Source organism: Scardinius erythrophthalmus, assembly GCF_964197995.2.
Source record: "Scardinius erythrophthalmus genome assembly, chromosome: 25".
NCBI lineage: Eukaryota > Metazoa > Chordata > Actinopteri > Cypriniformes > Leuciscidae > Scardinius > Scardinius erythrophthalmus.
Window position 1 is genome coordinate 24,017,230 of NC_138245.1, and position 117,770 is coordinate 24,134,999.

The following is a 117,770-nucleotide window of genomic DNA, read 5'->3' on the forward strand; positions in this document are numbered from 1 at the left end:
TAAATATTTTGGTCAATTAGGCCAGAATAGATAGATGTTCTGGGTGTTTGCTGTATGTTGCTAGGTGCTAGGCTCTTGCTATGCAGTTTCTGTGGTGTTGCTATGTGGTTGTTAGGGTGTTCTGGGTGACCACACAGACACCTCTGTTAATAACAGAAACTCAAACACTGTTTTCTTTCTTTTTTTACTGTATTTTTATTGATGATTTTTCAAGCATACAACAACCGTAAAGACGGGAGGAAAAGAAAGAAAAAAGAAGCAAACAATAGAACAGCGGGTATACATTCTGTTTTGGGGCAAGTATAGAGTTGTATTTCTTTCTAATGTTCTTCTAATGTTCTTTTTTTCTCTTTAACTTGCACTTAAACGTGATTTATACCATCCTATACCAGCCTATGTAATATTAATAAAACAGCTCATCTTCTTTAGTGATACAAGCTCAGAAACATTTAGAATCTGTTGATGTTTTTCATAGGCTAGAGTATCTTTACTTGGTGCCATGATGGATATCGAAATTTTGTTATTACATTTTTGTTATTTAAACATTTTGTTATTTAATTTTAAACAGTAGCCTAGATGATTACTTTGTGGTAATGCAATGTTTGTGGACACAATTGTGTATGTCAGGCCATAAATCCCCCAAAACTATGCATGGGCACTTGCTTTGGTGTTGCCCCCTCTTAGACCTCATGACCCTATAAATAATTTTCTAGCTCCACTCCTGCCAGTAATCATATGATACAACAAGATAGGTTATTTGATTTGGTTTGGTTGCCATATGATGCAATTGCACCACCCTGTGGTCAGACTAAGTACATTTTCAAAACACTTCTTGAAAAATGCAATGCATGTTAAAAATATTTCTGTCCCATTGACAGTTGACCCTTTCCAATTCGGGGGTTCGACATGTAACGACAGTAAACAGGCTAAATATCATTTTTGAATTTGCATTTACTCTAAAAATTAAAAAAAAAAAAAATCTGCTAGTGTTCGAACGATTTTCCTAAAGAGGGAAAAATATGTAGATTGATTACAGCAGAAGAGAGAAATCACTTGCATTGCACGTGAACTGGAGCGCATCTCATCATAAATTAAAGGGACACTAGGTAACTTTTTTACCTTAACTGAACAGCTTCGGAGTCAGTGGAATGGTTACTTATTTCGGGTTGAATGGTGGTGGTTTCGCACCGGCCTGGTGCCCGAGAGCGGAAAAAACTCACTTGCAACTTTGGGCCGGCGTCAGGAAGTATCGCGTGATATCAGGTCTCGCGATGTAACGAATTGCTTGACGGCACTGCACACGTACACGCCCCCATTCAAGCACCGGATAGCTATAAGCAAAGGGCAATGATAGATTGAGTTATGGCTGAGCCTGTAAAAAATAAGCAGAAAGCTAGGAAATCTTTGTCGGAGGACCAACGAAAGAGGAAACGGGAGACTGACCGAGCAAGAAGTCAGACTCGAGTAAATATCGGACCGGCTTTTTCAGAATGGCGAGACATGAGAGAAACAGAAGCCTACAAAACGGATGCTGACCTGGCTGCTGTTGCAAGTATTTTTGGAATAAACTGTGTTTAATATTTAAATTTCAAGTAATTGTGACCTCAGGATGTTTGCTATTGTCTGTAAAGGTTTTTATTATGATTGCTGTCTGTTACGGGCTTACTAGTACGCTAGATACTATAACTTTGATGTTAGCATTGTCATTAGCAAACACGTTTGATTTCTGTAGTTGTTTGGCCGTTCCTCTGTAGGTTTTATTTGTGCAACTTGCACTTTTATTTTATGTCACTAAGTCAACGCGTCTGATAATAGGCAATAAACATGTTGCACATATCATGACCGAGCTAGAAAAAACGTTCTGATGTTTTCTTAGACAAGCAAAGGTAAACTGTCATTCAACCAGATGAACTTATAGACCTTGCTAATATAACTTTAGACAAATATTAACCTCCGATATATATATATATTTTATGCTCATGCCCACTCTCCCAAAAACAAACAAACACGAAAGCAGTAGTTCGCCTCGTTCATATCGTTCGTTCCCGGTAAAAATACTAATATGCATGACAACACAATAAAAAAATAAATAAAATCGCCATCAGTTGGAAATAAAATATTGCTTTACTTGCCTCGGTAGACATAACTGGTTTTGAAATAGCCGTTCCTCTGCTCAGCTGGGTTGCTTGTGGCGAGGGGGGAGGGACAACAGTTCGTTTTTACGACAGAGTGTTTGAAAGCATTTACTACCAGACACTAGGGGGAGCTTCGTATAGAAAAAACACTCAGACTTGCCTGGTGTCCCTTTAACCGAAACTCGGTGTATGCCTCACATACATGAGAAATACATCTGAAGAAAGTTTGAAATGTCTTTAAACGAAACAATCAAAACGAAAAGAAATAGGCTACTCTCTGATTATGTAGGCTAATCCATGATGTGGGACCTGATATTCATTTAAGTGAAATCCATGCTTTTTTTTCTAACAGTAAAGCACAGTCCACAAACAATCTCAAATGCAAACTCCCTATAATAAGACAAATCCCTGGAGGCATGCTCCAAGCACACTCTCATCTCATCCCTTTTCCCACATTTGTAGTAATGACACTATAACCAAACCGGAAATTGCAACGCGTGAGCACGCGAAAGTATTATTATTTTTTTTGCAAAGGTCCCCTCAGGGGCTCCGTATTAATGTGTATTGCATTTAAAAAATATATAATTTTAAATAAATTTTTTAAAACTTAAATAGATTTTCCGTGTTGATAACACTTCATCACAATCCATTAAAAGATCCATCCATGTGATTATTTAGCTGTTTTGTTTGCATAGGCATATTTGTAGCGAACAGTGCAGGTCATTGTGCCAGTCGCCATGGCTATATTCATTCAGTAAATATTTGAGGTCCAACTTCCTGTCAAAAGATTTGATCCTGACTGAAATCCTGAGCACTGGAGCAGTCTCGTTGATGCCCAAAACACTGATGCCCAAGATGATGCTGATTTGAGCTCTAGTCTAAACTGTAATTAGGAACTCATTGACAAAGGTGAACATCTCATTTTTACTTGATACTGCATGTAGTAGCAGCTTTACGGGTATCCAAAAAAGATCTGTAGCTATATGCTGTGAGACGAGTGACACTAAATCAGATGATGCCAATGTAAATAAGTTTGTTTGAAATTTAGAATACTCACGATCCTCAGCACTCGCGTTGTGTGAAAATGTAAACCTCAGTTTAAAACTCAGTCATTATCTAGTTTTATTATCTATCTACAAGGTTAACCCAGGCTGGAAAGGGTAACAAAGGTCCTGGGATATCAGCCAGTAAAAATAAAACAAAAGATAAGCAGGACTTTGTACCTACATTTTTGCCAGGGTCTTCGTGAGACCTGTGTATTGGTTCTGGTGTCATTTTTTCTCTTTCTGCTTCACTTTTAAGAGTGGTCCCGGCCTGGTCACACAGTTGGTTAGGCTAATCCTGCAAGGAATTCACACAGAAAAACAAGCCTTGATCCAGTTTGTTCAAAACAGTGAAGGGGGAGATTCACAGAGAGTTCTGCCCAAGACCTTGAGGAATCATTGGCAGAATGCATCTCTCCTCAAATACACCCTTTGAACATGAAGACCTAAAGATGAGATTGGTTGCATTTGTAGGGTGCCTCATGCTTGCTTTTGCAGATGTGGGAGAGACGATACATCCTAGAGAAACTGGTTGGACTGGTTCGCTTTTAGTGGTGCCCATGGACGGAAGTCACTGGACTGGTGTGAAAGCCGTAGCGGAGGAGATGGGCCGCAGGGGTCACAAAGTGATGGTGGTCATTCCAGAGGTCAGTGTACTGCTAGGACCTGGAAAACACTACGTTACTAGAACGTTTCCGGTTCCATATGGACAGCAACAACTGGATGAACTCCAGGCTCGAAATGCTGAGGTGATGGATAATAAGCTGCAGCCTCTGTTGGAGAAGATCAGCACCAGAATCAGTAAAATGAGGAAATTTGTGGACTTCCAAAGGGCCACAGCTGAGAGTCTCCTCTTAAACCAAGAGCTGGTGGATTTCCTGAGGAAGCAGAATTTCGATGCGGTGCTCACCAGCCCAACTGTGCCAACTGGTGCCATCCTGGCTTATAACCTCTCCTTACCTGCTGTCTATATGTTGCGAGGCTTACCCTGCGGACTAGACTCGATGGCCACAGCCTGCCCAAACCCTCCATCTTACATCCCACGGTTCTTTACACACTATTCAGACCGTATGTCTTTTCGTCAACGTGTGCTGAACGTTCTAGTTAGCATCCTGGAGCCTTTGCTCTGCAGACTAATATATTGGTCTACTGAGGATGTAGCCTCCCGTTTCCTGCAGAGAGATGTAAGTGTGGTGGACATCCTGCAAAGTGGAGCTCTATGGCTGCTGCGGTATGATTTCAGCCTGGAGTTTCCTAAACCCTTGATGCCAAACATGGTTCTAATCGGGGGGATTAACTGTGCCGTGAAAAGGCCTCTAATTAAGGTGAGTGGAGGAATGTGTTTGCAGACATTTGAATGGATGCTTATTTAAATAGGTGTCACAAAAATGTTTGCTTCAGCTGTTTACTACACCAGGCATAGAAGTGGGTTTAAAGCTTAAAGGGATAGTTCACCCCAAAAATTATATTTCTATAATAATTTTCTCACCCTTATGTTGTTACAAAACCATGTGACTTTCTTCTGCGAAACACAAAAGAAGATAAATTTAAGAATGTTGGTAACCAAACTGTTTTAAGGACAATTTACTTCCATTTTATGGACAAGATATCTGAGCTATTTCTTAAAAGATAGCACTTTTCCAATATCTCTTACGATGGCAAATTAGAAAATAAGCTCTTTAGAAAATCCATAAATCAACTAAACTTCTACTGCCTGAATATGTTTTGTGAATTGGTTGCATCTTTGATCATAGTCGAAATATCAAAACATTTAGCACTGCCAATAATTAAGTTCTGTTTACATATTATTATTGTAATCATTTACCAGCAAAGTCTATGTGTAACTGGCAAACTCTGTGAACCCACATCTAGCCATTCAAAAGCTGGAAAACAATCTACTTGCTGATTATTTGATCAAAAATTGCAAAAGCAACCAGTTGATATTTTTGCACATATAGCAAGACAAACGGACACACAGCGGTAAAGCTTCACAACGTCAGTCTTTTTAAAGTACTTTTGGCTAGAAAGATGCACTTCATTGCAATTTTAGTGATCAGTATAGGCACAGGCAGTTGTGCAGCGCTGAACCAGAGTCCGTCTGGGAAGAGCAGTTGGACTGGGAAGCTGTTAGTGGTCCCAATGGATGGAAGTCACTGGACAGGAGTGAAGGCCTTGGCAGAAGAGATGGGACGCAGAGGTCACACAGTGATTGTGGTGATTCCAGAGATCAGTATGCGTTTGGGTCCAGGCAAACACTACATCACAAAGATATTTCCAGTCTCGTATGGGCAAGATCTAGTCAACCAAATAATGGTGGACCATGTTTGTGAATTGACAGCACCAGAGCAGTCCCTATTGAAGAGTGTGACTTCAAAGGTGGACTTTTTTAAAAAGACGTTTAACTTAATGTCCTCTACAACTAAAGGTCTGTTTAAGAATCAGGAACTTATAGAGTTTCTGAGAGAACAAAACTTTGATGCTGTTTTAACAGATCCTGCCCTACCAATGGGGCCCATATTGGCAGTTAATCTTTCCGTACCTGCGGTGTACATGTTAAGGGGATTGCCATGCGATGCTGCAGCCACAGCCCGTCCAGACCCTCCTTCATATATCCCACGTTTCTTTACACAAAACTCAGACCGCATGTCTTTTGGTCAGCGTGTGATGAACGTTCTTGTCAGCATGCTGGAACCACTAGTATGTAAGGTTGTTTACTGGTCCTTTGAAGAAGTGGCATCCAACTTCCTGCAGAGAGATGTGAGCATGGCTGAGATCCTGAGCACTGGAGCTGTCTGGTTAATGCGGTATGATTTCACCCTGGAGTTCCCCAAACCCCTGATGCCCAACATGCATCTCATAGGAGGAATTAACTGTGAAATTAAGAACCCACTGACAAAGGTGAGCATCACCTATGCTTGTCACATGATGCTTAGAGGTCTGAGGCACTTAACTGCAAGTATACTAGATATCTAAAATCAAATCTGTATGCTACAAGACTAGAAACAGACTAAAATAGGTGATGAACAGGTCAAGTTTTCAGGACATGATAAATGGGGGCATGATTTAGGGGGCATGTACACCATTCTTAACAACCTACAGTATCATTTTCCTGTAGTTTATATGGTTAGGGTTTAGGTTAGGAGTAGGGATAAAAGTTGGAACTTTTTTTCCTTCCAAAACCTGTTGACCCAACATGCCTACTCTGCAAAATCAAGACTTGACTTATTGTGATACTTATTGGACTAAACTTGACTGCCACAGCTTGCAAAAATTCTGACAATATTGAAGTCTTTGCTCTGCTGACTGATATATTAGTCACAGGGTATCTGTGGGTTTTTATAAAGTCTTAAATTCAGTTTGATCAAATTTAATAAAAAAAATAAAAAATAATTCTTGAATATCTCAAATGATATAACAAAACATAACTTACATTATAAGAAGTCTAAAATTTGGGCATGAGAACACAGGAATCACCATACAGCCTAATTGATTATTAAACTTCAAAATGCAATGATGAAATTGATGTGAGCATTGCATGTTCTTGCTGTTTCAGAGCAATTCACAATCAATAATGTTTATACCAAGCCATTGCTTATGATCTGCTGTTGATGAATTATGTTTTTATTTTGTAATAGGTTGTAGATCAGTGTTTCTCAACTCCAGTCCAGGGGACCCACCTTCCAGAATATTTTCGATGTCTCGTTAATTAAACACCTGATTCAACATCATCATCAGCTTGTTAAATAGGGAGACATCTAAAACATTCTGTGAGGTGAATCCCGAGGACTGGAGTTGAAAAACACTGTTGTAGATGGTTGTAAGAGTGCATGTTTTATCCCTTGTCTGTTTGAATGAGCTGCTGGAAGTAGTAAAGCATAGACACTACAAAATAAGAATCCCGGTGTGTTTCGGCCTTGTTTATTAGAATTCTTGCGTTTTGTCTCAAATCTTTTTTTTTTTTTTTTTTTTTTTGCTGATACTCTGTGTTCAACTCAGAGGTTAAAGAGCAACTTGCAGGTAAAAAAAAAATCTAAATGAATATATAACCGTGTATGAAAATACCATATGAAAAGATAATGCAGGATTTAAAATGTTTTAAAACGACATAATGACACCAATTTAGTAGATAAAGTGAGCGTTTCTTTGACTGCTCGTACAAGCCGCTTTTTTTCAACATCGCGTCATTTTACGTCACACGAGGGAGACGTGTGCTGTGCTCTGCCGCAGCTCAGTGCAGAGTAGGCTGGTATTCAGTAAGAGCGGTCGTGAGACAGTGTGTTTTCAGTAGTTTTTGTATTTCAATTTATCATCGTCATGGTAAATGTATGTGTTTGTGGAGCTTGCAAAAACTCCAGCCTGTCAGGACATCGAGTCCACCGGTTTCCTAACAGGAAAAAGGACGGTGCTATCTTTTGTGCCTGGGTGCGGGTTGTGCAGGTGAAGAGACGGGATTTCTCTTCCGCGTCGGCTTCGGAAAACGCGGTCGTGTGTAGCGTTCACTTCAGATCGGATGATTATCGTCCCGGCGATATGAAGGAGTTCAACATGGGATACCGAAGTAAGAACCGGGTGAGACTCAGAGCTAGTGCGGTTCCTTCAGTGTACGCATCTTCGGGTTCTCCCGCCGGATGTAGGCGCGAGCACAACATCAACTGGCAAACGCAATGTAAGCGGAACGAAACTGAGCTAACAGTTACTCGTTATTGTGTTTGTGTGGACCGTTTATCAGTTTGGACCAGTGCAGCGCGAGCCTGATCAAGCAACACTAGCCTAACTGCGAGGTAAATAAAGAGTTCGCCACTGAAGTAATAACATCGCTGCGAGATCTAGTGAGAAATATTCACATTTCTCCGTTATTAACGAATCAAACAGCGCTGACGTGAAAACCAGGAATAAACATTGTGCAATGAATGAACGAACTATCCAGTGTCCACAGATCAGCAACATTCACCATGGCTTTACTGTAGTAACACTAACTGCAACCATGGAAGTTTGGCATTTTCCACTAAGGCCCAGTATGCATCCACCTCCCTGTAACACTGACTTTCCTCAGCTGTAAACATTGCCTCGCATTTCCCACACAAGCACCTATGGAACAAAAAATGTATCATGAATAAATATCTCTCTGTCTCTCCATGAGAAACTGCTAAGTTATATCACGTAACGTTAGTCTGGGGCCTGGGCGGATATTAATGAGCATGACAAACGCCTGATCAAAGCTTAGTTTCTGTTATTGTAAGTTCCAATATGTTCTGTCTAACATTAATCCTGGCCTGTCCCTGCTCTCTTGGCAGCCTAGCAGGCTCATAATTGTATGGCTGTGGTCCGTAAACAATTTCCTCAGCGTCCGAAATGTCATTGCAATCCATATTTCCCTGTTGTGTGAATCGACCGCTCTCCCTCGTGCTACGTCACGACTCTCGCCCGTCACGCCCATTTTCAGATGCGGAAGTAAAATTTTCTCACAAAAACGACTCCAGAAGCCACTGTAGCATATTTATAATTTTTTTTTAAAGAAAATCTAGTTCCTACATTATTTTTCTATACATTGACTTGTTGGGTATTCTAACCTGCAAGTTGCTCTTTAAAGCTGAGTTGATTTACAGTCTTCTTCAGGGGGAGCAAAGAGTATCATTTGGCTTGAGAGGCAACTGTTTGTTTATGATAACAAGTTAGGATATAGGAGATTAATTAACCTGCTAAACTGCTACTAAATGAACATGGCTTGGTTGCATTTTTGGACAGTCCCAACAACACTGCCAGTGAAGTTCTTTTGACACTGACAATTTTTTAACCAGTTATGACTGCTTGCTAACTACAAGCTAAATATTAAGTTAAGCCTTCTCATTTTTGTTGTAAAAAGACACTGGAGAGCTTTGTTTCTTACCATGAATGTGTTTAAATTGTTTTTAAAGGGGTGGTATAATGCCCTTTTCACAAGATGTAAAATAAATCTCTGATGTCCCCAGAGTGTGTGTGTGAAGTTTTAGCTCAAAATACCCCACAGATATTTTTATATAGCATTGAGGGTTAGCAAAAACGCACCGTTTTGTGTCTGGCCCTTTAAATGCAAATATGCTGCTGCTCCCAGCAAAGAGGACAGGGGTTCGAGCTCGTGTCGTGTGTTAGCAGCTCCGATTACCTCACGCAGACATACACTAAAATGACAGAAACTGTTCTGCCTTTTATGTTTAAACGGAGTCAGACAAAGATGGAGAGACTCAAGAAGAAGTGACAACAGCACGTAGAAAGCAACAGGACGTCTCTGAATGGTTAGTTGATGAATTCATGTTGCTGATGTGGAGTTAACCATCTTCAATTAGCATATTCTGTCATGCTATCTATAGATCGCTCATATTGGAACTGTTGTGAGATGCACACAGAGTGACTTTCTATTGCATGTGGAAAAAGCTGACTCACATATGTAACGTTAAATTACTTGACTACAACAACTTTTCCTCTTCTCAACAAGGACTGCGTGTTCCCGGGGACGGGGTTTAAATTTTAGGGTTGGTGTTGTCACTAAGCCTGGAGGAATGTCGTGTACGTTAGTCCCTACCAGCCGTTTGTTGTAGTCCTTAAAAAACGATTTCTTTAAAAGCAAATATCTCCCTTTGCTTTGAACTTTGAGCGTTGTAACTTTGCAGATGCTGTTTATGCTCAAAAAGCAACATTACACACTAACTAAAGTTAGAAAAGTGAAATCATACTCAACCACCCCTTTAAAAAAAAATAATGGTTACTCCCAGATCATATGTCTAGCTACTAGCAAGCTGGAAAGCAATTTGCTTGCTATCTATCTGATAATAAGTTGCGAAAGCAGTCAGATGATATATTTGCACATAGGGAGACACACAGGCACACAGAGGCTCTCAATGTCAGGAGAAGAATTTTTGTCTAGAAACATGCACTTAACAGTGATTTTATGTCTAGTGATCAGTATAGTCATTTGTGCAGCGCTGAACCAGAGTCCGTCTGGGAAGAGCAGTTGGACTGGGAAGCTGTTAGTGGTGCCAATGGATGGAAGTCACTGGACAGGAGTGAAGGCCGTGGCAGAAGAGATGGGACGCAGAGGTCACACAGTGATTGTGGTGATTCCAGAGATCAGTATGCGTTTGGGTCCAGGCAAACACTACATCACAAAGACATTTACGGTCCCATACGAGCTGGAGTTGATCAACGAGATAGTGACCGAGCAAGTTCGTGAGTTGACAACCTCAGGGAAATCCCTACTGGAGAGTGTGACTTCAATAGTGGGAAATATGTTAAAGATGTTTAACTTAATGGCCTCTACAAGCGAAAGTCTGTTCAAGAGCCAGGAGCTTATAGAGTTTCTGAGAGAACAAAACTTTGATGCTGTTTTAACCGATCCTGCCCTACCAACGGGGCCCATATTGGCACTTAATCTTTCCGTACCTGCGGTGTACATGTTAAGGGGATTGCCATGTGGCCTTGATGCTGTGGCCACAGCCTGTCCAGAACCTCCTTCATATGTCCCACGTTTCTTAACACAAACCTCAGACCGCATGTCTTTTGGTCAGCGTGTGATGAACGTTCTTGTCAGCATGCTGGAACCACTAGTATGTAAGGTTTTTTACTGGTCCTTTGAGGAAGTGGCATCCAACTTCCTGCAGAGAGATGTGAGCATAGCTGAGATCCTGAGCACTGGAGCTGTCTGGTTAATGCGGTATGATTTCACCCTGGAGTTCCCCAAACCCCTGATGCCCAACATGCATCTCATAGGAGGAATTAACTGTGAAATGAAGAACCCACTGACGAAGGTGAGCATCACCTATGCTTGTCACATGATACTTAGAGGTCCGAGGCACTTAACTGCATATACTAGATATCTACAATCAAATCTTACAGTATGTGATCTAGAAACTGTCTAAATGAGGTGATGAAAAGGTAAACGTTTCAAAAAGGCCAGATGAATGTATTAGAATATAGAATATTCACAACTCTCAGGACTCGTATTGTGTGATTAAACTAAAGCATATTTAAAGTCAGGAGAACCCAGACTAGAAAGGATGGTAAAAGAAACAAAAGACGAGTGGGACTCTGAACCTACGTAATTCATTACCAGGGTCATTTTGGGTGAATGTGGCTTCTACATGTTTCTGTAGCAACATCCTTGTTGGTCCTGGAACAACATTTCTGACAACCAATCAGAATTTAGTATTTGGTATTAATGTATTAGATTGCAGACTGCAGATTAGACTCAACCACCGCAGCATGCCCAGTTTCTGTCTTGCGTCCCAAAATTCTTCACACAAAACTCATACAGTATGTATTTTCATCAATGTGTTCTGCATCTTGTGAGCATCTTGAAGACTTTGCTCTGCAGACTGATATTTTGGCCAACCAATCAACTTTAAGCTCTACCAGTTTTATGTCTAGTGATCATTATAGTCTGTTGTGCAGCGTCGGACCAGAGCCCGTCTGGGAAGAGCAGTTGGACTGGGAAGCTGTGAGTGGTATCAATGGATGGAAGTCACTGGACACTTGTGATTGTGGTGATTCCAGAGATCAGTATGCGTTTAGGTCCAGGCAAACACTTATGAACATCACAAAGACATTTCCACTCTCGTATGAGCTGGAGTTGTTCATCCCGACATTGACCAAAAATATTCATCAATTGACAACCCCAGGGCAATCCCTACTGGAGATCCCTACATGATTCTGATAGATGGAATTAACTGTGAAATTAGGAACCCACTGAAAAAGGTGAGACTAGTGTAACACTAAATCATATGATGAAATGGTAAACTTTTCCTGATAAATGTTTTGAAATGTAGAATATTCACAACATTTGAGAGTCACATTGTGAGATATATGTAAAACTAATGCATTTTCAAAAACACTTTATTATTTGAGGGTGAACCCAGACTGGAAAGGGTGACAAATGTCCTAGGATCTCAGCCAATTAAAAGGCAAAAGAAGAGTTGGACTTTGTACTTAGTCATTCATTGCTAGGGTCTTAGATTTTCTCTATCTGGTTGTTACTTGTATTTGAGAATAGTCACTAAAAAATCTTGTTCAAAACAGAGAAGTCCATGTGTTAACCTATTAATTTTAAACTATAAAATATTAGGTATAAATGTCCTTCACACAACAATGCATGAACAGGTAAGGCAGCAAAGACAGCAAACTAAGCCATGTGTGTGTTGTAAACATTATTTCAGTGACAAAGCATATTTTAATAGTAGGCTATGGGTTAAATTCGTATTGCCCTTCAGTAGGTGATAAGTCGAGTCTATGTAATGATTTGCAGCAGTGACTTTATTTCTTCTCTGGCCTTCCAGGGGCAAATGCATAAGCATATACTGTACATACGATAGACTAGTGTTGCATGCATGATCATCAGGCACTCTTTTGGTAAAATAAATGTTTTTTTTGCCTGCACCCTTCACGAATACTCAATTTATTTTGTTTAATCACTCTGTGCAGTACAACACAGCACACCAACTGTTGTTGATACCATTTTTCCTCGCACAGAATTTTCTTGTTTCATAAAATGACTGCAGGTGTCACTGTTCTCTCTGTCAATTTTTGCATATAGTCCTAAAGAGATAAACATCAGTTCAGTTGTTAGTGTTGTATTCCCTTAGCGTAGCTGGGTGGGGATGATTACTGTTGAGACATAATGGTAACCAGCAATGGCTTTTGTATGATTTTGCATGTGGCTGACTGAGTCAGTGAATCTTACTGGGTTACTTTGTTGTAATTTATCAGTATTTTATGTATTTGGGAAGTTGGTAGAATTAGATTACAGCTAGTGTAATTCATGCAGACAGTAAGTCTTAAAAAGATTTCATCAGGACATGTATGAGGTCAAAAAAGAAAGATTTTACCAATAAATAGAACTGCGGCGACTAATAGAAAAGTGGTTGTCTTTTTTGACCGATGGATCCCCCAAATCAGGGAGCTGCTATTATATAAAAGTTGTAGTAGTGCTACTAGTAGTTTTTAAGGATTTATTTATTAATTTAAGAACTTGGTAACTCTTTAGAATACTGTTCCGTCATTAATGAATAACACAGGAACAAATAAGCAACACACGATTAACATTCTACAATTAACTAACAAGAAACTCTGATTAATGAATTAGTAAGTAATAGTGCTTAGTCGAATGTGGTACAGTAGTTCAGTATTAGCTAATCAATAACTGTATAATTGTGTCATACCTCCCAGAGAACTATTAAGAACTACTATATACAGGTTCATAATTAACATGAATAATGCATAATATAAAATTAATTCTAAAGTGAAGATCATGGTAACGTCTCATAGTAATGACTCAAGTGTTACCAAATCCATCTGAATTAATTACTATCCAAAACCTTACAAAAACCTCAAAAGTGTAGAATGACTCCAGTCAGTGCTTGAGAGTTATCATATTTTTCACCTTAAAATAATGATCCAAATAGTAATTAGTTCCTTCTGAAGGATGTAGTAACACTTGAGTCATTACGAAAACCTTAGAAAAACCTCAAAATCTTACAATCTACACTTTTACTTAATTGTTTAATCAGTTTCTTTTTATAGTAGTTACTAGAGTGTTAATATTGCCTTACTAATTTGTTCCTGTATAGTTATTCATTAATGACGGAACAACAGTATTCTAAAGTGTTTCCAAGAACTTTGCTGTTACTGCTTTTTGAAAAAAAAAATAATAATAACCTGATTATCGATGTATTAACATTAGGGATGCACCGATGTGAAAATTGTGGCCGATACCGATAACCGATATTAATATTGCTGTTATGGCCGATACCGATATTTACCGATGTCGATATCTCTGTATAGAAAACAAATTTTAATGATTATCAAATAAAGAGCTATTTTCCAAAACACTTTTTTTTTTTTTTTACTTTAGAAATGACTGATATTGGGCACCTTTACCTGTATGCAAAATATGTCACACATACGACACACATGCATTATATTGCATTGCATATAATGTGTGCTGGTCAACTTGTCTAAAATTAAGAAACCCTTAGAAAACAGGAAAAAAAAAACAGGAACATTGTGTACAATTAAGATAGGCTACTTAATTTATTATTCCAATATCCAAATATGATACTAAATAGCACAGGGAAAAGGGCTTCTATTTGTGTCGTGCTGTCTTTGCCTTTGAACATTGCACATTTTAAACAGGACACGCATTAGCTGAATAAATGTTAGCCAATTCAAACATATTTATAGAAAACAGTTGACAATGAATAGACAGGAGTCCAATAATAGCATAACGAATCACTTATTCTAAAAATAATAACAAGTATGCTATAAGACGAATCCGACATATGGGCTGTGTTAACAGTAAAACGTCCGTCATTTAACGAATTTTAAAAACACGGATGGATAATACAAAATGCTTTCTGACATTTTGAAAGAAAAAAAAAAACAAGCAAGAACAAAATTTAAACTTAGCCCGTCAATTTTTCATTTTACAATTATCTTCTCTCTCTCTCTGTGTGCGCGCGTCCGTGTTTGTGAGGGAGAGCTCGCGCAGCACTGATACATCGGTAGCCTACTTTTTAATCCATAAGTAACGAACGCGCTAGTTTTCATACAAAATAAATATGTAACATAATTAGGTAGGATACTTTAGTTATTATTAACACAATAACGTAACACATGAAGGCTACGTTTCTCAACACTGAAGGCTTGTTCGACTTCATGCAGCTCTGCGCAGACCGATCGGCGGCTGACTTGAAGCAGTGCATGCCGGTTAGAAATTTTGTCCGACTTGATCCAGCGCCGACGCCACGTGACTGTGACGTATGCCATCAAAGTACCGCGAGACCGATTCGAGAGTAGCCGGAGAACTCAGCCAGCGCAGCTTCTCAAGAGCGGCTGCACTGGGCTTCACGAGGGCTGATGACGACACAGCTGTTCCACGATTAGCCAGATCCGTTGCATGACAACGATCACGTGTGTTTCGTGTTTATTCAAACACCTTTAGTTCCTCTAAAGCGCACAACAAATCAGTTTTTTATAACAGTAAACACTCTTTTCATGTAGTTGCGATGTTATATTGTGTCATGTTTATCAAAATAAAACTGATTAAAAAACGTAGACTCCACTTCATTGATAGTAGCTTATGTTGAAGGTTGAACTTTATTCTTGTTCAAACAGACGATGTGTGAAAAAGCAGTATATAAAGTATTGAATGAAAATGTCTCTGAAACATTATTTGGCAAATATTGCATTTATTTCACTTCAGCTGTGGTAAAGTATGCAAACACCACGTGAGCGGTCACTACGGGAACCAGAAAGTGTCCGACTTCACGTCTCCGTTTGCAGCTCCTCCCCGTCTGCACGCGGCTACTCTCGCCGATCGGGTGCATCCAGCCGCAGCCGATGTCGAACACACCTTGAGAATGAATAATAAACGCCTGTTTCTCCACTCGCGCTTATCAGTAATCCACAAGTCACACGTGCGGTCACTTTTGAGAAAAATCAAATTCGAACGGGTATCAAATATCAAGCAATATTCAAATATCTACGAGTCAAAAAACGATCAATCAAAAATGTGTCATGAAGAGGGAAAAATCATAAGTCGCACTGGACTGCGTTAACAATGTTACTGACGGGACAGTTCTCTGTAACGCACGTCCAAAGACTGCTTTAAAACTTTCACAGAGACCTCAAACAGAAAGCACAAAGCCTGTCTTTAAATTTAATTTCGTTTTGTATTAATTGTATCTTAATTTTGATCAATGTTTCATCAAAAACAAACAACGTAAATATTAGAAAATATTTAATCAGGACATGGAGGCGAAAGCGCGTGAACTGAAGCGCGTCTCAAATGAACCGAAACCTACCTGCCTCACAGACCTGAGACATAGCCTATATAGAAAGCTTGAAACATCTATTTTTAAACAGAACAATTCAAAATGAAAGAAAACAGACTGTTCTCTGCTTATGTCATCTGTATGAAATGTGTATTTCTCTCAGGCGCGTTCACTGCACGAGTCAGCATCAGTAACTTAATCTTCAACTTCACACGTCAAATATCGGCCTGTTCACATCGGCCCTATTTTGACATCGGACCGATACCGATGTGTAAAAAAAATGACCATATCGGCCGATATTATATCGGCGGCCGATATATCGTGCACCCCTAATTAACATAGTCTCTTAAACAGGAGACCATGAGAGAACTATACTGCAGTAATCCTCACTCCTAATGTCTTTCTTGAAGAAAATATATAGTTTGTTTTTCCTTGTTGGCAAAATACCCTATGTGGATATTAATGTTATGGAATGCTATTTAAAAAGCATGTGGGGGTATATTGTTAGTCACGCTATCTCTTGAACACGAGGAGATTGAAAGCAAAGGAGTGGCAAACTTCTCACGCGAGCTGGGTTTGAGGGGAAGGGGGAGGTGCTGGTCGGAGTTGCATTGCTTCCTCCTAATGCTCTTGAGTTTATTCAGCTGCTTGTAACTTAGTCTCTGAGTTGTCTTACTTATCTTAGGAATGGTTTCAGATGTGAAATGCTAAATCCATAGTTATCCCCACCAAAGAACTGTGATGTATTTGGATGTGTACAAAGTAGGGGTTCTGCTTTTACTTTTGTATTTAAGTGTGTAAAGACCTCAGTCTCTTGTAATGAACAATGTTGGCATTTGGTTACAGGATAAACATTTCGCAGATTTGTAAAACACCTGTTGATTTCTTTTTTTTTCAACAGTGCTATCTCTTCTTGTAAGAATTTGATTTGTGTAAATGCATGTTATCCTTTTTTTGCGAAACAGGATGGCATCCTGACTGCCTTCCAAAATTTGCATGATTAACATCTGCAACTAAAAACACAGATAAATGTCATTCTCTCTTGCTCATTCTTTCACTCTCTTGTTTTTCAGTCACACACGAGAGAGTCTAAACACAGCCCCTTTTCCTGGAGGAGGAGTTTTCTCCTCTCCTTTTCTTTCAGTGCTTGTGTCTGGTCTTAGGCAGACCCAGTTATGCTGAAGGAGGGCTGGCTGTGGGGGCTGGGTTCAGGGCTGCTGCTGCTCTGGCTGGGTGCCTGGCTGAGGCCTGCGGAGGGTGGCCGGGTGATGGTCATGCCTGTTGAAGGCAGCCACTGGCTCAGCATGAAGGTGTTGGCGACCGAACTGGCCCAGAGAGGCCATGACATCCTCTTGCTGGTGCCTGAGACCAACATCATGATCCAGAGTTCAGAGCTCTTCCGCACCGAAACCTTCCCGGTGAACCTCTCCAAAGATGAGCTGTCCACCAGTTTGAAAGGATTTCAGCAGGGGGTGTTCAAGCGTAGTCCTGCGATGATGGACATCATTGTCCAATTGGAGCGGCTGCTGAACTTCACGGAGTCGCAGGTGCTAGGATGCGAGTCACTGCTTTACAACAAACCTCTAATGCAGAAGCTGAAGGAGGAGAACTTTGAAGCGGTGCTCACCGATCCCTTCCTGCCATGTGGACCTATTATTGCTACCGCTCTAGGTATCCCTGCTGTCTACTTCCTGCGTGGCATACCTTGCGGCCTTGACTTTTTGGCTTTACAGTGTCCTTCTCCTCCATCCTACGTACCTCGGTTTCAGTCTGGCAGCACTGACAAAATGACCTTTGCAGAGCGCATTCAGAATTTCATCATGAGTGGTGTGGAGCTGGTGCTGTGTCGAATAATGTACGCCAGTTTTGATGAACTTGCTGCAAGATACCTGGATGCAGATGTGACGTACCGGGAGATCGTCTCCCACGGAGCTATCTGGTTGTTTAGATATGATTTTACATTTGAGTTCCCCAGACCTCTCATGCCAAATATGGTCCTCATCGGGGGCATCAACTGTCGGAAGAGTGCCTTACTTTCTGCTGTAAGTCACCAGAGATGCCTTTTTTGAATTTGGCCAGGATAAGTCAAATCAAGTGACCATTATTTATATAGCGCTTTTTACAATACAGATTGTTTCAAAGCAGCTTTACAGTAATAATGAATGTATTAATAATGAATAATCTAAATAATGCAACAGAGTTTGTTTCTGCTGTACAGCAGATCTAGAAGAAAATAGCATCATAGTTCAGTGATGGTTCATTTTTGTTGTAAAAAAAGTTATTAATTTAGTTTGTTTATATAGCCGCTCTGGAGAAAACAGTGATCAGTTCAGTTCTCATAATGGTGTCAATGCAGGCAGATCAATAATAATGTTGAATATTAAGTGTCCCCAACTAAGCAAGTCAAAAGCCAAAGGTGTCAAAGGCGACAGTGGCGAGGAACCAAAACTCCATCAGGTGACAGAATGGAGAGGGGGAAAAAAAGACCTTGGGAGAAACCAGGCTCGGTCGGGAGGCCAATTCTCCTCTGGCCAACGAACAATCAGTGTATGATAATGATTCAGGGCAGCATTACTGGTCAGATTGGATCAGATCATTCAGAATATTTATCCAGGATAAGAAAATATACTAAAAATATAACATTTTACAATGAGGTCTTTGCCTTTTATAAATGCGTTGTTAATATAATTTCTTAAACATGTTCAATAGTCAGTAACTACTAGTTCTAGGCTATGATTTTCTAAGGAGGAAAGAAGTTATGTAAATTTGGGTTGGGGTCAGTGTCGGTTCTGGGAATATGGGTTCCATTTTTGAGTTTTGACATTGTTGCTTTGCCCTTACATGCATTATGTTTTCCCAGATACAAACATAACCCATGGTAATATGACTCCCCTCTCCAGGGCATTGTTAACCTAAGGCAACATGATGTGTTCAGTGTAGTCTTTGGCACGCAACCTCCGCCTTCACTTTCCTCTGTGTTATTTTCCTTGTCAGCCACCCTTCCTTCCACGGGGCCCGAAACAAAGGCTGAGGTTCTTTTTACTGACAAAATAATCAATTCCGAGCTCAGAAAACTCTGGAAACTATGTGATTGTGTAATGCATGCAAAGCATAGATTCTGAAATCACTTGCAGTATATTCTTCAAATGAGATCAAGTCAGATTTAAAAACTAGTGTAATTACTTTCATGTTTTTTTTCCTCTGTCATGTAGAAAAACAACTATAAATTGTAACTTGTATCAGTTTGTGTGGATGACTTAAAGCCCATAAAGACACCAGACAGATGAACATGGATATGGTTTGGTGTTGATTAAGGGATACAATGGGTCTTGCTTATGAAGCTGTGAGAGTACATAATGCAAACATGTCTGCTTTTTCTCAGCTATATGTCTAGTTTACAATGTTGAGTCACAGTGTCATGACTTAATTTCGGCTTATTCTCTGGCTTGTTGTCTGTCTTTTACAGGAGGTGGAGGAATTCGTCATGGGTTCTGGAGAGCATGGTATTGTGGTGTTCAGTCTGGGTTCTCTGGTCTCTTCCATGCCAAAAGAAAAAGCTGCCATCTTCTTCAAGGCTTTCAGTATGATTCCACAGAGAGTAAGAAAGAATTTAAGTTGGAACGGCATACATTTCAGAAACTACATACTGGGGGAAATCACTTGGCTGTAAAGCAAAGCGTCTTAGAGTAGTTATTCTGGTGTAACTTAATTGTTCAAACAAAGTGTAAAATAATCCTTTCAACTACCCAAATTTACTAATTCCAGGCTTTTAGAGCTGGTGCGTGACCTGAGCCTATTCTCTTCAGCATCCCAGATGTTCAGTCATCTCTCAGCTAAAGATTGGAGGATTTATGAGTCCACTTACCCAATTGCATTCCCATTAAAGCGTGTTAAAGTGTAAAACTAAGTGGAGGCTGCACGCAGAGCTTTAGCTATAGCTGGGGAGAAAGTCCAGGAGAACATCTTGTTCTCATTAAAGTTATCATGCGTGCTTAACGGAGGGTTTGGCACTATGCAGGAGTGTATAGTATTTTTTTTTATTAGACCAAGGCAATTTATTACCTGGCAATGAATCATTGAATCAGTTAACCCTCTAACTCTAAAAGTGCATATATTTTTGAGAGTATTTGGATATTTTGCATTTGGCTTGATATAAATATATTGATTTTATAGCATTATATAGCATAAGTGTCCACATACTTGCATTAAAATGATTACAAAGGGTACTTCTAGTAGTTAAAGTCTGGTAACCTGGTTCAACTGTGGACTGGATTGAGATTCTTTTACTGTTGCATACTATTGTATAACTGGTATAACGTGTCCATAAGCTAGTTTCAGGAGGACTGTCATTGGAGTCATTGTACTTTAAGTTGCTTTGAAAAAAAAAAAGTGTGCTGAATGTCACTTTTTCTAGGTTCTGTGGCGGTATACGGGTGAGATCCCTGATAATGTCCCTGAAAACGTTAAGCTGATGAAGTGGCTTCCACAGAATGACTTACTTGGTGAGTTTCTCTGGGTTTTTTGTTGTTGTTGTTTATGCTAAGCTTACATATATTGTACATCCAGGTGTAGGTTAATTTTTCTTTTAGCTGCGCAATGAGTACCTTAAAGCACTTTTCCCATACCATACAACATTTAATTAGCTAATTTAATGCTTTGTATATGTTATGCTGAAATTCTTCTGCAGCCGAAAGTATGACTCTGTTTTAATAATCAATAGATTATTTCTAGTACAGATCTAGAAACCTATTTGCAGATCTATGGAACCAAGTAATTGTGTAATATATTTGTCTGTTTTTCCAAATCCAGGGCTGGAACGACTTTTTTTTTTTTCTTCTTTTTTTTTGTAACACTTTATTTCAATTGTCTATACTTTAGACATTCTGTACTAACTATAAGTAACTTTGCAACTACATGTCATTTATTATTGTGAAATCCAGGGATTCACTTGGCTTATCCCTTGTGTTATTAGTTAAGGATCAGCCAACCACAGATTCCAGCTACAACATGGATCATTAAACCGAGAACACAGAAGCAGCTTTTGTTAAACAAGCTGTGTAAAGTATTTAATTTGTCTGGCATGTCAGGTATGATTGCAATGACTGGAGAGCAGAACCCATTCAGACTCATAATGTTAGCTAATCCTATTAACTGTGGTTATTTTAGCACTGATGCTGGACCAATGAGCAATTTGTCAGCTATATAAATTCTGGGCAATTTTAAATCAAAAGGGTGCTAGGCTGTACACCTGTTGATCTCTTGAAATTCACCTGCAAAGATCAATAAATGACGGATGAGAATCTCAAAACATACTACTGAACAATTAAAATTGAAGCATTATACAGTGAGATCCAAAGGCTGCTAGGGACTTCTATTTTGCATTTTGATACACTTTTTTGATTACAAATTATATGATCACCACAAGACTTTGAGAAGTTGAATTGACGCAAAAGTGAAAAACTAAGAAACTTTGAATTTTCTTTATACGACAACAACTTGTTTATTTGATAAGAATATTTGTTTTATTTTAACTTCTTGTTTGACATTTTTCAGTCCTAAAAGTTTATTATAAGGTTTAAATACCAAAAAAAGTCAATCAATCAATCAATTCATTTATTTATTTATTTAAAAGATTTTAAAAATAACTGTAAAATTTAAATAAAATAAAAAATGAAAATTCTGTCATCACAAAAATAGTTTGCAGATTCAGAATATGGGTAACTAAACAGTTGATGGACCCCATTGACTTCCATAGTATTTTTTTCCCATACTATAGGAGTCAATAGGGTCCATCAACTGTTTGGTTACCCATATTCTTCAAACTATCTTCTTTTGTGTTCAGCAGAAGAAAGAAATTCATACAGGTTTGGAACAACTGCCTTACCATCATCATCATCATCATCTGCTGTATATACCATCGAGTCCTGTCAAAAGCAATAAGTGACTTTAACTCATGCCATTTATTAAAGGTCATCCCAAAGCAAGAGCCTTTATCACTCATGGTGGGACGCATGGAATCTACGAGGGCATCTGTCATGGTGTTCCCATGGTGATGATTCCCCTCTTTGGTGACCAGGGTGACAACGTGCACCGCGTGGCGACTCGAGGGGTGGGAGTGATCCTCAGCATCTATGACATCACTGCACAAACACTGGTCGATGCTCTTAACGCAGTTATTAATGACAGCAGGTGACTGTTTGAACATCTTTTTTTTCATTTGTTTCTTTTTTTCTCTTTCATAATCTCAATATATCTCTCTTGCTGTCTCCTGTAGCTATAAGCAAAAAATGGAGAAGCTGTCGGCCATACACAATGACCGTCCCATGCAGCCCTTGGATCTCGCGGTGTACTGGACAGAGTTTGTTATGAGACACAAGGGGGCTGATCATCTGAGACCTGCTGCCCATGACCTCAACTGGCTTCAGTACCACAGTCTGGATGTGATTGGCTTTCTGCTCTTTATTGTACTGATTGTAACTCTAGTAACATTTAAATGCTGCGCACTGTGCTGGAGACGCTGCTGTAGAAACACGCAGAAAAGGAAGGAAGACTGATCGTATAGCGATTAAAAAGTGCTATTTTCTACCGTTTCAGTTTCCCAATGCTAAAGTCATGAGAAGCCTGACTTCTATCAGCTGACAACTGAGCCAAAGGATGGGTTTTTTAAAACTGCAGTTTTGTAAACAGGGATCACACATCAATATTTTGAAGCAGTTTCATGTGTGTAAAGATTTTGTTTCTTAAGATTTTAGTTTCACATGCTTTCATTTTGATTTCACCGACCACTACTACCTATAATTGTCTTAATGGACCTTTATCAGTAAGAATAGATGCTGTGTTGAATATGACACAACTTAAAGGCTGTGAAACAAAAGTATAAGCTTTTCTAATTTTTACAACCATTGATTTGTTTGTTTTTTATTTCAATTGAAATTCATTCATCTTCTATGTTTCATCAACTTATGATCAACACCAAGGCATTCAACATTTTTCATGTGAGCTGAATTGCCTAAACTTATTCCAGTAATCTTTTTTTCCCCTCGATTTTTCTCCTAATTTTGCTCCTATGCTCTATTAAATGATCGTGACAAATCAATTTTGTATGAAAGGAAATTTTTTGTTGTGCACTTGTAGCCTCTTATGTTCTGAAAAATCACTCTCTGAACTGGAAAAAATAAAATCCTAAAATATGAACACAGCAAAGTTTTTATTTATTATGAAATACAAAAACCTCAGACTCATTTCTCATATGATATAGGCAATAAAATAGAACCCTATGACCTTACGTTAGTTAAAAACTGGTTGTGCAAGGGTTGTTACGTTTAGTGGCTGAACTGTAAACACAAATTTTAATATCACTTTTCTTAAAACTGGAAAAAGGGTAAAGCCCAAGTTTCATTTCTGCTGAAAGCTATGGTTGTGCAAGATTTGAAAACTCAAATCTTTTTAAACTGTTGAACAAAGTCTCATTTGTAAATGTAGTTTCTAAAGCACTGTAAGCAAAGAACAATTCAAAACCTACTTTCTTGAATTTACTTTAAGCGACCCCTGGTGGAGGGCAAATTAAACTTTTCTATTGTCTAGATTTAATTCATTTTTTTTTTTATAATATTTTGCAGCATGCTTTGTTCAAATTTATACTGTATCTTGAAGTGAAACATATGTTTATTATATAATGCTATCCAATTATATTCGTAGATGGCGACCAATGACTCGTGTGATGAAATTATTGAAGAAAGAAAAGACAAGAAATCAAAACTCAAATTCCATGTAATCAAATCTGGTGTTTTATTTGTATGATCTCAATTAAAACACAAAGTCAGTGTATTCTTACATTAAGCTAATGACATTTTTAATCATAATACTCACCTATTCTATCATTTTTTTCCTGCCATGCATGATATTGCACACTTTTTTCACATTCCGTTCATTCATTATTTGCCAATGCAAATCACCCAGTACCTTCCCTGAAATTCTACAAGACCAATTAGTAGGCTACTTATCTATCTGAAGTGGTTAGAAAGAGGGTAATGAATTAGGCTACATAAATATGACAAGTGATTAAATGACAGATATAAGTTTAAATAATTTGATATTCAGTGTTTAATTGGAAACTGTATATTATAAATATCAAGTGGATACATAAAGAATTTCCTTCATTTTATGAACAAATGTTAATGGATAAAATATAAAAGTAGCAACTCTGAACTATTCCTAGATAGCCTAAACTTAATTTAAAAGCCCTGAACGCTTTATCTTTGCAGTACTGTGCTTGAGTTACCCATCATTCTATACCTAGAATATTAAAATTAGGAGTAATAAGGATATAGCTTAACTGCGTGTGTATCGTTATACAAACATGTTTTACACAACTGTGAAAAAGAAGGACATTGAGAGGATGCAATGTAAAATACTCTAAACATCTCCTCACGTCATGCGTATTAAAGATGTATTCAATGAACACATGACTATTACTACAACATGATATATGACTAAATATTTATCACATGTACAATCATTGTCATGTCAGGTTTAGTTCCTAAAAGTTCTAGATTTTCTCCCTCTTCACCAAAACATCTCATAGAGTTGCTTTGCTTGCCACAGCCACCTTTGCTTTTCTCCTTTGGATCATCTAAATATGATTTTCTTTAAAGCTGCTCTAACAAAATAAGTCACTTGAGAAGAGCTATAGAAATAATTTAATTTAGCTTGACTAATGACTGAAGGTATTCTTTTAGTTTAAATGAGACACTAGCACTGTGACTACAACACTGTAATAGCTGCAACAGGGAAAAAGGTTCAAAAATAAATAAAATAATAATAAATTAATAAAAACAATAGAACATAGAACATTATCATCTCAATATGCAGTAATGTGTACCTATAGTGGCAGTTTTGAGCACTAACAATTCTATTCTAAAACAAGTAGAGTGTATGTGCGAGAAAGGGACAGAAAGAACACAGAGCAGTTTGTGTTGTGTAGCACACATTATGTGTTACAAGTAAAGAGTTTCCCGTAGTGTATGAGAGAGTTGAAGTTGATACGTCTTCTCAGGATTCTGCTGATTGTGACTAAACACGTTTCTGTTCACTTCCGTCATGATGTCCAGTAAAGGGCTCTTTCTGCAAATTTAAGGGGGGAAAAAACAGAATAAGGGGACTTGAATTCTAGAATTGTTCTTCAGAGTGAAACTACAAAACCAAAACTGAAAATGATTTAGCATGTATGGTGTTTTTCAAAAAAAAATGTGTTCAATGTCTGGTCACAAGCAATAATGGACTGAACAGTGGCTCTTTAAGACAGCAGGCAAAAGGTTTATAAAGTACCTCTCATGCCCCTTCAATAAGGCAGTGTGTAAAGCATGCAGGTAAACCGACTGATGGCCGGAATCTTCCAGCAGTTTTGCCTCTGCTGTGCACACGCTCCAAAGGACATCCGCTGACACTGGGACAGTCCTCTTGTCCGAATACCGGCATTTTGGTCCATCCGTCTCCAGGTATTCATCATACATTGAAGGGCTTGGAAGGGCTTCTGTGGTCCTGTAGATCTGGGTGAAGAACAGTTTGGGTTTCCCACCCAGTGAGGGACACTGGTTTGGGCTGAAAAGCTGCCTGAGATCCTCCAGCCTGATGCCAGGGCCATTCGAGTCTGTAGCCAACAGATTAGTGTCCGTTCCCCTGCTAATGAGGCAGCAGACGAAGCGGTTGACCTCCTGAAGGCTCCTGTTGCGAGTCAGGTCTTCCAAGACCTTCAGGGTTTCTCTCAGACCCAGGAGAGAGTGGAAAATGACCCTGAAACCCAGACGCTCAAATGTCTGATTCAACATCTCTGAAAGGACACAAACAGCGTAGACGTTTAGATGCAGGTGTTTCACGCATTAAAACGATCTACAAAGTCTGGTCTTTTTTCACATTTCCTAATTCGGATTTAAAGGGAAAACAAAAGCCCGATGAAAACAGCAATTTCTTTAGAACATTGCGGGTGGAAAATGGGATTTTTTTTCTTCCCTTCCCCTTTGGGCAAACATTATGATGTCATTTTGTGTGTTTTTTCTGCAAGCAAGTTTCCCTAACAAACCAATGTGTCAAAAACAGATGATGTTTTCAGAAGTAGTAAAATGACAGTATAATGATTATAACATTCAAAAATGGTAAAGGGTCAAAACCTGGATCACACACACTTACGTCCATCAAAGCCAACACAGTCAATAATCACACAAAGGCCTCTCTGCTCAGGATTTATTTGATGCTCCTTCACAAAAGCCTAGCAGACATATAGACAGTGGGAGGAAGAGCTTACAACCTATTCATGAATAAAATGACAAATCAGAAAAATTGCTAGGCTTTGCCACCATGACTATTTATTAATTAGCGAGAAGCCGATTTATTACCGGTTGTTGTTGCTGTTGTGTCCCCGTTTCTGGCACCGAAAGCTTCAAATTTTTTAACTCTAGAAAAAGACCAAAGGCAAGTCTGTCATGTTATCCATAGGATCTGAATTAAAACTAAAAACAAAGACTGAAAAATAAAATCTCACCTTGAGAACAGCACTGTGATCGTCTCACTGGTTTAACGGGAGACTGAAATTAAGAAATATAGAGATACTGTAAGTAAAATAATCATCATTTGACATTCTGTATCTATTAGGAAGATATAAGATCTTTTTAAAAAAATGTATTGTCTTACCTTAAAGGAATTCTGAACTTTAGGCACTGTACATGGTACATTCTGACCTGAATAAATTGCAAATTAATTTTGTAGAGTTAATTATGCATTATAAAATTGTTCAATGTACTTGCCGCTCAAGTTTGGTAACCACAGCCATGAAAAAAAAAAAAAAAGACATCTACTAAATTTCAACCATGATTTTCATTTTTCTAAATAAACTTTGGCTTTGAAAATTAACTTTGAGACAGTGAGAGACTTTTGCAGGTAAAATGAAGCATTATCATAAGGTTATAATGTACAAAATGTAGGTTCTTAAGGGCGACATGGTGTTTTTTTAAAATGCAAGTTAAGTTTGCATAACCAAATCAAAAGCTGTAACCATATGTTGCATAACCCGTGCAGTGCATTTTTCTCAACTGACAAGCAGCTGACCAAACAACCAAAAGAAAAGTGACCTCACAAATGACTGACCTCTATTCTGGTAGGTCTGAATCCTTTTGACAAGATCCATTCTTTTAATATTCCTCAAACACTGCTCAAGCAGATCTAGCTTATCACAAGATACTTCATCCATCTTCTCCAACTCCACCACCACATCTAGAAAGCTCTATTAGAAATCAAATGCAATGACACAAAAATGAGATAACATGCACATAACAATTTTTTTTTAACATGCCATATGCATATTTATGTTCAGTTTAGTATAATTATTATTTAGTACAAACATTCTGAAGGTTAAACGTGTAATTTCTCCAGACTTACAGTAGCTCTAGTCATTCTTTCTTTGGGTAGGATATGGTTCAGTAGAAAGATAATAGAGTTTAACTCCTCCTTGTCTAGGTTTTCATTCACATCTGCCATTAGAACCCTGCAGACATAAGATCAGCGTTCAGGTGGGTGAAAATAACATCATATCATGGGTATTTCTGCTTGGGTTTTTCCCAAGAGACTGCTCTAAAAACATAAATGTCAGGCTCTAAAATAAAACTTTTCATTACCATACATATTATTTTAACCACATGAGTTGTTTTTCCTCAGACATCAAAGAATGAATGTGATAAATACCTGTAATCTGAGAGGGCCCTTCCCTCCTGCAGAATTCTTTCTACCTGTTGTCTGTTGGTGCCGAAAACTTTCTTTAGGACATCAAATCGCTTCATTCGAAACATGAGCTCCATCAGCAGGGCATCACCAGCCTGAGATTGACCCGCTTGGTTCTGTCTCTTTTTGGCAAAGGCCAGCAAAGCTCCTCTCAAATCTTCCACACAGCTGTTGGTGAACAAATCCGTACAAAGGTACAGGAGGATCCTACGCTCCTCGTTGTTAAGATCTGCGGTCACATTGTTTACCATGATAGAAAATCCATCCGCCATTTTACTGTATGAGCCTGTATAGATGTTGTAGGTTATAGCTTGGGTCATTTTAAAAGCTGGGAGTAGGCAATTTTAAACATATATTTGTCAAGTCCGGAAAAACAGTAGAAAAAAAAGGAAAAATATATTTGCATTTTTTGTTTTCGTTTTTTTGAAGAAATGATAGAATGAAAATTGCATTTATCTTGACAGAAGAAGAAAATCCACCGCAGCCTCATTCATCACATTCTTGTAGAAATCAACAGCCACTTCGGATTCACACTTGCAGTGTCAAAGCACTTACAGTTTTGAAGGCCAAAAGCTTTGGTGGTGATGCCTACAGAGAGGCTTATCTCCTGGAGACAATGAAAGAAAAAGGAAGAGAAGAAAGGTGGAACAAAGAGAGGTGATGTTAGTTCAAAATGATGCCTTCGATAGAATAGAAAGTACCTGCATATCCCAATAAATAAATTGCATTTGCAAATATAAAGAAACGGTGGTGGTATATTGCATGACGGTTTGCGTTGACCACTTGGGGCTTCACCCCGCATTTTGGACAAAAGCGAAAGTGCAACTTCGAAGGGGATTCCTGTGAAGAGTTGCTTGGTTGCGTTCCCAAACTTGACAAGGCGTCTCGCATTTCCTAACTCTCACTCACCCACGCTAACATTCCTATCATGTTTTAAATCGTTACCATATGGCGTAAGAATTATTCTGCAGTTCGGTTCTTTGGAACTGTTCGTTTCACACACACACAGTTTCTAAACAGATCTTACGTCATCACTAAAAAGATTCAACTGACTTCGATCCGAATAAAAAGAATGGTTTAATATATGAACAATGACGTTTTGAGATAAAGCGAACGCTTACGTGTCCCTTTACAATGTTTAGGGAGGAGGAGCTAATTTTTAAATGGCAACATCTAGAACCACCTTTAAAATAGAACTACATTCGAAAAGCACAAACTACGCCGCTATGTAGCGATAAACTCGCGTTATTTACCCATGTTGTTCACTACGTCATGCGTCAAACAAAATACGTAGGCTATTCGGATTCTTAGAACAGCTCAATTCGCATTTAACTAGTACGTGTGCAACTACGTATTTTATGGAACTATGAATAAACAAAGTTAAAATTATAAAGTATTAGGCTATTAAAAAACATCCCATTACAACGAACAGAAAGAAGGAAAGTCATATCGTTTGACGTTATTACCGTTGACGCCGTGTGGCTTCATCTTGTCTCCTTAAAGCTAAGAAAAAGCTAAAAGTGAAAGTAGCCGGCCGCAGATTACAGGGCAAGCCACTCCCTCTTCCTCGAACAGAAACTCTATTTAGGTTCGAGATCATTCATTCACAATTTGTTCTTACTCATTCAGATTACTCATTTCTCTCGTTACACTTCATCAGTGTTAAGTCTGTAACAGACTGGTTTAATTAGATATGGGATGGTCAATAAGGGAGGGGATGCTTGTTGACAGTCAACAATGATAAAACTTTTTTTGTTAAAGGTTTGGCAATTATACAGCACTGACTGAGGCACACCTTTTAACAGCGTGAGATCTGTAAAAACTTTGACTAAGTCTGAAAGGAAACTAAACTATACAATTGAAACAAAGGAGATACAATTCTTTATTATAAAGTGTTGAAAATGAAATAACTGTGGTACACACCCAGTGCATAAGTGTGAAAACAAGGACATGGTATATATAAAAAAACAAAAACAAGTTTGTGCTTTGAAACCATGTTTACAGAAAAACAGACTACTTTGTGCCAGAAGACAAAATTTTATAATGTCATTCAAGTTTAAGGCTGGCCTAACTGCAAAAAACAGGCCAAGGTCTTGTATTATCAGCGGCATGATGAGTGTCTATTGTAGCCGACAGCATAGCAGTTGGAAAAGTTCCCAAAGATAAAGAAAAAGAGCCTAGGATCTCTTGTGCAACAGATTGAACCTATTGATGATTACAGTTTCTCATTTAAAAAGGTGGTTTACATCAAACCTGCTTATTTGCATAATTAAAACAGTATAATTTGAGAGCATCCAATACTTGCATATTTTAAAGCAATCGGATTTAATGTTCCAGTCTTAAAACAATATTGTCTTTACATTTTGTACATTTCTTTTAATATATAGACTTCAAATTATGCAGATCAGATCTCTGGTAAGATATTTTGTAATTTACAGGGTTCCCACACTTTTTTACAGGATAAGTGTTTTTATGCATTATATGTATAATTTTTCAGATTTGTGACTCAAAAGAATAATTCACTCACAAATCAGACAAGAGCATTTTCTAGTAAACAAAATCTTCATAGCTCTTTATTAATTCTCTTGGATTTTCAAACAATTTTAACATTCCCTGATATTTCCAGGTTTTCCATGACCGTGGGAACCCTGCATTTAATTATTTTACAATACATGCCTCCATAAACACAAGATAAAGTTGTAAATGATGACTGTATATGAAGCGGATAAAAGTACTATAATTCATCTGAAGTAGGTGTGGCCAATAATCTGTGAACTTCCAGTTAAAAGGTTTTTGAAATCGTAATATGATCTTCTGGGACAACAGAACCATTATCCTTAATGTGTGTAAACCAGTTAGTGGTTTTTAATGGCTGATATTCTTGGTGGACACTATTATAGCACCATTGTTGTTACACCTGTAAAAACACAAAGCACTACACTGTTTCAAACACTAACACAACAGTTCAGTGATTTGGGACATACAAACAGAATATAAAAAAATTATTATAATAATAAAAGTATTCAAAGTGTAAAAGCATTTGTCTGCTTAGAGTGTAAAATGTTGTTTAGTGTCTGGTTCAAGTGCAAGTATCGGTCAGATAGCGTGAGAACATCGTCAGAGAAGAAAAATTGGCTGCTTACCAGCTGTGCAATGCGAGTAATGTATGACATGACAAAGTTAAATACTTAGAACACTTCTCTTTACTCAAGATAACAGAATATACTGTCGTGACGAAGGCTAGGAGAGGGTCTCACTTCTTCTTAAAGATGTTAAGAATGTTTCAGTCTCAGATTCATTAAACTCATTAAAGGAATGCCATGGCTCTCTATTGACATCTGTGGTTGAAAACAAAAACAATGTTCCTCTGCAAGTAACTTGCAATTTTATTTATTTTCCATCAGTTGTGCTCCACTCTTCTGCTCAGATGAATCTGATGGTTTTGATGTAGGCTATAGCTAAAGTTGCCTTTGATAACCATATCAGAGCAGCTCTGACTGATTAAGATCACTGACAGTAAGATTGTCCTAACAAGGCATATATCTGGAAATGTAGTCTATGGAAAATATGTACAGTATAAGAATGCAAGAAGCATATCTGCCAAAAAAAATAAAAATAAATTCTTTGTAAACATGCAAGGATATAATCCGGAAGCCTGGAATCTTCAGCCAAATCAAACTTGAGAGCTCTGAATATAAATCATTTTCACAGGCTTACCATAGTGACCGTTTTGGGCACATTTATGCAGTTTTGATTTATTTAAAAAAAAAATTGAATGCACTGTACTATGAAAACTTCCATAGTGCTCATTTAATGAATTAAAAATAGTTTGATTTATGTTCTGAAACCAATGATTAAAAAATCAGCTTTTGGATATCATTATGAACTGCATCACAAAAAAAACATGTGTTTTTGGAATTCAAATGTATAGCATTAAACCTCAAAATCCATTATTCCTTCTTTTTTTTTACATTTGATATGGAAAGATAATGTGCTGAAATCTTAGAGTAACTTGGCCCTATATTTCATTGATTGTGTGATCATAGATGATTTCCTAACAACATGTACTAATTAATAAAACTGTGCAAAATTAAAACTTGCCTTAAAGCTCATCCCAAAATGAAAATTCTGTCATCATTTACTCATCCTCATGCGGTTCCAAAACTGTGTGACTTTCTTTCTCCTGTGGAACATAAAAGAAGATTTTTTGAGAAATGTTTCTGTCCATATGGAAGTCAATAGGAACAAAATGGTTTGGTTCTTTCAAAATATTCATTCTTCAAAATATCCTCCACAGAACAAAAGAAAGTTTCAACAACATGAGGGAGAGAAAATGACAGAATTTTCATTTTTTGGTGATCTATCCCTTTAAATGAAGGCTCAGGATTGAAAACAAGTTAAAAGCTATCGGAAATCATTTTGACTTGTTCTTAAGTTTGCTTTTCCTGAGCAAAATAAGTTTAAAAAATAATAAAAAATTGACAGCATGCTACAGATGCTGTTGACAGAGTTTAACTTATACTAAACCCAGAACGTTATTCCATGTTTTGGCGCTCACAAAGTAGAAGTGTGTTCAACATCATCCATCCTCTTCCCCTGGAGGGTCCCGGAGAGAGTGTCAGAGTCCAGAAGCTCAACCACATTGTACGGGGCGCAGTCCTCCAACCCCAACTTCCCACACATCCACCCACAGAAGCCCTTCTCCAGGTCTCTCACCGCCAGCCACCATTCCCCAAACACCCAGGAGAGCTGGGTCACGGCGGCGTACACCCCCATACAAAGAGACAACGCCATGATCAGAACCGGATATAACAGAATGAGCAAGGGACACACCGTGATCTTGTGCAGAAAGCTGCGTTCCTCATTGTAAACCAGGAAGACGTTGTACCAGGTGAGCGTCCCGTAGTAAAACGACGTGATGAAAGAGAGAAGGAAGATGAACGGGGAGCAGGAAAGGCTCCAGAGAAGAACATGAGGGCCCTGGCCGACCCCCAGCGCGCAGGGTTTTTGCTTGGCTTCCGCGAGCCCGTCACATTCTGCATCTAGACGCTCTTTGGAGCGCGCCATGTCTCTCAGCTCTTTGTCAGTAAGGGTCATATAAATGTCCACCATTTGGCCTTTTCGCTTTCCTCGTGTGATGGTGCCAGTCAGGGTCACGAAACGGCTGTCAGGAGGGATATCCTCTTCTTCTGTGAATGAAAGATAAATATTGAGAATATTGCATTAACAACACATTATTATAAATAAATCTGTCAATCGTGTGGGACAGGGGAAATGCATTACACGAAAAGCACTGAGATGTGGGATACAGTCCATGCAAGCAGACACGAAAACCGTGCCTTGACTAAATTACACAAAAAAAATATTAATAATATATTACAGTTATATTTTGTAAACAAAATGTACTTAAAATTGAAAGAAAACTGCAAATATATTCTGCTTATAATGTTTGACCAATTAATAATTATACACTACTGTTCAAAAGGTTGGGATCAGTAAGATTATTATTTTTTACATTGTTTGAAAGAAGTCTTTAATGCTCATTAAAGCTGAATACATGCTATTTGATCAAAAATACAATAAAACAGTAATAATATGAAATATTACAAATTATAATAGTAATTTATTTCTTTGATGGCAAAGCTGAATTTTCAGCATCATTACTCCAGTCTTCAGTGTCACATGATCCTTCAGAAATCATTCTAAAATGAGGAATTGGTAACATTACAAATGTCTTTACTATCATTTTTGGATGGATGGATGGCAGATACAAATCTTTTTTACAACTAAATAATGTTCACCTTCACCTTCGTCAAGTGGAGGACTAAAGGCTCCATCCACATTCGCAGAGGTCCCCTCCCCAGCATCTTCATCCTCCAGGTCAGAGCGGTAGATGATCTCTTTCTTTTTCTTCTTCCTCTTCCTCCGAGTGGTGGTTCCCTCCTCCTCTGCTGATCTCTGAAGTGTGTTCACTGGGGTCTCCTCTGTCCCAATCTCTCCCTCCATCTCCAAACCAGTGATGTCAGCAGATGCCATGACTATGGACAAAATTCCTATATGATGTCAGAGTGCAGCTGGACACACCTGCTTTGTGTGTCAATCACCCTTTAAAGATGCTCTCTTCTAGCATTAGAGGGGAAAAAAACACAACAGCCTGCTGTTATATATTATGTTACTTTCTGGTTTCTTTGCATTGCATTTTAGGATACGTTACTGTTTATATCAAGTCACACCCCACGCTGTCCCTATCCGTTTCTGATTTACACAATACTGAAGTGATAATACACGGTTCTTACCTTAAATAAATTCTCAAACAAATGCCTGCAGAGGTCGCTTGATTAATATGTTCAGTTTATCATTCGCAAGGGTGACTCACCACGTGTAACATTGTGGAGCTTGGTTTATTATTTTTTTCGGACTGTGCCACACCGAGGACAACGCATCCCCCCTCACACCGATAATGCCATTGTTTAGCCAATCAGCGGCGTGCGCTCAGCGCTCAGTGCGCATGCTCGCGTTATGCGGCGCTCTGCCTAGCAACCGGCACTCTGAGGGAGCCTCAATTTTTAAACATGTTCCGAGTAAGATGCCAATGAAACAGATTAATCTTTCATTTCGCCTGACAATAAACTTAAAAATCATCTCAATGTCTCATTTTTTGCTAAGTTGGCCATTTAAAATAGAAATATTCTAGATTTTACTTAAATTGTTCCACTTTTTACTAAAACAAGTATTTCAACGTAATGTTTTCTTGGGAACATTGCTTCCATTGGTAATGTATTTGTTTTTCATTAATCTTAAACGTCATTTTTATTTTTCTCTTTTGTAATATCGCTTTAATAAACAAAATCAGGATGGGCATTTTTGGTGGGTATTTCTGTAGAAACTACAAAACAGTTAAAGCATCCTGTTCATTTTCTTACTATAGTGTAAATAATCAAAAGATAAGTGTCTAGCATAAATCTGAAAGTCTGGTATATACTTTTTTATTTTATTTTAAAAAGCTATACTTTATAACAGAAATGACCCAGCAAACTGATGCTTAATGCAATTAAAAGTTTTCAACAGAAAATTTATTTTCTTGAACAATACATTACATATTTGTAATCTCACGGTGTCAGTTGATACATGTTCTTTTTAGAAATCTAACAATTACAAATGTTATATTCACAATATCATACTATTACATATATTTACATTGATTAAGCACAGTTCCTCAAGAAAAGCCACAGTCGCGTTGCAATTCCTGGCAAAGAAAAAAACATTTGTTCTTCACCCACGCTGTGATGAAGAGCAGCTGTTTGACAGTCTAGACTTGTTTTGTCATGATTCACAGCTTGGATTTGGTCATTTTCATGATTTCTCTCAGTGTGTCTGTATTTTCTCCATCTGGGGCTGGAGGCCAGGCACTGTGGTCTGATCAGACAGACACAAACAGAAACAGAAAGCATTTGAATACTCATGGTAAGTCAACATCCGTCCGTGATTTCGAAACAAATACAGCATGTGTTATGCTCTCATCCGGCTCAAATATGGGTACCTGGGATTTCCCACATAGAGTGGTAAAGGCTCTGTCCTGCATCGACCTTCAGGGTCGCTCCAGTAATGTAACTGGCAGCCGGAGACAGCAAGAAACATACAGCTGGTGATATCTGATAGAAATATTGTATATATTATTATCCATATTAAATATTAAGGATCTGAGCAGAACAGAAATTTATTTCAATCTCAGATTATTTAAACACTAACTTAAACACATTTATATACATAGAGACACACACACACACACACACACACACACACACACACACACACACACACACACACACACACACACACACAGGTTTAGCTGTAGAGTATATAGCGGCAGTAATTATGTTCTGATCTTTGATTAGTTTCTGCTATTTCAAAATGTCATCAACAACATAATAGGTTATAGGTTACCTCCTCAGGAACACCAAGTCTTTTAGCCGGACTAAATGGCACTGACATCTTAAACAAAGTAGGACCATATTCTTTGTAGTTTTCCATTGCAGTTTTGGATATGATAGTTCCCTACAGTCGAGAAACACACACAAAAAAACAAACAAATGGACACACACTGTCTCTGTGATAAAATACAGATCAATTAGGAGTGTATATTGCAGTTGAATTGGAATTGCACTATATATATAATAAAAACATGTTATTTAGTAAAAAACTTGGAACTATGGATAACCAAATGGTTATGGTTTCCAAAATACTATGGAAACGTTTTCAGGCAAGACAAAGCTATTTTCCCCCGACATTTAATTAGCTTATAATGTGCATTTTCATTTTGCGGTAGGCCTGTGAAAATCATGCATTTTTTGCTGACGATTAATTGCCATACGATTAATTATATAATTTTGTTTTGTTCATGTCCTAATACCTTATTTTTAAACTTAAATTGTATTAATATAATACAATTCTAATAAAATAGGCACATGTGATTTTCTTTAATGCTTTGAAAATGTATAATATAATATAATGCAGTCTGCTGAAACCCACAAACCATAATTTCCTATAAAACACAACAGTGTTTTTTATATTCTTTGGCCAAATGTGATTGAAATTTAAACTGTACACTTATTGTACAGTTATCTATCTCAAATAATTGCCAATACATAGAATAACCACGATTAGACGATAAATCAATAATCGTGAATATCATACAAACAATTCAACCTCATTCTGGACAACACTATGCAAACACAGTATGCTTTCCAATTGTTTCCAAACTGGCACTTACCGGCGCCACAGAGTTGACCCGGATGCCACTGTCAGCCCACTCAATGGCCAGGCTCTTGGTCAGGTTGTCCACTGCAGCTCGAGCCGCTCCTGTGTGCCTGTCATAAACAAGTCTGGCAGTTTAAACATAGCTTTAAAAGGAGACAAAATGCATTACCATGAGAGGATAAATATATTTAAACAGCCATTAAATGTAAAGTAATTATACACAATATTTTTATTAACCAATATTTTTTACCAACTCACGCCATTCCAGGGAAACCCTTCCACATGTCCGCAATGATGTTCACAATCACACCTCCATTATCTTTCATCCACGCATTGTATGCTACGAATCAAGAGCAAAAGTTTGAGAGTAGCTCTTGAAATGTTGTGAATTGTAAACATGTCAATTCATTATTTAGTTAGAAATAAGGCTTACAATTTACACATACAATCACAAATACACCCTTAAAAATAAAGGTTATTTATAGGCCTCTGATGTATGGTTCTATAAAGAAACTTCAACATCCATGGAACCTTTCTATTGCACAAAAGGTTTCTTCAGATTATTAAAATGTTCTTCACACACACACACACACACACACACACACACACACACACACACACAAAAAAAATGGGTCTTTTGAGAACAGTTCGCTGAAAGGTTCTTATGGGAACCTAAACCGGTTCTTCTATGGCAGGGGTGGGCAAACTACGGCCCGCGGGCCACATACGGCCCGTTAGGCTGTTTAATCCGGCCCGTCGAGTATTTAAAAAATTGTCTTAAGATCGCATTAATTTTGCCTTTTTCTTGCAATACTTTGCGTTATATATAAATTGCGTTGCATATATTTGACAATCGGAATATCAGATATTTCATGCCATAGCTAACAAATGTAAAAAAGGAAAAATGACATAAAAGCAGATCATCATTCATTCAGCGCTGTTGTGGCTGCGGTGTGTCACGTAACAAGCTAGACGCGTCACCATGGAAACCAAACAGACAGCAACAGCATAGACTTGGTGCATGTTAATGTTTTTTCCTTTTTTTGAAAACTCACAGAGAAAAAAATGTTTGGTAACCGCTTGCACACGTTTAGTTTTTCCTTTGATTTTTCTGCTATTTAGTTTTGCTACTCTGGATTTGTGGATGTATCCTCCTGACTGATTCCGTTTACAAAACCTTTATCGCCCGACTTTCGACTACGCTCCCCTGACATCTGCCATGTACAGAACCCGGTTTTGTTCATTAAATGTTCTGATCTGCATTTGCTTTTTATGTTTTATTTTATTATACTTAAAATAAATTTGTATATTCGTTTATTTCGTTTTTTTTCCCAAATTTTAGTTTTTTAAAAATTAACCTCAAAACATAACATGCTAAATGGGGGATATCTAGCATAAACAAAATGTATTGTCAGAATGTCGTCTCTCAGTTGTTGAATTTCGCGCAGACGTTGCCACAACGTAAATGTGTTTGCCCCGCCCGATCTCATGAAAGTGCGAATACCACGAATTGTATTTGTAGTTCTTATGAAACGCAGTTTTCGCGTGCATATGATACGCACTTAAAGGGATAGTTCGCCCAAAAATGAAAATTCGGTCATCATTTACTCACCCTCAAGTTGTTTCAAACCTGTATGAATTTCTTTTTTCTGCTGAACACAAAACAAGATATTTTGAAAAATCTCGGGTAAACCAAACAGTTGATGGACTCCATTGACTTCCATAGTATTTTTTTCCTACTATGGAAGTCAATGGGGTCCATCAACTGTTTGGTTACCGACATTTTTCAAAATATCTTCTTTTGTGTTCAGCAGAAAAAATAAATTCATACAGGTTTGAAACAACTTGAGGGTGAGTAAATGACAGAACTTTCATTTTTGGGCGAACTATCCCTTTAATGGCGTGTAATAGGCACGCACTCCGCACCCCTAATCCTAACCAAAGGGTTTACAGTGCGCAGCATATGCACGCAAAAAAATATATTTTTGGCGTATAAATGGCACGAGAAATAAAATTCGTGGTATAGATACGCAATTTAATTAGATCGTGTTTCATAATCTGCTACTGGGCCGGCCCTCTGTCAAATTTTAAAACCCAGTGTGGCCCTTGAGCCAAAAAGTTTGCCCACCCCTGTTCTATGGCATCGCTTTTGGAACTCTTATTTTTAAGAGTGAAGTCTATAGCTAAACCATGTCTCACGTTTCACATCACATCGCACTCCGAACCTTCTTTGGAGCATAAGAACGTTCCGTTGAGGTTGGTGTCAATCACAGCGTTCCAGCCTTTTGCACTCATCATGTTCACTGGGCTGGAAAACTGTCCACCTCCATTATTCACTAAAAAGTCGATCCTCCCATGGAGCTTCAGGGTGGAGGCCATCAGGTTCTTCACCTGTCAAAAATGAGTGATAGGCTAAATAATACATTTTCTTTGTAGAGTCACAGGACTTTATAATCCAAACCAACAGGGTCATTCTGCGCAGAGCTGCACGATTAATCGTGAAAAGATCGCGATCAAACACTCATTCGACAACGATTCGTCTGTGCCACCCAATTAAACCTTTGACAAAATCTCATTCAAATCCAAGTATGTGTGTGTCCAACTGCGTCCCGCAGTACTACAAACCACGCCCCTATTACCTCAAGACACGCCCCCTACAATCCATTCAAATCCATACAGCCATTCTTCTCTTCAAATCTGCGCTGAGCCAGAGACAACAGTTGTCAGCTTCAATCACAAGCAGTCAACCACACAGTATTGATATTTCTATGTTTCACAAATATTCAAATTAACACAGAATATTGAGATAAAAGTTATAGCGATCAAAATAGAGCAAATCACATACTGAAAGTAACTTGGCGCCTCAAATAACAAGTATCTATTCATTGTTTCGCCACTAGGTGGTGACAAGTGACTGTTAAATTTGTCATTGAATCATTCATTCAAGAGATTCATTCAAAAACGCGGATTCACGCAGTTATTAAACAAGTTAACTAAGTATTTATAAGTCACTGAATCATTCATTCAAACCGATTTTTTTAAGTAATTAATTCTTAAACTTGTCTGTTCACAATCATAATCTTATATAATATTTGAAACAAACAAATAAAACAAAAAATCGTGATTCAACATGTATCCAGAATCGTGCAGCTCTCATTCTCAACTCAACCAGAAGTCCCCAGCTATTATAATTATTTATTTTTTTCATTTTGATTTCTTTTCTGGTAAAAGACATACATAAATGAAGAAAAAAGCCAAAATATTAAATGCCTTGGACGAATATTTAGTGAGTAATCCACTATTTTTTAGAAAGCAATTAATATCTGGTTCAATCTTTCTAAAATCATTTTCTGCCCCCTGTAATTTGGCTCAATTTTTTTGGTTTTCATCACTATTTATGTTTGTCTTTCTACAGAAAAAAGTATGAACAAAATAAAAAATTTGAGCTGGGGAAGTTTCTGAAATTTGGTTGATTTGATACAGAATGACCCTACTATTATCTATAGACAGGAATTGCCAGATGGAGAAACCAGAATTTGTCCTATATAACATCCTAAATAAACGTGCTGAAAACAAATACATTTTACACATGCCTCTCTGGCATGAAGGCAACGTATAAAAACAGGTTCATGAGACTGTCACCTCTTCTTCATTTCGGATGTTGCACTGTATAGGGGTCACTTTAGCCGGACTGGATGGGGGGATCTTCTGTGCCAGCTCTTCAGCTGCTGACTCCAGACGCTCAAGCTTTCTGGATGATATGACCACATTGCATCCTACAACATATTGGGAGATATTTGGGACTATATAAGTTTTATTAACGTTTTACAGAGGGTTTGTTCCTACACTCTCAGAAAAAAGGTACAAAAGCTGTCACTGTGACAGTACCCTTCAAAAGGGTTCTAAAATGTACACTTTTGGTACCAATATGTACCTTTGAGGGACTAAATATGCACTTTTTAGGTACAAAGGTGTACCTTTTGAAAAGGAACCCCCACAGCGACAGCTTTTGTAGCTTTTTTTACTGAGTGATAGTACATAATTGAACATTCTAATACTAAAAACATTTAAATCATTATTTTCTATATTATATATTCCAAGATATGTTACGAAATTCACCTGTCTTAAATGGAAATTATGATCTAAAAACATCAAATACATTGCATTGGTAATAGTTAAATTGGTGATTGATGACCTGGAAGTTATTGGCCGATTGCTGTGTTGCTCAATATCTGGACTAAAGTTCACTGTTAGTGTTATACGTTATCGTATGCAGCCCTGATCTAAATACAAGGACAAATCCATCTGTAAAAACAGTAAATGCATACCCAACTGTAAGAGCTCTGAAGTAATAGATTTTCCTATCCCAGTCCCGCCTCCCGTCACGATTGCAACTTTGTGATTAAAAAGACCTGCTTTAAACACACTGGACACAGCCATGATTTCTCTGACGTCACGTGACGAGACGGACTGTGAAGCAAAATAAAAGTCCCCTTCCGCGTGTTGATTTAGCTTCCTATGTTCTGAGCACGACCGTTTGCGCTTTGAACTTTTAATAATAGCAATTATGACAACATTAATAATTAGATTTTGTAAATTTCACAAGAAATACTAAGCAAAATGTATAAAAGTAAGCAAAATACTTTTATTATTAAAACACGAAAGACATCTCAGTATGTAAAACCATGTGATTTTATTTTACACTATGTACATTTGACACAAAACGAAAAGAAAACGTATTCCATAATCGAATTAAATTGTGAATTACAGACAAGAGAACGCACGGAATATGTATTTCTGTTCTTATTGTGGAATTACATTTACTTTGAATGGCAGTTCTGTAAGAGAAAGTCCACGTTGTAGAAAGTTTACAGCAACTCACAAATTCCAACATCATCTTGTAAATAGTGTATACAGCACTCAGTTACATACAAACATCTGGATGCAGACAGTAATGTCTTCCACATAAGCTTGAGAACTTTTCAAAATAATGTAAAAACATCCTAATGATTTATTGCTTATTAGGATTATACATGTATACACATTTCCAAAAAAATACATGTGTATATATCTATATATGTTATTATCTGCATGGTTTTAAACATACACTTACATATACACATTAACATTTTAATAACATTGTGCAAATTTGAAGTGAGTGCATACCACAGAGTTAAAAACAATTACGAGGGCCACTGAATTAGAAGTTGCTCAATAAAAACACAATTTGGCTTTATATAAAAAAAAACAATTAGGTTTTACAATAAAAAAACAAACAAAAAAGACATTAAGAAGGCAAGTCTCGGAAAGAGTGGCACTTCAGCTTTGTGATTCTTAAACCATTGCATATAACAAAAATTATCTGGCCCTAGAGGTCATTTTAAGTAGTACCCAACATCTCACAGTCCTTTACAACGCTAACGCTGCCACAAACCTGTACAACATAAATGTACTGATATCTACATAACCGATGCAAAGAGTACAACTCAACAATACTATGTCTGTATGTACATGAATTAAATACGTGTTTTCAAGCACTTGTGTGGTTAGCGTCAAGTGAGAGTAGTGGCTTAAAATAAAAGAAATCTTGCTTACTTAAAAAAAAAAAAAAAAAAAAAAGTGTATATGTGTGTGTTTCAGTTAAAAAATAAATTAAAACTGCTAGAAGCCAAACCAAAGCAAGGCCTCTAAAACAGTTAAGGGTGAAAGTGCATACTGTAGTACATCATGCGTTTACGGCCTATCTGTTCTCTGAGATCTCTGAATCCATTCAAGTCTTCCTCTGTGCTCTCAGTTGTCCAACAGCAGCATATCTGTGGTTCTTCTGAGACGTGGCTAGTTGTCATTGGGCCACATTCAATTAAAAGCCTCTTGTAACGCTGCATTCCGGCATGTAGTGTTTTTGCACCAAGATGCATTGCGGTCAGTAGCTGTTTTCGTGGCCTGCGAGGATGTAGAGATTGCTGTGTGCTGTTGGATTGTCTGTTGGCCGGCTCTCCAAAACCACCACCCTATAAAGAACAACATCAAAACAGATACCTTTGACCTGATGCCCTTTCTGCGAACATATGCCCTACATCATAAAACATGGATTGGCACACCAGTAATAAAGTGTACAATATTAATTAAATAATGACATAATAATTAGATGGCTTCTTCTCACCTGTCTGAACCCAGCAGTCTAAATATCCTCGTGTTGTCAGAAATCTCCTGTGTAATCTGGAATATAAACAGAGTAATGTGATTGCAAAATATGTATGTCATATAGTTTAACTAAAAAATTCTTACACCACTCTCCGAAATACATTCTGATCCTGATATATATATATATATATATACTTTTTTTTTCTCATTCAGCTATTTTAAACACACACACATACATATACACACATATACATATATATATACATGTGTGTGTGTGTGTGTGTGTGTGTGTGTGTTTGTTTAAAATAGCTGAATGAGAAAGAATTAAAAAAATTTTGTTGTTAAATATCAATGTTGTTAAATATTAAAAATGTTGTTAAATATCAGCTAGACCATATTAAAAAGTAACCTGTATTGCAAATGAATAATATTTAGTTATAAACATTTTAATTAGTAACCTGTATTGCATTTAATTGGCATTAAGTATTTATATTAAATTAAATTTTACTTATTTAATTTAGATATAAACATACATTTATATTATATTATATATTTAATATATCATTTATATATATATTGTAATATTTTTGCATTGTTTGTTTTTTTGCTTCACGATGGGGTCAGGGTTTTTTCTCTTGATATTATTGACAGGCAGTCTGTACATCACCTCTCACATATATTAAGATGGACTTGCCTCATTGGACTTGAAGCTGCGTCCTTGCATGCCATGCCTCCAGAAGGCCAACACACTGTCTTGAAGGCAAACTAAGAGGGACAGATAGATGCATAGAGAGAGAATTTACTACAATAGATAGATACTACAATAAAACAAGAATTTACCCATAGAAAAGTGTTTAAATACCTAAATGTTAACTGTTAAATTCAATGAGCTTAGAGAAGACTTATGTAAAAATGGAAGAATGTTTACTTCAGGACACCCTTAATGTACCAAAGTTCCATACCTATTGATTCAATCTGGAAGTTAAAAGTCAGTTCGGCTGAGAGTTTCCGACTGGACTTTAACCGGCCTTGCAAATTCACAATCTTAATGCTCCCTGGAAATGAAGAGAGGCAATTAATCACTATATCTGTTTTTTGATATGCATGCATCTGTTATTAATGGCATGTTCTGTACTTACGATCTAAGCAGACTAAAATTGTATCTCTCTCCAGCTGGGTCACATGCATCACACAACTCTGTGGGGTATCTGAAACAACATTAACAATTTTCTAGAATTAAGCATTTTTAAAATTCCAAAAGAGTCAAATTAATTAAAATCAAAAATTTACACACACACACACACACACACACACACACACACACACACACACACACACACACACACACACACACACACACACACACACACACACACACACACACACACACACTCACGCACGCACAGGCACACTCACACGTTGTGTTTTCATGTTGTATGGGGACTTTCCATAGACACTTGTTAAACAATACAAACTGTATATTCTATCCCCTTACACTAACCCTACCCATCAGAGAAAACTTTCTGCATTTTTACAAACAAAAAAAAAACCACTTAGTATGATTTATAAGCAGTTTTTCTCATGGGGATCAACAAATGTCCCCACAATGACAAGGATTTCAGATATTGCCACCTTTGTAGGGACCTATGTTGTCCCCATAATGTAGGATTTACCAAGTAGTTTTAAAGAACCCACCAGAATCGAACCAGTTGGTGGTAGAGTTGGGATTGAGGGTCTCAAACCGCACCACCTGGTTAAGCTCTGTCCCTTTGCTCACAGCTATGCAGATGAGAGGATACTGATGCTCTGGAACCACCAGCATCTCAAACACCTCCAGCGGACACGGCAGGGGGAAGTCTATGCTCTGCAGGGAATGAGTCAGTGCTTAATTTGGAACAGCCTGCATGTGAATATGCCAAGTAAAGCAAATTTAACCCACAAGTCTTAAGTAGAAGATCAGCAATTTTTAAAAGCTTAAAGGAAACATGAATAGCTAATAGCTAAGCCTACATTATATTTATTTCCACCACTAAGTTGTCAACCCTTTTTCCATGGATTTTAGTGTGATGCTGATCTGCAGATCACCCTTTAACATTGTTTTGGCGATGGGAACCAGTGACACTGGGCTCACCTTGACCAACATGAATTTCTGCATGGACTCCACCCACTCAAAAAGGACAATACTGGACTGAAAGGCACCGCACAGGTACTTGTGGCCAGTATAAGGATTCCTCACTGAGAATAAACAAGACAACATACAGTATGGAAACAAAATACTGTAGAATACCTTAAATAAAGTCTATTTCACTATATTTTCCTTAAAGTGCCCCATTATGCTATTTTAAAGGTTCTTAATTTTGTTTAGGAGGACTCCTACAATAGGTTTACAAGCATCCAAGGTCAAAAAACAGTTAAATTCTCTCATAATATACATTGCAGCATCACCTCTTTCCTCGCAGTGTCTGAAACGGTTCGATAAAGGATTCTATCTCTCTAAACCCCTCCTTTCCGAGAGCTTGCTCTGCTCTGATTGGTCAGACGGGCCAGTCTGTTGTGATTGGTGAAATGAAACGCACATTACCGTATCTGAACTTCAGCTCCGGAGGCTTCCTCAGCACTTGTACACACAGTGATACGAACGGTAACAATGGCGTCGGTTTTACCGTATCAATTCAAGCGCGAGTCCACATCCTTTGAAAATGCATGCAAAGTGGATTTGCTTTCGCAGAGCAGAACACAGCGTCTTCTCGAAATGTCGACAACACGATCCAAACTCTTCCAGACCGGGTCGAAATAGACACTGTTCGCAGGCAGCCAATGAAGACCAAAGGCTGGCATTATGCAAATCTATTACAGACCTACCGAGTACTGACGACTTGTTTCAGGCAGTTCAGAATCAGTTCTTTCTTATGGGAGACAATAACTTTATTTGTCGTGCACTTTAATCTTTGAAACCTTGCAGACCTTTTACACTCACAAACAACTATATTACACACTGCATGAAAGGTAATATCGGAATAAGCATAATAGGGGCACTTTAAAGACATCTGAATTATTTGCTTGACATCAAGTATATATGTTACTGAATTCAGAAATAAAGGAAGGAAGAAAAGTACAGGATCTGCTTACCTACACAGCACTTTTGACACCCTTTTGTTTCAGGGATCTTATTGGACACTGAGTATTTCCTGGAATACAAATAAAAACATAGAATGAAAAATGCACATTTTGGTCACATCCTTACTCACACACAGAGATCTGAACATTTACCTGGGGATCATTTTGTCAGGAAATCTGTAAGTTGGTATGGCAACAGGGAGTTTCTGCATATGTCGAGCATGCTCAAACAGGCCACTCAGACTGTGAGAGTACAGGTGACATGCTTTTCCTGCGGAAACACAATTTCATTATTCAAAAACAGGGAAACAGGACAATGTCAGGAAACACTTGACATATATGACGTTAACTATTCTAGTATTATCACATTACAAGCAGTTCCATCCTATAATGTAAAGTGTGACCCGAAAATAAAAATATTTTAGCAATTGTAAAAAAAAAGAAACTCATTCTGAATAATTTGTAATTTGAAACGCTAAACCTTTTTAAAGCAAAGCTTACCAGATATTGATAGCAGGCTGTTGCTCATGACATACAGCCAAGTACATCTCCTGGGGAAAAGCTGAAAATGACCCAAAAATAGCTTTAGCACAAAACAAACACGACTGACTGAAGAAGCACGCCACACTCAGATAACACAAGGATATACACCACACAAATTAGTTTTCCAAAATTTGTTTGCAAATGCCTGAAAAGAAGCATCATACCTGCTCCATGGACGTCTCGTGCAGCTCATTAAGGTTTAAAGTGTAGATGCCTTCTTCTGCTCCAAATATCAGATACTGGTCTGAAATGCATAAACAGGGAGGAAGAAAAAAATGACTTTTCAGCGGAGATATAAGAAAAACACTTATGTAGGCAAAACAGATATAATAACGTATCATGAAATATTAATATTTCCTGTAAGCCAGATTCTAACTAAGACATATTAACTGAGCTCACCTCGTGTGTCTGGATTGATCCATGAGGTAGCGCAATGTATTTTTAATGGACAGCCATTAAAGACTTTAGAGAAACATGCTCCCATCTGGATATGAGAATAAAACGTAATGAGAACTCAGATGCAGCCAAATTAATCACAGTTCAAAAGGTTTATATCCAAGAAAACAAACACATCAAAAAGGTAAAATGCATTCATTTAAATAAAAATGCATTACAAGCGCTTAAGTCCCAATACAGTGCCATAGATCTGCAAATCTATGATATCCACTTACATGAACCTTTGGAGTTGGAGGGAGACCATTGCTGATGGGTTTCTGTGGGGAAAACAAATACAATTGAAGCAAAATAAGAGAATGTAAGTAGATTGATACAGAAAATTGTTTTCTATTTTAATACATTTAAAAATGTAATTTAGTCCTGTGATGACAAGCTGAATTTTCAGCATCATTACTCTGATTAGAAATCATTGTAATATGCTGATTTGCTGCTCAAGATTTTTTTTTTTTTTTATCATTATCAATGCTGAAAACGGTTTTTGCTGCTTAACAATTTGTGGAAACAATGATACCATTCAAACATTTGAAGCAATATTAAAAAGAGAGAGAGAAATTAATGCTTTTAATATTACTGTTTTTACTGTATTTTTGATTAGATAATTGCAGACTTGGTTCAGCATAAGAGACTTTATGAGACCCTTTCATAAACATCAAAAAAAATTGTAATGCTTCCAAACTTTTGACAGGTACTATATATATATATATATATATATATATATATATATATATATATATATATATATATATATATATATTTAAATAACAATATAACTATTTGTAATAATATTTTACACACACACACACACACACACACACACACAGACACACACATATATTACAACAACATATGTAAACATGTCAAAGATTTGTTATTATTAAATAAATAATTAAATCATTTTATTTCTTTAAAGATCTGATCATTAAAGATCTTAAATATCATTATATTTCATGACCTATATATATATATATATATATATATATATATATTATAATATAATATAATATATACATATAACATATACAAACATGTCAAATATTCATTATCCAGAAACCATAAGTGTTGCAAGAATTCGCACTAAATGCAATGGAACCGAGCCATACTAGAAAATCTTTCTTGTCCTTCGTTCCAGGAACAGCAGGGGGCATTGTGGACTGTGTCTCCGTTGAGAGCGAGTGTTCAGATGGGCTAATTCCATTACCTGTGGGTATGTAAGAAAAGATATAGTACACAATTTAGTTTCTGTTTATAAATCCTAAAAGCTGTGTTCCTTAAAATAGGTATCCAGCAAGAGATGCACACAGAGCACATAAGTAAAGAAAGTGTGCTTTGAATGTACATTCACAAAGAGGTTTAGCATTACGATGAAACGTTTCGTAATTACTAAGCTACTGCTGCGATTTGCAGCAACCACACTATAATACAATGCAAAGACAAGTGTAATGAATCAAGAGGATGACTGCAACAATGACTGACAGGAGAACAATAATTTGACAAGGAAAAGATTACAAGGGTGGAGTGGGTGATTCATGACGTCTTCCAGTGGGTGTGTGACATTTTCACATGCCAACACCATAGACGGCATTTCTCTTAGAGAGGGATGAGAGATGACATGTAATCTCACTACTGGCTGACTAAAGGGACTAACAATGGGACGGTTTAGAGACAGGTTTAGTGACTGGGGTTGAACTACGTTTATAGGGGAGAGTTGAATTCAATACGGGAGGGGCCTGTCTTACTGTCTCCTTCCTCATCGTGATCTTCCTCGTCGTCAAACGAGACCTGCAGACTCTCGTCGAACTGACTACATATCCCAGCGTCCCCCTGGGCTTCCCACGGGTCAAGTTCTTCCCGACTGGTCTCATTACCTAAACTGCTGAGCTTGTTTGCTGGCAGTCGAGGAGGCGGAGGTCGAGGGGGTACGTTGGTGGATGATCGAGCCGGGCTTTCGGTCTCCGGGCAGCGCTTTATAGTGCCCTGGTTACCGTCATGATCGCCCGAGGAGCTTTGATGAGGTCCGGGACTGGGCTTTGGCTGGAAACGACAGAACAAAATTAGCAGCATGCTACCGGCTTCTGTGGGATCAATAGTGCGATTACTAAAAAAAGTAGATGTAAAAAAAAACTGTAGAAGCTGTTCACTGATTTCCGATAAGCTTCCTTCAAGAAAAAAAAAAAAAAAAAAAAAAAGACTTGATGCTCAAAATAAAACTGCTAAATCAAAACAACACCTGAACATACACTACCTTTCAAAGGTTTGGGGTGGGAAAGAGTTTTTAAATGTTTTAAAAAGATATCTCTTATGCTCACCAATGCGATATTTATTTGATCAAAAAACACAGAAAAAAACAATAATATTGTAAATTATTATTACAATTTAAAATAACTGTTTTCTATTTTAATATATTGTAAAGTGTAATTTATTCCTGTAATAGCAAAGCTTAATTTTCAGCATCATTACTCCAGTCTTCAGTGTCACATGATCCTTCAGAAATCATTCTGAAATATGCTGATTTGGTGCACTGCTCAATAACAATTTCTAATTATCATCAATGTTGTAAACATGTTGTGCTGCTTCATATTTTTGAGATACATTTTTTTTCAGGATTCTTTGATAAATAGAAAGGTCAAAATAATGTAAAAGTCTTTTGTCACTTTTGATTGATTTAATGCTGAATAAAAGTAATGATTTCCTTCAATAACAAAAAAAGAAATAGAAAAAAAAGATAAAAATACCCAAACCATTAAACAGTAGTCCAAGTTTTCAACACTAAAAAGGTTTACTAAAAACATTTTATACCAAATAACTTGTTTGGATATTTACCTTGGGAGGAAGTGGTGGGGGGACCTTAGGCCTCATGGTAGAGTTTTTTGTGCTGAGACAAATCAGACATCCAATTAGCTGAGTCACAACGCCACTTATTTATGTTAATCATACTACAACTGCCAAACATAATTTGAGGGCATTAACAGGATGTTAATGGACCTCTGTGCTTGGTTTCATCTGACACTGGACCAACAGGGGTACAATAAAAGACAGGAAACAAACAACAAATACGCATGCAATCAAATGCACCAGGAATAATTCACTCTAATGAAAATTCTGTTATTATTCACTCACCCTCACGTCACTTCAAACATGCATGCTGTTATTTTTTTTCCTTGAAACACAAAAACTTTTAAAGAATGAAATACTTAATAAAATAAATAAATAAAAAGCATTTTTGGTGGTCACTAATAAAAGCAATTAGGTTTGGAACATGATGATGAATAAATAATAACATTTGTATTAGAAAAGCTTGTCGTCACCAAGAGAGTGCGCTATGAGTGTCATGATAGTAGTTCATTTGCATTTGAACTTGGGAAAATAAGGCTAAAGTAGCAGTTGGATGAACCACAACATTCTTGAACGTCTGCTAGCCATGGCATTGCTAAATAAAGGGAAAAAGAGATGGTCTGTCCAGTAAGAAAGGAAAACAGATGAAAGAATGATTCCCATGGAACTAAAAAGGCCATGATATACTGGCAACATTTTCAGGGGAAATTAAAAAACAGTATTTGATTTTAAAAGAAAAGAAGTCAAAATTTAATTCATATGAGTCACAAAGGATTACATAAAAAAATGTCAAAATGCTTGCATCAAAATGTTGCCAGTGCATCATGATCGTGAAGCGTTTTATCCTAGAGTAGCAGGGAGAAATTGGCTATAGAATCAGAAGAACTTACTGTAGCAATTCATCATCATGATCATCACCACCATCTTCACCCTCATCATCATCCTCCAAATGAGCCTCATGCCCCCTAATGAGGATTGAGAAGGTTGCGGCGCTCATTCAATGAAGATTATCAATTTGAAGCAACACTGTTCGACTTCCCATGGGTAAGATTAAACACTAATGGGCCATTCACATAGGGCATCCCGTGTAGTTTTTAAATGCTAGTCTACATAAATATGCACTAAACAGACTCTTTATGTGACCTTTGTTTTTTTAGTATCTTATGCTATGAGCGCCATGTTTTTAAGACACCATGAACAGAAAGTTACATTTTCTTGTCTCAAGATCTCAAGATGTTCCATTGTTTTTTAACACAAGAATGCATCACTATTGCGAAGTAAACATTTTGGTAGCATAATAATCAGTCTGTTGATTCAGTGACATTCCCTTTAAAGATGGACTCTAAAATCAAAGTGTGACAAATTAATGACAGGACAATCCCAAAGATCAATCTAGAAATGCATCTGGAGTAAATTTCATTTAGAGGGACTAACTGGTTAATTTCCCCCTGAGGAATGGAAAACTAATACTGTGGCAAAAATAACAGATCTCCAACAAAGCATTGCCAAGCAAATCAGCCTTTGGTTCCACTCGGACAAGCACAAAAGGGCAAGGTTAGGTCACATCAAATATTGATCAGATGAAAAACCAGCTATGCAGAGAGAGAAAGCGAGAAAGCGAGAAAGTGAGAGAGAGTGAGAGAGAGAGAGAGAGAGAGAGAGAGAGAGAGAGAGAGAGAGAGAGAGAGAGAGAGAGAGAGAGAGAGAGAGAGAGAGAGAGAGAGAGAGAGAGAGAGAGAGAGAGAGAGATGCACGGGTAGAGTTTGATAGAGCAGCAAAAATATGGAGAGCTATGAGAGAGCACAGGAGTGAAGGACACAAACAAAGCAACGGCATCATACCTCTGGTGCAGCTCTTCTTCAACAGATTTCAAGAGGCTCCTGTAAAGAGAGAATTTAGCAAAAGAAAGATGTTAAGTAAACAGGTGATTCTTTCAGTGCAAAGAGCATGTGGAAACACATGACGAACAGTTTTATAACACATCAAGGGATCCATTAGCTTTCATTGATTTAAGGCTAAATAAACAGGCATTTACTGCTAAATTGTCTCTGATGACACTGGGAAACTGTCCAATGCTTGGTTGTTAAATTTTAAGAGAATGTCTGCTTCCGACCGTCTAGAACCTCTGTTCAAAAGTTGTTTATCTACACTGCGCTTCAATTATTGAACAGTAAGGTTTTCTGGACTAAAAGGGATTTAAAATAACAGAAAAAAATCAGTAGATAAAAACTAGCTTCACATTTCCTCAAGAAAATACAAGTTCACACAAGGTGGACAAACACACTGCATGTCTTACGTCTGCATACAAAGAACAACTGACTAATCACAATTCAGTTTGTAAATGTATAAGAAAGAAGATCCAATTGCAATTCAGTATACAAATATAACGATGACGTCATTACTTTAAACACATCGTGAAGGCTAAACATTCTATCAATGTAACCCGATGGAAACTATAACATTTAAATAGTGAATGAATATGCCACGTTTTGCAGTTTTTGTAAAATCACTGAAAGACATGATAGCAATATAGACCACAGCCACCCAAAATGCTCAAATTTAATTTCTGTGGACCATGTGCAATAGAGAAAACACCATGATGGCCAAGGCCGAACACAGAGATATTCTTGATTCCTAGCCATTAGTCATTCACAACATTTAACATATATATTAATAGAACTCTGTTTTATTGTACAGTAGTCAACATTTGAAGTGGATCAAAAAAGTTAATCAAACTTGTCCCAAGACAAGAACGGGTATTGTTAAAAATTCATGTATAACTTTGATGAAAGTTTTTTTGATGAAGGTTTTGATCCACTTCAAATGTTGACCACTGTACATAAGGTAGGTCCCCCCTCGTGGTGGTTGCCATTTTGAAATTTAATTAACAACTGTACACTACTCACTTAAATCTCAGTACTTATCAGGCACTTTTTGAATAAAAACAAATTAACATTTGGTTGACAAATATTTCTGTGAATGCAGAATTACTACAACAGTACCAGTTACCCAAATTCTGTTGTGGATTTTGCACAATCTCTCCTCCACAACAGTAGGTGGCAGTATAACGTTCAATGGTGAGTGTCATTATTAAACTGCTCCAGTATTGGATGATGCTTAATATCCTTAAAATGATTTTGATTAGAATTTGTGCTTTATATTTATGCACTTTTAAAACATAATACAGCACAACCACTTTTAAAATAAATAAATTAGTAGTCATTATGTCATGTCTCTCTACCTCAGAGCCAAGAGTGGCCTTCTCATTTTATTGTATTCAATAACCAAGAGCGCACAGGCCCATGGACCATTCATCCAGTTATCGTTTCCATCATTAACCAAACAGAGGCTGATTACTGCAGCCATGCATGGAGCTGACTAAACGAGAGAGGATGAGTGCTTTTGTGACGCTGAGGGGGTGTCTCGAAGTGCTCGGGACCCATCTGTTGACAAGAGCTGAGAGCAACACCTCAGAGCGCATGCAAAGGCGCTCACACAAACAGAGGGAACGGTTTCACTGCCACTCCATCTGGTGTACTCGACCTTCTGTTCACTATATGGCAAAGACTGTCAACAATGCGCAGGGTGTGTACATTTTAAAAGAATGACAGTCATACAGATCATACGCAAGCAACCTGAAACAAACTGTCACACTAGTGAGACGTCAATGTCAGGTGTGAGATAAATAGATGTACGGACAAATACACATGAACAAACCCTGCATGTGTCTTTGAACTGTGAATAAACTCTCTTAGGGATGTCAAATACACAGAGATATACAGATATTTATAATTGGTACATTTAATTTGTATTTTTTGAATCCTTTTTTTGCAGCAGCAGTAAAGCTGTTTTTATTAATATAAAACAGTGTGACATGTTCTGAAACTTACTTGTTTCCTCCCATGATGGAGCCTTGAGGGGATTCTTGCTCATAATCCATTTGTAAATCCTGCAGAAAAAAAAAAGAAAGTCATATATATAAGTCATGTATATCTTCATCTAATGCTTCAATTTGTGCGAAATGCAGGCGTGTTTACACAGAGCTTCAAAAAGATGCATGAAAAGAGAACATGAAAAATATGACCTGCATGAAATGCCGTTGACATTAGATTCAGGAATTATTAACTATAGGTAACTCTTTGTTCGTAATTAAGTGTTGTTTATTATTATTATTAATCCCCACATGCAGTTTCATAATGCTTTTACACGTACAAGGTATATTTAGTGAGTGAAAACGATGGAAGAGATGATGAGATGAGCATTCATCTACAGTGTATTAGCTCTACATCAGCAAGCAAGCACACATCTTGCCACGATTATCTTTTTTATTAGTTTTATTAGTTTTCATTAGATGTTTTCCTTTTTGGGCTCTGACATCACAAAAGACAATTTGAAGAATGTTTTTATAATTCAGTGAAAGTCAGTGGGGTCCAAACATCATTGACTTTCATTGTATGCACAAAAAACACAGACATTTTTCAAAATGTCACCTTTTGTGTTCCACAGAGGGTGAATAAAGTCATACAGGTTTTAAATGACACAATGATGAGAAAATGATGGCAGAATTTTCATTTTTGGGTGAACTATCCTTTTCAGGTTTAAAATAATTTTAGTACAACTTAAACGTTAATCATTTTATTAGAGTGCAAAGTAAAAAAAACGTGGGAGATTAACAGGTTGGACTCCTAGATAGACAATCTGTCTTTTTAATACAGAAAAACTGTAGTTCTCTCTTTTTGTGATGAAATACAATTAGAAATGTTGATTGCACAAGATTGCTGGAAAGGAATTAAATTCATATTGCTCACAATGTCCTCCTAATTAGAGCATTGTGGGTGGACTGGGCCATGTGCTATCTCTCCTCCCACTCACCAATATGATCATTCAAGCAGGCAATGACTTGAAATAACTTCGTGTTCATGACTTAATAGAATCAGAAAACAGAGGAGGTGTCTATTAAATACCTGCAACGTGAGGAATATTTCAGGAATAAAACGTCGTTTTTAACCCGATGGCATGCTGTCGATAACAACAACAATTTCAACTGACCCCTCCGTATGGAGGAAACCTGTTTACATTAAATAATGTAATCTTATAATGGAAGCTAGCCAGAAAAGTGCAATTTTCATCATCAACAAATAAAATAAATAAAGTTTCATTTAGCTTGGCATCCACATGAGAATACCAGAAAGGAGGCTGAAGGAATGTGATCCGCAACTATATCTGTAACATAGTTCCACCTAAAATAGACAATTTTAACATTTTATTTTAAATACATTATTAAATTTAATTTTTAGTATTAAATTAAATAAATAATTATTAATATTATTGTTAAATTAAAGTACAATATTGTATTTATTATTAAATTCCAATGCCAATTCAATAAATTTGTTATTCTGATAATATAATTTTAAAAAATTGTAAGGAAAATAAAATGAAAAATAGAACCATTCTGACTAAGTGATCTCAGACTTATATACCCGATATAAGCACTGAAGCGTCAGAAAGCTGAAAAATGCTGCCTTCGGAGGATCCATTCCAAGGTAGGAAAGCATCAAAACATGTCCGAATCCAACGTTAGCTTCACTTCCTGGGATACTTTCATCTGATACATTTTTTATATCCCACAATCCTGTGCATTTCATTCTGTGACGGTTAAGCTAAAAAATAAAGATGGCATCTGAAAGTTGTGGTGGGTGGTCAGTTTGTGAGTAAATGTAAGTTTTTGACCAACGGTTTCCACTTTTGATGTCATTTCTAGCAAGAAATTAATATTGTAGTAATTAAATATTTGCTTAGTTATCATCAAAGCTTGCTCTATTTTGTTGTAGATCATTAAACCACTTAGCTGCCTGCAAAGTCATTGCCTGATAGGGCAGCGAGACAACAAGTCTGTGATGTCACAGATGTGGTAAATAGACATCAGGTCTGAAAAAATCTGGAATATCCCTTTAAGGGAAACGCTGTCTTATTTCTTTAGGGAAGTTGGCTATAGTGCTTCATCCATTAGAGGAGATATTCTGGCAGAAGATTTTACTATAACAATCAGGTCACTGATTAAACCTGAGAACCTTATCTCCCTCAAACTCTTTTCTTTCTTTATTTCACTCCCTTTCGCTACTTCCACAGCTCTCTCTCATTTTCCCTTCTTACTCTCTCTCTCTCTCTGGAATACAGCTTTTCAGCCATGCAAAACCTCATTGATTTTGCCCTGCAGATTAACAAACCAAATTTCCTTTACGCAGCAAACTGTCATATCCTTATTCGCTGGCAGCCTTTCTGCTGATGGGAGGCTTTTCAGAAAGAGTGACGGAGAGAGAAAGGATGGAAGAGTAAAAGCTAACAGAACATCCCAGAGTATCCGCTTCACTGCTTCTGTCACCGGCTTTTCATCTCTCTCCTTTTGGTTTCTTTATACGCAGTCAAAGACACCGATTCCAAGCATGTGATTCGCTGTGCCGCCTAAGTGCGTGGGCTTCAATACCAGATGGATGTGTCACTCAAAAAAGCCTCAAAAAACGCAAAAAGATGAAAAAAGGGGGAAACCGTTTCTTTGCACAGGCATAACCCTGTGATGCTTTTAAAAACCTGGAAAACTATGCAAAATCATTCTTCAATATTTCCCAGTCACTAAAATAAAAAGCCAAAAGGACAAAAGTAGTATCCACAACCCTAAGTTGGATGAGTTAGAAAATGTAGGTCAACTTTTTAATTTCTATTCTAAATTAATTCAGTGTCATAAGTATCTAGTATCCATCTAGTTCGAGAAGCCAAATTAAATTTGTTCTAAAACTGATATGCATTTTATACACGCACACAAAATATAATTTAACAACTTGTAAATGTTAAATCAAGTTTGTGCATGTAACATTGTGAATCAAATTATTTTAATCCACAATATTCATAATCCAATATAACTGTTAACTTAAAAATCATTAATATCAGACGGTTTAAGACTTTAATGATGTATCATAAGCCCCTTTCACACAGAGATTCCGGAAAATACACGGATAATGTGTCCTGGGATTTGTCCTGTTTGATTTTGATTCATTCACACTGCCAGTGATTTTCCAGAATCTGTGAGTGCGTTCACACACATCCCATTAAGACACGTGACGCCAGGATGTGATAACTCCTGTCAGATGTCAGTTCTGCAGATAACTCCTTTTCATCATTTCTACACGAAGACGAGTCCATACTCCCCAGCAGCGCCACTGGGTTAGCCGAGTGGCTCGTTCCCCATATGCTGTAGCATAGGTTGTAGAAAGGCCCCTGCGATGGTGCGTGCATCGGCACATGCGTCATCATTATGACACACACCTTACGGCATTGGTCCTGGCTTTTGTTCACACAGGGCTCGTTCCGGGATTGATCCCGGCAATGTTACTAGGTCCCCATCCCGGCATCAATCCTGGGACGTGTTTGCGTTCACAGAGAAAGCACTCTAGCAATTTTACGGCAATTTCCCGGGATCAATGCGCAGTGTGAAAGGGGTTATGTAGTTAAGTACCTTGCCATCTAGTTAGAGAAGCCAAATTAATTTTTGTTCTAAAACTGATATATATATATATATATATATATATATATATACAGTGCAATGCATAAGTGAATACACCCATGCTAAAGTTGCCTGCCTCTATGGGAATTTAACATAGGGGTGTACTCACTTATGCACCATGTATTTTAAGGAAGAACATTTATTTATTTACGATACATTATTCATTCACAAAGAAAATTGGTGTCCTTAAAGGTTGGATTTTTCCTAATTTTTTAAATTAAGGCATTAAGTTCAATTTCCATAATATGATTTTTTATTCCTCTTTTTAGTCAACTTTAGCATGGGTGTCTAAACTTATGCACAGCACTGTATATCCAATTTAATTGTTAACTTAAAAATCATTAATACGGTTAATGACGGTTTAGACTTATGATATTGTGAATATCTTAAAAGTAATTGTTAGATATTAGAACCTCTATAGAGCCAATGTCATGGCACTTATGACAGCTGTGTATAAGAACCAAGAGACAATGCAACACCATCTTTGCAGTTTAAAGGCAGCTAAATAGATGCATACAAAAACAAATCATAATTCAGTATGCAAACAGAAGGGGGAAAGGGGGCAAATTGGATTTCAGTACACAATTATAATTAAGCACGGTAGGTGTTCACAATAACTTGGTGTTGAAACAGAGGGGTAAGGTTGTGTCCCTGCTGCAGAATTAGCTGATACCTCAAACAAACCGTGTGAGCTGGGTTTGTTGCGCAAAGCGTTGCTTGCTGAGGCAATGTTTTCCCCTCTCGCTCACAGACCTGCAGAGCACTTCGGTTTAACCGTCCCTATGGGACACGCACAGGCACTTCAGACTTTTTTTCCCCCTCTCTCTCTCTCTTTTCTTGTTTTTCCCCATTTGTTCGCCTTCTCCGCCCCACTCAACATCCATTCCATCTGTCTAACCCTAATCTCTCTCTCTCCATTCCCTCTCCTTCACTGTTGCTCGCTTTCAAGATGTGTCTGATTGTGACAAGCCCTAAAAATAAAGCCCCTCGGAGGCCTCGACTACACAAAATGCTTTGCTTTGCAATTTCAAAGTGCTTTTGATTACTGAAAAGTGCAGCAATGTATCGACTTTGAGGGACATGTCTTTAATAAAGCTAGAGGCTGAAATACCAAAATAAAATGGATTCAGAGATTTGGGATGACAGACAAAGGCAATTATATACAGGCAAGCTGAAGACACAGACTGCCATGATCTAAATATGATAAGGCAGCAGAATGAATGAATGAAATGAACAAAAGATATGAAAGTCACATATGGGAGGATGAGTTCACTACACAAGCGCTGCGAAGCGGACAAGATGCTACGTAAAAGACAAAAAAAAAAAAGATAGGGGACGCGAAGACAGAGATAACAGAGTAAAATACAAAAAAATACCAGATTAGATCTTGCAGTGTAGTATATTTCTTCGGCACAGTCCAAAAAATCGTCAGTGTCGGGCTGTTTAGTAGAAGGACCAAGAAACTTCAGTTAATCACACACACGTGACGTCCATGTGGTTTCACAGAAACAATAATTGATGGGTTATGGGCGGTTGGGGTGGTTGCTGGGTGAAGATGTGCTTGCAAAGACAATGTCAACCAGAATAGACCGTTAAACAGGTCTGTGGATTAAATGAACAGTCCATAACTGCTGAAAAGTGGTGTGGTGGTATTATGTTCACAGAAGTTGTAATGATTATTATAATTCTGCTCTTTTACCATTACAGCAAGAATGCATTAAATTAATCAAAAGTGACAGTAAAGACTTTTACTGTTCACTGTTACAAAATATTTCTCTTTCAAATAAATGCTGTTCTTTTAAGAATCGTAAAAAAAAAAAAAAAAAAAAAATCAGAAATAATAATAATAATAATAAGAAATGTGTGTTGAGCACCAAATCAGCATATTAGAGTGATTTCTAAAGGATCATGTGACTGAAGACTGAAGTAATGGCTGCTTTGCATCACAGGAATAAACTTATGTAGTTTATTATATATATATATATATATATATATATATATATATATATATATATATATATATATATATATATATATATATATATATATATATATATATAGTAGTACCATTATAGAAATGATATCACTTGAATTTGTTTTAAATGTTTCACATTTTAAAAACCTTTACAACCCACCAGTTGCAGCAATTATGTACTGCTTCTTTAGAAACAGCAGAGCAACTTGATGTGACTCCAGGAAATCAAAAGAAAATCAAAGCGTGGGGGAAGTGAGGTTCTTCAGATGTGAGGTTACATTCAGAAGATGACATCATAAGCATGAAGCTACAATGGGAATCGACATTAATTTGATGTCCTGCTGTTAAAAATGATCTGGTTTATGAAAGGATGACAAATCCAGTTACAACATGAGAAACACTGAGTGCTCAAATGAGACAAAGATGAGTCAACGCTGCATTTTTCTGCAGCGCTTAAAGGAAGTCGTATTGATTAGATGCCACGGAAAGCTGCATCTAACCTTTCAATTATCGCGGTGGTGAGAGTGCGAGACAGACGTCTCAAATGCACAACAGTCAAACATGGTGTGAGAGAAAACAAGCCACTGTCAGTAGACGAGCTGGGATTGAGGTGTTTGTGAGGAAAATATTACATAATAGTAAGTGTCAGCTTATAGGGAAAATCATTTGGAAGTGTTCTCCACACTTGGTTATGACCTTTGCGAACAGCTAGAAAGGCAAAGTGATTTCAAATTAAGCTTGACGTGGTTTCACATTTGCTCTGTTCCAAAACCTAGTTAGCTCCCTATGGAGGGATCATATTCTTCACTGGCAAAAAATATAGTTTAAACATAAACATGTTTTTCCTTAAGTACTAAAGTGAATCATTTTAAAAATCATTTTATTTATTTTTTATTAAATTTTTTTTTTTTTTTTTTACATTTTAGATTATTATTATCATATTATTTGTATTAATAAATTCTGAATGTATACTATTATTAATATTGTATTTAAATAGTTATTATTCATAAAAGCTTTGCAATACAGTGTAAAAAAGTTATATACGGTAAGTTCAAGTTTACTTCAAAGCAAAAGTACTGAAAATGTAAAATCTAAAGCAAATGTACTGATATAAACATTTCATACAAAATATATATTTTACAAAATAATTTGATTGAAATCTGGAAATTACTAGAAAAACAAAGGCATATGTCTAACCAAGTTTTATTGATTTCACTAAAATTGAGCCTTCTAAAATGTTTTAAAGTAGTTTTTTCCATTGTAACGCAACATCCAATTTAAAAACAGTTTCCACAGGATGAATCTTGAGTGTTTAAGCTCAAATTATTTAAATTATTTCATTCAAAAGGTCCATCACATTATTTCAGTATTTAATAATAAATGTGTGTATTTTTACGCTTAACAGAGCCTCACGCCATTAGCTTAGCAGCATGCTAACGCCAAACTCTACTAAAATCAATTGTGAGTTGAGCTGTTTGTGTTGCGCACTAAGTTGCTGTCTATGTAGAACTTTTTAATTAATTAGATTCCTTACAAGGAAGCTGCCTATGTAAGCAGTAGGCAGCTCATTAGGTTTTGGAACAGAGCTAATAAGACGTAACTAAGAAGCATAAAGTGTGTTCTGATTGGTTGAATTGTTTGCCATCACAGGAAATCCCCAAAGCGAAGAGCAGCTCACTCACCGGTTCATGATGCGGTTTCGTCTCTGTTGTTATAGGAGGGTCAAACTTCACCTGACCGACTGTAAGAAAACAAATCATTTTTAAAGCAACAGTCCAACTTTTTCTGGATTGTACAGAAACATATCAGCATACGGGTTTGGAATGACATGAGGGTGAGTGAATACTGACAATCAGTCAGTTCATTGATATAACCGGTTAGTCTGAACATAAATAATCATATCATGAACACTCAAAACCACACATTTCTTTAAGTCAGTAGATGTCAGGTAGGTATGTTACAGAATCCAAAGAAATCCCCCAGCAGACACTGACAGACAGATCATGAGAGAGAATTTCTGGTATACTCCAGCAGAAAGAGAACTGAAGCTGAGAAATTCACTCAGCCAAGCTCAGGAGAGCAGGAGCACCTGTCAGGTCTGCCCAGGGGAGAAATCCAACAAACACTCACAGTTAATCTCTGACAGAGTCTTCCCTTCCCGGCTGGTACGGCTTGCTGAGCGAATCCGATGTGGAACAGACACTGGAGGCTAGGGAGAAGAAGAAAAAAAACACAAATAAACACACACACACACACACACACACACACACACACACACACACACACACACAAGAACAAATAAATACACACCAGCACATAAAGCACATAAAGAAGATTTTATCTCTAAAGGTCATTTAGAGTATTAATGACAAATCAAAGTGTTTTGTTATGGTTATTATGAGGTCATTTGAATGTTTATGTGAATAAATAAAAGCCAAGATAGGGTGAATCTCACAGCATGAAATGTTTGAGTTTTAAAATAAAATAAAATAAAATAAAATAAAATAAAATAAAATAAAATAAAATAAAATAAAATAAAATAAAATAAAATAAAATAAAATAAAATAAAACGAAGCCTGTTTTAATTAAAGGACTCATTTATTTCCATTTTATTTATGTCCATTATTTTACGACAGTAAACAATAATCATCCTGTTCACGCAATACATTTTTTTTTTAAATGTATATATTGTTTATTATCCGAAGCCTGTTTTAATTAAAGAACTTATTTATTTCCATTTTATTTATGTCCATTATGTTACGACAGTAAACAATAATCATCCTGTTCACGCAATAAATAAATAAATAAATAAAAAGTAAATATTTATCATTATACAAAGCCTGTTTTAATTAAAGAACTTATTTATTTCCATTATTTTACGACAGAAAACAATCATCCTGTTCAGGCAAAAACATTTAGTTTTATTACCAATGACTTTTTAAAAATAGATAATTATAAAAAATGTGTAACTGTCATGAAAATGACAAAACGTGACAATGCAAAAATGTTTTAATGCTACTTAAAATATGATAAATATAATTTATTATGTGTCTCTCTTGATTTTGAATTACAACGTCATTTCTTGATGGTTTTCACTCAGAACAACCTTGAGTTTGTGAATTTTGATTCAATATTGCATAAAATGTATTATATTAAAGTGCTTTTATTTCAGCAATTTTGAGTACGCCTCAATTGCCATCATTTCATTGCATAATGTATATATCAGCATTACGCTGCCATCGTTTAATCAGCATCGGCCTTTGAAAAACCCATATCGATCGATCACTATTAAAGCAATCAGATTTGACATGGCTTTTAAGCCTTTTATACATAAACCACATTAAACCAAAAAAGTCAAGATTGTAGATGCTCTTAGTCGATAGCTTGCATATTAGTGCGCCATTCTTAGCAGATCAGAAGCCCGGTTAAGATAAAAACACCCCGTCAGCAAAATCTGCACACATCAATACATTTAAGACAAGAGCGGCTTAAATGCTTACACTTCAGATATCACTTAGTGCCATCGCCAGGGACTCAGTGGAGGGCAAACTCCACAAGCTAAAAATACATGCCAGGCATCGCTCTCTGATAAGAGTAGGGGTCATGATGCTGACCCCCTGAATCCCTATCTGTCTGACGCTGCTGTCCTGTCTCACTGCAGCCCAAGAGAAAATCATTACGGCCTACTGGGCGTCCGACAGCCCAGTCCCTGATGACTATCCAGAAAAGTTTGCTGTCATTCGTGAATCAGGAATCACCTTCCATCAGCAACACACACATAAACACAGACTCACACATGCATGTGCATACGGAAACACATGCATAGGCAGCACACATAAAAACACGCGAACATTTGAGTCCTGAACAGGGTCCAGGAAACTAAATGGTCACTGAAGGACATCCTTCACTTTAGTTTCACGCCAGCAGGGCTGAAGTAGATGTGATGAGGAGAGATAAGACAGAGGAACAGACGCACGACCTTCAGACAACAAGGACACAGCAGGGCTCTGAAATAGAAATAGACAGAATGCCAAACACTGCGCCCTTCCCTCAGCGGACGCCTGTGAATATTCTATCACACCTTTTAGCACTTGAGCCACATGGTACAGTGACTAAGAAAGATATTATCTATGCTTTTTGAAAATCTATACAGTATATAGATATCAAATAAATCTGGACTTAACCAACGGGTAAAAAAAGAAAAAGCCAGTCAAGAACATGTCTAGCTCATATCTCACTCCAAAAAAACATAACCAAACAATTGAAAAGTGAACACGCAAAATCAACAAAAATTTAAATAAAACAATTATATAAAGATTCATAAAAATGCTGCTAAAAAACGTTTATTTTGTAAGTATGAAATAAAGGATCAGTTAACAAAATAAAATGAACAATTGCATAATCTATAAACCTAATATTTCAATATATAAAAAGTATTTATATTATATTTATTTTCAATATATAAAAGTATTTAAATTATATTTATTTATTTTAATTAAAAAAAAAGATCTATATATAGATATTTTTTTTTAGGACTGTCCAGGTATGATTATAATTAATATTTTACAATATAAGAGTCAATGAAAATAATGACAATTACAACGAAACTCCAAAAAAAAAAGAGAAGAAATTTCTTCTTCTTTTTTTATCATTTTCTTTATATTTAGGGGTTAAATATGACCTTGACATGCTCTTGACATTTTGCACGAGATTCACCCCAATATTGAACATTATTTGCATTTCATGACGCAAGAAATTTCTCTAAAAGCTCTTTGATGTTGATGTTCTGTTAAACCCTTGAAGCAAACTTTAGCACAAAGAGGCCAGACAAAAATCTTTTGTCAACGGATCCAAATCCAGCTTTTGAACTGAGCTTCCGTTTCCAAAACCGACCCCTTGAGGGATCAACACTCCGATCCCAAATCCGACAAGACTGCAAAACTCCCTAAAACATCCTTGGGCATACCTGCGTAACTCAAGCACTTAAACACACACACGAACACACAGCTATTCAAGCAAACAAGGAAACACACATCATGCACAAATGTTTGTCTAGGTTAAAAAAAAGAAAGAAAATTAGTCACTTATGAGAATATAAATTAACAACACACATAAAGCCATTATAGTCATCAATGCAAAATTAACACTTACTACCGGTGATCAAAACATTTCCAGATGTTCACACACACACACACACACACACACACACACACACACACACACACACACACACACATACACACACACACACACACACAGACCCCTGATACCTTTCTGCGAGCTGCAAAGCGAAGGACTCGCCGGGAGAGAGGAGACACTGGTAAAAACAACCCTCTGTATTTAAACTTCAAGAGCAGGAGAGGGGAAAAAATGAATAAGAGAGGAAGTGAGCATGAATTGATGCTTGGGGAAATGGGTAGAACAGGAGAGATGAAATGAAGGACAACTATGTCCTTAAAAGTCTTCATTCTCGCTGGGGGACTTTAGAAGAGGCCAAATGATTTCACAAATCTTTATCAGAAGAAGCCCTGTAGCACAACTGGAAGAGACGCCTGCGAACCTTAGAGACAATCGAAACGAATGAGGGTCTTTAAAACAACCATTACAGGCTAATAATAAAGAAAGTAAGCCAGTGAAAAATATCACCGCAATAAAACGTTTGAGGTATCGAAGACTCACAGGGCTCATCAAACTGACATCCCCGCTCTTGGGATTGAGAGGCTAACGTAGTCAGTTCGATCAGCTGGCATTTTCTGGGCTCTGTTTGTGAATAATAGTCCCGATGGGGCCGTCATTCTTGAAGTGATAGTTGTGATAACATTGAGAATCACACAGAGAGAGATATACTGTACCTCCGGCTCTGGGTCGTCATCATCCAGGTCTGTGTAGGACGAGTGGTCGGGGTTGTTCGCTTTATCCAGAAGCTCAATTGCCAAAATACGACTCAATGGTTGGGACACCAAGGGATGCTGGGTAGAGACGATTGAAATGGCAATGTTAGATGTTCTTTAAAAGATATGTCTTTGGTCTTAGTCTTGAAAGTTATATAATTTAAAAAGAAAATTATAAATATAATTAATTATACAATAAATTAAACGAATGTAATTCAGAACAATGACAACAAAAAATTATTATATAAGAAATAAAATAATAAATCAATAAATATTATTCATTGTATAAATAATTATAATGAAATCAAATTCTATTGTTCAATTATGAAATACATTTAACAAATGCAATTCAAAATCCAAATTATTAACTAATGCAAACATTATGAAGCTGAGAAACACAAAATGCAAAAAGCCCCTCCTACCTGCAATAACTTGTCAGCCGGCGGCCGCTTCTTTGGATTTTTCGTCAACGCCAATTTCACAAAATTGTGGAAATTGTTGGTCCTCCAGAACATAAAGAAGAGTCTTCATAAATCTCACACATAACAAGCATTTCGACCGCGAGGCTGTGCAGTTTGTTAGCTTTAAATGTAATTAAGCTAATTTGATTTAACAGAGCTGCAAGGTAATGGAGAAGAAACTATTCGGCAGAAGACCTGACCAGATTCATAATTAGCCAAGGTAAGAGAATGTCAAGTCCAACCAAATCAAAATGCAGAAAAGTAACTGTTTAGGGCAAATGAGAGTGCTTGGCCCAAATTTCATTGGTGATTGATGATATTAAAGAATAGGGCATTTAAAAAAACATACTGAAACTCACTGACACTGAAATCTCTCTTGGTAGCAAGTATTTTACACACCCAGGTAACATAATCATTGCCTGAAAATGTAATTATCACTTACCATTTAACTTTGTCTTTTAATTTGGGGGGTTGAAAGTTGCTTTTCGTCATCAAAAACAGAGCTCTAGAGAGAAAAAAAAAAGGGTTGATGTCACAAGCAGAAAAATAGCTCGGCTTAGAAAGAAAATGTGAGTAAATTAAAGCATCTCAACTCATTAAAACATTGATATAGTTTCACTGTCAAGTGTGAGAGTGAGAATTCAGCAATTACAAAAAATGCTCAAAATATAACAGAACAGCTATTTACACTAGCAAAGAAGTATCAAAGTGTATTAACGTGTACTCTGGACATGGTACTATTGTGTGTGTATTATTTTTGTGTTAAAGTAGCCAGAGTCGAGAAATGAAATCCATTTTGTCCACTTTCTATGAATAAGAGAATATTTTTATGACATTTTAGGTATAAGTTACTGAACATCTGCAAAATTTCAAGCTGTTTTCCCTAACACTCTTTCTACTCGTTGAACAAACAGACTCATGTCACTGATCGAGCTAAATGAGAAAGTGAAAATAAGAGAATGCATTTTAAGTGGAATCTTTATCTGAACCAGAACGGTGAAATAATATGGCAATCTTTCAATATTGTGGTATACATACCATCATATATAATGCCATCATGTTACTGCCACAGTCCCTTTTGAAACAGATCCATACTGCTGTTTAAACCGTGCCAGGCTGATTGAAGATGATTAAACTCACCTCATTGGATGAAGGTCAAACATGGGAGGTTGTAGTTCGGCCAGTTCAATGGCGGTGATGCCCACAGCCCAGATGTCGCACAGGTGATTGTAGCCTCCTTTCCTCTCCACAGCGGCCACCTCTGGGGCCATCCTGTTATCATGGGTTACAGACCACATCATCACTCACAGTATATTTAGGAACATGATGGTTACATAAGCTGTGGAAAAGGCTTCTGTGGCCATGTAGGAAACTACTGAATTATGAAAGATTAACTGTGTTTTTTTTTTTTAGACTCAACTGTGAAAAGTCTCTTTATAAAAATCATTTCAGGTAGTTGACAAAATAATATGGGATTTTTTATTATGCAACATAACGATATGAGGTTAAAATTTATATTACTGTATAACATGAAGGGTTTACAACTGGTGACCATTTTTGTATTTATTAAATAGTCATTTAAGAGTAATGTTTCACAAATTTGAGGTCATAGAAACCACATTTATTATAATAAAAAAAAATAACTATTATAAATTATTATTATTATAAATAATTGATTGCATGGATGCATGTATGATTGTAAGGTGTATGTGGCACAACAAAGCTAGAAAAAAAACTGCTGTATACCAATAAGGAGTCCCAATGAATGATTTTCTTTTTGCTAGTGTGGCTGTGATCTGTGCAGATACACCAAAATCAGCTGCGGAGAAAAAGAAACAAAATATCATCTTTACTACAATCCCACAAACACCTCTCATGTGAGTTGTGTGCAGCTCACACTACCATGTGTATAATTATGTCTTATGAATTATGAAATTTGAGAGCTGTGTAATGCCAAAGCAGATCAAACGTGACAACACGAGGTCAGCGAGGATGCTCACAGTCAACAACACAAAGCTATTCGCACTTTTTTAATGATTTGAGCTGGTAACATGGTAAGTAACTTCATTTACCCAACACTTTTATCACAATGGGAAAAAAAAAAAATTCTTACCTAGCTTGACATAACCATTGTCCGTCAATAAAATATTGGCACCCTATTTAAATTGGAAAAACACTTCATGAAATGACACTGTAATATTTATACAGTATACACTGCATTTATAATACATTGCAATTATAACACATTATTGAATGCTTTACTGGTAGGTTTGCAAGATGGAATGAAAAATGTATCTGACAGACTTCAGAATCAAATATTTTTCCTCCTATAAAATCTCTTTCAACACCTGCTTTCATCTATGATCAGAGATGTGAAAGCACCATCTGAGTCATACTAATTACACCTCCCTTTGGCCAGGTAACACATTTTCTCTTTCTTTACCAGTGATTGCACATCTGGCTTCACCAAATCGCCATTAAAGGGTACTAAGGGCATTTTTGTAAACAGCCATAGCACACATGAGATGCATGAGATTTTAGATGTAATGAGTGCTTATTTTTATTTACTGCTTTACAGTGACAATGTATATGAGCAATAACACAGCTTACGGTGCAAATTATTAATAATTTGTTGATTTGAACAGCCAACATACACAACCGTTCAAAAGTATGGAGTCAGTATCTTTTTTTAAAGAAGTTAATACTTTATTAAAACTATGAAATACAATCCTTGGAGCAACTAATCTAAACTAATCATTTCTGCACCACTAGCAGCACCATATATAATTGCAAAATAATGGCAGAATTGTTAAAGGAATCATTTCCTAAAAATAACGACGAATCATTAATGAATCAGAATCATTAAAGCTGATGTGTGTAATTTCTGTGCCGTCAGCGACACCAAACAGATTTACTAAAATAATCACTGATCTGCCTTGTGAAAAACAACGGTTTTTCATTGCAAGGTAAAACATAAATTTTTGCTAAAAACTACACCTGGTAGTGATTTGAATTGCTGATAGATGTAGCAGGAGGTGGGTTTATGTAGCCTGGCTCCGCCCTCCTACGTACTTCCGCTCAATTTCATTTTCCTTCAGTACTATGTCTGGGACTGCTGTATATTCTTAGGTTTCCAGAAACAAATTTTTTGTAGGACCAATCAGCGAATAGAGGGAGTGGCTGAGAACGATGACGTTGATGTGATCACACACATGACTAGCGTCGGCCAATAGTGAGCCTACGTGTGACGTACAACACACAGACGCGCTGCTTTATCAAGACTCGAGGAACAGAGAGAAGGAAATGAATAGTGGAATAAAGTCGTTTTTTTTGTTTGTTTTTGCGCACAAAAAGTATTCTCGTCGCTTTATAAACTTTATAAAAGACAGACATCTTATTCTAAACATAATCCTCTGATCATTCGGACGACCACACGTTAGCGATTGGCTATGGCAGATCCTGAGTGACTCTGGGCAGATCCAATAGTTTTGAACTTTAACAGAGAACCCGCCTTCAAGGAAGTAAACGTTTCTCAATGGAGCCAGGCCAGACTCTCTGTACAAATGAAATGTACGAGAGTCTGGTAGAACCAGGCTAGGGTTTATGTGCTGTCACTCAACTTTTTCTTGCCATTTGAGTACAATTAAATCAATCAATTCGATCGAGTCTTTCATTAGACGCACAAAAGCTAAAATCAATCAGAATTAATGACATTACCTTTATGTCTCTGTGCATCTTTCCTTTGTTGTGTAGGTAATATAAACCCTGAAATGAAAGCCATGATTAAAACTCATTTTAATTCATATTCATCTCAAAAACACATTAACAAACTGCCTTTTTAGAGACAACAAGGATTATGAAATATCGGCCCACATGTCTACCATTAAAAATTTAAAAGTAGCTTTCATGGTCACAACAGATTGCTTCAGTTGTCAAAACAGAGTCTGGTAAAATGGCTTACCTGAAGGGTTTCTCTTGTTACGTATGCTATCTGTGATTCTGTTAGAGGCCCGGTAACTGTGGAGACAAATTTAGTGTACATTTAGCACTAATGTAATCTACTAAGTACATCTGAAAAAATCCAATTCCAGAATATTTGCCAAAACATCTTAAATGTAATGATCCGAACAATATAAAAATGTGGACAAAAGTGCAAACACATCAGTTGAAAAATGAGGCATGCAGAGTAGTTATCTTAAGCTTGAACTTGTTTAAACCAAGAGAACATATATAACATTGATCCTTCCCATACGACACTGGAACGACAGTTTAACAAAAGCACCACTAATGGGTTTCATTCAGCAGACCAAGGACGAAATTATCAAGAACCCAATGTGACTGATTACACATTTCCAACCTGACAAAATATAGAGTTGAATTACCCTACAACTCTAAAATGGACTACTGATGAAAATACCAGACGTTGAAACTTTAGCAAAAGAAAATTCAAAGGGCGTCTGAGAAGCTCATCTGTCTGTTGCCCATAATGATGTAGGATTTCTGACGGTTTGAAGCCTCTGACAGAGAAGTTAATCTTTTTTAAGTCAATAGAGACTTTTATTGCTGATTTAAATATTAAAAAAAACAGGAAACGTGCTAATCGGAAGGAGCGAATACTAAATGGGCTGAAGGAAGAGAGAGAAAGAGGCAGCAGAAGGGTCTTACATTTATCAAATGGTGTCCGCAACTCATTTTACTTCTGAAAAGTGATGCTTTCTAAATGTGAAACCAGATATTCAGAGGAAAAAAATGCCAGGACTTGACTGGACTGTAAATAGTGGTAAAGTGATGAAAAATAAGAGGGCATGGTGATGTCATCAGAAAAGGAAAGTTGTTTTAGTATGTTAAACCAGTGATGAAAGTTTACAAAGCCGCTTCTCCACTGTTGGGCCAAACCTTTCTCGTTGCTTAACCGTTCCATTACGTTGGACGGCTTCATTTACTGTGGGACTGTGGAGTTGATAACGGAGCTCTTTGGATTTTAATACAAATGCATCAGTTGTTGTCTTGGTGGTGCAAGAGCTACCAGACGGTATGAGATGTAAATACCAACTGCGTTATAGAAGATATTGACCAGATATTTCTTTTAATTTTATTGATAACTAATGTTCACTTCGTTTAAATAGCGCACTTGGTCAGCTACAGTGAAACTAGTAGCCAGGCAACAGACAAGTGACCAATCCTGAGTGGTGATGTCGAGAACGGTTTGAAATCGTGCCGTGACAAACCATGCTCAACTGGAACCTTTCCTTCCCGTTCTTATAACTGCTGGAAAAGACGCTAAAGATAAAGTTTTTCTTTTCAAAAACATGCATCAAATTAAATAGGATCAATTTTGATTTCACATTGACTAAAAGATTTTTTTATGTGAATTATACTACCATTTAAAATTTTTTTTAATGCTTTGGAAAGAAGTCTCTTGTGCTCACTAAGACTGCATTTATTTGATCAAAATATAGTAAAAACATTAATACTGTGAAATATCATTACAATTTAAAATAACTGTTTTCTATTCGAATATATTTTATAACACATCCTGTGATGCAAAGCTGAATTTTCAGCATCATTACAGCGTCTTTAATGTCACATGATCCTTCAGAAATATATTGAATATTGAAAACAGTTGTGCTGCCTACTAATTTGGTGAAAACCATGATACTTTTTTTCAGAATTCTTTGATGAACAGAAAGTTCAAAAGAATAGCTTTAATTTTAGTTTTTTATAACATTATAAATAATTACTGTGATTTTGATCAACTTAATGCATCCTTGCTGAATAGAAAGTATTCCTTTTTCTTAAATTAAAGTGTATATATTCCATCCTCTGTAAAATATGTGTTAGACATATGTAAAGATAAAAGAATAAAGAGTGCATTAAAGACAAATTCTTACAAGGTTTGCTCTTTAATTACGTCCAAACAGGTGTAGAGGCTTTCATCCATTCAACAGAAATGTCCAGTATATCCTTTTTTTTCTTTTTTTTTTTACCTCAAATGTCCTTTACTTGATCATTTACTAGTTCAGAAAGTTATTTAAAAACATGTTTGTCCAAGCAGAACTTGATTCATGTGTTCTATATGTCTTTATGTGTTGTGTGTGGGAAGACTGGAGCCGGTCGGCCTCGGCTCTAATCAGGCCTACGACCCTACAGCCGAGTGCAACCGTGGCAGCGGGGGGGCAGATAAAGTGGGATGTGAGGCTGGACACTAAGCTAACACGTTTGTGGCATAACACCATCTACCCCCACCCCACGCAGAGGCTCAGAGAGAATCACAGAACTGCCGACAGCTGCCGTGAAAATGAGCTCTAATGATCTGACAGGCCACTCAACTGAGCTCTGCTAAATTTATCACCTGGGAACATACAGAGGGACGCTTTCCAACGTAATAAAAGATTTGTATATTTAGGCCATCTGTCAAGAATCAGATTGTTAATTGGAGGAGAGGAAAGTCTATTTATGTAAAAACTGGCATCGGAAACGAGAAGAACTTTCAAACCATTGCAAACATCGTATCAACATTGTTTACACTGGGACTTTTAGAGGAATAGATCACCCAAAAATGAAAATTATGTGAGTTTTTAATTCACCCTCATGTCATTTGAGACATAATTTCTCACTTGGAATGCAAAAAGAGACATTCTGAACAACGTACAAGGTCGCTCTTTGACATATTCACTTTTGCATCGTTTTGGAAGCTCGAAAGCCTCATGGAAAAGAATTGTATGGAAAGAAAATTGACCAAGAAAATTATTCAACATGAATCATGTTGTGTTTTACAGAAGAAATAAACTCATATCGGTTTGGAACTAAGTGAAGATAAATAAATGATGAAAGAATTTTCATTTCTGGGCAAACTGTTCCTTTAAATAATGAATGGGAAGGAGATATTGCACAGCATTGAAATACTGACCACCGAGTGAGTCTGAGTTAGCAGTTGATTGTTTACCTCTGTATGGTGTATCTTACCGTGATATATGTCTTGCAATGAGCCTCCCCCACAGTATTCCATACATATCCATAATTTATCTCTCCTGAAAAGCCAGAGAAAGAAAAACACCAACAAATTATATTTCAATCGATGCGTCTCGAAATAGTCCCCTGGCAGCCCCATAGGGAGAGTGGAAGGATGCACACTTTTCTGGGTCATGACACAGCAAGTAGGAGACAGTCATAACTCACAAGCAACCTGCTTTTATCAAAAACACCCTTCTCCACTTCTCAAGGTGCCTAATGTCTAGACTAATATTTAAGAGATATACTGCCTAAGTTGCCTACAGCTATGAGGAAGACCACGATAAAATCAAGTGGCGTTTTCAGACACTTCACTGCACAGTAACGTCCAATTTGTTCAAACTTCAGAATTAATATAAATGTTTAAAAAGTTTGGGGTCAGTAAGATATATAAATGTTTTTTTTTTTTTAAAGATGTGTCTTATGCTCAAGGCTGCATTTATTTGATCAAAGTGACAGCAGAAACAGTATATTCTGAAATATTATTAATATTTAAAATAACTTTTCTATTGTAAAATATTTCAAAATGTAATTTATTCCTGTGAAGGCAAAGCTGAATTCTCAGCATCATTACTCCAGTCTTCAGTGTCACATAATCATATTCAGAAATCATTCTAATATGATTGTTTGGTGTGCAAGAAACATTTCTTATTATTGGCAATGTTGAAAGAAATTATGGGAAATTCAGGATTCTAAAGAATCTGAATGAATAGAAAGCTCATAAGAACAGGATTTATTTGAAATAATCTTTTGCAACATTATAAATGTAATGTATTTACTTTCACTTTTGATCCATTGAAATATATATATATATTTTTATATACATATTTTTTTTTATCTTACTGACCCCAAATATTTGAATGGTAGTTTATTTATACACAGAAAAAGTAAAATAGAAGCTGGTATCTATATGGTATCTATTATACCTATTTTCCCAAAGTTATATGAGACATTGTACTAGGATAAATGCACAATTTTATAGCCATACTATAACCAGAAGACTTTAACATTAGGTTATACATGTTTACATGAGACTAATGTAATCAAAAACTGTTCACAGAGAAAAACATGAAACAAGACATTCACCAAGAAGTTAGCCAGAAGAAATAACAACCTTCACATTTCTATTTTCGGTTTGTTTTCAAACTGAGGGATGCATTAAAATGATTTTTTTAAATCATTTTAGCTTAACCTTCTAACATTTTTAATTACTTTTAGTCTTGAAATTAAAGATTGTAGATCCCTGGTGGGCGATGAAGGTGTCATGTAATACCAAACTTTGAGAAAACCTCATACTGTCAATGTTAAAGTCCTGCTTTTTGCCACCAAAATCAAATGAGATCTACCTTGCTTAAAACACAATTCATAGGCACAGGTTGTACAATTATCAGAAACCGAGGTGGCTGTTCCTGCAGTGCAGCTGAGAGACACAGCCAACAGAGCACAGTGTCAACTCAACAGCCTTAGACAGGAATAGGAACTGACAGAGCAGGAGGGGAGCGATTGAAAGAAGGGGTAAGTAAGGAGAGAGCGGAGAACAGTAAAAGGGTGGTCAGGAAAGTGGTCATTACTATACCTTAAGTAACTACCAAAATAGGCCACAATGTTAGAGTGCTTGCAGTCTTTCATCATGATTATTTCCTGCTGAACCACTGCGAAGTCCTCGCCTGTCCAGGGAAAACACAGAAAGATGGGGACAAGGTGAGCGTGTAAACATTATTCAGCTAATTCATTCATGTTGATGAAAAAGTGTTTTTGTACAACACTTTGGAATCTACCATGATTTCATTACCATGGTATTCCTTTGAGTAAAATGTAAAAACTCTGGTATGTAAATGGAAAACACAATACCATGGTATATTTGAAAGCACCATGGCATTGCCATCTGATACCATCACAGTAAGTTTTACTGTAACTGTAATCTTTGATTGCTTTAAGTAATTTCCGAAGTAGCATCACCAAAATAACAAAAATAATGACAGTTGTCTTTTTTAAAACAGGTTACAATTGCAAATAATATATAAAAGAATTTATGCAATATAATATAAATTAACTATTATCAAAATAAAATAACAAAACGCACATTTAAACAATAAATAAAATAATGCAAATTAAAATTATATTCTTCAGTGAAAATAACAGTACAAATTCTGAGAAAATAAATAATGACAGTAGGCTTTTTAAAAACAGGTTAAAATGTAACATGACCTTTAAATGGTAGGAAATTCTAATGTAATATAATATAATTAGTGCAGTCAAATCTATACATGTATTATATTTATATATACACACACACATATCCTATTACATAAACAAAAACTTATGTTTGATGCGATTAACGATTAATCGATTTGAAAGCACTAAATATAATTTAAAATTATATAAAATTATATTCTTCAGTGAAAATGACAGTAAAAGAAAACATCTATAAAAAAATATATTAAAAAGTACATGGAATTTTTACTCTCCTGGACATTTTAAGATGATTAAAATGGACACTTTTTTAAGGGTTAGGGGTTTGCAGAAGTAACAGTGACACATGTCTCAGAAAACACCTCTAAATAAGGCAGATCCATATAAAAATTCAAACCCACTCCTCATGAAAGCTTCAAATCGAAGGATTGGATGCTTTGTTTAATCATGCATAAGACTACGGGGAGGGTCAGGCGCTTATGTATATAGTGCCTATAAAGCATTGGGCTCTCTTTAGCATTCAGAAAGCATCAGACCCCTGATGCATCGCTGTGGTTTTCCCCTCCAACTGCTGATGGAGAGATTCACACCCCATTCTAAACTTCCTTTCTCTCTCAACCCGGTAAAGTTCAGGTATTTTAGCTCAGCTTATTTAAAAGCCAAGAGCATGAGCAAGGGCCTTCTTCCTTCAGAGACATTTATTTGTTGCTGTAAAAGAAAAAGGAGGAGATGGAAAAACAAATAGGGGAAAGACAAAAGTAACAGAGAGAGACTGAATATCTGAAATTCTGCTAACTTATTGGAAGTGATGTGATCTCAGCTGATGGGTGACACGAGAAGGCAATCACCCATAATGCTTGTGTGGGGGCTTCTGGCTCGACTCCATCTGAGCTGACCTTGATCTCTGGCTCTGTTCTGTAAATGTGTGTCTGTGTGTGTGAGCGGAGAGCGAGACAAGGAGGAAGAGAGAGGGAGAGACAGATTTTGAGAGATGGAGGAGAGCAGAAGAGAACAAAGTCACTTTGTTGTGACTGCTTGCTTAATGATGGAAGCTGTAGGCTCATTAAAAGTTTTTTAACGGTTTTTCCTTGTTCTCTCCCACTGACACTAGCAACACACTCTTTACTCCCACATAGAGGGGCAGAGATAAATATTTTAACTTGCGTAATTCGCCATTAAACTGAACAGCCCAAGCTGGGTGCAGGCACCAATAATCGCATTTACAAGATGAAAGGTCACTTAGTATTTAGTTACAAAACAGTACAAAGTGGAACATTTTGGAATCGACCATGATTTCATTATGTTATTCTTTGAGTAAAAACATTGGTATGTAAATGTAAAACATACAGTACCATGGTATTATCATCTGATACCATCACATTAAAGCCCAAACTTTACATTCTATGAGCAGGTGGCACATGCACATTAAATTTGTTTATGTAGTACCTACTCGCGTACTGAGTAGGTACTACATTTGAATTTACTTTGCGACCGTTAAAAAAAGTATCCTCTATTTAGTACGAATATGGGAAATTTGGACGTACTTCATCCGCCATGTTGCTACTGTCACGTGAAAAACCAGCGTCAGTTGCGTCGCTTCAATTCCATTCATAAATCCCCTCCCTTGTAAAGTGTCAACCGAATTCACACTTCAGGATCTCGGCGGTAGTAGTAGCCTATTTGGAGACTTTTCGCCTACTGTATTTCGAATACTATGTATTCTATGTATATACAAAGACAAAAGTTTCTAGAGCGCATGTGTCACCCATCTGCATTCACACACGCTATTAAATGGAGAACACTTTGAAAGGCTACAAGTTCACCTGCATAATATGCTACCGTACACTTAAAAAAATAAAGTATACTTCGGGCTTAAGTTTTACTGTAACTATAAACTATTCTGAAATGAATAAAAACTATTTTGAGTAATTAAAGTAATTTCTGCCCCACTATTGCAAAATCAAAAATAAAACAGCAAAAATAATGTGCAAACAGGGTAAAATATCACCTTTAAGTTGTGGGAATTGTTTTTTAATATATATGAACCATTATCTAAATAAATGCAATGCAATGCAATGAAATACTGAAATGAAATGAAATAATGAAATTAAATTACGGAATGAAATGAAATTACCGGTAAATGTTGAAATGAAAAATATAGGGACTGTGAGTGTGAAGTTTGCTTGTTAAATTCAGGACCAATTCCGAGGAATGTTTTAATTCCAAACCCACGGACTAAAGGAAGGAGAAGCTTTGAGAAGTTTTGCATAATGTCCTTTAAGTGTAGGTCTGTGCAAAAGACATTCGCTCCCTGAGGGAAGTGTGAAGTAGCAGCAGTGGGGTCAGGTGACACGTACTTCCTGCCGGGGCAAGTGATCCAGGGAGCGTTCCGCAGAGGCAGTGACATTTTCCTGCTCATATGGGGCAGATCGCTGCGAGGGACAGCAGGAGGTATTGCCTCTTACCTCATTTAGGGGAAACGGAAGCAGCTACCCTACTATTCACAGTGTAGGCTTCAGCTATGCATATCTGATGGGTAGAACGTCCAGCTTCAAGGCAAAAAAGCTCCTGCTGAGCAGCAGTTACATGAATATCATCGGTATATGTGCTATGTTAAAGGGTTAGTTCACCCAAAAATGAAAATTCTGCCATCAATTACTCACTCTCATGTTTTTACAAACCCGTAAGACTTACGTTCATCTTAGGAAAAGATTTATTTTATTTTATAGAATCTTAGCAAATTCTGTCCCTCCATTGAAAGTCTATTCACCCAAACTCTCATGCTTCAAAATAGGGCTGCATCTAACTATTATATTTGTTGTCGATTAATCTATCAATTATTTATTCGATTAGTTGACTAATCTAACGATTATTTTTCCGATTAATCTAATGATTATTTTTGGGATTAGCTGATTTATCCATTGGCAAACTTTACAGTAAATAAGTACAACAAAATATCAGCTGTATTTTGAAGAGGGTAGTGCATCTGTATATTATTTAAACATGAAATCTATGAATGATGACAAAAAAAAATGTATTTCAGAAAGGATAATTGTCATTTTATTATGAAATATGCGAACAGGAAGCATTTTAAGCTTTATTTTTAACTAATGGGACTATTTCATAAAATGTAAGATACAGTCACAGGCCTATTTAGGAAATGTGTTTAATATAGTCTGTTATTAATTACCGTAGTGGGAGTATGATTTACTCAATTAACTTGTCTGAAAATGCACTCCAGGAGTGCAGGAGTGCAGATCTCCAGTCTACATGTGCATAACTTTTAAAAAACGTAGTTTTAAGTATTCCCATACTTTGGATGATCGGGGTCTGTCATTTTCACCATGAAGCAGAAGCCGCCATTACTCGATATTTAAACGTAAATAATTAATGTGACGCGTCGACGCATTTCATGCGTGTCGACGTATTTTCATAGTCGACGTAATCAATGACGTCAACGCGTCCTTGCGGCCCTACTTCAAAATGTTCCTAAAGGGATCATAAAATAAATCGACATGAATCGAGTGGTTCTAAAGAGACACGATTGCTTTATATGATAAACAGATATCATTTAGGCTTTTATTTACACATATATATGAACGATTATCTAAATAAATGCAATTTTCGTTTTTGGGTAAACTATCCCTTCAAGAGAAGTGTAGTATGTACTTTAGTGTATTTATGAGTGTCTGCCTTTGGTCAGACAAGGGGGGAAGTGTGTATTGATTTGAGAATGGACAGATAAGAGCCACACTAAAAAAAAAGAAGAAAAAAAACTTGGCTGCCTTTCTATGTGAAGTGCTGAAGCCCATCTAGAGGTCTGGTAAATTTCCCAACGAAATTCCATTACTGTACATGGACACGAGGCAAGGCTGCAGATAACACAGAAAAGGAACAGTGATCAGTGGGATTTTTCTCTGTGTACCACCAGAGAATGATAAAACAAAAAAGTGGGCTTAAATTACAACTAATTAGAGAGAAATAAGATAATAAACAGACTCCAAACTCACAGCAACAACAACTGCAAGCATCCATTGATTCTGATCCAAAGACAAAGACTCATTTGAGCAAATTGTTCTTGCCCAGTTCAAAATTATTAATCACCATGGTATAAAAGATATTAAAAAAAAGAATAATGGCATAAATTAACAGACTTTAAGGACTACAATGGAATGGCTTGATAAGCAAAGTTTTGCAGTCTTTCCCATTGCTAGTCAAGGCAGATGGTTTTCTGAGAGAGGCATAATAATAATATTAATAATGATAAAGGGGTTAAGACTGGACGAATATTTAGATAAACCATCAAACTTTTGGTTTGTTTTCTCAACATACAATATATTTCAAAAGGTAACGGTAAAGTTCAATTATTATTTATTATGAACAAACATAAATTAATTATTATGAACAAACATAAATTAGCGCTGGAGAGACCTAAGTGGGAAGACCTAAAAACGGATGCCAAGGCTGCATTATTTCTGCTCCATACATGAGTAACATTGGTTTTGCTGTTTAACAGAACCAAGGTATGCAATTGTAATGTTAGCTATAGTAACAGGACAGTTTTGAGTGTCATTGATCGTCTGAAGCTGATGTGCTGCTGGCGACCAACTCTTGATTGTATGTCCTCTTGTGTACTGTGTGTTTATTTTTTGTTCTTCCTTGTCGTTTGTTCCTCATCTTCACTTTATTTTTCGCTAACCCTTATTTAGCTTTGTTTCAGCTATGATAAAGCTTGCATTGCATGTTTGTGCATTTTGGGGGCGGAGCAATGAAGGGATGGGGTGTGTTTATTTTAGTTGATTTCAAATATCAACAGTGTTTAAATATCAACAGTAAACGCTTACTGCACCTTTAAGAGGTAAAGCCTCAAACACACACACACTATATATATATATATATATATATATATATATATATATATATATATATATATATATATATATATATATATATATATATATATATATATATATATATATATATATATATATATATATATAGCAAAACACTCCTATTCAGATTTCAAGGTTCTTTGAATTTATACTGTAGCCTCACCGGAGGATTATTTCAAGAAAATGCACCTTTCAATATTTAAGCATCTCGCCATTAGAAACGGCTCCATGAATCTATAGAGGTCCACCAGACCCAGACCTTATGTATGAAAGCAAGACTGTGAGGGATGGACTTGCCGTGTTTTCAATGGCATCCGCTGTATAAAGCTTCTAGATCACTTCTAATTTTCCACAGCTCATACTCTCTGGGGTTTTTTTGTCTACTGAAATTTCTCGGAAAGATATTTTTGCAGTGTTTCGTCATCAGAACAAACCAAAAACACATTAAATAACAGTACAACACACTGAAGAGATGTATGCTTATCCCTCACAGCCTCGCTTTCATTCCCATTAAAAAAACAAAAGATGACGCTGCTGTACAGGTCAGTCCACCAGACCCAAGTTCTATAGGACACAACAAACTTTCGAGACAGATTTTTACATATAATAATATCAGAAAGCTCTTATTGACTTGAATCTCCATTTCAATAACATTTTCAATAACATCAGCAGTACAATATGACATCAAATGGTATCATAAATGTGGTCTCTCCAGCTCAAATCACACTACAAAGAAAAAATTATAAATTAAATATATAGTTTTTCAGACGTGTCCAGTTAATATGCGTTACATAATAGAGCTCTATTGTACCAGAGAAAAACCTCCAACTTTTCAAGCTATTGTTTTCCAATTATTGTGAACCAGAATTTGAATGCAACTGTAAGGTGCAACGAGCACCGTCACGATTTTGTTCAAACTGAAAAAAATCTGAATAATAACAAATAATTCATGCATAAATTTCATTAAAGCATGTCATCGCATACAGAAATGGGACAAGTTTGTGCTCTTGGGCATGTTTGTAGGTGTTGGATAGCAACAGAGACTGTCAGGGAGAGGCGCTCAACTGTCACTCCATTAGACATGCGTGTCAGCGCGCATATGTGTGTGCACAGCTAACAGCTCCGCTGACGTGACAGAATGTGTGTAAGTGTTAAAGTGAGATAGTGTGTGTGTTCTAGGGTGGGGATTAAAAGAGCTTGATTGGTATGAGGGGTGTATTTCCTTAAGTCTCACACATTTAACAGAGGTTTGGTCACCATTAGCACTCATGTCCCCAAACGGGTGTGTTTTCAGTCCCATTTTGCCACAGATTTTCAATGCTTATTAAAACACCCATCTCTGATGTCAAGTGTTATATGAAGATGAAAGATATATTGCTTTCAATTGCTTGTCAATTTTGACTGTTCTACATGGGCAGCTTTGGAATAAAGCCACTGAATTAGGTTACAATGTACAATGAGATATTTTTTTAAAACTTCAAAAACTCGAACTTTATCAAGTTTATCAACAAAAAAAAAACCATTATCAAGACAAGGCAGTTGACAGATTGCAGAACTAACAGAACTACATTCAAACAGCAGCAGTAGCTAAATATAAAAAATATTCAATACACAACTAGTTATGAGATACAGTATAGCAAGCACATTATTTAACAAAAGTGTCTACTTTACATTTACAGGATTCAGCCAAATGTTGGTTGATGTGTGCTGTATGAGTGGAATCATGGTCCAAAAGTTTAGTAAGGGGTTGGTAAGATTTTTTTATGTTTTTGAAAGACGTCTCTTATGCTCACCAAGGCTGCATATTGATCAAAATACAATGATTATCCTTCACAATGGTCAAATGGCATTACTGGAATCTATCACGAGTGAGAGGAGACTGAATCAGTTGTATGTGTGTTGCCATCAGTATGACTGTATGAACAAAGCCTTCAGCAATTCTTTCAATCCTAATTTAATTTTAATAATCTCAAAATATTGGCCAATTAATCTACTTTGTCAAAATAATGGACTATCAATCATATGGGGAAAATGTAAGAATACATTCTTGTCCTGATCATTTACTCTCAATTTTTCCATCACTGCGTCTAAATGCTTTATTACAGCTGACAGGCAACGAAAATACATTACCTTATGCCTGAATAGCTTCCTGGAGGAAAATATTTTTTGCATATTGGCCCCTGTCACAATCAATCACATTTTGTAACATCGATTTGTTTCGTAGGTCTGTAAATCTAGCCTGTGTTTTCCCATTGTAGGACTTTGGACCCACTTTTCCCTAATATTGTGCATACATCAGCAGCATATTTTTCTAAAGCTCTTTGTTGACAGAGAACCAGCTGCACCTGCCGTGATGCAAGTCTCCATACTGCACACACACACACCATCCAACACAACACATGCATTAAACACACACGCATCTGACTCTGTAGGGACTCTGGGTTCTGGCACTCTCCCCTCCCATTACAGCGAGTGACATTTCTGAGGGCCGCCGACCTCCGAGCCCATGCATTTTAAATGATTGCCCTGCACGCCCGCAGTGCCTCAGTGCTCCCAGCCGGCTAATACCAGACCCACCTCCACTCCTGCTCCTTCTCTTCCCTTTACATGTCTTACGGGAATCAGAGCCAACAAAGACACAGCATGCAAACACGCACACACCTAATGTCACTCCGAATAGCGGTAGAGCATTGTCCTGTCTTTTCAACATCAGGTTGGAAGATGAAATATAGGCTGTGTTTTAAAATCTAGTAAGATGACTTGTGTCTACTGAATATATCAGAGACTATCTTTTACATCAGAAATGCATCTACAATGGCCAAACATGATGTCTAGATGGGTAGCTCACTAGACTTTGAGACACAGCCACATGAAACGAACATCTCTTGCCTGGCGGACATTAAAATGGGAGAAAAGTCATATAAAAAGGTAGCTGAATCACTAGCACTATATGGCAAAAGAAATCATATTTTATCTGAGCTATGAATATGAGTTTATTGTCTGAATTGAATGTGATGACATAAAAAGAGAAAGAATGAGGAAAAAAAAATAATGGCAAGAAACACATCTTTTAGTTGAGCTGTCCTCGCGACACAAAACCTCGGTGGCACAGCGTTTTTTTCAGTTGATTCGCTATATGTGCTATATACGAAACATTAGCAGAAGTGTTGCTAGTATTCAATTTCCCATTTAGTTTGTTTTTGAATATAAAAATGTTGATACAATGTAAAGTATTCGCTCTGTATCTTGTTTTCAATGATTTTGTTCAGTTGTACTTCTGGTTGGTCGCTGTGGTATTTGTCTCATCCCTCCTCCACTGTGATTGGACGGCTGGGTAAAAAGTGACAGTGCTGAGCGCTGCATTTTACCCAAAGTTGAACAGTCTTCAACTCTTCAATTGGAAAAAAACGCAGAGTGCTCAGCATGAAACAGACACTCAGTGCCTCGTCACGCTGCTGGTGTTAAAAAAAAAATGCGACATTCCCATTGAAAACAATTGGAAAAATATGCTAGCCTCTGGAAAAAAAAAGCTTTGGTGGTGTAACAGACTTAGAAACTATAGTTATTTTAATGAATCATACAAAAAGTCTCAAACTTAAGTAACTGGTCTGACTAAAGGCCTGTTCACACCGGGACGAATTTCGCGCGCGATATTCGCCGACGTTTAACGCCTCGTAACTAAACAAAGGGCGCCAATGTGAGTGTGCAAAAATGCGTGTGCAAAAAAACGAAAAATGCCACGCGTAAAAGCATCATTTTTTTTAAAACGCCTCGGGTTCGTTTTTTTGGTTTGACGCGCCGCGTCAAAAACTATCCGACCAATGAGATTGGCGCTTTTGCTCACGTGTCTGGAGCTTCTGAAGTTACAGTAAAACACAACTTGGGGGCGCTCAAACACAAAACGGTCTTGCCGAGCACACATACGTAATGGCGAAGAAGATATATGCAGAGTAGCATCTAAACACTGCCAGGAAGAAATAAGATGAGGAAGATGCAAGGCAAGATGAATGTAGAGCTTCTGGTCTCGTTGGTGTCGGAACATAAAGAACTGTGACAAACGCGACAGCGACTACAAAAATCTTGATAAAAGAGAACTGTTATGGAGTGGTATTAAGCGCCATCTAATGTCAGGGAATGAATTTGCATGTTAACTCGGCTCATCATCAGCGAAAATCGCTTGGGTGTGAACACAAAAAACACGTTGAAAAACGCTGGCGAATAACGCGCGCCGATATTCATCCCGGTGTGTACGGGCCTTAAGGGTGCTTTCACACTTGGTTTAATTGAATAGTCCTTCAATGAATGAACTCACTCAAGTTTTAAAGCTTACAATTAATATGTGATGCACATGCTGAACTGCAAATTGTGCATTTATATATTTATAGCATAACATCGCACTGAAAACCTTGGCAAACATGGCATTGGCAACCACATTTGCATAGCGAATGACAAGTGAATCTTCATAGAGAATAGGATCTTGTGCATCTTCAGTACATATTTTAGCATCCGTATTATGTTCCATATCAAACTTTACTTTCACTTATATCAACATCAGCCAATTATATTAACTGGTAATGAAAAACAGAAATAATAGGAAATCAAGGTTTTCCGCCTATCCTTCTACATCCAAGAAGAACAAATCTGAAGCAGAGAGGTGAAACAGTAGATTTTAAGTGTCCACACTTGGTCGGCAGAGAACATTTTGCCTCGCCACACTTTCTACAGCTTGTCACTGTGAATATGCTACACAACAAGCTGACATTAAGAGGGAAGGCAAGGCAGGGTAAGTGCTTGCTCATGAGGTCGCCCTTCTTTTTATGGTAAGAATAGCCTTTGCTGTTCAGCAATACACAGAAGCAGGTGCACAAACTCACACACATCCAGGCCAATGTTTGCCTATTCACACAAACGTCCGAGCACACAATACAGATGTGTGAGCACGCATACACACAAACGAGCACAAACCAAGAAGGAAGCTGAAAAAGACACCCAAAATTGATTCCCTCTACAGGCCTGTTTCAAAGTGGCAAATTGCTCCTTTCTGAAGTCCAATATCATAGAGTCATCAATTTTGAATGAAATGCATGAGACCAACATTGCTCGAGCCAACCAATCTACAACACACAGAGAAATAAGAGCACATCCAGCTGAATCCTGGTCACTGCGCCTCTCATCTCAGGCCAAGAATGAATCTCACCGCACATCAACACGTCACTGAACACCCCTACATAAACTCTCCCCAGGTCTCGATGTCTGTGTTGGCATGTCTGTTTGCAAACCCATTTATTGGGTCTTTTTAGACGATCCCCTGTTGATTATGTGAAACTAATGAGCCAAAAATCAAAGCCATGTCCTGATCCCCACAGTGCCGGAGAGGGAGGAGACCTATCCTGAAAGTGTGTGTTGTCCTCCCCCACCATGATTCGTAAAGGCCAGCTCAGAGACATTAATGAGTTAGAACAGCAAAAACGGCTATGCGGTCCAATGCGTCAGGAAGAAACTCTGCATGTTAATCAGAATTGTAAATTAATGTCAAAGAAGAACAAAGACATCACCATAAAACATATCCATGGGACATTCATGTTAATATCCTTATCTAATTAGGCTGACTTCATACTAACTCGCCAGAGAGGTGAAGGTAAATGTGGGACTAATAACTGATTCATTTTGTTTATCTTGGCAGCACGTTGCTTGCAAACCAACACAATTAACGAGACATTATAAAGGACAGCCCTTGGGGCACATGACTACTATACATGTACGAGTAGTTAGCAGCCTTCATTTGCTCGACAACGATGGATGGATGGATATCCGTCTGTCCGTCTATCTATCTATTTTTCTGACAGACAGAGAGACGATAGATAGATAGATAGATAGATAGATAGATAGATAGATAGATAGATAGATAGATAGATAGATAGATAGATAGATAGATAGATAGATAGATAGATAGATAGATAGATAGATAGATAGATAGATAGATAGATAGATAGATAGATAGATAGATAGATAGATAGATAGATAGATAGATAGATAGATAGATAGATAGATAGATAGATAGATAGATAGATAGATAGATAGATAGATAGATAGATAGATAGATAGATAGACAAACAAACACAGAGATAGACAACTGTCTGTCATCTATTAGATAAATAGATGGAGACAGATATACGGACGGACGGACAGATAGATACTCATATTAGATCACTACTGGTTGTCATAGAAAGGCATCAAAGCATTTTTCAATCCCATAAAAACTAACATTTCACTTGACACAAATATGCTGTTGTTCTGATCGAAGTTTGAAATATAATTAATCTGAAAGCTATGACTAGCATATTGCAGCATCAAGATCAAATTTATAGTTTTCTAGCTTGCATTCAAAGACACCCATTCAGATCTGAACCAAGAATTAAAAACTGATCCAGCAGCATGTATCAGTCAACTTTTAAAAGTTAATGGTTGTTTTTCCATACTCTTCAATAATATTTGCAATTTGTTTACACTATATTTCCCGCCCGTTCAAAACTAACAGCTTGGGCACAAGCCTGAGCAGGTGTTTCTAAAACACTCAGACTAAATCTAGCCCTTACATATGAAACCCCCGCTTAACAGATATCTGGCACGGCAACGCATCCTATTACAACAGGGGCATCGAAAAGCCACACAAACACATGCAAACCCTCGCTTATCTCGAACTATAGCTGAGAAAGCAAAGCGCAGGGCCTCCAGAAACCCCCATTCTCCTCTCATTCTCTCTCGTCTCTGGTATGAAAGGCATGTAGTAATTATGGAGGCTGAAAGCTGACTAATACACTGTGTGCATCTGCATCTATGAATGTGAGTGGCTACTGAATTCTAAGTCAATGTTTAAACCAAGTAACTTAATCGTTCTCATTGCAAAACAAACAGGCCTATAAGTTTAGTATCATAAAAATTGTGGGGTGAACCATTACCAACCAACCAAGGTATGGACACACAACAAACTTTGGTTACCAGTTGTAGTTTGTTCTAGTTACTTTAATTTCACAAAGTGAAACTTTAACTGGACATAAAAAAAAATTTTTTAAAGAACATGCTGGGGAAGTTAAGCCATCAGAAGGAGAAGGCTGTGGGTTTTATCTCAAACCAGCAAAAAAAAAAAGGTTTGAGGTCTGCTATTGTTCCTGCAGTTACTGCTGGCACAGCAAAACAGAACACAAAGAGAATCGCTAAAAAAAATCTAAATGAAAGACGCACTTCACTGGTTTCCTTAAGGCAAGAAAATGTCATTCATCAATCCAGGTGGCTGGTGGATAAAACAGGTACATGCTTTACTGTGACAATGATATTCAATATTGTCAAACCATATCAAACCCCAGACCCCATTTGATGTCATCTCCTGCTTTGGTCTGGGTTTTATACCAAAAGCTTTTTCACTGACATAAATAATCTGGGTTTCCCTTGATCAGAGCGTGAAACCTCCATTGTGCATCTGGACACAGAGGATGGTATCCTAACTTTGAAACATGATGGGTCTACAGCACTTTTGTATTAATTTTTTTTTTTTTTTTACTTGTTCAAATATTTGATTTGCATGAAAAAAGTAAACAATTACCTAACACCAAGATGAACGAGGAAGAAACTTAGAATGAATGTTCCAAACGACTATTGACTGAGTGCAAAGTTCTTGTTTTTTCCCCTCATTTAGTAAGGAAGTAAGAGGTCATTTAGCAAATGCTTTTATCCAAAGTGACGTATAGTACATTTACTACAGGTAATGTCCCCTTAGAATAACCTTCTAAGCAGTTAAGTGCCCTGCTCAAGGACACTTGGTGAAAGCACATGGTTCACTCCACATAGAGTTCAAGCCAACAAATGTCTGCACACCAATCCTAAACATTAGCTACTACACCATACCAGCTCCTAGATTATTGTTTCCAAACCTCTTTTGTCTTACGTACCCCTACAGACTCATCAGTAACTAGAAATGTCAAGTACACCATGGGAATCTGCTTAAAATCTGCTTAAAAACCCCAGATTTTTTAATTAATATTTTAGATTTTTCAGGGGGGGGGGGGGGGGGCATAATTAGGTACTTTAAAAAAAATGTAAAAATGTAAAATGTAATACAAATCAATTTCTGTTTTAAACAGCTAAATTTAAATCTTCTCAAGTACACCATTGGAATCAGCTTGAAGACCCCCTAAAGACCCCAGATTTGAAATAACTGCCCTAAATGAATTAAAATAGTCTGCCTAGGAGTGTATGGAGAGAGAATATGATAATAGATCACATAACAGACACCAGATGATAACAAAATCGGTTTCGTCTGAAAGGGAAGAGATTTTCTTACCTGGCTCCAGTTTAATGACCTTGATAGCAGCCAGCTCTCCTGTAGTGACATTACGAGCCTGAAAGAGAACAACAACAGCACTTATTCAACAGACGTCTCAATGTTAATAACTATTATTAAGCTTGAAAGACTTCAGATGTGATCAGAGCAATCAGCAGGCCCTGATTTTGCAGACTTCTTTTGCATTTTTTGGGGAAAATCTTCAAAATTCTGCGGAATGAATTTAAACATTGAAAAATGAGTGGCTAAAAGCATCATAAAATTATGATTAGCATGTGGTTCTGCAAATCAGGTATTGGGTAGGAATAAGCTTAAAGCCTTCCTTTAACATTGATATTCAATAGTTTAATTGTCAATAATACCTGTAACTAAATTGTAGGTTTAAATAGGGTTAACATGCAATCGAATGGATGCATACTGCATTAGCATTGTGTCAATACGGACTGTGCATTTTCTTGCTGTTTTGAAAAGACCGCTGATCAGTGCTCGTAGAGCAGAATGTTAATTTATCTGCCTGCCGCAAATCTGTATAGTCACATGGGCAGAGGCTCATGTATTTCATGATTCAAGAGAGAGTTTCATCACCTTTAAAAACTAAATACAAACAACGACTGCTTTACTGATCAAGAGGGGGGGGAATATGACATCCTCAATATCCACACCAATGGACAGACTCATTTTGGCTACAAAAAAAAATGTTGTTCAGTCCATCATGACATTATTTAATCACGATGTGGCAGCAGGAAAAACATTACACAAAATTAGCCCGGATTCAATTAAGATGTCATCAGCGAAGTGGTCAAAATATTTCTTTTCCCCTCTCTTAGCAACAGCGTGAGATCTGACAGCTAGGCGTTGGCAGCAGTGAAAACGGGGGGGGGCTGAGCCGAGTATTACCGGTCAGAACACGGCTGACGATGTCCCATAGTAACAATACACTAATGAAGTGCACTTTGATAGAAAAATCTGTGTGAAAAAAGCATCAGAAATGACAAAATGTCAAATTAAAGAGTCTACATTTTCACTGACAGTTTGTTTGGGCTGCAGGGAGTAGAAGTTTTCATCCACTGACCACATATAAATATCCAAAAAAAAGTTGCTCACTGTCGCTTTACAGTGAAAAAAAAATTTCACTGTAAAACCCTTTGGAAAACATCTTCGAACAGAAAGTAGCGTCAGATCTTTTCTTCCGTATTGTAAAGAACTTCGTACAAAATGAAACAAATGCATGGATGAATCATTCACTATAAGATCAATTAACATGCATTTAGAAAATAGATATGGTGAAATTACATTTCATGCCAACTTATTTATTCAGATGGACGTGTTTGAGGGCTTTCACACCACGGATTATGTTCTTATTAGTCATTTTATTTTCAAATAATTTTTATTTTTTTATTGTCTTCTTTAAGCACCTTCCTTTCCGTCACAGCGCCAGCGGTGTGGTTTCATTCTAGGGGCTTTCACACTGAGTAGCTATGGGACCTCAGTTATAGGAACTAGTCACCAGGGTGGTCCCCAGAGAACAAAAATTTTCCCTAGGGCAATTTTTCTGGTAGCATTCGCACCGCCAGTAGGAACTCTGAAGTGACACAAGTCGTCACTTGTGTCCTGCTGCTCTGGTTGTTGTGTGGGACTTCTATTTTGACAACGCTGAGAACTCTCTTCATTAGTTTATGATCGTTTTAACAGTGTTATCTAATACGTTATTATTAAGAAAGTAAACTATACGAAAAAGATTTATAGCATTTGTCGTGTTGTTGATGCCCAATATCTCTAGCTGAGCAGAAATACATAATCATGTTTGGCTTGGTGGTCTCTTCAAAGTCGCGTTGGATTTCCTCAACGGAAAGGTTGAGAAGTGTCTGGACTTCGGCGTCGGTCCATCTATCGCTGTTCTCCCTGTTCATGGAGTTAGATTGTGGAGTAAATATGTAGGCTATAAACTGTGTGTTAACACAGATGTTTAAAAATAACAGGTGCTGGTGCGAACGCTTGTGAATTTGGAATTTTTTTCTATGCGGATTCACTCCCCTACAAAATCACCCCAATTATTCTAGAATGATTCATTCTTTTCAAACAGAGCTATTTAAGTCATATTGCAATATATATCGAAGAAAAACTAAATATCCCAATGCCAGTTTTTTTTTATATATCATGCAGCCCTAATAGAAACTATGAACATGTTTCTCCAGTGAAAAGCCTCTCGTATCAGCTAGATCAGTGACTGTCGCAAAATGCAGTTTCCCGTTACTAACCTGTGGGACGTGCTTGATATTAAAAGTTATTAAAAGCGCATTAAGTACACTGACACTGTTCCCCATATTAATTTGCTCTATCTTTGTTCTATTGTATTTGTATTTCCTTCTGTTTTTTTATTTTTATTGTCTTTATTAACTATTTGAGGACTTTTTAGTTAACCTAGTATTAGTTTTTGCTGAAGAATCAAATTGGTATAAATAATTGTGAAACTGCAAAACTTACTTTTATAATTAGAATTAATCTAAACTTACTCATATTGTGAAATAAGATTTCAAGCATATCACCCTGCGTTAAATTATAGTGATTTCAATATTGACCAAAATAATCACGATTATGAGTTTTGCTGTAATATAACAGCCATAGAAAAATGGTGAGATGCAGCGTTTTTAAAAGTTACATTTTGTATTTGGCATTGCATGGAAAACACAATATTCTTGGTGAAAATGCTGAAAAACAGAGACAGTTGCCATGGTCAAAGATGCCCATTTAATGTAAGATTATATTGAAATACAAACACAACACTTTTTTGAACGTCTCGCTACAAGCATTGTTTTTGTCAAGGTAAAATTAGTCCAACTTTTAAAAAAACATCTCGAGAGACTTCCATTCGGGCGAAAGAGTGAACGAAAGAACACGACTTAAAGGTGGTATCAGCGATTTCAGGCCCAAACATAAATGATCACATTCATCTAATATTTCGCTAGCTGCACGCCCCATAAGCATGCTGTCAAAAAACCGCGTCTCTCTAGGTAGCCTAGGCTCTGAGATCTGCACACAAAAACAGCTGTTTTCAGTCTGTTTGGCCAAATAATCAAAACCCAAAATAAATAGTGTTCCAACCAATCACCGACAGGGGCGGGTGTTGTGAGGTTTTCGCGTGCAGCCGTCATAGGCAGCCGTGCACGAGCGCAAAACCTCACAACACCCGCCCCTGTCGATGATTGGTTGGAACACTATTTATTTTGGTTTTGAGTGATGTTGATACCAACTGTTTTTGTGTGCAGATCTCAGAGCCTAGGCTACCTAGAGAGACGCGTTTTTTTGACAGCATGCTTATGGGGCGGGCAGCTAGCGAAATATTAGATGAATGTGATCATTTATGTTTGGGCCTGAAATCGCTGATACCACCTTTAATGTACTAATGCAAATTTAGAAGGTCAGGCAAACCCAAACCTAATTATGCAGGACCTCCTTAAGACGGATTAGTCAACTAATCATTCTGGAAACTCATGACCAGTTGACTTTGAAAACAAGTTGTTTTGCACATCCTTATTGATCAACATCATTCTTCATATACCATTTTTTAATTACTTTTAATTAAACATTTATTTAGGCCTTAACTTGACAGTTGCAGTCAACAAATGGAACGAGTGAAGAATTCTAATGCGTGCTTAATAATCAGTATCTTTCAAAGAAATTTCACTTACCGAAAACAAGTCAGAAAAACATCAGCAGCAGAGTGATATGATCTGAAAAGGATGATGCAAAACATAGAGGCATCCTGGGTAACTAATGCGAAGATGTCAAGAGCGATACAGCTTTGCCGGGATTGTGTGAGAATTCACTCTGAGGTGCATGTCAAAAAAGTTAAAACACAACTGAAAGCTCCCCTCCAGAAGGCTGATGATTCTCCGCCGCATATTCAAATTCCTGTTGCGAACTGCTTTGAAAGAAGCCCACATGCTGAATCCTTTCAGCTCAAAGATATGAGGTGCTGAAATCGAACCTCGACTATAAACACAGAGTGGATGGTGTGTGTCACACTGATGTACGAAACCCATGAAATGTTGTGCAATATAAACACATTAAATCAAATCCCTGCTTTGACTCATCAGTGCAAAACCACAGAGCAAAATGTATAATTAAAAGAATTCGTAATCCAGAAACAAACAACTTGCATCTTTCGGTTGAAGTCAAAATGAAAAATGTTCACAGTTGCACTTTTCCCATGCATAATATTTCTTTTTTGGTTTAAATTACATATCATGACTCACAAGCTTTTTAATTAGGCCAAATTGTAATTAATAAGCAAAAAAAAAAAAATCTGTGTGAAATGCAAAGTATAATTCCTTTCCAGGATAATCTGCTTGTGTCTACGTGGTGGAGGGATGCAGATTAGTGCTGATCAATAGCTTCATCAAGCATCCAGGCCCAGCGGTCAATACCTCGCCTTGCAATCAGGCAAATCATATTGTCTGGTGTGGTTTAAAATGATGTGTTAATGATCCTTTATAATGAGCCCACCACCGGCCCAAGAAAGGTGAAAGTCAAGGATCGTGGGAACCAACCAACAACAACATAACCGGATCTGATGACACTGTGGGATAAAAAAAAAAATTGTGACTCATCCTGACCACCACTTTGACTTTTTACACCTCTTTATGCTTTCAGAAAAGTTTAGGATTGCGATAATGGGTTGAAGTACAACGCTGTGGGTTAAAGGAATAGTCTGGGTTCAGTACAAGTAAGGCTCAATCGACAGCACCTAACATTGATTACAATAAAAATGATTTTGACTCAGTCCTGCTTTTCTTAAAATAAAGCAAAACTCTAGAGTAACATGAGGCACTTACAAAGAAAGTGAATGGGATCAATTCGTAAACATTAAAATGCTCAGTTTCAAAAGTATAGCCACAAAATGTAAATAATTTTCAACAAGGAAAATTTCCATGTTATTATATCTAACCATGATTTTTGTTGTTGTTTTTTTGGGATGAAAATGTTGGATGATAATTAGTGATTGACCGATAATCGGTTTAACCGATATTTTTCCCGATATTTTAGCATTTTTACCATAATGGGGTATCGGTTTTGTTATATCGGATTCACCAGGGATGAAAATGTGGGATGATATTAGTGATTGAGCGATAATCGGTTTAACCGATATTTTTCCCGATATTTTAGCATTTTTACCATAATCGGGTATCAGTTTTGTTATATCGGATTCACCGATATCATGCTTGAGCTTCTGTTTACCATATTTGAGTGCTACTTTCGTTTGCTGATCAATGTTTATGTGTGAATAAAATCCTATTAAAATCTGTTCATCATATATAGTGATCGAGTCTCTTCAGACGTCTTGGATTAAATCGCTCGATTCATATGGACTTATTTTATGATCTCTTTATGAATGTTTTGGACTGTCAGAGTTTTGAGTGAAAAGACTTTCAATGGAGGGACAGAAATCTCTCAGATTTCATTAAAAATATCTTCATTTGTGTTCCAAAGATGAACAAAAATCTTATGGAATGACATGAGGGTGAGTAATTAATGACAGAATTTTCATTTTTGGGTGAACTATCCCTTTAACTAACAAAAACACACAACCATTGCATAAATTTAAAACTCAGCCTCCTAGTGCGTAACCCTTTGACTTCAAACACACGCGCACACACTCTCCTATGTCCGCTAAGGCGCGGAGCAACAGCCAAGCGCTCCACCTGAACAGGTGCAGAACACAGTGGGGCTTCGAGCTGCCATGTCAGGTAATTACAGAGAGGTGGATAAATCACTGCAAGCTTGGCCCCCGACCAGCCGAATCTAGGCCAATCATTTTCTGCAATGCCTGGCAAATTTGATGCCTTGTATTAACAATTTACTGTGCCAATGCGGCACTGACCTCTGATAAACAACTCGTTTTCCTCTCTAATGTCTTTCCGGCGCTGGTGTTATCAAACATTTCATCGAATTCATTATTCATGCTGTATTGCAGTTAAACGCAGAGTACATAATGCATCAAGAATTCTAGTGCGCGCCGACAGGAGCGTGCCTGGGCTTGCTAAAACGTGATTATGTACACAGTAAAACTGAGACGACCGCCTCCTCAGAGCCTCCCACCAACAACACAGTTTATGAGTCGTTACTACAACACGGTCGATTAACTGTCTAATAAGTCTAACTCTAAATCCGCTACCAAACGCCAAAGATAATTAAGTAAATCACGTTGTTGTCCAAACAAAGGTAGAATGTCAGTCGCTCACACACACAAAGGGAGAATACAATTTCTCTCCTCGGCCGCACTTGTAGGACAGTGGATCACTCTGTCATGCAGATCTATATTTCTGCTTACTCATTGAAAGGTTGCGGCGAGGTTGAAACTGCTTTAGTTTTCAGATTGTGCAGAGATCTCGGGGCCGCTCAAAAGTAGGCTAGATGGCAAGGACGTTCTATTAAAAGAGACTGTGTAATCCAGTCTGTTGTGAACTTCTAAAAGGCGCGAAGGCATAAAACACATGAGAGTAAGCAAAGGTGTTGACAGTTGCTTCCTGCAAAAAGTGATGAAAGAAAGAATATGTGATGGCTGGAGTACGTTGACCTCAGCTTTTGTGAGACTCCTGCGAGGTGTTTCAAGGTTTCCTCAGGGAGAAGGTTTGAGGACTGTGACTCGCTCTGACTAATGAGTCACAAAAACAAGGAAGAAAAGGTATGAAAATCCTTCATACAATGAAAAAAAACAACTTGAAAAAAGAGGAACTGACATATGTCTAAAAATATTTGATATAATGCCGATAGATATCACTAAATAAATAAAAAACGATTTTTATAATACCGGTATTATATAATAAAAAATTAGACATATGATTATTTATTATCATTAGGGGTGTGACGAAATCTCATACCACGTGATATTAAAATGTGACAATATTTCTCGTCGAGGTGAAAAGCTGTCTCGTGATATCAGCAGAGTAGAGTTTGTGGCAAATCCTTTGACAGCATTTGCATTATATTGTTCTGTCTTTTACTGCATATGATAATTCATACTCAAAGTAGAACTGAAGTGACATTCATTACAAGATGATTAGTTTAGGGCTGTCAGGATTTCTCGATTAAATATTGGAATTCCATGAAAGGGAATCCATGAACCGCATTATTAGATAGTTCTCTAAAGCTGCACGATATAATAAGAAGACTGCATCAACTGCATTGTTTTCCATTTTGTGACTTTCAGTCGGACTATTTTTACCAGTCATATTTTGTCATTGAAGATTTCTTAAATATAGTGTTTCTTGAAAATATCGTCGTCTCGTTCTCGTGAACTCGATATCGTGTATCGTATCGTCTCATGAGCTAACTTAGTGTATCGTCACACTCCAAATTATTATAAGTATAGGCCTAAATAAAATTATATACAGTACACTACCAATCAAAGGTTTAAGGTTGGGTTTATTTTTTAAATAAATAATTCAATTATTTCAAATAAATGCTGTTCTTTAGAACTTTTCTACAAGACAATAAGCAACACAACTGTTTCAACAATGATAATAACAAGAAATATTTCTTGAGCACAAAATCAGCATATTAGAATGATTTCTGAAGAATCATGTGACACTGAAGACTGAAGTAAAGGCTGCAGAAAATTTAGCTTTGCCATCACAGGAATAAATTACATTTTTAAATAGAAAACAGCTATTTTAACTTGTAATAATATTTCACAAAATTACTGTTTTTAATGTATTTTTGATCAAATAAATGCAGTCTGGATGAGTATAAGAGACTTCTTTCAAAAGCATTAAAAATATCTTACCTACCCCAAACTTTTGAATAAAAATATTTAGAGTTAAGCTCCAGTAAATCCTATCAATTTTCTTTTTCAAGTTTATAAAAACAAAATATAACAGCAATGCACTTACAATGGACATCTATGGAATTATAGCAATAACATAACAAAAGCCACAATTCAACAGACATCAATATATCACAATATCACTAGATTGTGAGTAAAACTATGACAAATGTATGAAAAAGACTCAACATCTCAGTGCGAGAGAGCAGTATCAGCCAGTTAAATAAAATAATTGTTAGGTATTCTGTTAGCCTACATGGCTCAATTCTTTTCCACATGATGATAATCAATATTAGAGCTGATTGTTCCAGTTAATTCCAGATAGGCTAGGCTATATCTTATTTATCAGAGTATATTTAAATAGTCAGGACTATTGAAAGTCAGAGGTTACAAGCATGTCCCTAAACTAGCCGATACAAATCTCAGAAGCATTATAGTATTACAGGATGGAGCAGTGCCCAGTTGTTGAAACAGGTGAATAATTAATGATCATTTTTTCCCGACAAAGTCAATTCAGAAATGCCCTCACATCAGCTGCACAGCGATTCTGCACACATAGGGCACACATATCACGGAAACTCTATCATCTTGAATTTCATCCAGTCAGAATGTTTTCACAAATGCATGATGCAGGACACTTGGAGAACCATCTTCCTGTGTAATCTGTGTGATTGAAGGTGACTATTGCAATCGGGAATGACAGGATGAGTGGATTTCGTCTTTAGAAGGGGAACACAAGACTTCCTGGGTGTGAAGGATGAAAGAGATTATCCGAATAAAGGTGAAATCGTGACTTTAATCCAGTCAGGTCAAACAAAGGCAAGGCCTGGAATGGATGTTCCTTATGAAGACAAGACACTCCACTTCACACAAACTCTGAGAAGGAAAGATATAAACTAATATGACTGGATTCACCAAATGATACATGTGCAAAAGTTGTGAAATCAAATCTCTCGGTCCAGAAATAAACAGATTTTGTTCTGCTGACAAGAACTAACATCTCCCTTTTTGTTCTATCTGATGCATTTTAGTGGCTGGACTGAAATCAAGCTGCATTCAGCTCTGCAGAGCTACTGTTTAGACTGACCTGGCCTTTTCGAGCAAACTCGTGCAGTGAGAAGCCAAACTTCCAGTGAGAGAAAGGAATTTGTGTCTCAACAGGAGGCCAGGAAAAAGAATCAACACATACAAAGTCACAAACACGCACGAATAGCGAGAGATTTGCTCCCACAATCGTCTTTCCACAGCAACCTCCTAAAAGAGAAGCGATGAATTCTGCCTAAAAGCATTACACCTCAGGGCAGAGTTTAGACTTGCACTTATTCTTTTACCGATGAGTTTCTCACTCTCGCTTTCTTCCTCACACATATGGATCCCTTTGCTTTCTTTCCGTCGTTTGCTGCCGATTCCTCAGGCCGTAGACATAAAAATGGAATCAATACAAAACCACTCGAATGCAGGGAAGCCACAGAACTATCAAAATAGCCCCACCAAGGCTTGACACAAAGCCAATATATACTGATTAAACTGGGTAATTAGTCATATCCCTACCCTTGACGCAGTAGGCTTTTTGTTCAATGCTTACTTTTGCTCAATCAATACTTTACATCTCTGTATGCTTTCAGGCCCTTTAAAATCCATCAGGTGCATGCTGGCATTACATTTATTTCAAACTGTTACGAAAAACAGGCAGACCCAGTAGACAAACAACCAGGAAAAACACCTGTTGACAACAGTATGGTATTTAAATCAGCAAACCGTGCTGAAGCTAATGCCCTGCTCTGTTTTGAATAAAATAGGTCAAGGATTAAAGATAGTCAAATATTTAAAATATTTAAATTCTGTCATCTTTTACTCACCAAACCTGTATGACTTTTCTTCACACAAAATATATTTTTGATAAATGTCTTATTTTTTTTCATACAATGAAAGTCAATGGGGTCCAATGTTGTTTCGGAAACCGTTGATTTTCATTGCATGGACAAAATTTTTTTTGAAAAACAAGTCTTTTTTGTTCCACCGATGTTCATACCTGTTCGTACGTTTGGAACGACAAGAGAAAACTTTCCTTTTAAGTAGGCTTGCTGCGATAGTCTGTAGGACTAAAAAGTAAAAAGTAGCTAAAGACGCTAAAGTAGCGACAGCTCCATTCTTCCGTATTAGCCGCTTTCCGACCAAGTAGTTACAGGAACTTAGTTCTAGGAACTGTCCACTTCTAAACAGTTCTAAGAACTACTCTCCCCCAAACTCGGTTTTGCTGTTTGCGTTCGCACTGGCCAAGTGGCCATAGGAACTGGTAGGAGGGGTAAAGGAGTGATGCAAGCACAGTGACTTTTGTTTTGACGGCGCGACGGACCTTTATTTTGGCGGCGATGAGAACGCCAGAGCAAACAATGCTCGCATTCTCTGTGTTTATTAGTTAGCAATCTGTCTAACAGTACTGTTTAATATCTTATTAGATAGAACTGTTATAGAAAGTAGACAGTATATGAAAAAAGGTTATTAGCCTAACGCTATGCCGTGTGGTTGATGTCCAGTGTTGCTAGCTGGGCAGATAAACATAATCATGTTTGGCTCGGTCCCCTCAAAGTTGCGTTGGATTTTCTCTTCAGCATAAAGGTTTAGAGACCCATCTATCACTGTTTTCCATGTTTGTATAGTTAGTTTATGGAGTAAATATAGGCTATAATCTGTGTCTTTACATTATAGCTGTTTTAAAAATGGCGAACACCACAAATGCTGGTGTTCCGCGTGCGTTCGGTCAATCAGCGTACACTAACGTCACGGGTAGTTCCTATAGTACTAGTTTAGACCCTACTCTGAAGTAGGACCTAAATTAGTTCCTACAAATGGAGCTCCTAGAACTAAAATCGTTCCTAGTCGGCGTGTTCGCACCGCAGGAACATCCGGGTACTTTAGTCAATAGTTCTAGGAACTGTAAAAAAGGTTCTTCCAGTCGGAAAGCGGCTATTGAGACATAGGCCTACATCTGAGTGAAATGGATTATAAAAAAAAAATAAAAAATAAAAATGGCGATTGGGGACTTGGTTCTATCAGTTGGTTGTTAATTAGATGGAAGCAGATCTGAACGCAAGCTTGAGGTCGACTGTAAGAAAGGGGTGGGGTTTAAGCGAATGAAATGACTGGAGAAGTGTGCCATATATCACCAAAAAGATGTCTGACATTTTCCCAGAAAATCAAGTTATGATACAATTTAAGAAGTGAAAAAAACAGAAACATATCCAAGAATGTATTGTTCACAATAGGATCAGTAACATGCATGTAGAAAATAGGGTGAATTTTCATTTAGGTTTAACCATCTTTGTCATCACTGTCATTAGAAGTCTTAAACATTTGGACATTATATGGTAATTTACCATCCTTTTTCTCCATCATCATTCTCATATGCCACTACATTCATTAAAATCGGTTGCAAAAAGCATTATCACACAAATTCTGTTCACAACTTTCTAGACATGAAGTACTGCATGATTGACTCAATAAAAAAAATGAATTACAGTCAACAACCATATACACCAAAGAGGCCACATCCCCACCAATATTCAGAATATCAATATGTCAATCAATATGGGTTTCTAAATGACCGTCTCCTCCAATCTAGAATATTCGGTTACCTTCTTGATTACAGTTGATTCTCAAGGAAAAATACCCAAGGACTGTAAATAACTGCATGTCTGTAGATAAACTGCACTCTATGCTGTTAAACCAGACAGTAGCCAACATAATCTGTTATCATCTGTTATCTAAAATCCTTCTAATCAGCATAAACAGAGTTTTACTTAGGCTATCTTTTACATAATCCTAACACGCTCTGTCAGATAAAACAAATATTCTTCTGGCAAATAAAGACTGACATGCTGCTCTTGACTTTAAGATAGGATGAAAGCAGACTAAATACAATTAATTATGTCTATGTGAAATAATTATGTAAAAAGTTGGCCATGTGCAACCCTTCGTTCTTAAAAATAAAGGTTCTAAAAGGGGGCTTTCACAGTGATGCCATGGAAAAAACATTTTAGGTTCCCAAAACCTAAAATGAACCTAAAATGAACCTTTCAGTCAAAAGTTAGGCTTTTTTTAAGTTAGTGTGCAAAACATTTAAAAAATCTAACGAACCTTTTTCCACTGTAAAGAACATTTTGTGCAGTGGAAAGTTCCATGGATGTTAAAGGTTCTTCAGGGAATTCTAATGAAGAACCTTTATTTTTAAGAGTGTTGACTGACAGGTGAAAGTCTTGCAGGGTGACACTGACCTACCGCTTAAGCCTCACTCGGATAAAGCCTCGGATAATCCAGCACATTTCACACTACTTGTAAACAACTTCCAAGTTAACCACTCAAGACAACAGCCTCAGTGATCAACTGGCCAGCTGTCACCAAACCGATCTTTCTATGGCGCTTGAGTTAGACTCAGTGACAAGTTGACAACCACAGACATAAGCTGTGATATTACAAGGCCTTCCTCAAATATTTGTCATCTCTTGCACAATTTTGCAACAACTCATGGGAGTGACACTGCAACAAAACCACACAATAATGTTATCCAGTCGTACTCAAACTGAGGTGCAAGAAACTGGGAATAAACCCAACAAGTTGACAGGAAATTATGTCAAATTTGCAAACAGTTAATGAGTGTGTTTATCTGCACAAGAGTTTCACAGATCAGTGTTTTGATGCTACTGTTGTGTTTCTTAAATGGAAATTAATAATGAATGAGACTGTCATACTGCGAAACATCTAATTTTCTGTTTTAAGGAAGAAAGAAAGCCATATAGCCTAGTTTTAGAACAAAATAACAGTCAGCAAATTATGACAAAACCTCCATTTTTGAATGAACTGTCCCTTTAAGTAGGGCAAAAGTTAAGATAGTTCGGAAAAGGTGCACTCAGTAAAGCTGTTTTCGAAATTGCATGTCTGAGTATGTACTACATATAACAGGAGTAGGTCATCCAGGTACTTTTCTACTAAATAGTAGGGAAGTATGCATATTTCCGATGCAGCCTAAACCTGCGTCCCAATGTGCATCCTAAATAGTATGTGAGATTAGAATAAGTGTGTCCCAAAAGCATAGTATGCTGAAAAGAGTATGCCAAAAGTCCTCGGATGGTCTACCATTTCAGGTAGATTTTCGAAGTGTGGATCTGTGCACAATCTAACGGCTAATATTGCCCACAACCCACTGTGCATTGGAGGAGGACTTTAATCAGAATTACAAGGATGAAGAAAAAGTGTTAAATAACTACAAACATGGCAGGTGTGCGAGACCGACAGTTGAGTAGAGAGGTTTAGATGAAGAGGTTTTAGTGACTAATAATCCACATTTAACCTGATAAAAAATTGCAAAAACAATATGAACTTTCAAAAAGATCTGTTTGGCCATTAACTTTTAAATGCGCCATTATGCAAAAATATAGGCCTTATATTCAGAGTGTTCTCTGCATGAAAGACCCTCGACTGTCTGGCACTCTGGCAGACCAACATGCTACTTCTTTTCTCTCCAATTTGGTAGGAAATTATATGTGGAGTATGTACTTTTCCTTCAAAAAAGAGTACATACTTTTAGGGCTTAGCATAAGTAGGTCAATTGGGACACACAGCATCGGTTTTTACTCTGTTCGGCTCTTATTTGTCTCAATAGAACCAGTGATTTAGTACTTTGTTCTGACACCTTTCGGTCTAGATGCATTAAGTTTACTAACTGCTGCCGCTTCATAGCAGTTTTTTTTTTCTCCGTCTTATACTACACATCCATAAAAAGTGCTTAGATTCAACACATACTGACATAACGTTACCAGGCTGCGTTGGTACTTTGTGCTTGTTTATAGATTCCATTTCCCACTCAACAATTGGGCAATTCCACGCAAAACTGTCACATCCATAACGCCAACTAAATACCATGGCATTGTGTTGTCGTTATGGATGTGACAGTTTTGCGTGGAATTGCCCAATTGCTAAAGCACTATAAAGTAAATACATTATTGTTATTTTTAATTTGTATTAGAAGTAGTAGTCCAAAAACAGCATGACAGGTCTGGTCATGTGATGTCAACATGGCAGTGCCCATGAGGGACCCCCTCCAAGTAAAATTAAACAGCTTTTACTAGAAAAATTATAGGTCTGTAGTCTTCATATCATATTAGTATACAACATTTTAAATATATTTCTCCATAGTGCTATTCATTTCATTGAATGTAATTTTTGTCATTCTCAAGAAAAATACGGAGTGCACCTTTAAGATCAGTGTCCCAGTCCACTTCAGAGAAGTACAATATTCATGACTGTAGATACAACGTTTAAACTACCATATACCTCACATTGGTTTTATTCTAAAGATAGGGTCCTTTAAATGTGAACTGGACAGTCCAAAAGACGGGCCTTGTTTGTAGAAAACACATTTTTACCTTGTAAACATCCCCGTAGGTCCCGCTGCCTATCCTCTGGATAAGCTCGAAATCCTCTTGCGGATTTCGCCTGGACAGATCAGAACTAGAGTTCATCATGGGGACTCCGGCCTCTGAATATCAATGTTAGATTTGCTGGGAGCCCTGACACGGACGAAAGGAGAAAAACGAACAAAAAATAAACATACGGCGTCAGAAGGGAATCTCAGTCGCAGTACTTCACTAACTTTAACATGGCTTCCCGTGAGCTCCACTGCGCATGCGCTGCGCTCGTAGAGTGGAGAATGTCTGGAATGGGAGGATGAAGACAGGAGGAGGATGGGCTGGATCAGATGACCAGAAGCACATAGACACCAGCAGATAACCTGCTTCTGAGGAATATTTTACACAAATCGTGTTCGAAACACTCGTTTTATTAATTTCATTTTCTTCTTTTTAAGTTTATATATGGTGAGTGACACTGGTTTGATAATTAGTTTGTCTTGTTTTGATATTTATTACTATCTTTAATATAAGGCCTACAGTACACAACTTTTAATTAAAAAGATGTGCTCTTTTGATCCAGTAAAAAGTAAAGAAATAGTTATGAAATAAAAAAACGGAATTATCCTATTATATAGGCTACATTAATCAAATGAAACATGTCAATGAAACATGTCAATAAAACATAACATAACATATTCATAATAATTTATAACAATACTTTAACTTAACAATGTGATGACTTCATGTATCATATTATTTCATAAGAAAGCAGAAGTATGACTCTGTCACAGACTTTTTTGTTCATATGAAGTCACATGAAGAGAAGTCAAAACTTCTACTACAAAAGTCTACTTAGGACACTGAAATTAGAAACCAAGTATTCAGTGTAGTATAGAATAGAATTTGTTTATGTAAACAGGGCACTATAGTGACAAAAATGTAATGATTTTGATGACTTTATAAAATGTCCTTCCTTGCAAAGCTGTTACCAGTGAGATTTTGTCCAGAAATGTCCCTTCATGTCAGATCATTGGTTGTAGTTGTTTTACATTTTAGTATTTCGAAATGTATGTTACTTTCTGATCTGTATGTGATGATAACAGTGATGGGTTGTGGTTTTCTACATGGATTTGCTTCATTTCGAGAGTTAAACAAGGCAGTTTGAGGTCTGTTTTCTCACATATATCTCTCCAAATATGTGACAAATCACTGACAGTTGACAGATTAACAGTTGTCAGGATTCTCCATGTGGTTGACTTACAAAACAGTCTCATACTTCTTCCTCCATCTTCTTCTCTTTCAGCTCAGACAGGATTGTGATTCAGCGCTATTTATTTCCGAATCACAGAGGAGTGTGTGCCAAGAGTGAGCTTCTGAACACATTTGTACTTACACCATGTGGTTGTTATGAAGGTTTTATGAGCCAGGACTATTCAGTCTAATTTATTTCTCAAATGCCAGGCACACATCCAGGATGCAATTTATTGACTGATTATTAAAGCATGCACTGGCACAGATCAAGGTCTCAGCATGACGGCAGTTATCAAACAACCAACATGGCGTGTATTCTTTCCTGGCTGTTCTAGATATGTTTTCCAACCCATTGTTCAGATTTTTATTGTTTCATTTTCAATTCCTCTCTATCTTTTGTGTGTCTGTTTATGTAATGCAGTGCTAGTGAGGGGTTAATTTAATTCGTTTTCTAATCAATCGGTTATCAATTTCTTAATATTTAATACAAATATGATTGGTTTGAGATAGATATTATTTAGCCGTCAATGACCATATTGGCCTGGCTCATATATCTGACTAATTTTAATGCACAAATGCATATCAATGTCATATACACTCTTAAAAATAAAGGTTCTTTGTTTTATGGATTTATGTGGAACCTCTTAATTAGTTAATATTTTAGATGAAAAGATCCCAACTCCTTTTGAATTGAAGAAATTGATATTTTCAACTTTGCAAGCTTGGTCCGCTATAAAAAGATTATTTCATTATAAACAACCCTTATTCCCTCCTCGATGGTTTGTGTCCTAAACTGTGATCATATTTTTTCTCATGGCAACAAGCCGGAATAAATTATATGATCTCTTCTACAAAGGTAAACCCATAACCTTTGATAAGCTCACATTCCATTTCCATATTGCACAAAAAGATTTCTATAATTTTTTTAGTTAGACACTATGTTAGCACTAGAAACTGTGAAAATTGTATGGGCAGAATAAGCTTATTGATCTTTAAAAATCTTGGAGAAAAAACATTGGGTTTGATATTGACTCTGTCTCATGGGAAAATGAAACTATTTCTGTCTGCAACAAATTCAGAGAAATGCAGTTTAATACATCAGGCTTATATCACCATAGATGTAGCAAATTTAACAAACATGTATCACCTAATTATGAAGTGCAAATATTCCCTTGGTACCCTTTTCCATTGTCTGTGGGAATGTAATAAGAACTTTTTGGCTTTCAATCTGCAAGCCGTGTCAGACATGTGTTTACTCTGCATTTTTCCTCCTCCCTTTGAGGAACACAAAGACATTGTCCATCTTTTGCTGATGTTGGCCAAGAAGGCCATTATGAACAATTGGGTTGGAGATAACCCTCCATTATAGGGATTGGCTATAGCTTATATATAATAAAGGATCTTATATCTTTAGAATAAATCTTATGAGCAAACTCATGTCATTTAATAAAATGTGGAAAGAATCATTGAAGTCTCTAGGGATTAGTGAAGATTCCAGAATGTATCCAATGGGACAATTGTTTATAAAGGCTACCCTTTGGCTGTGGATGTACTGGATATTTGTTTGTTGCTTATTGTGTTCCTCCATTGTGTTATAATGAACATTCTGCATGTATCTCCCTTTTTTATTATTATCATTATTTTTATTATTAATATTATTATTATCATTTGGTTTGATTTTGTTTTGTTTATGGCTTGTGTGTAACTCCCGGGTTGCTTTTGATTGACAAAGACAATATCAATAAAATATATTTAAAAAATAAATAAATAAAGGTTCTTAACTGTCATTAATGGTTCGATGAAGGACCTTTAACATTCATAACCTTTCCATTCCACAAAAAGGAATGTGGAACAAGGTTCTTTATTATGTTCTTCACACTAAGAAAAAAACTGTTCACAGAAAGATTATTTGGGGAACTCAAAAATGGTCGTTCTATGACATCACTGTTACCCCCCTCCGCTACTCCCAACACCCATTCTAACCTTTATTTTTAAGAGTATTTTGACCTTGTTATGAAAGTCATGATTCTAATGGAGTAACTCTTAACTCCCAAATATTGTGTAAACTGATGTATTCGAGGGACAAGGGAAGTATTTATTTTCATTGAATGTTAAAAAAAGTAAATAAATCAAACTACTTGTAAAATATGGTTGGCTAACTTGGCTATAATGTTATTAAACATGGATGCAAGTATTGCATTAAAAGATTGATCATTTTTATCATATCAGACATTGACCCTACCTTTGTTTGTTACTAGAACATACTGGATAACATATGTTGCAGTCTAATCAAGTTCTTAATTTGTTTTTCCCCTTTGCATAATGGTCTTCTGCTGCATTGATGTTTGCCTGATCAAACTGTAGTCACCATCATCATCACCATCACCATCATCATCATAACAGTTCAGTCGCGCGCTTGCAGGAAACCGCCTTGCCTGTATCCTTGACACACCCATAGCTATTGTTGGCACAGTAGGCGCGCGACAACCTTGACATTCCCACACGCGCGTTCAGTTGCACGATGAAATCTTGGTCTACGCGGATGCATCATCTTTTTCAGGAAAAAGGAAAGTAAGACAAGCGGCTACTGCGGATAAAGGAAGATGGACAAACGCCGAACGGAGTGCAGTTAAACACACACGCACGGCCATCGCGCATCCCATACAGATGCCCACAGCACCGCACGCGCAGACACACTCCGCTCATTCACCTGTAATGACAGATCCCTGCTCAAAGCGGCGCATTGTCCCGGAATAAGGCGAGAAAAGTACGCTTCATGTGAGAGATGACTGAGTGAGTTGCGCGGATGTTGGAGACATGGAGAAACGGGCTCTTGTAACGGCGATCAGCTTGTCCATGAGCCTGCTCGCGCTCATGCTTCTGGTCACGGCGATCTTTACCGACCACTGGTACGAAACCGATACCAGGAGACACAAGGAGAACTGCGACCAGTACGGCTCGGAGTCCAACGACCAGAAGAACAGGGAGATGCCCATCTATCACCTGCCTTTGGTGGACAGTGGGAATGCGAAGCGCAACCTGGCTCCCATGAAGCCCATCCATGTAGGGAGTCGAGAGGAGGAACTGTTGGAGAACTGGAGGGCGATTTTGGGCATGGGCATTTTGGAGACGGAGTGCGGGCGCCCGCTCTTCTCCACCTACTTTGGACTTTGGAGGAAATGCTACTTCCAGGGAATGGACGGGGATATTGACAAACTCATTTTTAAGGGTAAGACCTGGGTGGAAAGTTCATTTAAACGCAAAAGAAAAAAAGAAAAAAATCCACTGAGCACAAAATGTTTGCTTCTGGCTAGCTGAGAACCGGTTCTGATTTTTTATAGCTATCCTACCAGAAACGAACAATATTGATGAAGTTCAGTTCTGTTTGTGTTCTCAAATCTGTATTCTTTCTACAGATACACGGCAGTGTTTTCTGCATTGAATCTACATCGCGAACAAACACGCGCGACTTATCCGATTCTCGAACGCATGACTCTTATGAATCGGTTCCTTATAGTTTAATCAAAACATACAGCGGCACTAGTGTTGTTCGATTCCCGAACGAATGATTCTAATGAGCCGTTTCCTTTCAGAGGATGAAACAGACAGCGTGACCACAGAAGTCAGATTACCGAAAAAATGATTTTTTTATGAGCTGGTTCTTTTCAGCGAATCAGAACACGCTATTAGTTTTAATCCGAAATTGTTATGCTATAAGAATCGTGACACGTTTAAATCAGTGCAGTCAGCTTCTGACTGGTTATTTAGCGTAGCCTATTTGATAACATGCATTTAAATATGCACTATCTGAATCTTATTGTGACAAGTAGCGCATTAATAAATTAATGTTTTTTTTTTTTTTTTTTTTATAAATAAAATGTTTGGATTGCATTGCCTAATTATGCCGGCTCTATAAAGAGAAAAACAGAGTGAATAGGAAAAAAGTGTTTGGTAAACAGACTCATCATTCCATATAGCCTATTTCTTTCTGGGGGAAAATGGTTAATATTAAGTGATCGAATTGTTAATTCCTTGGCATTGCCATCGGTCGTTCTGGCTATGTGATAGCCGCTTCTGAGTGTGCAGGCTTTGTATTTGTGAATGATGATGATAATGATGATGATGATGTTGGTCTGCATGGTGTGTTGCGTCAAAAACATAGGTGAGTGTGGATGAATATAGCCGCTTATGCATAATCGTTTCCTGGAAGAAATATCGATTTAATCCTTTTTGTTCTGACACTTATCCAAACTTAAGCTTAATGGACTTTTTGCTGACACTAGTGCCTGACATTTTTTGTCTCTCTCTTGACCTGTTTATTTTACTGCAAAGGCACTTTCTGCAAATCAATTTCATGCATGATAAATCTCAACAGAACAAAACTTTATTAAATTGCCAACCAAGCCAGCTGGTTCGCTAAAGTTTCATTTGAAAGAGCCTCAAGGTGAAAAAAAGCACAGGAAATGAGTGATGATGATTCATAGTCAATACAGATTACAGAGATCTGATCATGTCAAGATTAAAAGCGGAAACTGTGTGCCACCTTGCATTCAAATCAAGCCCAAAGCCACAGATCACTTGACCTTCAGCACCCAGGCTTTGATTTGTGCCACAGTCTATTACTGTGAGTCCCCGAATCAGCCCATCAAAGAAGAAAGGCACTCTAAAGAGCTTCTCATCAGATCACAATGCCAACCGGAAGATCAAAATTTCCTTTATTTCTGCTCCTCATTTGTGACTTGATGTTTGATGTTAGTGATATTTATATGTACCAGTAGTACAATTTATTATAGAATAATTATTATTCCATTTCATGACAATATTAGAACTATGATTACAACCCACAGATTAGCATTTTTTAAAATACTGAAAAAAAAAAATACTAAAATATTTTTTTAATATGTAAATATATATATAGGCCTATATTTAAAAAAAAAAAATATATATATATATATTATAAGATGGCGTGTTTAATATATGCTAAAACAAAGAGATGTGAATGTATTTTACATGGTTCTAACATATTGTTCTAATAATATGTGTGTATATGTATATTTTTTATTGTTATTTAAAAAAAATATTCTATAAAAATAATATATCATATGTATGTACATATATGTGTGTGTGTGTGTGTGTGTGTGTGTGTGTGTGTGTGTGTGTGTGTGTGTGTGTGTGCGTGTGTTAAAAATATATATATCAAAATGTTTTATTAGCTAGAAAGTGCTGTTTGTGAGAGCAATCTCTAAATAAAATCTCTGACTTTAAAAAAACCTTAGGCAGTAATCACAATAGGCAAAGTCATGGGAAACTGGTCCACAGGTTGGGAATATTAGTTTATTCATATAAGTACATGGCTGCAACTTAATTTCACTGTGAGAAAACCTAGAGTTGAATTCATTAGTGAATACAGAAGTGCACATCTAGCCTTTTTTCGAGGTTTCTCACTGGCTTGGCTCTGAATTAAATGTAGTCAGTTCAGAGTAGGCTCATTTCAATTTCACCCACACGTTTTTTAAAAACTGATCGGAACTAGCCAGACTGAATTCATTGTGTCATGTCGCTGACCGTAACCCAGACAGTGTCTTTTTACTTTACTATGCATCTCAGGCTCTCTGCATGATTACTGCAGTCTTTACTCAGCTCACAACGCCTGCCAAATCTGTGGGGTTTGGTGTGAACCCAGGCAGAAATAATGACAGAAGGTCACTCTGTCGGGGAGGCGGTGTTTCAGCAGTGCTTGGCTCTATACTTGTTCTTGGCCCAGTGCAGGAACGTCCAGGGAAAGACAAACAAAACCAATAAAGTAGCAGAGATTAGTGCACTGCAAGGATTTTAAGGTGAAGCAAGAAGTTGTTTCTTATGAACAACTAGCATCACATGCCAGAAGATTTGGGAGGGATTTCATTGGTAAGACCTTTACAAAGCTGTATCTGAAGGGCAGAATTTGTCCTAAAAAAAGTGTGTGATCCCTGTGCAGGTATTGCAGAACGATGCACATCTGTCAAGTACCATTTCTCCCAACCCATTAGGCTCAGGAACATCCCTCTCAACCTGACAAGGACCATACAGCAGGACGAGTGGCACCTCTTACGTAAGTCTCCCAAAGCTTCCTCACTGCCTTGTGTAGCTCTTGATATGCGTTGAATGTTAAGCAGTGCATGCAAGCTGAAGTTAAGTGTGCTTTGCATAGTGAAAACTGTGCAGTGCAATACTATGTAAAAATACAGAAGGATGATGGGAAGGACGCCTGCCGTGGAAGTATTTGCTCTGACAGTGATTTGATTAGGATTCTTTACTATTTCAGTTAAATTTATTTATAATGTGCATATTGTCAATGCACATTGTATATTTGAAGCTGTACTGAACTGAAGGACCATACTGAGGATCTGGATTTTAACAAGTAAAAATGACAGGAAATGAACATGTTATTTGGTATTAAAAAGTGATCAGTTGACTTAACTTAAAAAGTGAGGAAACCCGTTGCCTTAAAATTATTCGGTAACAAACTTCATGTGAAATCGAAAAAATTAAGTTATGTGAACTTGACAATTACATATAACTTATTTTTTTAAGTTATAAATCTTAAGTTAAATCAACTAATCACTTTTTACAAAATATAACAGATTATTAAACTCAATATAATCAATGCATTTAATTTTCATTGATTGATATTTATGGAGTGGAAAATAAAAACAGGCCTTATAAATACTTATGTTAACATTATCTACATTATCTTCAAATGGGGTTCTTAACTCAATTTTTTTTTTTTTTACATCAACATTTATGCCAAAAAGGTTAGCCTAAGGCAAAATGTCTTAAATTATTACATTATACTTTCATGTTTAACGGGTTATTTATTTATTTTTCTAGTGATAAAGTTTTTTTTTTTATTATTCATAAAATGTAATCAAAATTAATTAATTAAAACTAAATCCACGTAAAATGATCCCATGATGGAAACGATTATGAGACGCCTGACAGAATATAGAACCTTTTCTTCTAAAAGTGATTAAGTTTTCTTTTTTACCCATAAATGTACAAGTTTTTCTCTTCTGGAAAAACTGCCCAAAAACCAATTAAATGCTCTCAACCAATCAAATGCTCTCTACAATGCCATCAGTTAGCAATAGCAAATATGGGTTCACAACTGACTTAAACTAAAGGTATACTGGCTATTGTAAAAAAAGTGTCGAGCCTTTAAATTATAAGATAGACATGCCATTGGGTGCTATTGTTCCTTTCCACAATAAGAATACAGCTCATGTGTTTTGTGCTAATGCGGTTATTGCATTTCCTGTTATTAATATGCAATCATAACCTTTTCTCGCATCTCCATGATAAGATTATGTGCCCCACGGTACTGTTTTGTGTACACAAACTTGGTCAAATGTCATTTTCTGTTGGAAGGAATGTTATTAGCTCTTGTGATGTTGTAACATGGCAAGTCTCAAGGGAGCTTCAAGCCTTAATTACAGCCCTCGTTAAAATGCCTCCTAATTAAGCTTTTCTTCCTCCATGTATAAGTCCCAATCAGATTCTATAATGTGATTTAATGTGATATACCTCCAAATTAAACTTACTGAATCAATATCTGCATTGATCAGCAACTCCAAAACTTTGCATGGAACCAGAAGCGACTGAGCCCACACAGCTCAGTGAAAGTTCCTAATAATAAGGTGTTACCCATAGCAGTGTGAGTTGTTGGCTAAGTGGGTGGTAGTTATGGAAACAGTGTGTTTTTCTGTGGTGTTCAGATCTGCGGCGCATCACGGCAGGGTTCTTGGGCATGGCTGCTGCCGTAATGCTGTGTGGAAGCATTGTGGCCGCCGTGGGATTTTTCTGGGAGGAAAGCCTCACCCAGCATGTGTCTGGACTCCTGTTCCTCATGGCAGGTAAACAATTCTGCTTATTCGGACTTATCTAACTTTCTCATCTTTTTCTTGGCTACTTGTTACTCGTTTTGCCAAGTCGCACGCTTTCTCGTAGGTGGTTCTCTTTCCTTTCCAAGTTGTTGTCTACCTTGTTCATTCTCCCACGTCTCTCCTTCTGTCTTATTTCCCTTGTCTTGTTGATATATATATATACATATATGCATGTGTGAGCAAGACGAGAAATATATATATTATGTATATATGTATATATTATATGTATATATTAGTAGTGGGGATTTTTCAGTGACTTTCTTTGCAGGTCACATCATTACACCAGTAGGTGGCGGTAAATGAATGTTTTTGTAAGTGAATTTCACAGGCATACTGTGTTGAATAAGTAATTACTTTGTGATACATTCAATGAACACTTTAGAATCCCATGACACCACAAGACATGATTTGGATGAGGATGAGGATGAATGGCAGTGAAGCGACGCAACTGACGCTGGTCACGTGATTGTAACAACATGGCGGATGTAGTGCGCTGCGTCCGAAATTGCGTACTGTCTTTGTAGTTACTACATTTGAATTTACTTTGCGACCGTTAAAAGGTATGCTCTATAATATGTAGTATGAATATGGGTAATATTGATGCAATTTGGACGTACTACATCCGCCATTTTGTTACTGTCTCGTGAACAACCAGCGTCAGTTGCGTCGCGTCACTTCCATTCATAAATCCCCTCCCGCGGCCTCACAGGATAGTAAAGTGTCCATAAATGTGCACTTCAGAATCTCGCCGTAAGTAGTAGGTTATTCAGGGACTTTATGTATTCGGACAAACTACACTTTTGGCGTACTGTTTTATACATACTGTATAGTATAGTAGGGAAGTATTCGGTTTTGGATGCAGCGTCATTCTATCTATATTCGTAATATATAGAACATCCTTTTTTAATAATACTTGACAGTATGCAATTTCAGATTCATGGCATTATATATTGTATGAATGTGTGAAGTATGAATGAAATCTGGACATGATACATTCGTTGTCATTGTCATGTGACCTACAGCGTCAGTTGCGTCGTTTAACTGTCATTCGAACTTCTCTTCTGTGGCCTCATAGTGATGCACACTTTTTTTTCGCATTTTGTTTTTCGCCTGCCATATAGAAGGGAATACACATATTTGGATGCAGTTCCTATCTTTACGACCAAGTCAATTAATCATTAAAGGGATACTCCACCGTTTTTTCATATTAAACTATGTAATTCCCTTAACTAAGACGAGTTGATACATACCTCTCTCGTCTCAGTGCGTGCACTAAATCGCTCTGTCTTGCGGTGAAACTTTGTTAGCACTTAGCTTAGCCCAGTTCATTCAATATGGGCCAAGCAGAGAAGCTACCAAACACCTCCACGTTTTCCCTATTTAAATACATTTACTCGCGTAGTGTAACTCGACCTAGGACGGTGACACAAAACAAAACGTTGCGCTTTTCTAAGCGTGTAAAATGGATAACTATATTGTATGGCGGAATACCATAGCAAGTGCTTGGAAGCACTTCGACTTTGGCGCAGTAATATCTTCACTAGAGGGAGCGGGGGCCGGTGAGAGGATTTTTCACGAGTGAAGATATTACTGCGCCGAAGTCGAAGTGCTTCCAAGCACTTGCTATGGTATTCCGTCATACAATATAGTTATATCTCCTCTACACATCTATCTATCTATCATTTTTAATAAATATTAAGAAATTGTTAACTGATTGATTAGAAAACTCACTAAAACAAATAACCCTCGCTGGGCTATCACTGCATTACATAAATAAACAATAATTCCTCCAATTATAATTCCTCTCTCACTCTTTTTATATCACATGAGGTGAAGAGTTCAGATGTTTCTTCTTCTCATGTGTTGGATCAGTAACCTCAAAGGTTCTTCTTTCCCACAGGAATCTTTTGCACAATCTCACTGTGCACCTACGCAGCCAGCGTCTCATACGACCTATCCAGGAACCCTCCTTTCATCTACGGCCTGCCCGGCGACGTAGACCACGGGTACGGATGGTCCATCTTCTGTGCATGGGTCAGTCTGGGCCTAACAGTGGCGTCAGGTTGCATCTGCACAACTTATCCCTTCTTGAGCCGCACAAAGGCTCTCCGCTCCAAAACGGCAAGGGAGTCATCTGTATGAGCGTCCCCTGTGGCCCGGAGGACTCGGCAAAACATTAATCAGCACTTGGCGCTTTAGGAAAACAGATTCAAGTGGGACTTCATGCTGTATGGTGCAGTTTTGAATGTCTTGTAGATTTCTGATCCCTGCTCTTTTGAGATGTGTTGATCAAGACTGTTGGATTTCCTGTGTGTCTTCTACACACATTTGCTAACAAATCTCACACACATTAAAAAAGAAAATACACACAAATATACAGTATGTGTGAATATAATGAACAAAACCTTTGATTGAATGGATATGTGTATGTTTTTGGGTTGTTGTGATGCAGTCATTCTCTGGATCAGGTGACACTTAGGATCTGAGCCACAGTTTTTTATGCAAACCATCTGAAATTCAAATGATTGCTCTGATCATGGTCAGTATTATTTTTTTATTATGTGATTAAAACATATGTTTCGGTTTCCCAACCACGTGCAAATGGATACAAGTCGACTAACCATTGGCTCAAAAAAACTAAAGCTGACATTTCAAATTAAAAAACAGCTAAAGAATTCAATCAGGGATGAACAGGACGCTTCATGTCACCGTTGTCACCACATCAGACAAATGTATAAAGGCATGATTGCATATAGCCTATATCACCTTTGGGTAACAGCTGGTGGCCGATATTCAAAAAGATTGAAAAATCAAAGAGATTCGAGAAGTCTTGAGATCTAAGATGTGGATATGCAATTTCGTGATTGGATGAAATGTCTCGGAAGATTCCGAACTTGAACGCAATCGTAATATGGCAGCATGCTTATAAAGTGGATGCTCTCGAATACCAGCCTCGCTCATAAAAAGGCCTCTCATGACGTCCCGTCATTGTTGAAAATACAATTCCTTCAGTTCCACGAAGCAACACTAATATGAAGCGATGAGGATTATATTAAATGCAGGATGTTGTTTTCCAAACTGAGCCAAAAACAGTAACATATCCCTGACACTGTACTGTTTGCCTCAAAACTTCTACTGTGTTTCTGAAAGTGTATTGTAAATAAAATATTATAATGATGAAATAAAGGTCTATGAAGAAACCAAACTGTTTCGTGTGAACTTCAGCAATATTTCGGCTTGTTATACGTGCTTTTGTTTTTGTCAGACATATGGTGGCTCATTTTAAGCAGTGCCAGCATGTTTTCTGCTTTCTCTTTTTCAAGAAGAACTCTAGGCCACCTGTGCAGAAATATTAAACAATGCCATTATTTCACCTCACATAGCTATTGGCTATGATGTATTATTCAAGAAAAGCAGTTTATAATGAGCAAAACTGAAGCTAAAAATGATTAGTGTAGCAAATTTGTTGATGTCAATTTTGACACCCAATTTTCCCATTATCTTTTATATTGAGTGCCATGTTGTATATATGGACCATACTGGACTCTCTCCCATTCTCTCTCTCTCTCTCTCTCTCTCTCTCTCTCTCTCTCTGTGTGTGTGTGTGTGTGTGTGTATATATATATATATATATATATATATATATAATATTATATTTTATTTATTTCAGCTTTATTTTATTTTATTTCACTGACCTGAAAATATCAGGGAAGTTTAAAATGGTCATTTTCAGGCCTGGAAAAGTCATGTAATTAAAAAACAAAAACAAAACAACAACAACAACAACCTTAAAACCAAAGCTCTATAGTGCATGCAAATTGTTGTAGTTATGCTCAGCTCTAAATTATTGGACTAAATGTATCAAATGTATAAATGTACTAAATGCTCTTTGTGAGTAAAAACATCTTTATTTATTTAAAATCCCAGTATCACCATTAATGGAACTTGAATGGTCAAAATGTGTGGCAGCCCTGTTTATGAAAATGAAGCATTGGTAAAGAATAATTTTCATTATAAAAAAAATGGATATGCACTGTAAAAAATTAAGTTATGACAAAATATGTTTTTACATTGCTTTAACTCATCAAACTAAGTTCAGCATTTTTTACTTTTTTTAAGTCCGTTTAATGTAATTTAAGACTTAAAATTTCAAGTTGATTGTACTTAAAAATGTAAGTAGCCTACATTTTTCTTTTTACAGATTTTTTTTTTTTTTTTTGCAGAATAGGACTTTGAAGTATTCTGCCACAAGAGGGCGCCACATTATCATCAATATACACATAAACCTTTGTCACATAAACTCTGAAATTTAAGTTTAATTTTGTTGTGGTGGGGAAGAGGGCGGTATTACCCTTCTGTCAAGTATGCCATAAAAACAAAAAAGGACAAAACTCAAATTGTTGAAACCATAAACAATGTTCCAAATAAAAAGATTGTATTATCATACAGATGACATTAATCAAAATGAAACTTACAGGTATCGAGCACTCGCACAAGCGAGGGAAAACTACTTCAACATATCAGCGAATTGTACTGTAAATTAGGCTGGGGGGGGTCGAGTGAATCGTGCTGGAGTAGATAGTGCCATCACCCGTGTGTGTGTGTGTGTGTGTGTGTGTGTGAGACTGTGAGTGTGCGCGCGCAGTGATATGGCCTGACCAAAAAAAAAAAAAACGTGGATAAAAATAAGCTTTTACCAGTGCACTCGTGTCCTCAAATGGGTAAAAATAGTCATATATTCTGAATTTTCTATTAGACGACTGAGCACTATATACAATAAGTTCATATTCCCAGTGTCTCAGTTGACTTTCTATCATACATGTGTTGTACTGTGATTTACAACAACAAAAAATACAGCCTTCATAAAGGGAGAAGTCACAAAAAACAGGAGAGATAGCATGCATTCCTCATACAGTAGTATTAAAAAGAATTAAAACAGATTCTAAACTTGCTTTTGTACAAAGTATTTTCTCACAGATCTTTTTGACTTAGATAAGATTTGATTTGATTGTATGTACTAAAACTACTGATACCTGCACTAGAAACGTATGGAAACGTCTCAGAGTTCATGGAAAAAAACATAATATACAAGTTCGGACACACAAAATATTGCAGTACATTTAATATTATTTTCAACTGTCCTCAGTAACTGGCTCCTTTATGAAAGTCTGTGGAGTTGAGCTGAGAGACACTGTCCCATGTAACCAGGCTGGAAGGTGGCACAGTGTTTTTTTTCTAAATCTATTTTAGGTTACTTGAAAACATTGAACACACTGAATTATGTAAATCTCAATTAAAACCAAGTCAAAGGCTTATAATACTCACAAATCCACACTTTTATGCATTAAAATCTGAAGGGGAAAAAAAGTCTCTTGACATCGTTCGTTGTTTAAAACACCCGTTTGTAGGTCCAAAAAGTGTTCATTGCAGATATGCACTATTTTCATCTTTAACCACAGATATTGAGTTCGTGTACACAATGATTTCTGCTTATTGAACAGCAAAATGTTTCAAGTATATAATTGAGATTTAAAATGACAGTGATTGCGTGACCACTGGATCCAGAGTAACAAATTGTTACTCAAAGGTCATTCATTTTTGTACCATTTTGCCAAATGACATCTTAGATGCCACTGGAATTTTAGATGACATTTGAATCAAATTGATTCTGCTGTTGTCATATACAGATTTCAGTCTAAAGGCCCGTTCACACCAAGGACGATAACTGTACCAATAACGATAAAAATATAGTTATTATAATTTTACATTTATAATTATATATATATATATATATATATATATATATATATATATATATATATATATATAATTAAAAATTTAAAAAGAATAGCAGAGCCCACACCACACCACAACTATAACGATAACGGCACAGAGAAACAATATGGTTGGAATCACTTTCACAACAAATTATTGTTGGTTTAACTTAAAAAAAGTAAGTTACCAGGTTGCCTAAAAAAATTGAGTTCACTGAAATAATTATTTTTAGTTAATACAATGAAGATTGGTTTAATAAATAGAAACTAAACATTAATTGTCTAAGTTGATTTGACAAAAGATAAAAAGTTGTGGTAAGAAAACAATTTTTTAAAGTGCAGCTGATGAACGATAAAAACACTGACAGCCAATCAGAATCCATTCTGCTCCTAAGAGCTCGATTTAAAGTGGTAGACGACAAAACCGCAGCACGAGCTTATAATAAACAGAACGATATCGTCCGCTGGTGTGGACACTAATATACAGGGTGGGCCATTTATATGGATACACCGTAATAACATGGGAATGGTTGGTGATATTAAAGTCCTGTTTGTGGCACATTAGTATATGTGAGGGGGCAAACTCCTCAAGATGGGTGGTGACCATGGTGGCCATTTAGAAGTCGGCCATCTTGGATACAACTTTTGTTTTTTCAATAGGAAGACCCTGTTCTCC

General features: G+C 37.0%; 7 protein-coding genes across 15 annotated transcripts; 3 read left to right on the plus strand and 4 right to left on the minus strand.

Moving 5' to 3' along the window:
- Positions 1-3,611: 3,611 nt before the first annotated feature.
- LOC308685722 (UDP-glucuronosyltransferase 1A6-like) lies at positions 3,612-6,151 on the plus strand (the record flags this gene model as incomplete). Its single annotated transcript, XM_081357685.1, has 2 exons — positions 3,612-4,503; positions 5,270-6,151. The coding sequence occupies exons 1-2, from the start codon at positions 3,631-3,633 to the stop codon at positions 6,149-6,151; spliced, it is 1,755 nt and encodes a 584-aa protein (XP_081213811.1). The 5' UTR covers positions 3,612-3,630.
- Positions 6,152-10,009: 3,858 nt separating this feature from the next.
- Positions 10,010-23,682, plus strand: LOC308686124 (UDP-glucuronosyltransferase-like). Of its 2 annotated transcripts, XM_081358513.1 has the most exons (6): positions 16,587-16,740; positions 17,052-18,020; positions 19,445-19,576; positions 20,393-20,480; positions 21,948-22,167; positions 22,253-23,682. In XM_081358513.1, exons 2-6 carry the CDS (start codon positions 17,154-17,156, stop codon positions 22,530-22,532), a joined length of 1,587 nt encoding a protein of 528 aa, XP_081214639.1. In that variant the 5' UTR covers positions 16,587-16,740; positions 17,052-17,153; the 3' UTR covers positions 22,533-23,682. The 2 variants fall into 2 exon arrangements, with proteins under 2 accessions (XP_081214638.1, XP_081214639.1); XM_081358512.1 differs by lacking the exons at positions 16,587-16,740; positions 17,052-18,020 and adding an exon at positions 10,010-10,959 and having other exon boundaries at positions 22,253-23,177.
- Positions 23,683-24,063: 381 nt separating this feature from the next.
- Positions 24,064-29,306, minus strand: cflara (CASP8 and FADD-like apoptosis regulator a). Its single transcript, XM_081358514.1, has 10 exons — positions 29,214-29,306; positions 27,712-28,354; positions 27,409-27,514; positions 27,118-27,253; positions 26,665-26,711; positions 26,516-26,558; positions 26,370-26,428; positions 26,164-26,242; positions 25,306-25,807; positions 24,064-25,101 (listed from the first exon to the last, which is right to left on the minus strand). Exons 2-10 carry the CDS (start codon positions 28,065-28,067, stop codon positions 24,975-24,977), a joined length of 1,455 nt encoding a protein of 484 aa, XP_081214640.1. The 5' UTR covers positions 28,068-28,354; positions 29,214-29,306; the 3' UTR covers positions 24,064-24,974.
- Positions 29,307-31,111: 1,805 nt separating this feature from the next.
- On the minus strand, positions 31,112-34,220 carry tmem169a (transmembrane protein 169a). Its single transcript, XM_081356965.1, has 3 exons — positions 34,044-34,220; positions 33,555-33,870; positions 31,112-32,936 (listed from the first exon to the last, which is right to left on the minus strand). The coding sequence occupies exons 2-3, from the start codon at positions 33,781-33,783 to the stop codon at positions 32,302-32,304; spliced, it is 864 nt and encodes a 287-aa protein (XP_081213091.1). The 5' UTR covers positions 33,784-33,870; positions 34,044-34,220; the 3' UTR covers positions 31,112-32,301.
- Positions 34,221-34,572: 352 nt separating this feature from the next.
- pecr (peroxisomal trans-2-enoyl-CoA reductase) lies at positions 34,573-40,992 on the minus strand. Its single transcript, XM_081356975.1, has 8 exons — positions 40,833-40,992; positions 40,147-40,280; positions 38,730-38,895; positions 36,763-36,844; positions 36,518-36,614; positions 35,692-35,802; positions 35,288-35,399; positions 34,573-35,163 (listed from the first exon to the last, which is right to left on the minus strand). The coding sequence occupies exons 1-8, from the start codon at positions 40,942-40,944 to the stop codon at positions 35,078-35,080; spliced, it is 900 nt and encodes a 299-aa protein (XP_081213101.1). The 5' UTR covers positions 40,945-40,992; the 3' UTR covers positions 34,573-35,077.
- Positions 40,993-41,174: 182 nt separating this feature from the next.
- Positions 41,175-102,441, minus strand: map4k3a (mitogen-activated protein kinase kinase kinase kinase 3a). 8 transcript variants are annotated; one of them, XM_081356966.1, is made up of 35 exons: positions 102,163-102,441; positions 87,916-87,973; positions 74,069-74,159; positions 72,448-72,512; positions 69,443-69,498; positions 69,199-69,246; positions 67,595-67,637; positions 67,228-67,300; positions 66,622-66,753; positions 65,924-65,986; positions 65,443-65,524; positions 64,982-65,098; positions 64,400-64,474; positions 61,260-61,338; positions 60,812-60,870; positions 58,531-58,593; positions 53,487-53,545; positions 51,438-51,476; positions 50,487-50,561; positions 49,585-49,636; positions 48,630-48,795; positions 47,865-47,962; positions 46,980-47,021; positions 46,708-46,792; positions 46,473-46,552; positions 46,267-46,327; positions 45,919-46,036; positions 45,778-45,836; positions 44,780-44,883; positions 44,344-44,512; positions 43,788-43,856; positions 43,611-43,703; positions 43,343-43,413; positions 42,668-42,723; positions 41,175-42,515 (listed from the first exon to the last, which is right to left on the minus strand). In XM_081356966.1, the coding sequence occupies exons 1-35, from the start codon at positions 102,259-102,261 to the stop codon at positions 42,428-42,430; spliced, it is 2,787 nt and encodes a 928-aa protein (XP_081213092.1). In that variant the 5' UTR covers positions 102,262-102,441; the 3' UTR covers positions 41,175-42,427. The 8 variants fall into 8 exon arrangements, with proteins under 8 accessions (XP_081213092.1, XP_081213094.1, XP_081213093.1 ...); XM_081356968.1 differs by lacking the exon at positions 64,400-64,474; XM_081356967.1 differs by lacking the exon at positions 58,531-58,593.
- A 3,110-nt stretch (positions 102,442-105,551) lies between these two features.
- On the plus strand, positions 105,552-114,522 carry tmem178a (transmembrane protein 178a). Its single transcript, XM_081356976.1, has 4 exons — positions 105,552-106,627; positions 109,376-109,489; positions 111,153-111,290; positions 113,221-114,522. The coding sequence occupies exons 1-4, from the start codon at positions 106,216-106,218 to the stop codon at positions 113,460-113,462; spliced, it is 906 nt and encodes a 301-aa protein (XP_081213102.1). The 5' UTR covers positions 105,552-106,215; the 3' UTR covers positions 113,463-114,522.
- Positions 114,523-117,770: the final 3,248 nt, after the last annotated feature.

Bases quoted from the DNA above. Each gene is read 5' to 3' on its own strand.
- LOC308686124 (XM_081358512.1), top strand. From the start codon at position 10,054: ATGTCAGGAGAAGAATTTTTGTCTAGAAACATGCACTTAACAGTGATT. The intron at 19,577-20,392 runs GTAAGAAAGAAT...CACTTTTTCTAG, and splicing joins TCAGTATGATTCCACAGAGA to GTTCTGTGGCGGTATACGGG. The intron at 20,481-21,947 runs GTGAGTTTCTCT...CATTTATTAAAG, and splicing joins TCCACAGAATGACTTACTTG to GTCATCCCAAAGCAAGAGCC.
- cflara (XM_081358514.1), bottom strand. From the start codon at position 28,067: ATGACCCAAGCTATAACCTACAACATCTATACAGGCTCATACAGTAAA. The intron at 27,515-27,711 runs GTATTTATCACA...TTATGTCTGCAG, and splicing joins AGGGCCCTCTCAGATTACAG to GGTTCTAATGGCAGATGTGA. The intron at 26,559-26,664 runs GTAAGACAATAC...TCTTAATTTCAG, and splicing joins AAGTTCAGAATTCCTTTAAG to TCTCCCGTTAAACCAGTGAG.
- tmem169a (XM_081356965.1), bottom strand. From the start codon at position 33,783: ATGGCATCTGCTGACATCACTGGTTTGGAGATGGAGGGAGAGATTGGG. The intron at 32,937-33,554 runs GTGAAGGTGAAC...TTTCATTCACAG, and splicing joins TAGTCCTCCACTTGACGAAG to AAGAAGAGGATATCCCTCCT.
- pecr (XM_081356975.1), bottom strand. From the start codon at position 40,944: ATGGCTGTGTCCAGTGTGTTTAAAGCAGGTCTTTTTAATCACAAAGTT. The intron at 35,400-35,691 runs GTAACCTATAAC...TATTTCTATCAG, and splicing joins GACTTGGTGTTCCTGAGGAG to ATATCACCAGCTGTATGTTT. The intron at 35,164-35,287 runs GTACCCATATTT...CTGTCTGATCAG, and splicing joins CTCTATGTGGGAAATCCCAG to ACCACAGTGCCTGGCCTCCA.
- map4k3a (XM_081356966.1), bottom strand. From the start codon at position 102,261: ATGATGAACTCTAGTTCTGATCTGTCCAGGCGAAATCCGCAAGAGGAT. The intron at 61,339-64,399 runs GTATCAGGGGTC...TCTTCTCCCTAG, and splicing joins GCTTTGCAGCTCGCAGAAAG to CCTCCAGTGTCTGTTCCACA. The intron at 44,884-45,777 runs GTAAGCAGATCC...GTTTATTCTCAG, and splicing joins GTGTCAAAAGTGCTGTGTAG to TGAGGAATCCTTATACTGGC.
- tmem178a (XM_081356976.1), top strand. From the start codon at position 106,216: ATGGAGAAACGGGCTCTTGTAACGGCGATCAGCTTGTCCATGAGCCTG. The intron at 109,490-111,152 runs GTAAGTCTCCCA...TGTGGTGTTCAG, and splicing joins GGACGAGTGGCACCTCTTAC to ATCTGCGGCGCATCACGGCA. The intron at 111,291-113,220 runs GTAAACAATTCT...TCTTTCCCACAG, and splicing joins ACTCCTGTTCCTCATGGCAG to GAATCTTTTGCACAATCTCA.